Here is a 144,179-nt window from a genome sequence, read left to right on the forward strand (position 1 = left end):
CATTGACTAAGGGCATGGATTAGTGGAGATTTAGATTCATTGAAATAATAGGTAACACACACACACACACACACACACACACACACGTGTCCGTCTTTCAAGCATTTGATTTAATCATGTAGTAGTTTAAACTTGCCTCAAATCATAAGCACTCAACTTATTCAAATATAAGTTTAAGTGCTTAAGTAGCATGAATGAAACCATGTTGTATGCTTGTGTGGCATGATTTAATTTACTTAAATTATAAAATTTACTTAGTCATTCAATTTATAATGTAGTCAAATCTAAATCAAATAAGTGCTTGATTACATGTAGTTCAAACTTTAGATTAATTCTTCATTAAGTTAAGGCTAATCAAAATTTTAGGATTTTAAATTGAACTAATGAAACAAACTAAGGGTCTTAGCACATGTGAAGATATAGCATGGGAACGGGAAAAGTGGTCCCATCCACATATTCAAATGTATTTCTATCATATTTTCTTGGCATCATGTGCTAAGAGTGGAAATAGCGAGGGATGGGTTAGCTGGGAGAGAACACATGGCATCATTTCATGTGTTTAGGCGGTGGGGACAAAGACACGTCATTCCCATGCTTTCCAATTCCTAAAAAAGGGGATCTCGGGGTCCAAGATGGGAGAACAAGTGGCTATCTCCATCCTAGACCACTTGATTTAGGATTGGAGTAATGATGACAAATAGGTTTCCATAGCCATGCTAGTTCCATCCATGTGCTAAGGCACTAACTTAAGTACATTAACCTTACTGCACAGATGATAGAGGAGTTGAGAAGGGAGGCGAGAGATCATTGAAAGGGAGGGGAGAAACGATTGATTGGGGGAGAGGGTTGTGAGGAAACCTGTGTTGGAGACAATAGCTTGAATTTGTTGAGAAGCTTGCGTTGGAGATGTTTAAGATGTACCCAAGAATTTCGATGCAGCCTTGCCTTTCGCTTTATGTTAATGGATTAGACTTCTAGTTCTCATCCAACTCTCATAGCTTGTTGAATGAAATCTAGGATTTATAAGAGGGGATTCGTGAATGTGCTTGAAGAGATGATGCTTCCCACAAATCACCACTGTATGGTAGCCGTAGTTTTGAAACGAGACCTATTCTTTTAATCTCAACTATTCCCCAAAGTATCGAAATGTTTGCACGAATGGTGGATTGGCAAGGAATTAGAGGATCCCTAGAGGGGTGAGGGAAGGGAGGCAAGGAGATTAGGGTTATATTATTTTCTGTGGCGGGCTTGCTTAATTGATTTTTCACAACACTTTGGTTGATCTCACATAGCCATATCAAACTTAGGTTTGCTTGACGTTAATTGTCGTAGGACAAGGCGTAATAATTGAATTTTGAAATGAAGTTGAGTATGTCCCTCCCTACATTGATAAATGTATATATATAACATTGATAAATATATAGATTCCCATTAATTAGTTGTTGGGAAGAGAAGAAAAGGGTGAAAAGGAAGAGGGAAAGGGCATGATTAAACTAAGGGATAAAGGGGAGAGGGAGGAGTTTCAATTAAGAGGGACCACTTAAGAAGGTGGCATTAAAGAAGAAGGCTCGTGCTAAAGGGGGAGGGGGAATAGGGGACATTTGAAGGGGGCTTTAAAGATGAAGGCACTTACTAAAGAGAGAAGGGGAAGAGGGACCATTTATAATATTTTAGTTAGCACTAGGTACGCTCTTCCACTCTATAGCTTAGTGGTAGGGCTTGTTGGAAACAGAGGATAGACACACCTCACTTCCTATCTAGCTCATACAACACTCTGAAAAACTGAAAGAGAGATAGGACAAAACTCAGATATATTCCTCCACAATTGTGGGCAATAAAAGCTCAAGGGTGAGCGTGTACAAACAGCCCGAGTGCTGTCAATGATGCTGAGCCTCTTCCTCTCTTTGTGCGCTTGCTTGTGTGCAAAGCTATAAGTGCAGGTGATGAGGAATGAAGGGAGAAGGGGGGGCTTTTTATAGGAGGGGCTAGGCCCCATCATTTTGGCTGACCAGGGAGTCGGCTCTCTGCCTAAGGCATTGATTTGCCAGCCCACCAATTGACCTGATTGGTCGGCCTTTGCTGGCTGGTTAGGCCGGCTTAGGCCAGTCCTATTTAAGGGCCCATGAGCCCTACTTATGGGCTGCTATTGCAGCTTCCAACTTCACCTGTGTGTAGGTCCAAGCGTGCCTAGGATGTCACGCCATCTTCACATTGCAGCACGGGTCCTCTGCCAGGTAGGTCTTCTGCCTTTTCACCTTCCCCTACCCCCTATGGTCTCCTGCTCCCTTGTCCCCTCAAATTGGGGGCTCACAAGCGGGGCATTGACCTTCTAACACGCCATCTCCATGTCAGAACTGTGGGTGCCAATCCCCATTCGTTGAATGAGGTGTTCCAATTGCTCCCTGGGAAGTGCCTTCATGAAGACATCTAAGATGTTGTCGTTGGTTGGGCAGTATATCAACTCTATGTCTTCTTCATCGATGAGTTCTCGAACAAAGTGGTAGTGGACCTCGATGTGCTTCGTCTGTGCATGAAACACAGGGTTGTTGGCGATCACTATGCAACTCTGGTTGTCACACATAACTGCAATCGCATCTTCTTGGGCCACATTCATGTCCTCCAAGATCCACCTGAGCCACAATGCTTCACATACCGCGCTGTTCAGGAAGCCTTGTATTGCATCTCTGTAGATGAGAGAGCGATAGTAGGTTGTTTCTTACTCAACCATGACACGGCTTCTGATGAGATTAAGAAATGATATCTAGAGGTTGATCTTCGGGTATCAATGTCACTTTCCCAATCACTATCACAGAAACCTCCCAACTCAATGCCTCTAGTATAAGTGATGCCGTAGGTGCAGGTACCCTTCAAGTACCTTAGCACCCTCATACCTGCATTCTAATGAGCCTTCTTGGGTGTGGCGGAGAACTAACAGAGCAATCCAACTACGAAGGAACTGTCTGGTCGAGTATTGGTGAGGTAAAGCAAACTCCCCACCAAGCGATGAATCAACCGACTGAGATGGATCACGCACACTCCAGCTTTAGACCAGTTTCCATGGGAGTCACTGCTGCTTTGCAATTTTCCATCTCAAAGTGTTTGAGCAGTTCCCTGTTGCAATACTTCTCCTTTGAAATAAAGATACTTCTCTTTCCCTGCTTCACCTCAATCCTAAGAAAGTAGTGAAGTAGGCCTAAGTCAATCATCTCGAACTCCTCCATAAGAAATCTCTTGACCTGAGCAATCTTCTTCGTATGATCCCTAGTAATGATGAGGTCATCCACATATATAATCAATACTAGCTGCAAATCCCCCTTTGTGTTGAGATAGAGATTTGCCTCTGATGGACTTCGTTGAAGCCTGATCTTTTGAAAGAAAACATCCATCTACTGGTACCAAGCTCTTGGGTCCTGTTTCAGCCTGTATAAGGCCTTCTTTACCTTGCAGACTTCTGATGAGGATCTTGGAATCTGAAATCTTGGTGGCTGTGCTACATATACCTCCTCCTCCAGGTTACCATTCAAAAATGCAGACTTGACATCCATCTGAAAAGTAGGCCAACTGTGATGATCGGCCAAGGCAATGACTGTCCGAATAGTCACCATCCTAGCTATGGGGGCAAAGATCTCGTCAAAGTCAAAGTCCTTCTGACTATCATAGCCTTTCACCACCAATGTTGCTTTGTACTTGTCCAAGCTCCCATCTGACTTGAACTTAAGCTTGTACACCCATTTAGTCCTGATGACCTTCCACTTGGTTGGTTTGGGTGTTAAATCCTAGGGGTTATTTTCAAAATGGCTTCCATCTCTGCCTTCATGGCATCCTGCCATTCTGGTATATCCTTCACGTCCTGGAAGGATCAGGGCTCCACAAGTTGAGCTACTAAGGCAAAATTCACGGAGGGAGTCTTCATGTTCCTTTGAGACCACCACACTTTGGAACTGCTCTCGGGTATGTCCGTGACTCGTGAGTCTGCTAACGTCTTCAAATACCATTGAGGTAGATTCTTCTCAGATGGAGGTGCTTTGGATGAAGTTGACTTGGGAGTTGGCTCTGGAATGGCATGCTGCTCCTCCTCCTCCTCCTCCTCAGGGTCTTCAGTTGGCTCCTCCTCGTGGATGGTGACTTTGGGTGGGGGTAACACTAGAAGTTTTGGAACCTCTTTGGCAGGCTGTGGCTCGGTCTCTTCAAAGATCACATCCCTATTGATAAGAATCTTCTTCTTGTCCAGGTCGAATAGGAGGTAGGCCTTGGACTCTTCGCTATATCCCACAAATATACAACTCCGGCTATGGGGATCCAGCTTTGTTCGCTCATCTTTGTGTACATGTACAAATGCTTTAGAACCAAAAGCCCTTAGATGAGATATGATGGGCTTCTTACCATAATAAGCTTCGTATGGAGTCTTGCCATCAATAGCCTTGATCTTGGTTCTATTGAGGATGTGAACGGCAGTGTTCATGGCTTCACCCCAGTAGTCTTTTGAGAGATTCCTCCCTCGCAACATGGTCAACCCTATCTCTGTGACGGTCCTGTGCTTTCTCTCAGCAACTCCATTCTGCTGAGATGTGCAAGCTGTCTCTTAATCCCTTGCATCTTGCAGAATCTATTGAACTCGGTAGAAATGAACTCTCCCCCTCTGTTGGTGCGGAAGGCTTTGATTACCTCCCCACTCTTCTTCTCTACTTGGGCCTTCCAGTCTTTGAATTTCTTGAAAGCCTGAGATTTCTTGGCCAAGCAGAATACCCATGTCATGCGACTGAAATCATCTACAAGTAAGAGAGAATACCGCGAACCTGCAAATGAATTTGTTGACATTGGGCCGTAGATGTTGGCGTGAACCAACTCCGCTTCTTGGCCCATAATGAGGCCTCCTGTGGGAACTTGTCCCCGTGTTGCTTGCCTTCCATGCAAGCCCTGCAAACACAATCATTGCCTGCAATCGGTGGAAGTCCATCCACCATCTTTGTCTCCTGCATCTCGGAGAGAGTGCCATAGTTGACGTGACCAAACCGCTCATGCCATAATCTGGATCTTCCATGGTCCCCATGCACCAATAGAGCGTTGACACCATGCTCCTCGACACCTTGAGCCACCACTTGTCCGTTTACCTTGGATGTGATAGTGACCTTGCCATTGTTGTATAATACCAACATATTGTGCTTGTCCATCTGACTGATAGACAATAGGTTCTTGCACAAGTTTGGTACATACAATACACCGAAAATCAACTCCTATTTTCTTACAGTCGTGATGAATGGGATATTGCTGACAACCTTCACAGGGCATGATCGGTTATCCCCAACAGTGACCTCAGAATCAGGATGTGTACCTTCCATGGTTTTGAACCACTCCTTGTTCGACATGTGCTTTGAAGCTCCACTGTCCACATACCAACCTTCCTCTCCTTCACTAACTGCATAGGCAGAGTAGTACTTAGTGATGATGAAGAGAGCGCCGGTCGTGACATTTGTCGATTCGGGGTCTTTGGCTCCTCCTTGGACTTGGACTCCTTCTTGAGGTCCGCCTTCTTCTTGTGGCACTCTTTAGCAGAATGACCAAGCTTCTCGTGGTAGAAGCACTTCATTTGCCTCTTTTTCTCTGCATCCTCGGTTTTGTTTTTGTTAGACTTGCAGTCTTTGAACTTACCCTTGTAGGGCTTGTCCCTCACCATGAGAGCCTTCTCGTCCAATTGCGTAAATAGCTTTTCCCGAGCCTCTTCCTTCAATAGTAAAGGCCCAAGTTCCTCGAAGGTGAGAGGCTTGGTCCTCTGTCCTACAATGACCGTAGTCACGAAACTCTTAAAGCTTCTAGGTAGCTTGTGTAAGACCAACAGTGCCAGTTGACTTGAATCTACCTTCTGACCAACTGCTACAAGAACATCTTGACTTTTGTTAGATGGTCATGAACATTGTCTGCCTCAGTCATGTCCAAATTGTACAGTTGGTGTTGGAGCATTAGAATCCGAGATGTATTGTCCATTTCATACAAATCCTTCAGGATAGCCCACGCCTCTACAGACGTCTCGACTATCTGAATGTGTGGAAGAACAGAGTGTGCCGTGATCCCATGATTAATGCTAGGAAGTGGGCATCTCTCTCTTCCCAATTCTCAAGCTCTTCACCATCTACTGAAATGAGAATCTTCCCCTTGTTGTCCAACAAGTATTCTGGTTTTGCCTCCACCCCTATCGTTAGCTTCCACAACTTCCGGGCTACAAGATGGCTCCGGATCTTCATTTTCTAGATTGGGTAGTTCAACCTGTCTAGCTTCCCTGCCTCTCCAAAGCTCAGGATTGTAAATGAGAGGAATTTGGAGGAGGAGGAAGGAAGAGAAGGGGCTGAAGAGGCAAAAGTTGAATCTTTGTCCTCCATCCTTATTGTAATAAAGAACAATAAACTAAATTTATAGTGGAGAACTTGACAACACAGCAAACCTGAGTGTCGATTGGAGTCGCCTTCTAGTAGAGGTACTCCGATCTAGAGCTATGATCCTAGCTCTGATACCATGTTGGAAATAGAGGATATAATCACTCACACCTCACTTCCTATCTAGCTCATACAACACTCAGAAAAATTGAAAGAGAGATAGGACAAAACTCAGATATATTCCTCCACAATTGTGGGCAACAAAACTCAAGGGTGAGTGTGTACAAACATCCTGAGTGCTGTCAATGATGCTGAGCCTCTTCCTCTCCCTGTGCACTTTCCTGTGTGCAAGGCTGTAAGTGCAGGTGATGAGGAATGAGGGGAGAAGGGGGGGATTTTTATAGGAGGGGTTAGGCCCCCTCATTTTGGTCGACCAAGGAGTTGGCTCCTTGCCCAAGGCACCAACCTGACCTGATTGGTTGGCCTTTGCTGGCTGGTCAGGCCAGCCCTATTTAAGGGCCCATAAGCCCTGCTTATGGGCTGTTGTTACAGCTTCCAACTTCGCCTGTGTGCAGATCGAGGAGTGCCTAGGATGTTGCGCCATCTTTATGTTGCAACGCGGGTTCCCTGCCAGGTAGGTCTTGTGCCTTTGCACCTTCTCGTACCCTCTATGGTCTCCTGCCCCCTTGTCCCCTCAAATCGGGGGCTCATAGGTGGGCAATGACCTTCCAACAAGGCTCACATGTGGGAAAGACAACATTGTGGGTTGGAATCCTATCCTCTTAAATAATGTGCACTCTTCTTAGACATAGCTTAAAATAAATTAATTAACCCAAATAAATCAATTAATCCATGGATAAACTTAAGTTAATTAACCTTTATGGTGCACAATAAATATGAATATAATAATAAATAAATAAATAAATAAATAAATATATATATATAACATTGATAAATGTATATATATACATTTATCAATGTTATATAGGGGCACATATTTTGGCTTGATATTTTTATTATATTCATGTTTTCATTGCATTGACTATACATTTAGTATCGAGGCTTGATGTTAGTGAGAATTCATGGTATTCATGATTCCTTGTAATGAGGATTGACATTGTCATTGTATTGAGGATTCAATTCTCCTTGTGTGCACATCTTCATTATATTGAGCAATGATGTTAGTGAGGATTCATTGTATTCAAGATTCAATGTTGTGAGGATTGACATTGTCATTGTAGATCATTGTATTAAGGATTTGCATGTAGGATGCAATTAGGGTTCATTGTATTTAGTAGATTAGATCATTGTATTAACGATTCATTGTAATGTATTTAGTATTCACATTATATTCAATGCATTGATAATTAACATTATTATAGATCATTTTATTGAGGATTAGTTGCCTTCAGTAGGAAAAATTCCATTTTATTTAAGATTTACATTTATGAATTGATTAGGATTCATTGTATTAAGTAGTTCATTTAATGTTTAGGTCATTGTATTGTATTTAGGATTCACATGCATTTATTAGTGTGCATTCTTAATCAAATATGTATGACTCGTGTCCACAAATTTAAGACCTATGTAAAGTTTTATACAAATCCAACGCATGCCAAGTCCCGCAATTGGAAGATGACTAACATGATACTTTTCAAGGGCATGAATGCTACTCAAATTAAGACCTTTGAAAAGTTCCATCTCAATTCGATGCTTTGATGCTTATCGATGCATATTTTATTGCATGTACACAGCAATAATGCAAAATGTAGAAATTTTGCATGGTCAACCACACAATGAAAATCTACAAGGGAATGAAAGTTACTGCAAGATTTAGTCTCCTTGTCTTGGCTACTGGTCCTTCATAAATTGGGGTATCCTCAATATTCTCTGTTTTTGTGAGCTCTGATTCCCTAACTCGCCTAGGCATTGCTATTGTGGCTTCTTCCCTAGTGTAGTTTTTGAAATAATCGAGAACTTCCCTTAGGCCTTCATGGCACTTTAAGGTGCTTTCTTGGCTGCTAGCTCCACTGGAAGATATTTGGTCCAATTCACCTGTGTTCCCTGGTTCTTCTTTTCTATTACTATTCACCATTTCACTCTTCATTCTCACATTGGGTTTGACATTTCTAAGCTTTTTACTTTGTGAGACCAGTGATGGATTTTCAATAGGAGTTGCACTCCCAAGGAGTGGTTCTTCGGCCATACAAACACCTTCAAGCCCTTTAAGATCCCATTTGAAATTTGGGGACTCAGGTGCTTTTGTGGGCTTAGTTAAGTACAATTCTACCACTCTGGTCTGCATTCTTTTGAATTGGTTGAATTGATCTATCTTGGACTTTTGGTGTTGTACACCCTCCTTTTTCCTCGACCGATTGCTATTGGATAGTGCAGGAGGGTTGATCTTGGGGTATTCTATAGCCATGAGTGCTTGTATGATTGCCAAGTCATTGTCAAATACTTGGCCCTCCAAGGTTGCATTATCAGCTTCTATTTCCATATCCCAATCTATGTTGGCACCGTAGCCTTCTACTATGGACTCTTCAAGGTCACTGTCCCACTTGACGCTTGTCATGAAGACTGGCATTTCCACTACTTCTGATTCATCATCCCAGATTGATGCTTCTAGTTGTATCATTTGGGCATCCACATCTGGCAATAGTAGATGTGTAGTTTTACAATTATCTATTGTAGCCAACGTTTGTATCCAATTATTGATGTCACTTTGTGTATCCCCTTCTATGGGCTTTAATACAATGGTAGGTACAGGGGATGCATGACTGGTGGCTATAGTGGAGGAATTGTCTTCAACATTTCTAGGAATAGTGGGTTTGATTTCCCCTGTTCCCAGATTTATCTTGACGGGCGACAGTTTCTCTATTTTGGATAGTGATTCTATCATTGCCCCAATCATGGAGTACTGGCATTTCCCAAAGCCATGGTCTTCCCAAACAATATCTGGTTTGCTCTGGCTCCCTTGGGAAGATCCAAGATAGTTAATTAGAGAGTGAACCTTACTCCATCAATTTTTGTTGACACATTGTCAACGATACCTAGTGGCTACTATTTGGGTGGTCAGCTAGGTGGATGTTAAATGTGGCCTTCTGCATTGGAGGTAGGCCCCATTCTTCATATAGCTCTCTTGCAAGAATGTTTACTCTGGCTCCACCGTCCACTATTGTCAGGTATTGACCGAAGGCTTTATGCTCTAGTGGGATGGTTACATTTTTTATGTCATCCCTAGCACCGAATTTTACTGGAATTACCTTTTCCTCTTCTTCAGGTGGGGGGGAGTATTGTGAAGATTCGATCCATCCTTTGAAACTCTCCCACATTGTAGGGCAATTTCTTAGTAAGGTCCTAATTGGCATTGTGATAGGGTAGCTTATCAAGCTTGCTAGTGTGGTGCCATCCAATCTCCATCCAATTGGGGATGTTTTGCATGTTGCTCTATTACCCATTGGAAGTTGTTGGGATCAATCACTGTGTCAATGCTGGGTGATGATGGTGCTCTGACTTGTGCTGCTGCCATCTTGTTTGCCTCAAATTTTTCTTGCTCTTGTTGTACCCATTGCTTCAAGGCGTGGTAACGTGCCTTTTCAGTTTCAACATGGGGGTATGCTTCCTTGGCTCCTTGGGTGGCACTTTCTATGGATGTGCTAGGCATGATCTCATTGTTTGTGGGATTGGTATGGCTTGTTTTTCTAGAGGGCTCTTTGCTTTTTGAGCGGAAAGGAGTTTTTGCCGTGCTGCTTCTTTCTGCTGTCTTGTTATGATCAAGACTAGATGTGATGTTACACTTTGTGTTGCCACACTGTGATTTTCCACACTTATCATCCCCAGCGGTACATCAGGTTTTACTTCCATGGTTGGTTGAGGCTTTGTTCTTAGTGGGCAATCCATGCAAGCATGCCCAACTCCGCATTTCCTACACACAGGTTGGAATGTAATGGGGTTACCCTTTTGTGGGCATTCTACTATGCGGTGGTTTTCTCCACTACCAAAACACTTGATGGGTGTTCGATATGTGGTGGGCCTTACTTAATTAGCATACATTGGGATGAGTCCTTCAGCACCATCCATGTAGTACATAGGGTATTCTGTTTCATACTCATAGTGAGGTTCAAGCTCTTCAGGTTGGAGTTGTTGCACTGGAACTACTGGAGCAAGATTGGAAGCCCGTGGGTATTGCGGAGGATTGGGATTCCTCATTAGTTGAGGCACTTGTGTTCTCACCGAGAGTGGGTTGAGACGTGGCACTTGTGCATTAGGTGCCAATACTGGTTGTCTATACACTGGGATTGGTGACTGTTGGTATTGTTGGGGCCAGGGTTGTGCTACCCTCATATTGTAGAAACAAGTATTTACATCATGCCCTGCAACATTGCAAATGGGACACCATAACCATGGAGGTTGAGCCACTTCTGGTGGGTTTAGTCTGTTCCTCAATATTGGCCATTCATTGGCTACGTTACCTATTTCTTCTTCACTTGTTAGGTCATCCATGCTACTTGTGGATGGTGAGAGGTTGAATTCTTGAAGAGCATTGAGGGCCAAAAAAAGCTCACGAGAGTATGCAGGTGCTAGTCTTCATCCAGATCTGAGGTGCATACACAATGCTTAAGTGTATCCTTTAAGTGAATGCCTTTGACTTTGAAATTCACAATTTATTTTGACCTTCGTAGCCCGATAATGGCAAAAAATATGCAATCAACGAGTCAAAATTAGTGCCTATGTAACAACTACTGAGATTGAAAATGATGGTAAAAAGACTTGAAAATTATCATTTGAGATTGGATGTTGCGTGAGTGAATCTTGGCATTAGACTGGGTGCGACTTAATCTTCAAACAGCCAAGATACGGGCTCCCAAACAAGGAGTAAAAAATGTTAGGGGAGTTAGAGATGCATTAGTGTAGTAGGGACCGTCGTGTTAAAAACGTGCCTAGGATTGTCCCACATGAGTGAGGGGAGTTGTTAATTGGAGGTCACGACTGAATGTTATGAGTGTAATAGTGCGAAAAAGTGGCCTACACAGTGGCACATATTGGCGAGTGTTATGGATGTCTAAATGGTGTGGAATGGGTTAGAAAAATGCCCCGCAATGTGGTGGTTCTATGTGTGAATCCATGGTTCAATCCAGGTCCAATTAGGGTCCGAAAAATGCAAGTTATGAACCTTTGAATTTGAGTCAATTTAAGGCCTTTTTTTTTGGGGGGGGTCTTGAGCCCTAATTGGGTGTGAATGCACTTAAAGTCTAACTAAGTGGAGGTGGAAGGGAGGAGGAGATGGGGGGGTGGAGGCGGTGGGGGGGTGGAGGTGGAGGTGGAGGTGGGCGGGGGCTGGAGGAGGAAAAGGGGAGATGTGGTGTAGAGAGAGGTAGAGAGATGGTGGAGTGGAGGGTGATGGGGGTGTAGAGAGAGGTAGAGAGATGGTGGAGGGGACAAGGATGGTTACCTTGAGTAGGGGAGATGGGTGGAAAAAGTGGAGGTGGTGGGGAGGGAGATGATGGGAGGTAGAGATGGAGATGGAAGGGGGGGTGATGGAAAAAGTGATGGGTGGAGGGAGGGTTGACGGAAAAAGTGGTGGTGGTGGAAATGGTGGACAGAAGTTGGAGGACAAAAACCAGAGATAGACGGAAAATATGGAGGCTTAGCGCAATTTGAAGAAGGAAGTGGCTAGCAAAAGTGTTGGGAAAGAAGTGAGGGGGGTTGGTGTTACTTTTATAGGATGTGGGGGAATTAAGGGTTAATTTTGGGTGATTAGTATATTAATGTGATTTTGTAAGTCAACAGTATCCTTTTGCATCATTTGGAAGCATTTTTTCACTCCTTTGCCTTGAGGGATGTATCTTGAATGGTTTTCTGAAGGGGGTTCTTTTTTACACATGCAAACATGTGCCTCACTTTTGCTTCAGGCGTTAACCTCCCCGGCAGCAGTGCCAAATGTTGTCACTGTTTCTCCCAAGTGCAGGTTTCGAGGGTGTTGGTCACCTACAATCATGTTGTTGCTCGTTGTAGCATAGCTGTTCATAAGTGTAGCATAGGTCCTCGGGTCATGTTCTGATGAGAGGCTAAAGCGTGGAAAGCAGATCTCATGCATGCGTGGATGAGAAAGAGGGCTTGATCATAACGATTGATGAAGTCTCACCTCCACAAGAGTTCAAGGATTTAGAAGGGGATTTCAGGGTTTGCCAAGGGGGACAGGGTTGAGAGAGCTAACTAGGAGTTCCAGGGTTCAGAGGGGGTTGCAGGGTTTAGGAGGAGTCCAAGGTTGAGGAGTGGAGAGCTAGTGTTCTTCACGGATTCGAGGGGTATGGGTTGAGGAGGAGGGACAAGGAAGGAGAAGAAAGAGAGAGGAGAGTGGAGGAGGAGGGAGGGAGCAGGAGCAGGAGGAGGAGGAGGGAGGAGGAGGAGGAGGAGGAGGGGGAGGAGGAGGAAGAGGAGGAGGAAGGAGGAGGAGGAGATAGAGGAGAAGGTGGAGAAGGAGGAGGGAAGAGGGAGGAGGAGGAGCGAGTACAAGGGTAAGGGCATGCTAGAACAAGATAGTGTAAGAGAGCATGGACGCAATGGAGATCAATCACATCAATACAATAGTCAGCTTGAACACTGAACCCCAAAGAGTCAGAGCTTCATTCCATTGAGAGATATTTAAACATGTTGGTCTCTACACAATCTATAGGTACCTTTGTGGTGGGACCTCTTTTGTAGGAGACCTTTTGGACAAGAGTCCCTCCACTTTTGGGGAGGACCATTTGGGTCTCTACACAAAGTGGAGGGACCTCAGAAAGTGTAGGTTTTTAGTCTTTCTCTCTCTAGATTTAACCTTTCTCTCTCTAGATCCTTATTCTGCAAGTATGATTGGATCTTTCCTAGAGAGGATTTTGGCTATCCTCATCCTTTAAGATTCATCATACCATTTTTTAGGCTCAAGATATTACAAGCGGAGCTTTGCCGCTACTCTACATACACAAGGCTGTCATAGTTGTTGTCTTGACTGCACTTCTAGCCCTTGTTGCCACAGGGTTAATAGTAGATGAAGGAATTTGACAATTTGGGCCATTCCAATGTCCATTTTTGGCAAATGTAGGAGGAATTTGACCATGGCACAAAAGGCAAAGTTGGTTGGGACAACGTGGGGTGTCCAAAAATGCAAAAACCCACCATGGCGTTGATGAGACTAGCAGAGCTACACTGAAATGCCTTTATAGCTAGATGAATAGTCACGTTTGCAAACACACTGAGAGGAAACACAATCCCAAGATGAACTCAAAACACCATGAATAGGAAAACACTGAGAAATACCATATACTGATAGCCACCAATAACTGTAGAAAATACAACAATGGAATGTGTAGAGATCACAACCTCCTTAAAATCAAGAACTCGTAGAAGGATTCCCCTATAGGATCAGATAGAGTTTTCTTGCCAAAGACTGACTGGATGCCAATGGAGCTCGGATGGAACCTTGGACCTTCACATCAATTCCTTGCTTGGCATTATGACATTCTCCCTTTTTTTAAAAGAAAACATTGAGACCATCAACACCTATTTGGCCTGTAATTTCCGACCACTTTGTAAAAGCCTTCAAAATATTAGAGGGAACCTTCCTTTACTTTCCATATGTTGAAGTGAGTAACGAGACTATCCCTAGCATATATTGAAAGAACACTACAAGTACCTTAAACAGAGCCACCCTCTTCCTTGAGTGTCATGCTTCATGCTTATGCTTCTCCGTATCTATCTTTAGAGCTAAGACAATTGTCACCTTCTCTTGAAATCCACCTTTCAAATTACACACATCCGACTAACAGTGCTTCTTTACAAGTCATAAACAGAATTGTCTAGCACAGACAGCTTAACCATATGCACTCAAGATGCCCTTGTTTATCATTTCGTGCCTAGCTACCTTTCACCCAAGCTCTTAATGGCCAATCATATCAAAATTGCTCATGAGCACCTATCTATCAAAGGAGATCAACATGAAGCCGACGACAATACTTTGTAAACCTTTGACCATCCACTCAGGATTCGACTATTTTAAGAATAGTTTTGGCAGAGAAAAAAAACCCGTGAAAACCACGACTAGCCGCTCTTAAACCATTACATGATGATCTGCTTAGCCATGAATATGTGTAATCTTGGATGGCATCGGTAGGAGTCTTGCACGATTCAACCTTTAACGTTGATTTAGAAGGGTGGCAAGCTCAGTGGGGCGGAGAAATTGGCTTCTCTTCCATACTGAGGTGCCAAACTAAGGTGAGCAAAACCAAACTCCATGAACTTCATCAAGTACCACAATTGAGAATCATCGTAGCCTCCATAGCCTGTAGCATCCTATAGAGAAAGGAGATGCACCCATGATTTGCTGTGATGATAGACTCCTTTCTTCGCCACCCTACTCTCTCTTTACACACAAGATTGGTATCTCCCCTTCATGGCATAGCCCACCGTGCTCTACCAAACCTGGCTTACACAACTTTTGGACTGAACACAAAGTCTTCCTAGCAATATTGGCCACCCTCAAAAACTGATGGCATTCCAACAATCTTTCATGCACTCACAACACTAAAACAATCAAAACAGACCTACATTGTTTCAATGACCTTTAGTACCAATGAAACAAGATGGGCAGCTCCATCAAAACTAGAAAGAACACAAGTTCATGAAGAACGTGATCATCTGCCCTCTACAATCTGAGATGAGCCAGAAGATGAATCTGAACCAATCCCACCACTGTTCTTAATAAAGATCCAACTAGTAGTTCCATTAACTCATGTCCTTCCTTTTCCATGCAAAACCTTGGCCATTGATTGGCTCTTTTTCTACCACTAATGGTAGGCATCCCTTTAATTTCCTTTTCCTTGTGGCCCACTCCTTCCGTCTGTGGTTGTGCAAAGCGCTCCTTATTTGCAGTCTCTTTGAGAAAAGCACCAGTCCTTCTTCAGTGCCTTAGTGACCACTCCTTCCATCATCCATTCCATGTGCCAGTGCAAGATCCAAGGTCCACATCCGACTCCATGGGTCATCCAATCATCAACTTGGTCGCAAAGTTCTTGTCATCATCTCCTGCAATCAGGGTTCTTCATACAAGTGCATAGTTATTTTCAAAATGTATGTTCAATACAAAAAACACCCCAAAAAATAGAGGGCCAATGCCATGATATTCTCTAACTACTATCTTCTATCTTATCCCTACTATTTACATGTGCACTGTTAGCCGGAAAAGGAATCAGGACCAGAGGCTAGAGGCTAAGCATGGCGACGCTCGAGGGCCATAGAGGAAAGGAGAACGTGAGGGCGAAACATTATCATGGGAGGGGAAAATGAATTAGAAGGGGAGGGAATGAAGAGGGAGACTATGACACAAGGGGAAAGGGAGAGGGGGAAGAGAAGCATGTACATGATGGGAGGAGGAATGTAAAGATGGAGACATCAAGGGAAGAGGACCATGCTTTATTTTGAAAGGAAGAGAAGGGAGAAATCAAAGTACTAGCTAGGTGGCTTTACAAGAATGAGCGTCCTCATCAAGGAATAGCCCCCTACTTTTATAGCCAAGAGAGAGGGTCTCTCCCAATAAATGCATCCTCCCACATGCATGGTGTGTGTGGAAGAGTCTCCCATGTGGGCTAGGCGGTTACGCACTCTCAATTGTGTGCGATAACGCTTGGCCACATTTTTTCACATATATCAACTCCCGTATCCCAAGTCTATGATACTCCCTTGGTCTCTTCCCAATTTTATAATACGTTCAAACATCTAGGAGGACAAGTGGAGGGTTGGCACAAGGAATCTTATCACCTCATCCTACTTTCCCCATTATTTAACTTGCTCTCTTGGACCTTCTATACCTCCCCCACATGAGCCTATCCTATATGGAGGGAATAACCCAATATAATATCCATCTCCACCTATTTTATATTACTTCTCCCATGGACTTTGAGGCATATCTCACTAAATGCAGCCTAGGTGGAGGGGTGGCACATGGAGGAGCCATGCCACCTTACATTTTATAATATTACCACCATGGGTTATGTACAACACACCTTATGGGTCCTCTTACATGGAAGGGTGGCACATGGTCATGCCTTGCCACCTCAACCCTGGGCCCTATGCACACCATATTTTATTATACTATTGCCACACATACAAACACACACTCATATTTATGCCTTTTTCCTTAGACAAATTTATCCATAACAGTTCCCCCCCCAGGCAGGGAATGCACAACATTTCCATGCCTGGGTCCATCACGCACAAAGAAGGGCTTGAGGTAAGGCTTGTTGATCACCTTCTTGCCATATGGCTCATGCAGCTCCTGAACTTGTACAGACCCATTGCTACATTCCTTGATGACTTTGTATGGACCGGTCCACAGTGGCAGAAACTTCTTATCCATTTGGTGGTCCAATCTGTTATCAAAGCATAGCACAACATCCCCCTCAGCAAAATGTCTTTCCCATCCCTTGCGAATTTTAGCATCCAAGCGGGCCTTTTGTCGATTCTTTTGGATCTTTGTTTGATGTAGGGCAAGACATCAGGTTTCATCTAGCTTCTCAAGTTGCACCAATCGGGCCTCTACATGTTCATCTTCTGTCATCCTCTATTCTTGTGCCAATCTCAAAGCTAGAATATCTATCTCTAGTGGTAAAACAGCCTCAGTACCATATACCAACTCAAAAGGAGTGTGATCTATAGATGTTTTATGAGTGATGTTGTAAGCCCATACGGCTTCTGTGACCTTTTGATCCCATTGGCTCCTGTTCCCTGTGGCCATTTTTCCCATGGTTTTACAAAGGAGGCCATTGGTCCGCTCCGTTTGACCCATGGATGCTGGATAATAGATGCTAGAAGTGCGATGTTCAATACCCATGCGATCCATGAGTAACTCCACTACTTCATTTAAGAATGGACTCCCATGGTCAGAGACTAGTTCCATGGGTGTCCCAAACCTTGCGCAGATACGTTCAAATATGAAATTTGAAACTGCCTTACCATTTGCAGCGGGGAGGGCGATAGCTTCATCCCACTTAGTGACATACTGAGTGGCTACCAAAAGATACTTCTTTTTGCGGGTAGTCGTGGGCAAGGGCCCGACAAAGTCTATTCCCCACTTTGAAACGGATGGATGGACATCACTGGGTGATGTTGCCCAGGATGCAAATCCTTCCTACCAAAGAATTGGCATGGTTCATAGGTTTTGCAATACAAAGTGACATCCTTGAACAAGGTCGGCCAATAGTATCCAGCATGTAAAATCTTCTTAGCTATATAGTCACTGGCATAGTGGCCTCCATAAAATCCATCATGATAATGCTTCAATACCTTAGGTACATCTACATCAATGGCCCGTCTCAGTACCCCATCCATGCCTTGATGGTACAACACCCCATCAAAGAGGGTGTAGTGCCTACTATCTCTGCGGATCTTCTTTCTCTCATAGCTAGTTCTTTTTGGAGGAAAGGAGAAAGCAGTCAGAAACCTGTAGATACCACCATACCAGGGATCCCCAACTTCTATGGCCGCTACAAGGGTTACATCAAGGCACTCCTCTAAATCAATCAAAGCATTCTTCAAGTTGGAACAACCCCCTTTTACAATTTTGAAAGAAAAATCATATTCTTGTAGAACTGCCAACCATTTGGCCAATCGGCCCATGGGATTTGGTGATTGAATAACTTGCTTTGCAAGACCAGTGCTAGTGAGTACAATGAAGGACTTTCTGGCCACATAATGCTTAAATTTCTCAATGCAGAACACCAAAGACAAGGCATGCTTGTCAGCCTCTGAATAGCGTCGCTCAGTGTCGAGCAATTATCGAGAAGCAAATCGAATGGGATACATGAACCGATCCTCCTCTTGCTGGAGAAGAATACCTGCCAGAGTGTGCTCACCAAACCCAGGATTGATATAGAAAGTCTTTGACCAATCTGGATTGCGAAGAATGGGTTTTGAAGTCGGAGCATTCTTGATTTGTGCAAACCCATGATCACAATCCTCATCCCAAGAGAAATCAACCCCATCTTTTAATAGCGTAGTCATGGGTCGTGTCAAAGTAACATATTGATCAATGAAGCGGCGATAGTATCCTGCTAGATTAACAAATGAGCGTACCTGATGTTTGGTTGTTGGTGGGGAGAGCTTGAGGATGGCTGCTACCTTCTCGGGGTCAGGCTTGACGCCCTCACATGAGACAATATGTCCCAGTAACCTCCCTTGAGTGGCTCCAATGGTGCATTTCTTAGGGTTGAGACTGCCATTCGCCTCATTGACCCTTTGGAAGGCTAACCTAACCTTCATGATGTGCTCCTTATGTGACGAGAATATACAAAAATCATCTAAAAACACCTCCAAGAAATCCCCCAAAATAAGGAGCAAACACCATCTGCATAAATCTTTGAAAGGTAGCAAGAGCATTCGTGAGGCCAAATGGCATTACTTTGAATGCAAATGTCCCCCAGGGTGTGGCAAATGTGGTTTTAAGCACATCTTCTTCGGCAATTCTGATTTGATAAAACCTAGAGTAACCATCACAGAAAGTATACATCTCATGACCACTTACCTTCTCAAGAATGAGGTCTTGAAAGGGAAGAGGCTGATGGTCCCTCTTGGTGGCTGCATTGAGTTTCTTATAGTCAATGCAGACCCACCACTTGTTGTTTTTCTTTGGGGTGACTACCACTGGTGAAACCCATTCAGTATTGTGAACCGAAACAATAAACCCAGCTTCTACAAGCTTCTGCAACTTCGAGCGCAAAGCATCAGTCTGTAGGGGCCCTAATCTCCGATACTTCTAAGCCATAGGCTTCGCATCAGGCTTCAGCTATCTTGTGCTCTATGGCAGTCACATGGCGAAGGTGGTGGTAGCTAGTTGCAAAGAGGTCAGGGAAATCTTTGAACATTTCTAGGAACTTGTCTTTCTCCCTTGGAGTGAGGTCTAGGGAAAGCATAGATTCAAGCTGTTGAGGACTAGCTGTTACCTTTTCTGCAGGTGGTGGGGTCGGAGACACCCCCATCATGTCAACTTCCTCCTCTGAGAATTCCTCCCCCCCGTCTGATACTTCCATTGATTCAGACACTGAGGATGAGAGAGTATCACTATCTTGCTCCTCTTCTTCTTCTGGTTCCGTGGCATCGGGTTGCACTAGGATCTTCTCCTTAGAAGCACCAAAAGACATATGTCCTGTCTTCCAATAGCTGACTGCATCACTCTTTCTCAACCATGGTCTCCCGAGTATGGCTGGGTAACTCCTGCCTGTATCTTCAATGTCGACTACATAGAAATTGGCGGTGGTGGTCAACCCATTGACAGTGATGGGAAAATCCTCAATGACTTCCAGGGTGGCAAGTCATCGACCATCTGCTACCTTGATTCAAGTGGAGGAACGCCTTGTACGTTTCAAATTCAATTTGTTCATGATTTGGGGCACCATGATATTACATGCAGCTCCCCCATCAACACACACATTTTTGACTCCGCAATTATCTATGATGACATTGATCGTATGTGGGTGCCAATCAATTTCTTCAGAGATAGAAGATACCTCTCTTACCTTTCCTTTTTTCTTGATCCTCCTTGTTGAGAGCCCGTGCTGTAGCTCACATCTCACCTTAGGGCTTAATGCTATTAGTTGAGGGAGCGTGATGCTCAAAGAACGATGAGCAAGGTCCTGAACGACCGAATAGTCTTCTTGCCTCAAGCCGATGGGAAAATCCGAGGGTGACCACTTACTCTTGCAGGATCTTTTAGTCTTCTCTATTGGTGGGTCTATCATCTCAGCATCTGAGGGCTTTGAGAAGGACACCTTCTTCCTGGGGCAGCCCGGTCCACGGTTTGGAGAGGGGTCCGAGGTGGTACAACTTCTTTTCCCGAGGTCAAGGATATCTACATTAGAATCCTCAGTGCCATATTCACTTAGAAGATTCACCCTTGGAATATTGGGACATTCGGTGCGATAATGACCTTTCTGGTAGCACTCGTAGCATACAACATTAGCTCGGCGGTCTCTTGGAGGGCGGTTGGCTTGATTTCTGATGCTCACCATCTCAGGTCGAAGATCATTCAGGGCCTTGGCTAGGTCATTGACTCCGGGTTCTTTTGTAGGAGGGACCTCTTTAGTTGGAGGGGCCGAGGGAGTAGAAAGGAGGGGGGCTTGTGGGCGAGGTTGGGGAAATCTTCGAGGCGGAGGGTGAGAATATACACCTTGTTGAGGGTAAGCATCTGAGGGAGGACCATACATTTGAGGTGGAGGCGGTGGATACATCCCTGATGAGGGGTGGGGGTATGCCCCTGAGTTAGACCCCCCAGGTTGTTGTAGGAATTGAGGGGATTGCGGAGGGACAATCGTCTTCTTTGAAGCGGAATTAGACTGAACGTTATCAAACTTTTGAGCAACCTCATGTGCTAGCACCATAGTTTCTAGATTCTCCCATTTAAGCTTGAGGTGGAATTTGTCACTTGCTCCTGCTACAAGGTAGCCCAACACATGCTGAGTCATTCCAGCTCGAAATCTGACATTATCCTCTTGCGTGGCAATTAAACGGTCCAAGAGCACGGCCGCTCGATCCACATATCGACGCACCGTCTCACCTTCTGATTGCTTCAAGTTTGCCACTTGTAGGTACACATTCTCCGGCTCCTCTTCTTTGTCAAAATACTCAATCATCGCTACTGTCAACCTTGGCCAGCTTTGGCGAATGTCTTCGGCCTGCTTCTCATACCACACTTGAGCCAAACCCTCTAAAAATGTGGGAAGAACCAACAGCCATCTGTCTTCAGTAAGAAAGTTGAGAGAAACACAACGGCGCTTGAAGGCCACAAGATACTCATTTGGATTTTCTTCCACCCGTCCACAAAACACGGGAATGTCAACCATGCTTGGAAGATGGAAAAGAGAGAGAGGCAAGATGAGGCTTATCTATGGACAAACAATAGAAAGAGGAAGCTTGAACTGAAAATCGGGTGAAGATACATCCACTAAGCACACATAGGCAGGGTAGGGTGTGATTGGTGTGGTGTGATTGGTGTATTGTGAAATACTACACGTGAAGAATCTTCATCATAGAATAGCACATAGACAATCTTAAAAGGACCAACCCTCATGATATCACATCCATCTTTACAAGCGAGGGTTAGAGACATGGTGCTCCTTCTATTTTATATTACTTCTCCCATGGGCTTTGAGCCATATCTCACTAAATGCAGCCTAGGTGGAGGGGTGGCACATGGAGGAGCCATGCCACCTTACATTTTATAATATTACCACCATGGGTTATGTACAACACACCTTATGGGTCCTCTTACATGGAAGGGTGGCACATGCTCATGCCTGCCAGCTCAACCCTGGGCCCTATGCACACCATATTTTATTATACTATTGCCACACATACAAACACACACTCATATTTATGCCTTTTTCCTTAGACATATTTATCCATAACAGCACCTATCAGTGCTACCGCCTCCTACATGTGAGTGCTATTATATGTGATTTACATAGCATATTTCATCTGATACAAAAAGATACCAGTCACCAAAAAAAGCCCATCAGCGTGAATTTGGCCATTTGGAAACGCTCCAAATGGCCAAATTCACGCTGTGGTGGGTTTTTTCATTTTTGGACACCCCATGACATCCTGACCAACTTTGTCTTCTATGCTGCTATCAAATTCCTTCTACATTTGCCAAAAATGGACATTGGAATGGCCCAAATTGTCAAATTCCTTCATCTACATGTTTGAAATCCATGTGTCTTTCTAGAAAGTCATGGGGTGCATCAAATTCAACATAGATAAACATAGAAAAGAAAATATGTACAAAGTAACTTAGCAAATGACGGTGGTCAATATGACAACTTATGTGCCTTGTAGCACATCTTTGGTAAGACCCTTAGGCAATATATTTTCTATATAATTTCTTGCCCTTGGAGGAACCTTGTAGGTTGGCGATGTCAATGTAATTTTTTATTTAATCCAAAAGACTTTGATGTTCCACTACATCACCTTGTTAATTTTCATTTTCTTTGTTTATCTTGCCTTTGGAGCCACCTTTTAGGTTGGCTATGTCAATGTAATATTTGATTTAATATAACTAAATCACCTTGAAATAATTTGATGCATTACATGAGAAAATATATAATTTGATGCATTACATGAGAAAATATATATTTTAAAGAGGAATCTAAAAATTTCATTTTCTATGTTTTCTTGGTCATGGAGGTTGGCTATGTCCCATGTATCTTTTGTTTTAATTTTTTGGTTGGCTACTATATCACCTTGAAAAGGATTGATGCATTTCATGATTTTCTATGAAGAAATATAGATTTTGAAGGGGTAGATGAAGGAATTTGAGAACTTTGGCCATTTCAATGTCCATTTTTGGTAAATGTAGGAGGAATTTGACCTTGGCATAGAAGGCAAAGTTGGTCAAGACATCATGGGGTGTCCAAAAATTCCAAAACCTGCCATGGTGCGAATTTGGCCATTTGGACACCCTCCAAATGGCCAAATTCATGCCATGACCAGTCGGTTTTAGCATTTTTGGACACCCTATGATGTCCTGCTTTGCCTTCTATGCCACGGTCAAATTCTTCCTACATTTGCCAAAAATGGACATTAAAATGGCCAAACTTGGTTGAGAGTATTTTTTTGACTTGGAATATTCATAATATTTTCTTAAATTATTTTATAAAAATATATGTACAAGTAATAGATCTTAATCGCATGGAATATGAAGAGAATAGTAAAATAGCTATAACTTTTGCACTATAACTTTGATTGCAAATATTTTTAGTTCAAAATCGAGAGCATGAGTAGCCCTATTTTTTCCCAAATGTTCAAATTCAATGTAGAAGACCTTTAAAAATCAGTCACAAGTTAAGGGGGTCATAAATCTGTAATTACTTTGGATACAAATGAAGGAAAAGGGACAAGTTTGCATATAAAAGGTTCACCTCTCTACACAACAAACTTGGAGGTGGTGTATTCAATACTCTACAATTCAAAGCAACATTACCTTATATTGCATTAGCAACACATTCAAAATTTAACCATGACTGAATCAAAATTATTGCTTATGACATGGTGTCTTGCAAGGAAGAGAATGTGATAAAATGTACATTTTTGTATTATAATCTCTCCATTCAAATCCCAAAGTAAGATCCTAATACAAATATCATTAAGGCTCTCCTCTCAGGGTAGCCAAACACAAAGTTTTTTACACCATTGTCAATTGGATACAATGCAATAGGAGAAGCTGTGTCATGTGGATCATAATGATCAAGCTGTCAATACTTTGATGCACTTTAGTAGTTAAGTAGGCCATTCTAAAAATTGGATGTGGAAGACCACAACGTATCCTCCTGCTCGACTAATATAGTGCACTAAAATGAGTGCTTTCAACCAAATGTGCTATGAAAGTTGGCCTGTCGAGGAGATAACTCATTAATCTCAAATGCCTCCTGCATCAATTCAACAACCATTACATTAGCAGACCTAACAAAGCACATTACATTAAAAGATCATAAAATATAAATCAATACATTGGATGCTTACCATCGTAGCATTGTCTCCTTTAATCATGATTATTCTCTAAAACTTTTCTCTCTTTCAATGTTCATTGACCTTTGCATGATGCAAGCAAGGCAATTAGGTATAAAGTGTAAACTTTAGACATGAAAACTTTAGGCATGAAAACTTTATACATGAAACCACACAATAAAACCACCAAAATAAAATGCATCAATGTTTTTAATGTCATCAAATTTATGGACAACTTGTACTAGTGTTATGGATAAATTTGACCAAAGTAAAAAGGCATAAATATGAGTGTGTGCTTGTATGTGTGGCAATAGTATAATAAAATATGGAGTGCATAGGGCCCAAGGTTGAGATGGCAGGGCATGACCATGTGCCACCCTTCCATGTAAGAGGACCCATAAGGTGTGTTGTACATAATCCATGGTAGTAATATTATAAAATGTTAAGGTGGCATGGCTCCTCCATGTGCCACCCCTTCACCTAGGCAGTCCCATGCCTGCATTTAGTGAGATATGGCCCAAAGTCCATGGGAGAAGTAATATAAAATAGGTGGAGATGGATATTATATTGGGTTATTCCCTCCATATAGGATAGGCCCATGTGGGGGAGGTATAGAAGGTCCAAGAGTGCAAGTTAAATAATGGGGAAAGTAGGATGAGGTGGCAAGATTCCTTGTGCCAACCCTCCACTTCGACGACTCGCCACCTTGGGAGTCATTGAGGATTTGCCCATCACTGTCAATGGGTTGACCACCACCGTCAATTTCTATGTAGTGGACATTGAAGATACATGCAGGAGTTACCCAGCCATACTTGGGAGACCATGGTTGAGAAAGAGTGATGCAGTCAGCTATTGAAAGATAAGACACATGTCTTTTGGTGCTTCAAAGGAGAAGATCCCGGTACAACCACGTGCATGGAACCAGAAGAAGAAGAGGAGCAAGACAATGATACTCCCTCATCCTCGGTGTCTGAATCAATGGAAGAATCAGACGGGGGGGAGGAGTTCTCAGAAGAGGAAGTTTACATGATGGGGGTGTCTCCGACCCCACCACTTCCAGAAAAGGTAACAGCTAGTCCTTAACAGCTTGAATCTATGCTTTCCCCAAACCTCACTCCAAGTGAGAAAGACGAGTTCCTAGAAATGTTCAAAGATTTCCCTGACCTCTTTGCAACTAGCTACCGCCACCTTCGCCATGTGACTACCATAGAGCACAAGATAGAGTTGAAGCCTGATGTGAAGCCTATGGCTCAGAAGTATCGGAGATTAGGGCCCCTACAGACCGATGCTTTGTGCTCAGAGTTGCAAAAACTTGTAGAAGTTGGGTTTATTATTCCGGTTCACAATACTGAATGGGTTTCACAAGTGGTAGTCACCCCAAAGAAAAACAACAAGTGGCGGGTCTGCTTCGCCTATAAGAAACTCAATGTAGCTACCAAAAGGGACCACCATCCTCTTCCCTTTCAAGACCTTATTCTTGAGAAGGTAAGTGGTCATGAGATGTATACTTTCTGTGATGGTTACTCTAGGTCTTATCAAATCATAATTGCCGAAGAAGATGTGCTTAAAACCACATTTGCCACACCCTGGGGGACATTTGCATTCAAAGTAATGCCATTTGGCCTCACCAATGTTCCTGTTACCTTTCAAAGATTTATCCAGATGGTGTTTGCTCCTTATTTGGGGGATTTCTTGGAGGTGTCTTTAGATGATTTATGTTTATTCTTGTCATGTAAGGAGCATGTCATGAAGGTTAGGTTGGCCTTCCAAAGGGTCAATGATGCGAATGGCAGCCTCAACCCTGAGAAATGCACCATTGGAGCCACTCAAGGGAGGTTACTGGGACATATTGTCTCATATGAGGGTGTCAAGCCTGCCCGAGAAGGTAGAAGCTATCCTCAAGCTCTCCCCGCCAACATATGATGTTCTAACACCTAGTTTGTTTAGATGGTGGCAGGTAAGTGGACCCCAACCTCAGAACTTGGACTGCCTAAGGATTCGACATATTATGTTTGCCAAACTTAATATTATTAAAAATTCTTAATTTTGTTCAAAAATTTTGCAAACTCTAGTTGTATTAGATGTCTCAAACATTTTTCCTTATATGTTTCCCTTTTTTTACTTTTTATCCAATTGATGGAATCAATTGTATGGGACTATTAAATACACACACACACACACACACACACACACACACACACACACACAATGTAGTCAAAAAATCTAGGATAAAAAGGAAACTTTTAGAGAGAGAAAGAGAGAGTGCAACATAGAGATGTAAATAAAAAGCACAAGATATGGTGTGTCAAAAAATCTAGGATAAAAAGGAAACTTTTAGAGAAAGAAAGAGAGAGTGCAACATAGAGATGCAACTAAAAAGCACAAGATATTGTGTGTGTGCATGTGCGCGTGTGTGTGTGTGTTGTTGAAGCACAAGCTACCGCTCAACAACTATATGAGAAATCATAGTTCATTTGCTTGCCATAGCCTATTCGACCTTTAGCTTGAATCCTCATTGCTACATTATGTTCCACTAACTAAACGGGTACCTTTCTAGCCTTGGAAGCAACTCAACATTGCACCAAACTGCATGAGGTAGGGTAGATCTCACTGCCTTAGAAGGTCTCAGCAAGCAATCATGTTTAGTAGCAACCTTGATTTTTTGAAGCACAATAAGGCCTCCAAATTAGCAGAAGTTTTGACCTATATGAAGCACAATAGTTGCATTCTGGAGCACAACAATAGCTCCATTTTTGCAACAACTTTGACCAATGCATAGACATCGACCTGAGTATGAATAATGTAGTGCCTCATAGGCAACAACAACATCACAAAAGCAATAGTAGGAAAAAAGTTTCTAAGGCAAGGATGGGCCTCCAACGCATGAATGGCAAGAAGGTCAAGTCCTTTTCTCTAGTTGTGGCTTCCACCCCCTCAGCATGTAATAATAGATCAATGACCTTTCAGAGGAAAACCAACAACTCAAGCTGTGGCTTCAACCCCTTGCCTTGTAACAAATTGAAAACATAGGTCCTAAGCATTAAGGAGGAAAACTAGCTCAATCAAAACAAAAATAGTAGAGCTACAAGAAAAATGCAGAATCAAATCAACAAGAAGCTCAGCTCTAACTCAACTAGAGAAGCAATACATCAATGTGTGACTAACCCCCCTTCAATTGTTATCTTTAAGCTTGCATTGATACTGTCATCTCTTATGAGGTCAAAACAAAGCTAAAGTAACAAGTCAATTTAGTAATCAAAGAAGACAAATAAAGAGGAGACACATTGAAAAGCATGGTAGGGTGAATGGATGGTAGAAGACCGGTATTGCTAGATGTATGCAACAAGTAGCTTTAGCAATCGCTTCCACAAGAGACCAGTCTCCTATATATCTTGTCCACATAGACCTAGGCAGGAAGATTATATCAGTACTAAAAACTTTGCTGGATGTATCCAGCAAGAAACTTTATCAACAATTTCACAAGAGGTAGGGGTTCTACTGAATGGTTGTAATGGACTTCATAAGCATAAACTCCAATTTTAAACATAAATAATTGTGTCATCTTTCCTCTATTGAGAGATTGAGTATTCTTAATGTCGTGCCTAGTAATGAAAGAATAATCTTCAAGCATTGATTTCCTCCCATTTTGCATATTTTTGAATAATTAGATTTCGAGTAGCAACCCCTTCATGCTTTGGGCTTCAAAAGAAAAGGATCATGGCTCTGATACCACTTCTCCCAATAAGGTACACGAGTCCACAAATTTATGATGAGCTACATAGGCCCTCCAGTGTGGGAGAGTGCCCATGTGTGTATGTAATTTTACTACAGAGTCCTTTACATGAACAAAAACATTGAGAATTGAGATATGAAAACAAGAGGATGCAAGAGAATGGAGAATGATTGTGAGATATGAAAGGGTACCACTAGTTCAATAGTGGCCCAGGCTTGGGTTACATTAAGGCCCATGTACCCTGTTTCATTACCTTAGTCATGAATGCCTACCATTCAAATGCGACCCTTCATCCTACCCATTCCACCCCCATGACCTAGCATGTATGAGTGCTCATCTTTTAAAATAATCAAATAGATAATCCTTAAGTCTTGGCCATTACTTAATGTACATTCTATTTTGATAGATTTTATTGACCACCCTAAAAAAATCTATGATGTGAATCTTGTCGTGAGATTTTTGGCTCCACAAGATTTAGAAGTTACTCTTGCATTGTAATTCGCATGAACTACCTTTGAAATATATTACATTCTATAGTTTAAAATGATCAATCACCCTCCAGATTTTGTGGCTCATAACAATTGTTGAATTATTTTTCTATGCTTATTATATTCCACACATACAAATTTATAAAGGGGTTCCCCTTCATATGTCTCTTCTTCCATGTAGCCTTTGACATGTTTGAGCACTCTTACATGTCCGTGTGTGCATGCAAGCAATGATTTTTCTCTCTTAGGCTACCACATTTCAGCAAGTGCATTGATTTTAGAGCCTATCTTTTTACCTCTTTTAGACTACCCTATGCTTTATTATACTATTCTCATGCATGGAGGGAATATTCACACCTCATTTCTCTAAAATAGCATCTTATAAAATGATTGAAATCACTCTCTATACATAGAAACAAAAACAATGCATGAAATACCGAGGGGAGAGAGAGGGGGGCGCTTTTGGAAATCGACTTTGAAGTAATATGCGACTAGCATTAAAAACATATACATTCAGCTCGCATATAGCAAAGCTACGTACCATATGCTGCTTCCCATATGATACACCAGCTTTTGCAAAAGTTTCTCTATACACAACTCATATATGCGGTGTTGCTATCGATTGTAATACATTAGGTATGTCTTAGGAAGCATTTCAATTCGGAAATATGTGTATGGAGCAATAGGAAATGCATATTCGCAGCGGCCTTTCCACAAAGGCTCACATGGGAGGGAGAAGAAAGCGAAGCACAATATCTAGTGATGAAGATGTTAAATGGTGAAAGGGAGACGCCTTTCGAGTACCATTTGTGGACGGGCGCATAAAACGAAGCTGAAAAGAAGATTTACAAGATACTGTGAAGAGGCAACGATTTTTGCAACGTTGTCCTTTGTTGTATATCACATTCCTGGCAGACAAGAAGCTGGAGAAAGGTATGTATTCTTATCTATATTGTAGAGCGTTTCTTTGATTTGTGTATTGGAGATTGCAATGCTGTACTGCAGCTGCAGCAGCTATCGATCTTCGTCCACTCACCAGCTTGCTCGACTAAAAAAGCTTTGATAATTTGATTCTTTGGCCTAACAGTAGCTTCCCGAATTCTTGTGTACGCAAAAGTGCACCTGCAAGAACCGGACATACAGCTTTATCCTCGCCATGGAGTCAGTACTACCCGGTAGCTTTCTGCTTCAGCATCGCAATCACCAGGAGCTATCCTCCCATTTCCCGAAGCTCAGTGTCCCTGCTGCTTGATCAGATTCCTATCAAAACGGCTAGATTTGCGAATCGCCAGTCTCTGGCTCGACAGAGTTTTGTGACTTGGAGGCTACGTAGCCGCCGTAGATGTACGAGATGAAGCCCCACATTGATAGCAACATTGCGATACCTTTGAGGGCGGAGAACTTGTCGTGGAACAGGATCACAGCAAGAATTGGGACGACAGGAAGGGTGGCGGTCATGAAAACGCACGACATGAGAGAAGACGTGAGGAAGATGATTCCCGCAGAGCCTAGAAAGAAGAGCTGCCACCCGATTGCGGACCCAACAAGAGTACCAGAGTATACGGCGGAGCCCAGCGTAAACTTAACAGCTTCCTCGTGTATCGCGGCGAAGTCTCTATCTATCCACATACCCACCATGGAGAAGGCAGTGGCCATCACAGAGATGGCAGTCTGTGCTTCCAACGCCACTGCGAAGCTAGTCTTCCCTACCACTCTCCTGTAGATCATCTCCATCAGCGGTAGCATCAATGCGTATATAGCTGCACCTGCTATCGTGAGCATGAAACCCAAAATATATTGCTTTTCCGTGGTTCCCTCTGGCCTGTCAGACTTTGCATGAATGCCAAGCAATATCGCACCCATGGTGATTACAAACACCGAATTAACCACGTAAGGCGTGATCTTCTGGCGGACTAAAGCATAGGCGAACAGTGCATTGAAAGCTAGCTGGCTGGAGCAAAGCAACGAGGCAGTCGACGCGGGCAAGTAAGAGAGGCCCCATGAGTACAGTAGATTGTCGAACGCGGTGACGCATCCCATTGCCACGTAAATGAGCATGAGTCTAGGAGTGAGCGGTGTTGGACGAGCAGAGAGCCACCAGTAGCAAAAGAAGAGTGGCACCAAGTTTATTGGCCAGCCGACGGTCTGAATCCATGTGTAGAGCCAGCGATGGGATCCGCCATGCATGAAATATAGACGTCCCAAAAGAGTGGCAGAGGAGGCTCCAACAAGGAGCATGGAACAGCTAATGATCATGAGAACCCAGTGAGACAAGCTCTTCCCAAAGTATAATCGGCTATTGCTAGACGACGTCGTAGAGGTGATCGGCTGCCGCGGAACTGCATCGCTCTGCACGTTTAGGACCATTTTCAGAGGATCTTCTAGCGAGACTTTGATAGTTCCTCCTGCAATAAGCAACATGATTGCATCAGAAACGGATGGCAGGGTGGGATCTCTCACGGGATGTCGGCCATCCTGAACAGCCACTTTGAAGGGAAAGATGCAAAGCTTTCTCAAACTGGTCAACAAATTGCATGTTTAAGTCAAGTCACTCAGAGCTAAGACTTGTTAAATGGCAACCCATATTGTGAACAGGCTCCTAAATTGGTCTCTACATCCAGACTTTTCAATTATGCACAACCATAGGTAAAAAAGAATGAAGATAACCTAGCTATAGCTGGCAGCTTAACAGAATATCAACAAATTTATGCTCGTGAAGAGCTTCAGCAGCTTGCTGCAGCCATTTATAAACAACGCGTAGATGCAGCGAACTTGGCAGAAGCTTGGGGGGGGTGGGGGGTAACACATACAAAAAACCAAAGCCAAATGGAGCATGTACTTTGGCAATTCGGAGCTGGAAGTATCATTCGAATTAATCAAGTGGGAGCATTGAAAAGGTAAGGATACTTAACCGGAAATCAAGGAAAAGGCAAAGCGAATATAAACTGAGGATTACTACGTTAGCGGTGCAGGATGGAGATGAACCTGATTGCAGCAAGGCGGAAGGAGCAGATAAATATAATACGCATATATTTTCGATCAAGGAAGAAGGGGAGTCTACACACACACATTCATCCTAGCAAAATTACAGAAGTCATCCATGAGGATCAGACTGAAATCAACGTCGCCATGCAGGAGGGAAACTTGCTACGTTGGTGGGGAAGGTACCTTGTTCAGGAGCTCGGAAGAGTTGCTTTTCGAAGCGAATGGGGTCGAGGGGTTGCATGGTAAGGGGAGGAGGGAGGGAGGGAGGGAGAGAGAGACGAGGGGGGAGCTGGAGATGAAAGGAGGTGCTAGCAGCTTTTTTACTACTGGGCAGAAGCACTAAAGAGCTAATGGGTGAAGATATGAGCTGTAGGGGGAACAAAGGCAGGGGGAATATCGTATGTATCTGTGTTGGGTGTGTGTTTTTCGAAAGAGATCAGAGAGTTCATGCCAGTTTTTCAAAAAGAGATCAAAGAGTTGATGCGAATTTGCAGTGTTGCACCCCCTCTTTTATGCCCATGCTTGCTTGTGCTTGCCTCGCTTTCTGCTTGCTATCAACCGTCACCCCCTCATGCAAACACGCATACCCACACGCTCCCCCCCCTCCCTTCGTACTCCAATAACGACCTTCCTTCTCCCCTTCTCTCCCCCACAGTCCCTTTCACTTGGTCCAGACCCAGATTTTCAACGATCTCCTGAACGCTCTTGCTTTTCTCATTGCTGCACTAATATGTCGAATCGTTTCCAGTATCGCCCCAAGTATCCGCCATGCGTGCTGTTTACCACATGTATCAGAGTGTGGGCGTGCAGGCCGTGTATAATTGTAGTAGTGCTGCAGCTGCCGCTGTTGGATAGCGTAGGTAGCGTAGGCAGCAGGAGCAAAATTAGTCAACAGGAGCAAGGTTAGCGTCAAGGGCAGAGGGAGGCACCTGGCGCAGGCGGATCACCAGTTTGCGGGCAGGGGTGAGGAAGACATGCACGGTAGAGCTGCAGGATGCTAAAGAGGTGCTGTGGACAAAAGGGTCACGTGGGGACTCGGGGAGTTTCTGCTGCCATGGCTTCACACGAGAAACCGCAGCAAATTAGCCCGCAGTTTTGGGCATATCGATGCATCATGCAGCTTCTGCAACTCAGATTTGATGCAAAAGTCTTTCGATTCAGATGAAAATTGTTTGATCATCTTATTAGCCACGCCAGAAGTGTGATGCATCCGTCCCTAAACATTCAAATAGAGGAGGAATCACTCGATCTCGCCAATGCCCATGCCTTGTCCCTTTCCCTGCTACAATAAGATACTTCTCTTTCAATTAAAAGATACTTCTCAAGCCTTGACTAGTCAAATTTCATTTGACCGTCTCTTAATCACGAGCCAAATTAGTTCAAACCATCTAATCTTGGAGAAATAGGCCCAACGTGATCCGGTCGTCGCTTTGAAATCGGCTGGCGAAACCTGTGATCACCTGCTGGGTGCGTTGCCGGTTCTGCAAATCTTGACCTGACGTCCGAAATCGATCAGGAGTTGTCTGAGGGAACTGGCAACATGGATTCAGAATAAAGCGGATGATCTGAACGTGCAAGTTGTCCTGAAGTTAATGCCACAAACCTGGGGGCGTGTTCTACGCAATCCGGAGGACAGCTTCAGAGCTTATGATGGGAAAAGGGAAGGGATTCGGGAAAGCATGGGCGCCAGACAAGTTGTCAAGTTGATAGTCGAGGAGTCCGGATAAAGGATCGACGGACAATTTTTGCATGAAAGGCATGCTTTTCTTCTCCTTGCGGTACAGAAACTTGACTGATTTAGATAAATTTTGCTAGCCTCATCGATGGTATTTGGGAATTATGGTGATCTATCTATCATCTATCTTGCAGGAAAGCTGAGCAAGATAGTTTCTCGGCTAGATTTCTAGTAGATTTTGGATACATGCCATCTACAGATGAACGTTCAACGTACTCGGTTAAACTGGCAAATTTGACTTTTTCATTACAACTGTAGAGATGCATGCACCTTCTGTTGGGCAGAAATGCTATCATCGTACGCATTGGAGCTTACAGGGCTTGAATCATGGAAGCTTTGGAGGCTGTGTGACAAATTTGGAGCGTAAAGCAGACGCAGCCCCGCTGCCCCCTCATCTGATCTGTCCTCCTGCAGAAAGAGAAAATCCTCGTGATTTGAGCATAGATCAGACGCATCTCATCGCTATCTGCAGGCATTAGGGGAAGAAAATCCTGCTGGGCTCTCGATTCTGCGGCATTAATACGGGGAATTGGAGCTTGTGATGATGATCGAAAAGGTAATTAACGTTGGAACTTGCGATTTGGGCACGGCAATCGACTGAATTTTTTTTAGTCGGTGGGATGCGATGGTAAAACAGAAATTATAATTCGGGCGCACTACTAGTTGAGCCCTGGGATGATTCAGTGGACCGACGGGATGAAGATGGCGACGGCTAGAAATTAGAGTGCCTAGAATTGTAGCTACAAATTAGAATCGGGTAAATCAACGAAATCACGTGGTCTGAAGGATCGCGAATCGACCGGATCTCTTAACGCAGCCATTAGTTGTCGATCTCACATCGTAAAAGAAAAGATTTCCGCCATCTTCCCCGGGAATGGCCACCGGGACTCCCATTCCCATTCCTATTCCTTAGGAATCTCCACATGCTAAAAATTGTGTGGCTGAGAGCCGCTCCAGCAAAAACCGAAGCGCCTCCAATGCGCAAAATCGCAGGTGCTGGAAATCGCACCACTCTTACTTCACCCAATCATCTTGCTCTCTACACCCTTTGATCATCTTGCTCTCTACACCCTTTGAGAACTCTGAAAAGAATTGTCTGAGCTCACAGAGAGCTCCCTGACATGTAGTAAATTTCGTTCATGCCTAATTGCAGTTGCAGCCCGAATGTCGCACCAAGGGTGCATTTCACGCCTCGTGTGCACTGGCCCTCGGAGAAAACATTTTTCTCAACAAATTCGGGTTTCAACTTCTGAAGGCTTTTCTTGAGAATTTGCACATCTTTGAGCTAAAACATAACTAAATTGCCTAAAATTTTGTAGTTTTATAAAATTGGAACATATTTGTTACGGATGAAAATGAAAATGTTGTAGTTTGTGAGTTTTTTGTGAACATTGGTTTACTTTTCTGGCGCTTTGCTTTTTTTTAAAACATCATATGGCTTCAAAATAGGCCTTGCCAAAAGAATTGATAAATTTTAAGGTCGATGAGATATAAGACATGTCACTCCCAAGACCTTTAGAGGCTTACATAAAATAGAACACTGAAGTGGCAATACCAAAAAACACACCTACAGGGTAAAATTGGGCTAGTAGGAATCCCAAAGCCTGAAAAACTTCAAGCATGCTCTTGCACCCTCCTGTTCCAATGCTCCCTAACAATGGGCTATAGAAATGACAAAGGAGTTAGATTTGATTTATTAAAAGAAACCACGATCAGAGGTACACATCAATTTTGTATGTGTCACTCCTATTTTTGCTACAATTGTGTTTTCAGGTTGTCTCTATAGAGTGTGGTCACTTTCAAATAAGAATGTATTTTTTAAAAGATTGAGAAAGTTGTCTCTCTTTATAATTTTTTAAAATTTAGGCCTAATATGTTAGTTTCTTTTAAGGAGACAAGTACTTGTTTAGTGCACTTATCCAAAACAATGACTTGATTCAACACTAAAGAACACTTTTTTAAAAGTTCCACGATAGAGATTTTTTTTTGGCTTTAATGGAGGTCCTGTTCAACGCATGTCTCACTATGCTTGAAAGGTCATGGTATTGACCTATGAATAATGGATGCTCTTTGATAATTTTATGAATCACACTCATGAGTTTGACATAGTTATGTTGACTATTCAAAGGCATAAGTGCTATACAGTGGAGTGGTAAGGCCTTTTCTACACTTCGAGAACTCTTGGGGTTCCTAGTAATTATCAATGTGGTGTGTAGATCTACTCATAACCGGAGTACATGATGATGGAGGAAGAATAATGCCAATGATGTTTCAATGTATGCGCGAGCATGGCGGTTGGAGGCACATGTAAGAAAGGAATTGATGACGAAGCTTGGGATGGCAATGCAAACATGAAATCATTTTCATGGGAAGGCCCAAATGTATGAGTGTTGAATGTGGGGTAAACTGTAGGTAAACCAGGTGAGGTTATTGGATGTGCTGTAAACTCTAGTTAAAACCAAGTGAATGTTGTGTAAACTCTAGTTAAATCTAGTGAGGTTGATTCAATGGACTTAGTGTACTTAGTGCATGATTGTCAAATGAATGGGCTTCCTGTAAGTACTTCTCAATGGATTTCCTGAGCAATTCCCATTCAGTGCATGATTGTGTATCCAAATACCACTCATTCACGGTATATCCAAATTCGCTGCTGTCTCAACGTCACATAGTTCCGTCGCAAACCCACTCAATCTACCAAACGATCAAGCCCACAAACGCAGACTTAAATATTGAAGCTCTAAAAATGGCAAGCCCGGAACACAGAACCAGCCTCAATCATCGCCAAGGAGGGTTTCGGAGCATCAGCACACATTACGTTACATAACCCTCGTACAGCGTAATCCAAGATATGGAGTACGCACCTCATTCAGATCTTCCCATTGCACTGGACACGACTGCAGTGGAGGTTCTTTTCAAGCTTTTAGCTTTGTCAAGATCCCTTTCCTCTCACTCTCGCTCTCTTCTTTCCTGATCTTTCGCTATGCAAAAGCAATCATAACATATTCCACACAACCTTACCACACTTTGGCAGATGTTTTCAGAGCCCTATATCCTGTTTGCAAACTGTTTTCAGCTGAGTTATCACCTTACATAAGCTCAGCTAAACCTTACTTAACTGTTTTTGAACGAGAATCTCTCTCTCTCTCTCTCTCTATATATATACAAATATATAGAGTTCGTGTGTGTGTGTAAGTTATAATCAGGAATGGTATGTAAATGGGTTCCATAGTAGACATATCTTGGAGTCAGCTTTGAACATTAGTGTTCTTATACCTAGCAATGCATGATGGATTTTCAAGGTTTACCTTCTCATCCCTATAGGGGGAGTCTCATGTAGAACCATGGAATGCTCAACAAAGGCTTGGAATAAACTATTATATGGACCTAAAAATGCGGGCACTCAAGGAGTCCCATTTAGTGTGATGATACGCAAATGCACCAAGTGACTTTCCTTTTCAATTTTTATTTTGACCCAAAATTCCAAGTCATGTAAGAGGTGTTGGACCACCCATATTCTCGAGGAGCAAGGGTGCATGGTACTTAAGTGCTAGAGATGTGTGCTCCATTAGTACTCAAAAGGGCCACATTTTTAAGGACCCATGCTATTTGCTTCCACACAAATATAAAAAGGCATTATGACATCCACACTTATCTTGTTTCTAGAAAATGATGATCACAATACTTTTAGACTTTAAGTACCTCTAGTTTTAAACAATTATTATCTAGAATATTGCCCATGCCCTTGACAAGCCCTTTTAAGCTTCGAATGGCATTTAAAATTGTACTACAATCACGTACCCTTTTAGGTCCTATTTCAAAACTAGGATTAAAGGACTGTTACATATCCCAATCCTAAAAAATGAATAGCCTATTTGTAGCACCTTATTCCTTTTCATAATGTGGTGCAACTCATCACATAAAGAGAAACCCACATACATTAAAATTGACGTTTACCCACTTCATAATATTCGATGCATGATACTTACCTTTGTTGTTGATATAGCAACAACTCATCATTTCATTCTCTTCAATTCCTTAGCTTATCTTTCTTTTTTTGTATCTAAGTAGTTCGAGATAATCATAGCACCCACAATCTTACCTACTTTTTAAGCTTATTCTTCCACCAACGTATGTCCAACACATGTCGAACACAAATTTAAGTTAAAGGCTTCTACTAATGAAACCTTATGGAAAGTCTTACACAAAGGCTCCTAAAGTGAGTGATTTAAAATTAGGCCTTAGTCCTCGTATGCATATATTTAGAAAAGAATTGCTGTTGTAATTTTACGAAATGGTTTTTGAAGACATGAAGGACTTGCGTAACATTGAGTGGACTCACAGAGTCCCAATTCAAAGTAAACCCCTCTCTCTCTCTCTCTCTCTCTCTCTCTCTCTCACACACACACACACACACACACACACACACACACACACACATGCATAAGTGCACTCGTATGTACACACTTGTGCACACACACACACACACAAGCGCGCTCGTATGTACGCATCTAACCACGATGTATGTTATAAATTTTAGTAAAATGTTGTGTTATTTCATAAGAAAATATCATAATTCGATTAAAAGAGTGAGCACCAAGTGTTTTTGACGTGGCCTTATATGCTAAATGCTAGATTTGATGTTGGGTTCAAGGCCTCAATATCTTTTAGCAAGTAATAGGTATATATCATGCAAGGTTTTACTTGTCATGTGTAGCCTTTAATCAAAATCACAATTTACAAAAGGTAAAATTTGTAAGCATTGAGTGAGCATTTGAGATTCAATTCATAGCATCCATCGCATTATAAATTTTCATAACAGTGGTGTGAGTTTTGTTGTTTGTAACCATGTTACATGTAGCTTGATTATAAATTTCGGTCATTTAAATATATACTATTACATTCTGAAGACCCTAACCTATTATGTATATCTACTCAAATAATTGACTTTTTTGGATGAGAGATTCAATTTACCATCAATAAAAATATTAATAAGAATGACATAATAATAATAAGACAACTTTGATGTATTCTTTTGTATGAATCATAACATCTCATGTCATGCATGGAGATTCAACATTTCATACCATTATTTTCATAAAGATGAACTTTCCATGGTTGAAGGAATAAATTATTATTTCCATTAAAACTTCATCTCATTATTTGAAGGGACTAGGCTTCCTACTTGACCATAATGTCCTTTTCCCATGACAAGCTCTTGTGTTGATTGGGGATGATAAGAATCTCAGAGATGGATTCATAATATTTTTTTATATGCTTGCATAAATCTATTAACTAGTTTTGTATTTATTATATGTATAATCAAACTTCATGACACAACTTTAACTATTATGAGGTCTATAGTTAATATCTAAAAATAACATTTTCACACAACATGGGCTAGTTATTGAGTGTCAAGGGACATCACAAATCATTAGTAAACATTTTAAAAAGAACTAATTCCATAACAATAATAAATTATTAATGTTTGGATGGTAAGTCATATGCTTGATTGGTACTACATCGCCAAAACATATGATATTGTCCAATAACTAAGTTGCAATGATGTGTTATTTATGGAAAAGTACTACCTCCATCACTCTTGATGTTGTGCACATAGGGTGGTAACTAGCTTTTAATGATGTGTTATTTATGGAGAAGTACTACCTCCCATACTTCTTTATGCCATGCATTATGGTTAATGTTCCACTGATACTGCCACATTTGTGTCTATAAAATGTAGGCACCTCTCCTTTTGCTATGTAGAGACTACACACGTGTTGCACACTAATGTTTACTTCCATCCAGTTTCAAATCTATTTCTTATTGTAGTGGATGAAGACCAATATATGCATTAAAGACTTCTTGCAAAACATTTTATATGTGCTTAGGAAATGTCACTAAGGACTATGCAAGAAGGACATGAATACATTAGGAGGCGTTTTAAAATTTACAGCAACTTTTGAATATAGGGAAAGTAGATTTTGTACTATAGGGATATTTACATTGGCCCTTATACTGGATGTGCTATGACATGGCCTCCATCATGGCATTGCCACATTTACAAATCTTTAACTTGGGCGAGAGACGAAAAGTCATAACAAGACAAAGCACCCATAGACGCGCACACAGACGCGTTTACTGAACTAAATAAAAAGCTTATGGGCACGTCTATTTGTGCGTCTATTCTCGCCTCTAGAGACCCGCGTCTAATAGCGCGTCTATATAGCAGACACATGCGCATATAGACGTGCATTTAGACGCTTAAATAGATGCTCTGCTTAAAATTTTAAAAAATAGACAGACGCATCATTAAACGCATGTATAGACATGTTTTTAAACGGTCTTATAAACGCGTTTATAGATGCGCAAATAGACGCTCCCTGAACAGACAGACGCGTATATAGATGCACTGATAGACACGCTTTATAATTTTTTTTTAAAAATTTACAGAATGCTATGTATGTTGTGTATGCTATATAGTTACAAGAATCCCATTTCCACATTGTGTGATTCAATTCTTACAGCCAACCGCATTTTAATTACTATTCCAAATAAAACATTACAACTCCAAAATGCAATAAAATTGAAAGCTCAAAAAGTGCTTGTATGTACATATAGCACGAAGCTAAGCCACGTCATGTGGCTTCAAGTACAAAAAATAAGGAAGCTAAGCCACGTCATGTGGCTTCAAGTACAAAAAATAAGAGGAGTGTATATACAAGAGGCACGAAGCCAAGCCAGTGGCTTTAAGTACAAAAAAGAGTAGCTAGCACTACTTCTACGACTAATCCTCGCTCCCTTCCATGCTCCCTTCTGTGCTCCCTTCTGTGCCTCCTTCCTCGTCTTCTTCCTTGTCGTCTTGTGCACGGGCCTGTAAACAAGGGACAACATATATCAATGTATGAAAAATCAAATCTTTACTTATAATATTGACATTATTTAATTACTTTCAAATACCTCGGGGGCCGCTCCAGTAGCTCGGATATACTACTCCTCAGTAGGCTGTCTCGACAGGAGTAGGGTATCTGCCCACGATCTCAAGCTGCAAGACGACACAATTTGCGGAGGGATTAGTACAAAAAAACAACCTCCTAATAAACTACATAAGCAATATAATTTTAGATCGATACTTACAAATTGGGCCTCCCATGATTCAACACCCCCTGCTCCAAAATGCACACTTCCATATTGCTCCATCTGGATCCTTCGAGCCTCCACGTGCTGTAGACTGGGGTCCTCCCTCGCTGACTTCATTGCTTTCTTCCACTCATGCTTGTGAGCGGTGTGGGGTGGGCCCCTTGGTGGTTGACCTCCCTCGAGCTTGGCAAGCTCCGCTAGTGCCTGCCTCTTAAAAGCGAAGATCTTTTATTGCCAAGTATCGTAACAATCTTTGACTTGGCTCATTTATCTGTGAACTGGCGATTGGGGGGGTTAGGATACCTAGAGCGAACTGCAGCGAGGGTCTCATCAGCCAATCTCTTTGGCTGGTCTTTGAAGTGGATAAAGCAATCTCTGTAATTGTTAGCAATTACAGAGTGCATGAAGGCCATGATGTCCTTCCCCCACGCATCCATCAAGATGCCTCCTGTCTGAGTGATGTCATAGTAGATCGTACCATCACCTGGAAGCATGTCTAAATCATCTGAATCATCATTGTCCCCACCGCCACCCCTCCCAAAGCACTGTGCCATGCATCCACCACCGCTCTCCCTGCTACTACGCCTGCTACAGTGTCGTGTCGAGCTAGTACACTGGCCACTCATAGCTGGAGAGTGCACAGGACTATGATGACCACTTGTAGCTAGAGAACCGAGTCTCGACTGCACAAGAGTACGCCGACGGCTCTGCGAGACAGAAGGACCTCCTGACGGCATGGGGGAAAGGGCATAAGACGGCATGGCAGAAGGGCCATAAGACGGCATGGGGGAAGGGGCATAAGACGGCATGGGAGATGGGCCTGCGCTGTGTAGCCGGCTGGGCTGTGCTGACTCCACTGGGGTGATCGCAACTGGTGTGGGGTGGTTTGGAGTCAGTAGTACCGACTCCTAGGGGGTGTTTAGAGTACCCGTCATATATATACCCGTATAACTCCGCAGGACTAGGAGGGTGTCCTAAAAGGTTATATAAGTCTCTAAAAATAGACTCCCGGAGATCAGGTGAGCTCGAAGCCCTTCTTGGCCACATGATGAACTGGAAAAAATAAAAAAAGATGATTACTGATGAGCTGAGAAGAGAGGGGAAGGGAAGAGAGGATTTCTGTTGGAGCGCGTCTATAGATGCGTCTGATTAGCGCGTCTATTTTTATGTATAATAGCGCATCTATAGACGCGGCTGTTTGTGTCTGCAAACAGGCTAGAAGTGCGTCTAGACGTGCTTGTAGATGCGGTTTTAGACGCGCTCTAAGACGTGCCTATAGATGCGCTCCGACAGACGGACTTTTCTAAAAAGTAGAAAAGAACATGTGCCCGACACACAAACGTAACACTGATATCCAAATCATGCGTTTTTTGGATACGAGAAAGTATAAATCCAAAGAGAGAAAACTTCCAAAAAAGATCAACTGCAAAAAGACTTACCTCGGATAGAGGTATGGAAGGTTCTTCTCCTTTTTCAAAGTTGCTTTCTCTTCCTTATTCGCCCTCTTCTCCTTTAAGCTTGGAAGTAAGTGTGGATGCCTTCCTCTTAAGTGTAAGCTTAGAAGTAAGTGTGGGTGCCTTCCTCTTAAGCATCGAAACTGTGGATCTGCTAATAACGAAGCGAGCAAGCCGCGCGAAGTATAAGTAATGTGAAGAAAAGTGAAGCGAGCGTGCTAAAAGCAGGTTTAAAAGTCGTGTCTATAGGCACGTCTAATAGCACGTCTAATTACACAAATCAGACATAGTTTAGACGCGCTTGTAAACACGCACCATAGAACAGACAGACACGGTTTTAGACATGCTTTTAGATGCGCACCACAGAACAGACAGACGCGGTTTTAGATGCGCCACAGAGTTTAAAATTAAATATTTGAAGAAAAGCAAATTTTTTTGGGTTGTTTGTTTGTAGGATGTCTTCATCTTCAACAAGTAGCTCCAGTGATGATGAATCCCTCCGTATACACCATCGTGAAATGTGGTCGGAGCAAAAAATCAAATGTATGTGTGATCGATGTTGAGGAAACATGTATCGTGCACGCAGGATTACACTCAATGACATCTCAAAGTATGGAGAATGGGATGCGACCGTAAACATGGTAAGGGTTTATAAGTTAAGGTTGATTGAGATACCTATGGGTGTTCATATGTTTGAGTTATGATCCCGTTTTAATTTGATACAGGATGCAGTGCCACACCCGCATATGTTGCCCTATGCTCACCATGAGGAGGCGAAGCATCGGCGATATAAGATGGGATCTTCAGGAGGGACCGTTACAGATGCATGGAGTGATGGTGATAGTAGCCCTCCGCCATTACCTCATGAAGCTGTGGAGGAGGAGGTGTTTGATGATATGGTGCGGGATTTATATGTCCATCAAGGGAGGGATGATAGCATGGAGCAGGATGATCTTTTTACTGCAGCATCGACTCCACTGTTTGAAGGGTGCACATTCTCTGTTCTACGTGCCTCCCTTGAGTTACTAAACTTGCAAACCATCTATGGATGGAGCAATGCAAGTTTGAATGCATTACTCAAGTAAGCTTTAAAGTCTATTTTGCAAACATGGTGAATTATGCTAGTGGGTCAATTACTCGAATGCTTTTCCTCATTTATGGTCTTCATGTGCAGGCTATTATGTAAAATGCTTTCAAGGGAGAATAAATTACCGACCTCAAGAGATATGGCAAGGCAACGTGTGACCTCTCTTGGAGGATTAGATTACAAGCACATCCATGCATGTGTCAACGATTGCGTTTTGTTTCGTGGACTACATAAGGATGCAAGAGAGTGTCCTACTTGTGGAGAGGCAAGATATAGAGCAGATCTCAAAACTTTGGACATGCCTCGTAAGGTTCTGTGACATTTTCCCATAATCCCTCGCATCCAACATATGTTCAAGTGCAAATCTATTGCAGATCTCATGTCATGGCATTCCTCCCATCAATCAACCGATGGCAAGTCGAGAACTCCCGCGGACTCTCCTGCGTGAAAGCATATTGAAGACACATGGCCAAGCTTCAAGGAAGAACCTAGGAGCTTGAGACTTGGATTGGGTATGGATGATGTGAACCCATTTGGTCTCAAAAGCCCATCTTACAGTGTATGGCCAGTGATATTGGTGAATTATAATCTTCCACCCTCTATGGCTATTAAGAAAGGACATGTTATGCTGTCCCTTCTAATTCCAGGGAAACATAAAGTCAAAAATCCTGATGTTTATTTGGAGCCTTTGATTGACGAGCTAGAGATACTTTGGAGAGGTATCGAGGTGCATGATGTGAGCAGGCCTCCCTCGTCACGAGACTTCAACTGCAAAAAGCAGTCTTGATGTGGACGATGCATGACTTCCCAGGCTATGGCGAGTGTTCAGGTAAGCATTGCACTTCTAATTATGAATAGGCAAAGGATGTGGCACCCTAAACCCACCTTCAACTCTTAATTGCGTCTATTGTTCAGGTCTCACTACATCGGGTTACCATGCATGTCCTGTTTGTGGTCCTTTGCTAGTTGCCTCACGGGCAGACGCATTGAATAAGGTCATCTATGAGAATCACCATCGATTTCTCCCACCTGATCATCCTAGATATGTTGCCCCTTGGAATGAAGTCCTCCCACAATCACTCACCGCGGGGGATTGGATGAGAATTTGGGATGGTTCCATGACTCCTCCACCACTTGGCATGAGCCGGTAAGGGTTTGTAACTATTGTGTGCTATATTGGCTGTAAATAAAGATTGCCCGCTAACACCAACTTTTGTTTAGATACTCCATCTTTTATCATTTACCATATTGGTCCCACCTCAAGATCAATCACCTACTTGATCCCATGCATATCTTCAAGAATGTGGCATCTACCATTTGGGAGCATTTGAATGGGACACGAGATTCCGCAGGCATAAGGGAGGATCTACGTACCACAGGGAGGATGCATGAAGCTTGGCCACAAGAGAGACCAAATGGGTGTGTTTTTTTACCTCGTGCAACGTGGATGTTATCAAAGCTAGAGATGGCGACGGTGAAGCATGCTATTACTACAATTCGTACTCCCACTGGATGCATGAGGTGTTTGAAGGGAGCCTTTACAAAGAGCAAGAAAAGAAGTGTAGAGCAATTATATGGCTTGAAATCTCATGATTGGCACAAGATGCTCCAAGTAAGTATTTTATGTGCATAATATCTTTTTCCTTTCAAATTTGTTAGTGAATAATTATAAGCAACTAATCAACCACCTCCTCGTGGGTTCAGTCCATACTACCTACTAGCATTTCACGTAGTGCATCGAAGGACATGAAAGATTGTATTTACAAGATGGGCGAGCTTGTGAGGTACTTTACATGATACAAAATATGATGCGTATCAATGCTCCATGCAAGTTTGAATGCATATTGCTCATATGGTGTACTTTTTCATTTCTAGGTATGTGAGCTCAAAGGAAATAGATCCCATCACGCTTGAGAATGCTCGAGTTATGTCAGTGGAGATGGTTTGTTTAGTGGAGGAGACATTTCCACGTTCTAATCTCACAAGCCAACTACATCTTATAGTGCATTTGGTGGATGAGATTACTATATGCGATATTATACATGCACGATGGTTGTTCTTCCTCGAGCGCTTCATGAAGACCCTGAAGGGCTTCGTGAGACAAAATGCAAGACCGGAAGGTAGCATGGCCGAGGGTTGGTTGGTACAAGAGTCACTTGTATATATTTCTGAGTTTCTTGTTGATGTGGATAGCTCTCTTCCACGACTATGGAGACCTCGGGGGGTCACTATGTATAAACCCTCTATATCACATGCGTTCAAGGCCTATATTTAAAATCCCTTATCTGTAAATTTTTTCATTAATAAAATGTACCCCTTTTCTATACAAATCTGTAAATTTTTTCCAAAATTATTTTAAATAGTCCCTTATGTATATTTATTTATGTAAATTTTAGGAATAAAAAATATCCTTCTGTTGAACTCACGTGATAGGGTTACATATGATGAGTGACCCCCCCGAGATGGAGACATGATGAAGACCTAAGGATGACCTCTATTGTGCCTCAAGGGAAAGGACGCAACAAAGTAATAGACACGGAGTTGCATAATAGTATCAACCTCTATTGCATGCTTAATAGTGATGTGATGAAAAGATGGGTGACAAGATATGAGGATGCAAAGGCAAGAAGACAAGAAGAAAGGGCCCTCTTTCGTACACACCATGGATCTCATGTGCCATACCCTCAGTATCTAAGGGCACTTCCAAAGGATATTCATGTGGATTGGCTACTTGATGAAATGGAGAAAGCAGAGAAAGACGAGGGGATGAATATCACAATGGAAGAATGGGAGTATGCTAGGGGATGCATGAGCAAGGTCGGTATATAGAATGTTATGCATAAGTTAGGAGCTTTCAATAATTTAGATTGCTTATTTACTTGATTTTTTATTGGTGTAATGCACTATTTCAATGCTATATGGTGTGAGGGCAAGCATTTTCGAACACAACGGATTGATGATAAGAGAAACACACAAGATTGCGGCGTCATTGCTAGCTTTGAGGGAGCCAATGGAGCCATGGATGATTATTGTGGCATAATCCAAGATATTATTAAGCTTGACTTTTGACGCTTCTTTGTGTATGTTTTGGATGTAAAGTGGTTTAAGGACGTGGTGGAAAGAGACCCTAATGCAACAATCAAATGCCATGCAAGTGGCTTTGTAACTATTGACTCCACAAACTTTTGGCAAAGTAGGAAGGACACACTAGTACTACCGCAACAATGTGAACAGGTATTGTGCACACATATAAAAATACTCGCTTTTAAATATTTGATGCAAGAAAAATAACATGATTATATTTGTGTTTGAATTAGGTTATCAACCAATGGTGGATAATAATAGATGGTGGCATGTCATACCTATTATGCCACGTTCCAAAGCGATGTATAGTACATTTACTAATATGGAGCGTATGGAGGATGATCATGGCCATGGACATGATGATGACCGTGATACGAGAGAGGAGGATGATCATGAGATAGGAGATACAGATATTGAGGCCATTACCCGTGAGGACGAGCCTACCATTGGTGATGCTAATTTCGATGAGCACATGAGTAGCACAAGTAGTAGTGGGTTGAATGTATTTGTAGATCTAAGCACTTGTTTGGATTTTGAAGTAGATAGTTTGGCAAGGGTTGATCTCATTGAGGATGAGATTGAACCGTAGCCCATCATTGATATTGGCAAAACTATTTTACATATTGTCTCATTCTCCTCACCTCACTTAATTCTTGTATATGTGGGCTTGCAAAAAAGCATTGATGTTTTTGTTAAAATTATGTGCTTTGGTAATCATGGGCAATGTTTGGAAAGCAATGATATACACCAAAATCTCACTTTCTGTATGCTCTGGTTTGCATCTAAATACGCGTCTAATTCCCAGTGTAAACGTGCAAATAAACCCGCTAATACATGCACAAATAGACGCGCTGATAAATGCAATGTTAGACGGGCCAGTATTTTCTCAGTTTAGATGCGCAAATAGACGTGTTAATACATGCGCAAATAGACGCACTGATAAACGCAATGTTAGATGGGCCCATATTTTCTCAATTTAAATGCGCAAATAGACGTGTTAATACACGCACAAATAGACGAGCTATTAGATGTGCTATTAGATGCACCCGTAATTCCTCTACTCAAGCAACACCTATAGATGCACTCGCTATTTTGCGTGTCTACCAAGCACGTCTATAGTTGCTTTGTGTTGTTGTAAGTGTCATGTTGGTGGCCTCTTGAATTCTATTATGTGTTATGTGTAATGTGTTGGTTTAGATGCTATAATCTTTCACGTAATTTGTGAATTTAGAGCCCTCCAAATTCTATTATGTATTATGTGTGATGTGTTTGTTTACATGACTCCTGGTTAGGCTTCCTATTTTGTGATAATGCGGATTTTCCTTTGCAATAGAGATTTGATCATCACTATGACATTTTGGGTCCATTCATCCCATTCTTTGGATGCATTTGTAGCACTTAAAATATTTTCTTTTCTCAAATAGTAGACCATCAAAAATGTTTGCAAAGCAAGAAAATTGTCATTATGTTAGTCATTATTTCTATTCTATTATCATCACTATATGTGTAAATATATTAGTCTATATTACTAACATTTTTACCAATTTAAAGTATAATGAACACCATACTATTATTTTTTGATAAAAATACTGAAATAGAATTATATACAAATGTAAACTTTTAAATATCTAGAGGTATTTTAAATATATGCTTGCTCTCACATGTTACATAGTTTGTATAGAGTGACCACCCTTGGAAATGATGTAGAGGAGCATGTTCAAAAAAATGTACAAAATGTTGCAAGTGCAAAGAGTGGTGGGAGAGGACAAAGATGGCAAGATGTAAAAGTGCCAAGAAGAGAAACACTATCAAGACACGGGCCACTTTTTGACATTGATACCGATGCTAAATACGAATATTTAAAAAAAAAAATGAAAACTATTGGAATGTCCGTCGTTGTGGACGTCACAAAGAAACAAATGGTGCAAGAGTCGGTATCACTGTCAATAACAGAGCAATAACATATGGTTGCCAGTGTTGGTGTGAGCATCGGTGTAGTCTTTGGTATATACCTACATTGCAGTGTAGGTATAGGTGTGGGTATTTACCAATGTTTTTACAAAGCAAAAAAATGGGGCTTGTTTTAGTTCCAAAATGCCCCACATATTTGTTTTTTCATTAGAATCATGATAAAATGTTACAAATGAGGTATACATGTTACAATTTTGTAAACAAGGTCTACAAAGTAATGGCAAATCTGCTGAAGTAATGCACTACAAAATGGCAAATCCATCGAATGGCAAAAGTGCCGACCTCCAAAATGGCAAATCCGCCGAAGTAATGCACTACAAAAGGGCAGAATTTCCAAAATACTAAACGACTAAATGTCCTATCCTACTATTGCTCCTCCTTATCCTCCTCGCTCTCCACTTCCTTCTTGTCCTCCTCGCCCTCCTTGCCCTTGGTCTCTCTGCATGTGCATGATCCTCACCCTCCTCTTCTGCGAGCCCAACCGCTTCTTCTTCAGATCTAGCCTCTAAGTCCGAATCTCCGTTTTCGGATCTCCAGATGGGTCGAACGTGCCTCCCTAAGAATGAAACAAGTTAGAAAATCTAAAAGCATCGATTGTAAGACTACGGTGATAGTCAAATGATAATGATGAGAAATAAGGTTTACTCACATGATACACCGCCACCCTTTCCCAATTGACATTGACTCCTTCTTTCTCCTTCTCCTTAAAACAAGGCTTGGCTCCAATCCTAAACACCCTTCTATACTCCTTGTCATTTGGAGACCTTCGGACTTCCAATCACAGATTCCTTTGGATCCAAATTCAATTAGTTAGATATGAATGACAAAACATTTGAATAACTAAACATATTAGATATTCAGTAGAAGATAAATAGATGCTTACCCCCATGCCTTGTTGCCTAGTCTGCCACACTACTCCTGAGGTGCGAAGGATCTATGGTCTCTAGGCATATCCTCACCACCCTCCACTGAGCATCAAATGCATTTGGATTCTCTTTGTGCTCCTTCTTTGATATCTTCCAATCTTTTGGGTCCACCCACCATGGCTTGTGCTTACCCTCCTTAACAGCCAATCTTAAGTCATATCTACGATACTTAAGGAGTTCCCTCATGCATGTAAGCATGTCATTTTGATCAAACTCATACCCTCTAGGGTTGGGAAATTGTCTCCTGAGGGCATCTATGATAGCCTCCTTGGCTCTATTGTTCTGTTGTTTCCAAGGTTTGAATATATCCTTGGGGAAGTGGGTGCTCATCAACATCCTCATGAATGTATCTTGTGACCTTCTTCTTGTCATCATCTTGTATAACTTCCCCAACACTATTCACTTTGTAAGATAGGTCCTCGTGCAAAAAAAAGTCCAAAGGATGTGCGGTGGATGGAGTAGCATAGCTAGAATGAGGGGTGGAGCGAGCGCTTAGGGAGTGAGCAATAGAGAGAGTGATCTTTGGGGTGCTGCAGCCTATGAGTGGGGAGGGCAAGGGACTAGACTAGACCTGGAGCGATGGGAGTGTGTAGACTCATCTACATCTCCTGTGCCACCACAGGAGCCTTGGCCCTTACTATTCTTTCTCGACCCATGATGTTGATGCCCAAGTGATGATCCCTTGGAAGGGGCAACAAGGGACGATTGTCTAGTAGATAAAGCCCTTGATGTCCTTGATCTACCCCTGAGGGGTGTAGGAGAGGTAAAAATGAAGGTTCTCTGGGATATGAGAGAAGAATCTCATTGCATCCATGTTGCTCATGGTTGCGATGAACTCATCAAGACTCCCGATGAAGCCATGGGCAGACAACAAACACTACTACACACGCATCCTATTGCGACGTTTACGTACCGACGATTAGCGCCCGCTTAGCGTTAATCGTCGGTATAAAAATCGGGTGTCGTAAATCGTCGCTATATAGCGACTTTTAATAAGCGTCGCTATATAGCGACGTTAGTACAAGTCGCTATATAGCGACTTTTAAAGGTCGCTATATAGCGACCTTAGTAAAAGTCGCTATATAGCGACTTTTACTAAGGTCGCTATATAGCGACACTGAGACTATATTATAGCGACGTTTTACAGAGAGGTTTTTTTTTTTTTTTTAGCCTTAAAATTTATTTTCTTCCAATGACAAAATTTTTTAAATTTTCATACATGTTTCAGCTCATAGAGAAATAAAAAATGAGAGCATGTACATCAAGCCTTTGAAGCTCATATATTCATGTCCAAGTTGGAGATGAGAAAAATCAAATCAAATAAGAGCATTTACATCAACTGTTTCATCTTGAGCCAAGTCTAAGGCGCCAAGCAAGTCTATCTCCAACTCTATACCGAGTTGATCTCCTATATCATCATCGTACTCTAGCATCGTACGTTCACCTAAAAGTATTTGATCATCTTCTTCAATTAAGCTTAAGTGTGGTGATTGATCTTGACGATTGTTGTCTTCCTCGTCAATATCGTGATCTCCATCCTCCTCCCGTGCGATGTCATTATGCGCATCTTCCTCTTGCCTCATATGGTGATCTATATCTTCTTCTCTAGATTCATCAATTGGATCCGGATTTGGTAGTGGCATCTCCATATCCACATCTCGATCTTCAAAAATCTGCTTACTTCGTGGTGCAACTTGGATCACGTACCACCATCTTGGATCAGAACGATCCAGATGAAAAACCACCTATATTGAAGATGAAAAATCACGTGCCAAATGTCGTCAATTATATATATATCAATGGACTTAAAAAACGAAAGCTTCGACTAATTAAATCATTAGTATGCACCTGCTCACAGTGCTCGGGAAGAACAAAAGTATCACTTTCATCGATCCAATGTTTGGTGGAGTCTATTGCAAAGAGACCGCTACCATCTTTTCTCACAGTTGCATGGGGACCGTTGTAAGTAGTTCTAAACCATTTTACATCAAGAATGAAAATAGTAAATCGTCTGAAATGAATTTCATAGATGTCGCGTATGGTTCCACAATAATCCAACTGTGAGGAGAGAAGATTGGTATCCGAAGCACTTGCTCGGCTATCTTGTGTGAAGTTAGCCATGACTCCACAATCATACGTGACTCTCTTTGAATCGATGCGTTCTATGCGAAAATGTCGTCCATATGACCATAATGCACTGTACTTTTTGTACTGTAAAAGAGCATCATTAAAACAATGAAGATGCACCTATTTTATAGCATATATTGCCACAAATAATTACTTAATTACATCAAGAGATAAGAAACTTACATGCACCATACATCCAGATGATAACTCCCGCTCGCGCTCGTTTATTGTCTCTCCATCACGTTCGGCTTTACGTATAGCTAGTTGTAGCCAATCAAGTGACATGTGAGTAGGGAGAAGAGCCAGATCTCGTGGATATGGTTGTGATCGCCTGTACATTACTCTGAATCTCGTCCTTGCATTTATTCTTTCTGCTTTGGCCACTTCATATCTCTCAATCCACTTCTGCATCTCAGGGCTATTGAGGATACAAAACTTATTGAATTTCTCCATTTGCTCTTCGCTCATCTTTCTTTCAATCCCTTTTCCTTGGGGGACCTCGCCAATGATGCGATCATCATCCTTGTTGTGCCAAGCTTGCGGCATATCAGGATCCGTGGATGCAAGAAACTCTGTGATATATACTAATGACTCTTGCACAAGCCATCCCTCTGCCATGCTTGCTTCTGGTCTTGCTCTTTGTCTTACAAACCCCTTTAAAGTTTTCATAAACCGCTCGAGAAAAAACATCCATCGATTATGAACGGTACCTGCTATAGCCACCTCATCAACTATGTGCACAAGCAAGTGGACTTGAGTTGTCATAATGCTTGAGGGAAAGTGCTTCTCAAGCAAGCATACGGCTTCGATGGATTCCACCCTAGCCTTCTCGATGCTCGATATAGAGATCTCTTTTTGAGATATCCACCTATTTCACATGTCCATGCATATGTAAGATATTTGAGATATCCACCTATTTCACATGTCCATGAAGAAAATAGATAATGCGAATTGATAGTAAGCATACCTCACAATACCACAGATCTTGAATATAGCATTTCTAACATCTTCTTGTAAGCACCCTTTTATTGTAATTGGAAGGATGAACTATCAAAGCAACAATGAAATCATGTCAACAATATAACATAATAATAATTACGCTAATGCATCACTATTATCGGTACACTAATTCTACTTAGAATACCTGTAAGACCTTGTGCCAATCATGGGACTTGAGGCCACTAAGCTTATTGTCCTTTGAAAATGCTCCTTTCAAGCAACGCATGTACCCTGTCGGTGTTTGAAAAGAGGCAATGTCTGCCTTGATCGCTGCCTCCTCCCTCGTAGAGAGGATCCACGTTGCTTTCGGGAGGACAACTTTTCCTGAAGCATGCACTTGGGGCCACAAACGAGACATCCTATTCATAGCACGCAAGTCTTCTCGCACTCCTCTCGAGTCCTTGGAACCAACCAAGTGTGCCCAAATGGTAGCCCCCACATTCTTAAAGATATGCATGGGATCCAAGAGATGATTGATTTGTAACTGACCCCAATAAGGAAGCTCGTGAAAGATCGATAGCCTCTTCATACCAGGAGGAGGTTCCTCTCCATTCTCCCTCCAAGCTTGAATCCAATCACTTGCTTTTAAATATGATGGTGGTGGATCAAGCTGACCTCCACGTGCGAGATGGTCGAGCGGAAGGTATCGAGCATGACCTTCATAAACATTTTTCCTCATGTGTTTGGAGTAGCGTGCAAGCGATTTCAGAGCGGGTCCACAAACAGGACAAGCATGGTACCCACTTGTAGCAAGCCCTGCACGCGTGCATGAATATGTTAGTACAAGACATGCGTGCAAAAGAGAGTAAAAAAAGCATAATCCCTCATTGTACATGTAAAGACATAACCACGTACCTGCGCACTCTCCATATCCTGGGTAGTCATGCATGGTCCACATCAAGATACCCCTGACGGAAATATCATTGGTATGCCTAGGAGCTCTGGAAATATCAAAGACCTGCACTCCTCTCCATAATATCTGTAACTCCTCTATCAAAGGTGCCATGTACACGTCCATGTTTCTTGCCTTGTACTTTCCTGGCACAAGTAGTGCAAGCATGAGGTGTCCCTTTTTTATTGTTAGCCATGGTGGGATATTGTAATTCACCACGACTATGGGCCATGTCGACCAAGATGTCGAGCGTAACCCGAAAGGATTCACGCCGTCCATGGCTAGCCCAAGATGTAAGTTGCGTGGCTCTCTCGCAAAGTCCGGCCACTGATTATCTATGTGCTTCCAAGCCGCACAATCTGCGGGAATCCTCAATGTGTGATCAGTAGACCGATGAGATGCATGCCATGTCATCAACTCCGCTATGGATTTGCATCGAAACATGTGTTGTATTCTTGCAATGATGGGAAAGTGTCTTAAGACCTTTACCGGTATCCTCTCACCCTGCAAGTCATCTCTATATCGTTGTTCCCCACACTTTGGACAACTAGCCAAATCTCCATGCTCACGACGAAAGAGAATACAATCATTACGGCAAGCATGGATGGTATCATAATCCATACCCACCATTGTTAGCATCTTTTTCGCTTCATCTCTTGATGCGGGCATGGTATTTGGTGCAGGCAACATCTTTTGGAGCAACCTATGACAAAGACACTATCCAAATGATGATTCTCAAAACAAACAATATCCAAATAATGAGTCAATCAAATTAATGCAAGGGCTAACCTCATTAAGGCCGAGACACTTGTATCCAACCACCCATACTGTACTTGTAGATTCAAGATTGAGAGACAAGCACGTAGTTTAGACATCCTGGCACCCTCGTACAATTGTGTTGATTGCAACTCTCGCATTTTCACCTCAGACTCTGACATCACGTGTACGTGGGATGTAGTGCCCCTAAAAATGGAATCCATCATGTCGACCATACCCTCGTCGTCATCTGGGAGACTATAGTCTTGTTGAAAGTGAGAAGGTATATGTGTACCCTCGTCACCCTCGTCATCCTGTCATAAGCTCATTCGTGTAAATAGAAGATCTTCTAATTCCGGGTATACAATAAGATTGCGAACTTAAATAGCTTTGACTTACCGATGATCCATCAACATGTGCAACACCAACGGGGGGTACTGGTTCCGGCTCCTCCCCATACATCCGCAAGTGGCGCATGATAATACGACGTTGATGTCGTACTTCTCGCTTGCAATGAGTGCAATGACAATATAACCTCTCCGTAAGCCACTTCGTGCTCCCGGGCGTTGGCGCATCATCGGATGAGCTTCCACTCGTCCCTTCCATCTACACTTATAAAACCAAAACATAAGCATGAAGAGGAGATGTACACAATTATGAGCATAGCATGTTTAATTTGAGCTTCTCTTGAGGCTATATAAAAAGAATGACATCGCTATATAGTAAGGATTGAAACAAAAAATCCTATATAGTAAGGCTGTGTAGTAAGAGGAGATATTGACAATTATAGGCATAGCATGTTTGAGTCACAAGAGGCCTCATTAAAAAACAAACAGTAAGCGTCGCTATATAGCGACGCTCTGTTCCGTCGCTATATAGCGACGATTTTAATTGAAAGCGTCGCTATATAGCGACGTTTTCAATTAAAAACGTCGCTATATAGCGACGCTCTGTTCCGTCGCTATATAGCGACGATTTTAATTGAAAGCGTCGCTATATAGCGACGTTTTCAATTAAAAACGTCGCTATATAGCGACGAATAAGCGTCGCTATATAGCGACGCTGTGGGTTAAAACCCGAAACGCCGAAACCCGCGGCGTTTTGCTCAAAGCTTTCCTAATCTCTAAACTAAGCTCTCCAAAATCTCCTCCCACCTATTTTCACTGACCTCCCATCTATTCCAAGCAACCTCCTACCCTATTTCCCACTCCTCACCCTCCTCCTACCTCTTGTGCACCCTCTCTCTCCTTTTTCCCTCTTTGGTTTCCAGAAAGAAAGTTCTTCAAAAGGTGAGTTTTTTTCAACAATGTAGGTTGTTTGTTTGTTAGCTTTGGTTTTGTGAGTGTTTCTACTTGTATTGCTAAAGTTTTAAACTAGTTTTCATGCTTGATTAGAAAGGATTCAAACAAAAAACGAAATTTCAAGAAAGAAAGAAAGAAACTCACCTCTTCTTTATGTATTTCTCTTCCTTCTCTTCTCCTCAATCTCCTCCTTTCCTTGTCTCCTCAATCTTCTCTTTCCTTGTCTCCTTTCAAGAAGTTGCTTTTGTGATCTCCTCTTTCCACTAACATCTTATTTGAAAAAATGGGTTGTTTTCTCTCTTTTGTAGGGCCAGTCCACTACACCGAGCGGGACATAGTCTCTCTTTTGTGGGCCCAGTCCACTACACCGAGCGGGACATACTTTTACAGGTAAGTGCTTCCTCTTCTTTCCATTTAAGCTTTTTGTTATTTGCATTTGCCTGCAGCTAGCGCCTTAAGCGCTAGCTGCAGTGATGGGCGTAGGAACCCTCTCTTCCCCCTTCTCTTTTTCTCATTTTCCCCCTTCTCTTTTTTCCCTCTTCTCTTATTCTCTCTTTCCCCCTCTCTCTTTTCCCTTCTCTCTTTCCTTTCCCCCTTATTCTCTATTTCCGCATCCCTCTTATTCTCTTATGCTTATGCTTCTCTCATTCCGCATAAGCTCCTCCTCTATTTCCGCATGAGCATAAGCATGAGCTTATGCTTATGCTTATGCATAAGCATAAGCATAAGCTCATGCTTATGCTCATTCATGAGCATGAGCTTATGCGTAAGTTTCCGCAAGAGCTTATGCGGAAATAGAGAATGAGAGAAGCATATGCTTCTCTCATTCTCTTTTTCCGCATAAGCTCCTTCTCTCATTCCGCATAAGCTCCTTCTCTTTTTCCGCATGAGCATAAGCATGAGCTTATGCTTATGCTTATGCTTATGCATAAGCATAAGCATAAGCTCATGCTTATGCTCATTCATCCGCAAGAGCTTATGCGTAAGTTTCCGCAAGAGCTTATGCGTAAGTTTCCGCAAGAGCTTATCCGCAAGTTTCCGCAAGTGCTCCTTCTCTTTTTCCGCATGAGCATAAGCATGAGCTTATGCTTATGCTTATGCATAAGCATAAGCATAAGCTCATGCTTATGCTCATTCATCCGCAAGAGCTTATGCGTAAGTTTCCGCAAGAGCTTATCCGCAAGTTTCCGCAAGAGCTTATCCGCAAGTTTCCGCAAGTGCTCCTTCTCTTTTTCCGCATAAGCTCCTTCTCTTTTTCCGCATGAGCATAAGCATGAGCTTATGCTTATGCTTATGCATAAGCATAAGCATAAGCTCATGCTTATGCTCATTCTTCCGCATGAGCTTATGCGTAAGTTTCCGCAAGAGCTTATGCGGAAATAGAGAATGAGAGAAGCATACGCTTCTCTCATTCTCTTTTTCCGCATAAGCTCCTTCTCTCATTCCGCATAAGCTCCTTCTCTATTTCCGCATGAGCATAAGCATGAGCTTATGCTTATGCTTATGCTTATGCTTATGCTTATGCATAAGCATAAGCATAAGCTCATGCTTATGCTCATTCATCCGCAAGAGCTTCTGCGTAAGTTTCCGCAACAGCTTATGCGGAAGTTTCCGCAAGAGCTTATGCGGAAATAGAGAATGAGAGAAGCATATGCTTCTCTCATTCTCTTTTTCCGCATAAGCTCCTTCTCTTATTCCGCATGCAATTTTCCGCAAGTTTCCGCATGAGCTCCTTCTCTTATTCCGCATAAGCTCCTTCTCTTTTTCCGCATAAGCTCCTTCTCTATTTCCGCATGAGCATAAGCATGAGCTTATGCTTATTCATGAGCATGAGCTTATGCGGAAGTTTCCGCAGGAGCTTATGCGGAAATAGAGAATGAGAGAAGCATATGCGGATCTCATTCTCTTTTTCCGCATAAGCTCTTTCTCTTTTTCCGCATAAGCTCTTTCTCTTTCTCTTTTGCGTGAGCATATGCGGAAATAGAGAATGAGAGAAGCTTATGCTTCTCTCCTCCTCTATTTTCGCATATGCGGAAACATGAGCATAAGCTCATGCTCACCCATGAGCATAAGCATAAGCTCATGCGGAAAAAGAGAAGGAACTTATGCGGAAATAGAGAATGAGAGATGCTTCTCTCCTTCTCTTTTTCTGCATAAGCTCCTTCTCTTTTTCCGCATGAGCATAAGCATGCGGAAACTCATCCTTCTCATGCTTATGCTCATGCATGTGCATGAGCTTATGCTTAAGTTTCCGCATAAGCTCATGCACATGCGTGAGCTTATGCGGAAATAGAGAATGAGAGAAGCATAAGCTCATTCTCTATTTCTGCATAAGCTCATTCTCTATTTCCCACTCTATTTCCCCCTTCTCTCATTTCCCCCTTCTCTCATTCTCTATTTTCCCTCATCTCTTTCCCTTTCTCTCATTCTCTATTTCCTCGTTCTCATTCTTTTCTTTCCTTTACATCTTCTTTCCCTCTTATCTTTCCCTCTTCTTTCCCTCTTTCCTTTCCCTCTTCTTTCCTTTCCCTCTTCTTTCTTCTTGCCTATGCCTATGCCTATGAGAATGCTCATGTTTGTTTATTTGTTTTCTGTTTTTGTGTTTGCGTCTATGTTAGACATGAAATCACGTCGCTCATCGGACGAGTACGGACAGCCTCGCAGGAGGAGAGCTCACGATCTATATGCTCCAGAGGACTTTGATTCCTCTCAGGCGACTACCCCGAGGACTACCCCTGGTCCGACTCCTCTCGGTCCTAGCACTGTGACTACCCCTGGTCCGACCCCTCTTCCACGTAGCACTGCGACTACCCCTCAGGGGACTCCTTTGCTAGCCGCGCATGGCTTTGTTGGGACTCCCGACGAGTTTGTAGCGCAGATGAGCGATGAGGAGGTAGCGAGATTCTTCTCTCTGCTCTCTCAGAGGACCTCCGCAACTCCTTCCCCTACACCGACGGGTGGACGTACAGCCCAGCCATCCCCTCGCGCCCCTTCGACCGCGGGATCATCACCTGCGCATGCCTCCCGCAAGGGAAGGAAGAGTAGGATGGGCGGCTCATGTTGTGCTGACTCAGGAGATGTAGACGAGTCAGCACACTCACGCTCCTTTAGGTCTCCACTTGGTCCGGAGACACAGTATCAGTCAGGTCCCTTTCCCTCTCCTACTCCCACAGCTACTCCTCGATCCGGAAGCGGTCGCGCAGCTTCCACTCCTTCAGACTCTGCTACCGTCAGTCCCCCTTACTCATCAGGGGATCTCTCCTATCAAATCACATCTGCCGGAGAGATAATAGAAGACAAAAAGGGCAAAGCAGTGATGGCCGCCATGAGGCGGTTGATGAGTCATCACTTCAAGAGCGGCATAAATATCGATTGGCGGTATCAAGATGGCCAAAAGAAGCAGGCGGTGATCGATGAGTTAAAACTCAGATTTCCTAATCCGCCAAATGTGGAGTTTAATAACAGTTATATGCTCGAGCGCATGGGTTTGGTCCTAAAGCATCGCAGATCAACCATGCGTACTTCCATTACAAAGGGGTTGTCTAAACCCAGCTGGGCAGACAAAGCTGATTGGAAGTACTTCAAGAAGCAACATAGGGACCATCCTGAAATGTTCGAGGGTCAGAGGAGGGCTGCGAAGAGACGGCTGGATGTCGTAGGTACTTCGCACTTTGGTGCAGGTGGACGGTATGCATTCGAGGCAACCGTGGTAAGTTTACTTCTTTCCATTTAATGTATTGTTCTATTTGTTTTACTTACATATTACATGCACTTTAGCTAACTCTAACTCTCGTAAATTGGATCCACAGCAAGCTGCGATGGGTCGTCTTCCTACGGATGCAGAGACACGGCGCGCATTTCGGATAGGAACCAAGCCGTGGTTCATTGAGCAAGAGGCAATGGGAGCGACAGTCGATTGGGCTGAGGTGGCTGCTCGCACGGTATAAGTTTACTCCTACTTGTAATCTCACTTTTTAATTTAAGTTCCAATCTAATTTTCGATTTATATGGTTCACTCTCAGGGTCAAAGCTCAAGCGTCCCATCATCAGAGACGAGCGATCAACAGGGGCAAGGATCGGACGCAGGTGCCGATGACGAAGGAGAAGACGGAGGTGTCGGGGACGAGGGAGAAGATGCAGGTGCCGAGGACCAGGGAACAGCCCAACAAGACGATTCGGATTCGGATTCGGATTAGTAGTGGTAGTAGCATTTTTCATATCCGCTCGTTAGAGCCATTTTGTATCGCCCTTTCACAGGGTAATTTTGTTTCAAACACAGTTGTATATGTATATGCATTTCTTCCTCATCGTTCACAAGAACAATTTTGTATCACCCTGCAAGCAAGGGAAATTTTGTTATAAAAAACTTTCTTTTGTAATTACCAAAAAAAAAAAATGGTTAGTGGGGCTAAACAGGGCTTCCTTTTGGCCCTGTTTAGCCCCACTAACCATTTTTTTTACCTTCTGTTAATCGTCGCTATATAGCGACGTTTACCAGTGTCGCTATATAGCGACGATTAACAGAGTCGCTATATAGCGATGTTTACATCGTCGCTATATAGCGACGTTTATATCGTCGCTATATAGCGACGATAACAGCGTCGCTATATAGCGACGATTAACAGCGTCGCTATATAGCGACGGTTTATAGCGACGCTCCTTTTCCGACGATTTTAACGACTTTTATAGCGACCTTTGCGCCCGTGAAAAAAAAAAATTTTAATGTAAAAAGCGTCGGTATTTCCGTCGGAAAATGGCCTATGCCTTGTAGTGAAAGGAGTTCCCCGATGGGTAGTCCCCTAAGGAGTCGGTTGAGTGGAATTGAAGTCCTTTGGAGAGTAGAGCCCATGATGTCTCCTCCTAAGAGGGGTCCCATGATCACAGGGTAAGTGCTCTCCGGATGTGCAACGTGATGAAATGTGTAATTTGGGGAGATTGGACAAACATAGAACACAAACAAGAAAACAAACACAAACACAAGAGCAGGTAAGAAGAAAAAAAAGCAATAAATACTTACACTTTACTTAAAAGACAATTTACTACTTAAAACTCAAGTTCAACTTACTAAAACTATGAAAATTTTGTATCGACAAGAAAAAATCATATTGATAATAACATTGGTCTCCATAAAAAGACTTTATCATATATTATCATACATCTCCATAAAATACATTACTATATGTATCCAAAAAGAGAAACATAAACAAAATTTTTCTCCAAAGAGTATTCATAAGCAAAATTTATCTCCAAAAGAGTATTCATATACAAAAATTTTATCCAAAAGAGTATTCATAAACAAAATTTGTCTCCAAAAGAGACATTCTCATGCATATGTTAAAGAAAGAGGAGGTCTATTGCTCTGCATTACTATCACTCATACTGTCCTCCTCCTCATGGGTGGACGGGTCATCACTTGGGCCTCATCTTGTACATCTTCTAATATATATTGAAATGCTCCTTGGACAATGTACCCATGGTCCAAGAAGAGCTGAACACAATCCATGATGTCTTTCATACTCTTCTCCTTGTTGATTTTTGGGTCCCTCCAAAGCTTGTGAAGATCCTGTAGTTTGGTTCTTGTGACCCTCAAGAAATGTTGCTCGCTTGATGATCAATTTTGACCCCACCCACGTGCATGCACTTTGACATTAAAATTTGTCCAATATGGATCATGTGAAATTTTCTCTACTACATGGGATAGCAGAGTATCCATATGCCGAATGGTGGCAACATGGGGAAGAGGGTGGTTTGGGTTAAGGGAAGATTGTCAGGGAGGACGGCCGTCCATTTATAATTTGTTGGAAAAAAACAACCAAATATGGGCATATAAAACACATTACAAATCAAATCTGGGCACTCATTTAAGAACTGTAAAAAAATTTAGGGTACAAACAAGCTACAATCACATTCAATTCTATTCAAAAAATTAAGGGTACCAATAAGCCAATATATATCCACACAAGGCAATAAATTTTGAAATGATAATTCTAAAAAACTTTATTGCATCCCCTCTCCTTTATTCTGCAATTTTTGCCAATCACTTTATTCTGCTATCCTCCTCAGCTTTGTATGTTTGATTCTTTGCTTTTCCCTTCTTCGCTTCATCCTCTGTCAATCTTTAAAGTCTTCTCTCCTCTCTTCCTTGTCTCACACCACTCCCCTGCTATATCTCTTGTTGTTCCCTTCCAATCTATTACTCATTCACTCCTCGTTGCCTTTCTCATCATTCCCTTCTTGTTGTTCCCCTCCTTCCACTCTGCTACTCCTCTCGTCAGTCCTCTCCTACTCATATACTCCTCTCCTACTCTAGTACTCCTCTCATCATTCCTACACTCCTACTCCCCCCGTTCTCTTATAGTCTTTACTCCCACTGGCTCTTGGAGGCGAATATTTAGCTATGATAGCATACTTGGAGGAGTTGTACCATCAGTATTATGATATAAATGATGGGAAGGTAGATGTGCTATTGCTCCCTAGGGCACATTTGTGTCCCTCCACATATGGTACGAACATGAATTATTCCGATTGGGACAAGACAGATCATGAAATCCTGGAGGATTCTATTGAGTGTATGCTCATCTACATCCAAGATGAAGGCCACATGCCCAAGGAAGCTCCTTGGAGTAAGGAGCAAAAGAAAAAAGAAGTGAAGAACAAGAAGAAGATGAAAGATGACAAAGGAGAGGGTAGCACTTCATCAAATCCCAAATGATGAGAATACCAAAGTATTATAGAGTATTTGGATTTGGATACTCAAATTATAGTTTCTAGTATATGAGAGGGAGCCCTCTCTTGGATATTTGTTATGCTATAAGAAGTGATTATGTTGTATCCCTCTCTTGGATATTTGTTATGCTCTATGAAGTGATTAGGTTGTATCCCTCTCTTGGATATTTGTTATGCTATATGTTTTTGAAAAGCTGAAAGAAGTAATTATGTTGAAAGAGAGAAAGAGGATGAAGGAAAGAGGAGGAAAAGAAATAAGGGGGAAAGGGAATAAAAAGGAGAGAAAGAGGGAAAGAGAGGAAAGAAAGAGCTGAGGGAAAGATAGGGGAGAAAGAGAGGAAAAGAGAGGAGAGAAAGAGAGGAAAGAAAGAGCAGAGGCAAATAGGGGAAAAGAGAAGGGAGAAAGAGAGGAAAACGGAGGAGAGAAAGAGAGAAAATATGAGACGAAAAGAGAGGAAAAGAAAATAAGAGAAAGGGGAAAAGAGAGGAGTGAAGGAAAAGAGAGGAGAGAAAGAGAGAAAATATGAGAGAGAGGAAAGGAGAAGTGAAGGAAAAGAGAGGAGTGAGGAGTGAAAATAAGAGAGGAAAAGAGAAAGAAGAGTAGGAGAAAGAAGAGAGGGAAAAGAGAGAAAAAGAGAGGAGAGAAAAGAGAGGAGATAAGAGAGGAGAGGGGATGGGAGAAAGAGGGAAAAGAGAGGGGAAAAGAGAGGAGGGAAAGAGAAGGAAAAAAGGAAGAAGGAGAGGGAAAGAGAGTTAAGAGGCCTACTCAACCAACACTGTAGATTATTATATTGGAAATTGTATGTGGAGTGTATGAAAGCGACAAGGGGACCACTATATATAACTCTTTTTGTCGATCTTCAACACATGCAAAAGAGAATGGTTGAGTTTTATGATATGAAATTTGAAGAGTGCCAGGGGCTCCTGAAATTTGTTATAAAGTTGGACAAATGCGAAATTGTCAAGGAGAAAAAGATCGAACGAGTGACCATCACTCTAATGAACATAGCTCTTGATCCCTTGATTACAACAATAGACTCAAAACACTTTATTGTGCAATCGGAAAAGCACATTTGGTGCCTAGGTGCATTTGAGGTAAGCGCACACTTGGATTGAAAGTGGTTTTTTTAGAAGTATAATGTATTTCTTAATTTATGATTATTTAATTGTATTTTCACTGGGCAGGTTAAGACCAAGGACCACAAATTTCTTGATTGGGTATTCCAACACATAGAAATACCAACAATTATGTCATTAGCCATTCATTGATTCAGTGCTAGTGCCTTTGTTCTTCTGGTGCTTCAACCACAAGCTTTGCCTAAATGACTTTGTCTTTTGGCCAAAACCTTTTTATATTCATTCTATTGATTGCTTTGGTAGTTTGGTTTTTTTGAGATCTTTCAACACCACCATCCCATTATCAAAACATTTTTCAATTTGGTAGGGTCCAACCCATTCTTGATTCTATAGTTTCAGATTTCAATTGCTTCCAATGAAAATTTGTAGAGTAGGACAAGCGTGCCATCCTTCAAAAATCTTGTTTCTTGATGTCACAATTGTGCCATGATTTTTTCCTCCACTAAATTATGCCTTGTGTCCAGGCTACCCTCAGTCTCACTTTGTTGGTCTTAGACTTATCCACTCGTTTTTCAATGGCTTTGTCCTAGCCATTTGTTTGCTTCACACAACATGTAGACTCGGCATGAAAAATTCCAATGGTACCAGTGCTTTGAGACCAAAAGAAATTGAAATGGGGTGTGCATTGAATGCATTTCAGCATGCCCAAAGCATTGTAACTTATGATCCCAAGCATTCTTGTGATAATTGGTCATCTTCTAATGGATCACTTTGAGAGATTTTTTTGTTTCTTTGGCCCAACCATTTGCATGTGGATATTATGTCGTGGACTTTTTGTGCTACACAAGGAACTCCTTCTTCATTACAATAATGATACAAATTGATGAAGTACACCCCTTGGTCAAACACAACCTCCCTTGAACATCCAAATTTATAGATCACCTTTCTATACTATGGGGCGTGTTATCCTTGAGGGCTTTCACTTTGGCCCACTATATGACATAGTTAGTTGCTACCGAAATTTACTGATTGCTTGCTAAATGTGTTGCCATGTTGAAGGAAACCCCCACAGTCCAATCTCCTCTTTTGGAAAGGCTCACATGGATAGTTCGACAGAAAGGGTAGTTGGTCATGGAAGGTAGGCCTCCCAATTCATTAGCATGCATCGCATTACTTACTGTACTTTGCTACATTGACATAGATGGTGCTCCACCATAGCCTTGCACTGAGAAACTTGCTTATTGTTACTTCAATGGAGAAGAATCCATTGGGTACCTCGTAATGGGATTCTTCCATTACAATTTGCCTTTCATGTGGAAAGGTGCATGGCCAAAGGACCATGTCCCTCCCTTTTAGGTATAAGCATTGATATGGATTGATGGTAGTCTGATGCTGCATCATCATAAGCTCAACTTTTATATGGCTATGTGGACCAAAGGAGATATGGTTTATTATTCGCCTTTCATGTGGAAAGATGCATTGCCAAAGGACTATGTGGCTATGTGGAACAAAGGGGCTATGGTTGTTACGGATGTAATGGTGCAATCCACCCTTATTATTACAAAGGGTGGGGAAAGTAAAAGAGTGGGTGGAGAAGGTTGAGTCATTCCTTAGGTATCAACCTAACACCAACCTATTATGGCCTTGATCACAGGGCTTGTCACTTGGGTTATGGAGGGAAGATGGTGAAATTTGGGGTGCTAAGTGTCCAACTACTTTGTATAAATGTATGCATCTCATTCATATTGGATATGCAAGATTTCACATTCATTCGCTGCCCGTCTCGTGTGTTTTCAAGGCTTGGTTCCTTTGTTGATATTCCTTATTAACCATGGGTCTACATGAGGTGGCAAACAATGAACGTGAAAGCTTGCATATCTAATATGAGTAAGATGCATATATTTATAAAAATGTCCATAAAGTAGTTGGACACTTGGCGACCCAAATTTCACCGCATTCCCTCCAGAATCTAAGTGACAAGCTCTTTGATCAAGGCCATGATAGGTTGGTGTTAGGTTGATACCTTCCACACCCACTCTTTTGCATTCGTCACTCTTTATAATAAGGGCTTACACCATTACATCCATAACAACCATAGCCCCTTTGGGCCACATAGCTATATAAAAGCCAAACTCATGATGGTGTAGCATCAAGACTACCATCGATCTACATCATTCCCCCCTTCGTAAGTTTGATAAGTCCCATAGCATCAATGAATCAGGGGTATCCTCTTCGTCATACTTGCTTCTCTGAAGGCCAAATAGGTCTTACATGAGTGTGGATCCCTTGCCAAACCACATGCTCTTACAAGTGGAGTCTTATAGCGATCTTGGAAACATAACTGTATGTGTTGACGTCTTGCACACTGCTAGTGTTGGTGTCAAGATAACATGGTGTAAATGGTGGTATGTGTGTACCAAGTTTTATGTGGCATAAGAATAGCGATATGTGGGTGGTGTAGAGCATGCTATGCTCAAATTACATCATGTCATGGTGACAAAAAAATCAAATGCACTTGATGTTGTGCACTCAAATTACATCATATCATGGTGACAAAAAGATCAAATGCACTTGATGTTGTGCAGTACAACAGGATGTGTGAAATATATAAAATGTTGGAGGTATCCTCAAGAGGATGTGTGAAATATATAAAAAGTTGGAGGTGTCTTCAAGACTCTGGAGGATGGTGAAGGGGGTTCCATATTAGATTGTTGCTCTCGAGTATCTACTACTTCTTAGCTGTGACTCCTGTAGATGCATAGTCACATGTGTAGTACCCTTGTCATGAGTGAAAAATGAAGTGTGAAAAATGAAGTGTGAAATACCCTGGAATGAACTTCTAAGACCTTTGCATGGTTGTTGTCAACTCCAACATCGATGTGGTTGGACCAGGGTGTCCTCGATGGCATAGAAATCAAAGAAGACACCTCATTGTTATAGAGTCTAGCCAGCAGTTGTAGATTTGCGACAACCCCGGAGGTACTACAACGTTGCAAGTGCAAACGATGCACTATTTCATGCAGGCGCTTTAGTGTGAGTCAGAGGAGACTGCAGCAATGCAATATACTAAATTGCAGGAGCAGCAAGGCAACTACTAGTGTCACTCTGGAAAACGCAGAACATTTGACTTAAAGAAAACAACCCAATCCTCATGGACCTCATTCTGCGAGCTATTCAGAGTTGTTTTTGGCTTTCGTACTCAGAGTTGCTCTTGGCTTTCCTAGTGCTTGTCTCATCAGCTCTGAATCAGCTGTTAAAGTTGTATTTGCGTCTCTATATCATTCTGCGAGAGCTCTGGAAGTTGCAGATCTAGAAGCAATCTGAGAAAAGGAAAGAAGTGAGCAACAGAATCACACTGCTGGACGGAATTTCATTGACAGATTACCAAAAATGGTCTAAACTCTGCGTTTTGAGTATAGGCCAGGCCACAGACGCAAATTCGGACGACTCCTCGAGCAGCTCAGACGACGCACCATGTAGCAAACAAATGATAGCAGCAGTCTCAATGTGGCAACCAATAGCTTGCAGAGAGCTTCGTGAAGCTCTCTGCAAATCAATGCGTATGCTCACAAAACAAATTAGAAGCTGAGAAAGATATTCACTCCAGAGGATCTCAATGAAAACCCTGCTACTGTAAATCACTCCAGGAGGAACGGCTTGCTATAGAAACTTGCAACGGGTCTGCTTGGAAGTAGCTCCATTCAGGCTGCGCCAGCACGGATCCGCAGATTTCACAGAGTTCCTGTGGGGACTATCTGGGAAGATATGCAAATCCTGAAAGTAGGAGAGCACTCAATCAGGGTCATCCCGTTCATGACAGCGCTCATGTCGCATATGTCGACGGGGGCGTAGACAAGATTCCTTTGTTGTTGCCATTATCCCGACGTGAATTTCTTTGCAAAAATAGATGCACAATGCCTTGTATGCGAGTGGAATTCCACTGCCACCACTGCCACATTGACAAAAAATGAAGTGCGCCATCAAAAATAACTGTAGAGCGAGATGAAGGAGGCAATCCATAATGGACACAAGTATCCAAGCTTGCACTATGGTCGCACACGTAGATCACCTATGACTCGATGCATACAAAGACAATCATGATTCCTGCTGCTGCCTGTCAGTTATGTTGCCAATCGAACTTGTCAGTTATGTGCCTGTCGGCCTTGTAAGTCTTGACCGGATAGTTCGAATTCTTGGAAAGAAGATGGTTTTGCATATTCCCATGTTGCAAAGAGCTTGATTGAGCAACGGGGATCGATGCGCTCCGTCGACCCCCGACATTCACAGATGGACGGGGATAGCAAGAGCAGCTCAGGTATGGTGCATGGAAAGCAAGAGCAACTACGTGAATTGCTAGAACGTAGTTTGAAATGCAGCGGCACTCCATAAGATAAAAACAAGGAGTCTATGCGCCTAGCCTACAAGAGAATCTACATGCTCTAATGCCAGTGATGTAGATTGGGCTATCCAGCCTACTCTATCCTGATAACTCATGGCTGATAGGGAAGCTCGACAAAGGAAACATTCTTTCAAAACACACAAGCCAAGTAAAAGAATTAAAGTGAAAACTTGCATATCCAACATTGAGCAGGATGCTTACATTTCTAGAAATGTCCACAACGCAGTCGGACACTTCGAGACCCAAATTTCACCACCTTCCCTCTATAATCCAAGTAATAAGCCCTTTTTTATTAAAAAACTCACCCACCCATTTGAGCCTATCGAGAGGTACCCCGCCCTAGCTCTACCCTACATGCACGATCAAACCCGGGCTGCTGCCTAGGTACGCAGGTAGTCCTACCACTAGGCTACTGCGGCTTTCACAAGTGATGCCCTTTGATCAAGGTCATGACAAGTTGGTGCTAGGTTAATACCTAGGAAATCACTCAACCTTACACACCCATTCTTTTAGATTCTTCACCCTTTGTAATAAGGGTGGCTTATACCATTACATCCATAACAACCATAGTCCCTTTTGACCACATAGCCGTATAGACATTGATGGTGTCGCATCGTACTACTATCACTCCACATCAAGCATCGTACTACCATCACTCCACATCACACATCGTACCATCACTCCACATCAAGCATCATGATTCTAGTGTGATTCGGCGTCGTTCGTCCTTGCTTATTAACTCTAGGAGTTTGCTATTGATGGAAATATAGCTAACTTTGCATGGAAATAGAAGATAAAATGATTGCATAAAATGACAAATATACTAGAGAAGACAACAGAGAACTCTGCTCAATGATTAACCCATAAACTCCTCTAGTGCAAGCAACTAATGCGCAATCTGAGAAACAACAATCTCATAGAATAATCACTTGGCCATGCATGTCTCCTCAGGTCAACTGACCTTGTTGGAGCTCACAATCATGGCAAACTTCTACTCTACAATCTACCCGATATCTATCTCTAGAACCGACTCTCATAAGACTAACAGTAGGTCGGTTGAATGGCGTTGCAAGGAGCCAAATAACGATCTATGATCGAAGAAGCCAGAAACCTCAAGAATCTCCAAGGGAAACCCCCCCATAAGACCTTCCCATGGACAAGGAAACTATTGTGGTGGTTAAGTTTGATGGAACCAGATGTGGACATAGAAGATGCTATAGCAATCCTTCCCATGTCTATGCCCACTGAGTATGATAGCCTTGTACCACCCTCAAGAAGCTTCCAAACCCCACCTTTGAGGGATGTATTTCCTCTCTTTTGGAGGAAGAGAACAAAGCTCAAGGTAGGACCCCTTCATTGGCACCCTCATCCTCATCAATCACTCCTCAGGCTCTCTCCATGATTAGGAAATCGCAACTAAAGTTATTTTCCACAAGAATAAGGGCACATCGAATCCTAATGCTTTAAAAAGGGTCTATCAAAAAAGAAGTGTAGCAAATGTAAGGATAATGGCCATTTTTCCCGTGAGTCTATAGGATGTAGTTCATCTAAGAAGCAAGGAACTATGCTCAAGCCGCTTCTCCAAAGATACTTGTAGGGTTCCTTTAAGCCTACATAATTTTCTGTCTTTTTTTGTGACCCTATGGTAAAAGAATCTTGTATGAAAATGTCTATCTCTATGAAGGCATAGCCTATAAAAGGTCAGGCATGTAAGTCCAATGCAATGTGACATTGAGGGGGCATGTTAAATTATCCCCCTCATAAGAACCATTCCTTAGTAGGTGTAAGATTTAAATGCATGAACCATGTGGGCTCACAAAGCCTTATCCTCATCCTTGTCTTGAGGGAGATAGTCCTCACACACATCTATAAAAGGGAGAGTAGCCTTGTGGCATTGAAAAGGATGAAATTTAATTAGTCCCAAGACCCCTTTGGATACCTCTTGTGTGGTCACTTCTCTTATCCTCCTACTTCATTGTTTCTTGATCCATGTTTTGCACTTTCCGATGTGCTCTCTAGATTTGTGACAAATATCCTACATTGATCATGTGTAATCATCCTAAACCCAGAGGGAATCCTACCTAAGTTGAAGCTATCCAAGAATCTCCATGACTATCATAGATACATGTGGGAACATGTCAATTTTCCCACATGAAGTTCACTAAGCACTTTCATGGTGATTTTTCTCAAAATGGGGAAGGTCTTCACATATAGGCACAAATATGGTATGAAGCACTTTCCTTAAAGTTCAATCGAGTTGGAATCTCCTTGGGGAGGCTTTGGTTAAGAGAATTAAGATAAATGAGCACTGAACGAGAGCATGAAAAGAACTAGATGATATCAAGCAACATGACACTGCATTATTCCTTGAATGGGAACATTTGGACGATGGGGATCTTGTTAATAGTACCGAACATGTTCAAGGGTGCTATGGCGAAGCCAAAAGTTTATGTGGGTTTTTCATGATGATTTCCATGAGGAGGTTCATAAGGATGATGTGTTTTATAGCCTTATTGGCTTATTTGAGGAAGGAGAAACTTGCCACGATGACGTGTTCTACAAATATACATGTGGTTGTGAGTCCATGGAAGCTGTGGATACCATAAGGTTGGAGCTTGGCATCTTTGCTCTACTATGCAAGGTGGTTCTCCTTTGAATTTGTGTCTTTCTATGATGTTATCTATGCGAGAAGATTCTTCCTTGGGTTCAAGTGGTTATCAAGAGGAAAGCATTGCAATGCGTGATACTTCAAATTTTGATAGATACTTGTGATTTGCATTATGTTCTAGCCACTATTGGTGTTGATGATGGCCTCTTGGACAACGTTTTTTGATGATTCCTTCCCTAATATGTGCAAAGGAGCAAACTTTGGAAAATGCACATGCACCTATACAACGCTGGATATGCAATTATGTGATTTGTCTTCTGTACTTGATGCTTCTAAAGATGCGAATGATGGGCTTTTGAATGAGGCCTTGGACAGCTTTATCTTAGTATTTAGCAAACAAAGTTCCAATGGACAAAAATATATTTTTAAATTGTTGAGCCTAGTTGGTCTATCATTCTATCAAATCCAAGTATCATACTCTTTTAGTGTGCTTCACAAATGTGGATCATTAGCTTGATAGCATACTTGAGAACTTCCCAATTAGAATCAAAACTCCCAAATATCTCAAAGTTCTCCACCTATACTAATGCAGAAACGAGTTCCTAGCTTTCTATAGCTTATGATTCCATATCATACTCTTCCTAAATCCATTCTTGACAACCACCCAAAGACTTCATTATATTGTTTAACAAGATTTCCAATCTTCCCCCATACTGATGTAAGTACTTGTTTCTAGTCTTCTGCTGGGCCATATAGAAGCTTTGCCTCATCCAAATGTGGTAACCAGATGCTAGCAAGGTTGATATATTTGTGCTTTCACATGGAAAGATAAAGACAAAGAACTTCAGTAACCCCCTTTTTCGAAAAGGTTTGCGTTAGCAGCTGCCACCGGTTTTCGTTCCTTGTCTACTAGCCATGATTGGTATCTGATTCAGAGAGTCTCCACCTAGCACACCTCTATTCAACAGAAAGATCATTAAAAAACATTAAAAGTACCAATCCTGTCACATATTAGCATTACTCTCAAATCACCCATCAAAAAGATGTGACTATTAAATTCCCATCATTTCCACAGCAAATTTCCAAAATAGGCATATATTGGAATTGTCAACACCGAGCTTCATTCATAAACCCTGTTCCACTTGCGGCTGGGTGAGATGTTGTAGAGAGGAGATGCTGTACATCAATGTCCTATTGACTTTGAAACCCAATTGGGTTACATCCAAGCTTGAAGAATTAATGTGCTCTTAAGTCCTGCAGCACCCAGCTGAAGCTGTTGCACAGATATAATAAAGAATACACCTTACTAGATCAAAGAGTTTCGGCGTGTAGTGAGCTATATGCTTGCCATGTCGGCCCATTGACTTGCATGACAAAAGCCTGAAGAGGGATGCAAGAAAACCATCTCAGCTGGATACTCTTGGCACATTCCTAAGGGTCATCAGCTTATTGCAAGGAATCCATACATTTTAGTTAGCAATAATCATACTAGGAATAACTTTGTATGAACAAATAATGTAGGAGCTCTCACCTTATCCCAAATGATGAAAACAGGTGTCGCCCTTTTCTCACACGAACTGGCTGAAGGGCACTAAACTGCTAGTGTAGTAATCCCTTCATAAAGCCTTATAATGTATAAGGTTATAGAGATTTTGAAGTGGCTATCGGGGGGCTCAATTCCCTTACCCTTTGTATCTAGTTTACCTCTGTTGCGCACATGAACCAATAGCCCCTTTGTAATATGAAGTCATATGATAAAATCTAGTAAGGATAGCTTCAAATCAGAAAAGCCTCATGAATCTTCTATGCAGATATACTTGGAAGGCCTTCATATTTATCCACCGTAATCAAACAGTGCAGGGCATGATGAAATGTAACCCTCATAAAACAGAGAAAACCCCTCTCCTGCAGCTTAGAAAATCTTTCTCAGGAAGTGCAATAATGCTTGGAATTCTGAAATGTCGATATTCTGCCTGATTAAAGTCTATGAACGTCATCCAGATCTCTGTTCCGGGTCTGAAAGTCCATCGCTTGGAGATAAACAGGAGTCTGCATTTCTATGAGTCTTGAAACCTATCAGAAACCAAACTCTTAGGTGCAGGTGCTTCACAAACCATTATATCATCTCAGGTAGGAATACTAAAGTTTCTTTGTCAAAGACTGGAAAGCGACTATTTAAATTGCAAGAGTAGCGGACACTTACTGCACGTTGGAAAGCAAAAAGTTCCTCTCTACCCGAGAGAATCGATTGGATGCTTCTTCTTTCCTCCTTAGAACTGCCCAGAGGGGCTACACTTCCTGATAACAAAACATTCCTGCGAAGCCGACTACCTTCTGCTTCTGTTTCAAACTGCAAGCTGCAGATAGGAGATGCTGTAAGGATTTACAAAACATCTTGCACTAAGTCTTCATCCTGTCAATATTTAGCCCTTTTGTCCTCTAGTTGGACCCTTACGCTGGTTGCTTGCTAATACTCATAAACTTTCAATATACTATACTTAGTATTGCAACTGCATTCTGTTAAATTTTCATAGTTGCTCACTGTTCCATGCTAAAGAACCATAAAGATCATGTAACCAGAAAGGCAACATATTAAAGCAATGCAGCAGCAGGGTTTATATGCAACCTTTCCAGGTCAATGAGAGATCCCTCCTCTGACCCCAGAAAGAGCTCATCAATAGATGTTGCAGCAGTACAAATGATCTGCCGGCGATGGTTATAAAGTTCATCAATCAAAGTAATGAATCTCCGAGCCTGAAGAAGGTACGATGGACTGATTAGGAGCCCCAGAAAAAAAGCTTAAAACTTCAAATTGAATCACCCAAAGGGGAAAATTCTGCAATTCTGAATAGGTAAATGGTGTTTCCTACATGCAGGAGAATCAAGAACGAAGTAGCTGTGATTCTTATTAAGAAAATGTCTTAGTAGAAGTCAAAGCAATGGCTAACATATTATTCCCTCCCCAGTAATTAAAAGTGCAAGAAACTTCCTATCAGAATACATGAGTATCTATTCAGCTTATCCAGGTATACTTAGTGTACTTAGCACAGTAAAATTCAGTGGACAAGCAGTCTGTTGTCTGCATTAAATAGACCCTAAATATTCATCAATCTTCCTAAATTTTGTAGTACCTTATCACGATTGCGCATGCTCATTGCTGGAATGCCAGTTACAAACACCGTATGGAAGTTACGTGCAAGTGATATGTAATCTGCTGCCCCAACCTGCATGTATTGCAACTCATGTCAAATTATCCCACACAAACTAGGAAGTATCTCCTATATTTGATCAGATGTGAAAATTGCACTCACCGGTCTGTCGCACAATTGCTCAAATGAAAATCGGGCAACTCCATTGCAGCTCTCAGGAACTTCCAGTGTTCTGCAAAATACAACGGGTAGTATAATACTCAAGGATGAGAATACATGAAAAGAATGGATACAAAGAAGCAATGATCTGAAGGTACAGATTACTTCAGCAGTAAATATTACCGTTACATAAGCAAAATTTAAGAGCAAAGAAAGCCTGCATGAAGCAGAAGCACCAGCTTGAAAAGAAAGCAAAAAATGAGAGAAAACAGAGCATCCAAGCAAACACATCAGCTACCAGAGGACTGGAATCTAAGAGAAGGTGCACATGCAAGCGAGCAAATGAGAGAGAGAGAGAGAGAGAGAGAGAGAGAGAGAGAGAGTCATATTAACATCCGCAGGAGACCTCACGGGTCTATAAGACAAAGTACAAAATGTCAAAAAGACTTGCAACATCTAGATAAGCCAGAGGGTCAAGGAGTGCACATGGCATCTCAGCTCGATTATTATATCACACCGATACATACTAGGACTATAAAACTAATAGAAGTGTCCTTCATAACATCAGTTTAAGACTGCGAGTCTTTAGGTTTAGATTTGAAATCTCTAATTAGTGTTGTTACATCTCGATACACAGCCCATTTTCCAGCTTTACGTGCATCCTTCATTTTGGTGAGCTCGACACTCCTCTGCTTGAGCTAAGTTAAGGTGAGTTCCTCAAAGATCCAAATCCTTGTGCCCTTCAACTTGTTTGTCTGTCAAAGAATCTTAATTCTTCCTGCTCTCTCCTTGAAAAACACTTATACTTGCATTCCTGTTTGGGAGACACAGCTGATATCATTATGATCCCACTCTACTTGTGGTATTTCCTTCTTGAGACATGCAATCCCCTCGTTTGCTGTGTGATCATCTTCTTCATTAAAAGGGCCAAGGCGATTCTTTGTTGAGTTTGCTGTCCGCAACAATAGCCATCTCTTCCTTGGCTGAACTCACCTGAGTGTTGATCATTTCCTTGACCTTGGAGACAAGAGCAGGTGCTGGTGCAAATGTGCTGAATTTCTCCATAGCTTCTGCAATAATTTCTTGCTTGCCTTTGTTCTCCATCTCGTTCACCTTTCTGCTAAGAGCTGCAACTAGCAGCCTGAGCTCTCCAACTTCATGCTCCAAGTGGTAAATGTGCTCCTGAGGGTCTAATCCGATCCTTTTCATGTAGGTCAAAGCATAGGGGCTGGGTGTTGCTGCAATGTCGGAGTAAGAGGGCTTACTGACGGGGGTCGGGCGAAAGTCTTCACCTTTGGGAAATCCATGGTGGCCTTGCAGATTCTCCAAGCCCTTCACTGAAGCTAACCCCCCAGGCTGAGCCAGGGGATTAGCTCAGCCGGGGGTAACAAGCTGTACAGAGGCGGCGGCTGTGTACGGCCGATGACCTGTGTACGGGCTACCTGGTATGCATGGCGGCAACGATGTACGGCGCTGTTGTACGGCCTGCTATGTGGGCGGTGCTGAACTATAGACGGCCCTAGCTAGAGGCTGAGTGGGAGCGACGAAGAGGCTGAGAGAGAGAGGGGGTGGGGGCGGGGGAGGCTGAGAGAGAGAGAGAGTCATATTAACATCCTTGGGAGGCCTCACCGGCCTATGGGATAAAGTGCCAAATGTCAAAATGACTTACTACATCTGGATAGACCAGAGAGTCGAGCAGTGCACATGGCATCAGCTCGAAATTATTATAGCATAACTACTACATTCCAAATACTCCTCTGAAATTGGTCTGAATAACATCAGTTTAAGACTGAGAATCTTTGGGTCTAGGTTTGAAGTCTCGAATGCGTGCCTACCCATCTGGATAAACTGCCCATTTTCCCTCTTTACGCGCTTCGTTCACTTTGGTAAGTTCATTTGCTCTTTGTTTGAGCTGAGTCAAAGTGAGCTCTTCAGATATCCAAAGTCTAGTGCCCTTCAGCTTGTTGGTTTATTTGAGAATCTTGATTCTTGAAATCTTTTCTTTGAAGAGACCTATGCTTGATTCCCTATCAGAGCCAAAACCACTCAATATGCAGCCCCTCATGGTCCTAGGCCTTCCGGTTGTGGAGCCGGCGCAGTGCAGCTCGCACATTCGGTGTAGTGAACAAGATGCATGTGGTAGGCCTGGGCAGAGAGAACGTGCCAAGAAGTCCCTAGATCGGGACGTCGTAGGGTGAGGTCGCATACGTGTGCCAAATGCTCAAACGAGTGATGGGGATGGGTGGCTTACTCTCAGTGAGAATCCTGAAACCGGCCTTCGATAAACAAAAGGGCAGTGATCTTCTTCTACTTAGTCATAAACTTCATAAATAGCCACAATGCAAGCTTCAATCACTTAAATCACTTAGCACAACTTGGAAACAAGCTTCAACAACAACAAAGGTGAGGCTAGAATGCCCCTGCTCAATGAAAATATTACACAATGCACCCACTGGCCCCAAATGCCTTGGCGCCCCTTACGGTAGTTATTTAATGCTTCTGAATGGAAATGCTTTATAACAAGGGTTCAACCCTGCACTGTTCCTCTCTGCGAATCCTCTACTTGTCTTCAAGGCATCTAATCCCAATGCACCACTAGAATTCCCACTGGCAAGGCATACTTAGGCATTCACTTTTGATCTGACACCACTGGCAAACTGAGCTCAAGGCAGCCTCAAGGCTATCACATGCATCCACACTGACCTTAGGCCTTCCACAGGATCACCCTTGCCTTTGGGTGTTTCCTAGAACCTGTTGGAGTCCTGAAAGGACTGCACACAACACGCATGCACTGCAAAAAGCTGCAAAGCAAGAAAGAACAAGGAAAACCCGAACCTGGAACCAACTCCCGCTGTCTGTGGCAGAGGGGCGAGCTCCTTCCTCACACCTATCCTCTGTCCAGGCTCCCCACAGGGTGCAGGTGTCTTCCAGCAATCAGGAGAAGAGATAGAGAGCGGAGGGTGAACAAGAAAGAGCTGTAGAGGAAAGATGGTTCACAGATCTGTCCCGAAATGATTGCCTCGAGATCTGTGCCTGAGTCCTCCTAGGAGAAGGTGCCAAAAGTAGCAGGGAAAGTTCCTCCTGCACTGGTCTAAAACAGCTCCAGAAGCCACCACGCAGCCAAAAACATGTGCACAAAGGTCCAGCACACAAAAGACAACCCCGAGCACCTGCTGGAGGCAGCTGAACACGTCTGTACGGATTCCGTACAGCCGTACGGACGTTCATACAATCTGTATGAAAATTTTTAAAAAGTTCAAAATTGAGTTCTCGCACTTCTTAGAAGTGTGTACTAGCCTTGGAACAGTCAAAACAGAGTTAAAACAGCTGAAAACAGGCTTGAAACAGCTCAAACAGCTCAAAAACTACACAAGAACAACTAAAAACGTCCAACACCTCTGGGAGAGTGAGGGGAGAGAGATGGAAGGTGGGGGAAGGGCATGCATACACATGCATGAAAAATGGCATCTCCTCCTTGCTATTTGCCCCTTCATTAAAGTCCTAACTCCCATACCAAGGACAACGTTGGTTGTCCTTGGGCCCAACTTTTAGACCCCTCTTTTAAAGCCTTTGCCTTGCCCCTAGGACCTAGTGGTGCACCTAGACTTTGCCCTTAGAAACTTCTAGGAAGTGTGCACTTCCTCTAGTCAGTCCCTCACGGCCAAACCATTACAACACTTAAACCTTGGGTTAAGCATAGGTTGAGTTACGAAGATACTTTACATCACTTTTCACGTCCTCGTGACAATCCTCATGCAATGGTGGGATCCCCTCCTCGAACAAAACTAATCACCTCATTCATCCTATGTGAGAGGAATGCTTGTCTCTTGTGCCGCATCAAATGACATGACATCCACTGTGCCTCAAGCCTCGTGAGGTGTTCCAAAGCCCGCTCATGTATGAGGTGGGATCTTATCTGGGTACTCATCATCAAACCATGGGTTCTGGGGCATCTTCCCAACTGGGGGGCATGCTATATATCAAGTTGTAGGAAAAGATCTTGCTACGACAGCCTAAACAACTGATACCAAATTGTCTGAGGCATGGACAAGGTCTACATCATCTCCAAGGAAGGTCAGTAGCTCATGAGACAAGTGGGTCATATAAACCGCATCAAGGGCATGGTCAAAAGTGTATCTAAACAAGTGGGTCATATAAACCGCATCAAGGGCTATATATCAAGTCGTAGGATGCGACAACCTAAACATACCAAAGTGTCTAAGGCATGGACAAGGTCTACATCGTCTCCAAGGAAGGTCAGTAGCTTAAAAGACAAGTGGGTCATATAAACCGCATCAAGGGCATGGTCAAAAGTGTATCTAAACATGGGTAGGAGCTGAAATGGCTCGTCTTGTGGCTAGTGTGATGGTCAATATGTTGGATGCCAGATAGAAGTGCTCAGTACCAAGTGATGGGGAGGGAGCGTGAGATCATGTACATGTGATACAAAGGCTAGAGAGCCCATCAGGTAATCTCCATGTGAAAAACAAGTGAGTCCTCTGAATAACAGCCACCTGTGAAGACCATTATATATGATCAAGTCATGCACTGCTCCCATCTCCAATAGGTGTCGGCTATATCTCGTGACCTATGGTGAATCCTCTGAGTGCCTCGCTATCCCAAGATCTGCTAGATCAATCTCCAATACTTTGAGAAAGTCAAATCAGAAGTCAAGCAAACAAACTTACATGCTCCCCATAGGATGCGTCAATTTTACGAGCAAAAACCTATGAGCAGGTTTATCCGAGCGTGTTTTTCAAGAGATTTAAAAAAATGTATTTCTTCAGGAAACATGGTTTTAACACTTTTATTTTCACTAGAACTAGATCCCTTTATCATAAAAATATACAGACTAGTCACTCATTCTTTTTTACACAACATAATTTTCTTATTTAGAGACATCCCTTTGTACCCCTGTTATTACCTTAAAAAAGTGTTGATTCCTTTAAGAAACATCCCTCATAATCACTCTCAATGTAATAATACTATGCATATATAATTACTTATTAACACATTTATATCATATGGCAAAATCTTTTTAGTGTTTTTATAGAATAAATAATAAGATATTTATGGACATGTTTCTAAAGAAGTTTAAATTACTATAAATAAGTATTAACTTGGGCTTATATATCACTCTCATAAAATACATGTAATATTTAATACTATATATGCAATAGTTTTCAAAATATAACTTCATAGATGTGCTCAAATGGGGTGTTCCGATCAATTTGAGTGGTTGAATGACTAAATTTGGACATTGGATATGAAAGTTATGTCACTTTTAAAAGTGCTGTCCAAGGTAGTTTCGCCAGCGAAACTACCTTGGGAGACCTGCTTCAAAGGGGTTTCGCTGGCGAAACTACCTGGATGGCTTGCTTCAATGAGTTTTATTTGAAGAAACCTTTTCATGAAGATAGGTTGAGAGATGGTTTTCAATGTCACCCCCTATTAAGTAAAGTTGTAAGAAGGATCATAAGGGAATTTTCATAGAGAAGTCTACTCTACATGTGGGTTTCTTCAAAAGCCATCCCATTATGCTCTCACCATTCCTAAAGATTCACCTAAAGAATTTTGTATAAAATAGGCATTGCTATAATACTTTGCATATTTCTAAGTGAAACTATGTTTTCTTCTTATCGATTTTTGCCATATTTATGCATAGTTGGAAGCTTTTTTTTTCCTTCGCTCGGACGCTCGGAAGATTTCGCTCAGAAAATGCTCGTCCCCCTCCCCATACACGCATTGAAGTACTCTAGGAGGAGGATCTACCGCTCCCTAGTGAACTCCATGATATCATCATATATCATCTCATATGGACCGTGATCCTCTATAGTGATGTCATGTGTGCATGATGATATGCCTGGGGGGAAGTAGCATACTGCAATGAAAATTGGTCGTGTGTCAAGTGCCTGGACTCATGCCCACATGTGGTGTGCATGCTCCTCCTTCCATATCATGGATATAAATGGTCTCAAGTGTGATCTAAAGAGAACTGCCACTCCTCCAAAGCCTCGTATCCCACTCTCTCTCCTCATCTCCCTCCGATGGGCTGACTCCCAAGTGTATCCTCTCTTTGGGATCTCATATGTCTTAGTGTAGAAAATCATGTCTCTATCGGTCTACGTCTCTGGCAAGCCCATGGGTGATTACTATACTCAATCTATTTTGTGCTCTCATCTCATGGGTCCAACACTGTCACGTGCTGCCCAACTCCCCTTCTTCCCCTTCTTCTCTTTCTTCCCTTTCTGCTCTCTCGCGGAAAATCACTTTACCATCTCTGCAGGCAACACATTTCCCTACTTGTCTTGCTGCCATCACTTGTACCATTCCCTCCCTCTAGTGCCCTTACTATAGGACTGTGAGGTCATCATTCCAGTATATCCTGGTTCCTTTGAAAGTTGCACTCATGCTCACAAGGGTAGACCCACTTCAGCCTTGCCCACTCTCCAAGCTGTCTCACATGTGGGATTTTGACTCCATTTTGGTGAACAAAACTTTAGCATCTGCCATAGGGGACCCGCTCAGCCTCCCCGCCTCAGCTTCCAACAGCAGCCAGCAGTCGCCGCCACCAGAAGTCACCATCCGCCTCAGCAAGGGATACGTAACCCCAGGGTTTGGGCTGAGCCCCAAAACCCAACCCTAGGGGTTAGTTACAGCAAGGGGCGCCTGAATATATGCAGGCCACCATGGATGGGGATGCCAAGACACCGGTGGCCTTCCCCAAGATCAAGACACTTGTCTCGACCCCGACAAAAGCACTATATTCCCCGTTGCAGCTCTCCCCTCGCCTCCCCCCTATGTGTTTGCAAAGACGCCGTCCCCATATGGAAAGAACTATCTACAGCAGAAGAGATGATAGACCCACAAGAGCATATTTATTACTTACAGCAGGAAATCCGTGAGCTCAAGCTCAAACTTGCAGCTTTAGAGAGGAAAACAGATGCATGGGAAGCACAAGGAAAACAGGAAATTATTCATGAGGTACTGCAGATACACAGTACAGCAGCACCCACACCACAGATGGTGACTAAAGTCCAAGACCTGGTCACAAGTCAGCTCCGATCAGTAAAACATTTACAGCAACACTGGACACTAAAGTTAGCACATCGGATGTGTATGAAGAAGTCCAAGAATAGGAAAAGAGGGTGGCTAATGCACGACTCGTACGCATAGGGGGGCTACCAGAGGGCTGGTTTGAAGGAACTCAAAAGATAAAACTGGAAAATATCATGGAAAGAACCCCACAACTAGAATGGGATGCTGAAGACATAATAGTTGTCTTACAAGAGGGGACACAAGCCAAAGAATGCTTCCAGAACAAGATGAAAAGAAGCAAGATTCTTAAGCAAACCAATAAGCTGAAAGGCACTCAAATATGGATAGCGGAGGAGCTCACCCCAACTCAGCTCAAAATAAAGGCCACTGAATTGGCTAAAGTGAAGGATGCTCAAAAGGAACGAAAATGGGCTGTTTAAGAGACTTCAAATCCAAGCCTAAAGACTCTCAGTCTTAAACTGATGTAATGCAGGCCGATTATCGTTGGTAGTAGACTGTAGTAGACTGTTGTTAACCTATAATATTACCATACCAAATGCTTTCTTGGGGTCACAAAAGTTTAGTATATTGAACTTGCCCTTTACTCCCTCTGTTATAGCTCTTATTGTAACAAGGTGGTGCATATAAAAATGCTTCAACCTAAAGCCAGCTTAAGCAATTGCTCTAGCTTTCTTATCTTCTGCACAATTTCTCCTTCTCTGCCCTGAAATGGTGCCATATAGCTTGGCCATCGAGCTACTCAACATAACGATTCTACATTTATTTGCATCTTTAATCTCACCATCTTTGAAGATGGGAATAGTGTTATCAGTTTACCATGCTTTTGGAAACCTTCTTAGATTGCTTTGTTTGCCGTGTGTGTGATCACTGTTGTCACTGTGCAGCATTCCTACTCGGTATTGCAGGTGTGGTGCCTACATGTGCATGCGCGTGCATGTATGTGCGTGTGTGTGTTGGGAGGGCTCTCCACATGCATGCCCAAAAAAGAAAGAGAAAATGTTCACAAAATACCAGTTTGTCCTGCAATGGTCTGAAAACATGAGTATAAAAAATAGAAGTAGCCACAAAGTTCAGTTTTTCTCCTTGAAAGATAATTCCCGATTCAAAATAGAAGTCCATAATTTTTTCTCCTTTTTAAACAAAGTGGATCCTTGTTTTAACGTCAAAGAAATATTTAGAAGAAGGCCGATATATCCAGCAAAACACAAGATAGAATTCCTAACCTTGGATGCTAGTTCACCCTTCAATAGTCTTATTTGCAGACACCTTGCAGTTAACACAAGTTTCCAAAGAAAGTACAATTAAAGCACAAAGTTGAACTTTTTCTATAGAAATATTTTGATGTACCTCCCAAACATTACAGGTACTGTGACAGAAGCCACCTTTCCACCAGCTTGGGAGACAAAGTCTTTCCACTTCTGTTCAATAAGTATTTCCGACCGGCTGTCAAGTGGCCAGAGGTAATTTTTCGATCCACTCTATGGTCCATGATACAAGTACAGTCTTAGTTAAGATTACAAACTGGATAAGCTTTTGTCCATATAATCAAAGCCACCCAAGACACCCAAATTTCTAAAATAACTTTTAGATGAAGCTTTCACCTTCTCATTGAAATCACTGGCCAGCACTCTTCGATAATCCTTTGCAGTTCCTACCAGCATCAAGTGGCAATGCAGTTGTAACTCGTCTATAAACTTGTCAAAAATTTCCTTCTGCATGCCATCCTGAAGAGAGAGAGGCAATTTTTCCATGTTTTATCTCAAAGCATTCAATCTATTTTAAACAGTGATTGATAGATTGTTTGGGCTGCTACATAGGTAAAAACTAACCTTGTTCAGATCACCAGGTGCACGGTTGCTTGTTGCAACTATGATAGCACCTTTCTCAATGAGCCTGCTGAAAATTCCGGCTAAAGCAACTGCTGTAAAGACGTCAACCACCTACTAAAGGACAATGCCACACAGTGATGGGATGCTTTTAGACTGTGAAGGATGCCATTAAAAAAATGGTACTCGCCTCTCGGAATTACCTGCATTTCATCAAAGCATAGTAATCTGGCACCGCCACCTAGACGTTCTACATTACCAAGAAGGTTCTCAGCCACCAAGTCAAACAAAGTCGTCCTTGAATATTCTTCCTCAAGCTTCTCCTCAGCTACCAGCCAACTTTTTATTGTTCTCCTCAAGGTCTCAGACTCGGTGCTACTTGAATCTGACTGATCAAATGTGTAATCAGAGCCATTATGTCCCTTCTTTTCTAGCTGCTGTTTCCACAACTTGTGCATCCAATCATGCACCTCTAACATTGCCTGCATAAAGATTCATGACAAAATGACCATGTATCATGTGATTCAGATTTCATGATTGCTTTGTTATATTTGGTTTAATAAAGGGAAAAAATATCAAGTATCATATTGATTTACTACCGCATGAAAATGAACTCTCCGCCGATGCTTGACAATTCCATTGGCCGCATTATAAAACATGTCCATCAGCATGGTCTTTCCTGTCCAAGGATCAGCCAATATTGAAGCCTTTATTGTCAAATATCCATGGATGCTAGGTTTCCAAGGGCATAAATCATGTGTTTATTGTCCAACATCCATGGGTAACCGACATACATGAAATCCTCTTTTCACTTTCTTTCAATTACAAACAGAACAATTCAATTTGAGCTTGTTAGATCTATGCAAAGGTATGCTTCACCTTTGAATCCTGAATATAGCCAAGGCAAAGCATAGCATGTCATACAAATAAAGAGTATCAAGAATACAAGAAGTAAACAGGTGACAGGGATAATAATGAAAGGACACTCGATCGAATTTTTGTATAACTGATTAAGAGTCATTAAGTTTCCACATTGTGAATGCAATATGATACCTTTGTGTGTTCACATTCTGTTGCCTTCACCATAGTCACACTTCAAAAAAGAAACAGGCACACAAACAACACCCCAATGATACCAACGAGCGTGAGCCTGAAATCAGAATTTAAATGAATATAAAAGTATACTTATAATACAGTCACATCAATCTGGTCTCTTTGTATACAAACTTGCAAAGATCACATTTGTCCGCACGACAATATTGTAGTTAATGGTTCCCGCACACACCAAAAAAAAAAAGGCTTCTATTATGTTCTTTGAAACAATGCAAAAGAAGCTATCTGTGCAGCGCTAAGAAAACAGCAGAAAGATGGCTGCCTCGCCACCGGCTTCACCAAGATTCGGCTCATTACCTATGGTAACACAGGAGCAGGTGCCGGCAATCACTCTACGACCAACAGATTCCTTAATCCGTGAGAATGTAGAAGATGCCTCTGAGACGCCCTCCTTGTCGAGAGAGAGGAGAGGAGGCAGGAACTGTGGAAATGACAGTGGAAGAGGTGGTAGGGGTGGTGACAGGAGGGGAGAGGGATGACGAAGGAAGTCGACCTGTTACAATGGAAGAGGGGCTGGCCTTCCATTGGTAAAGTAAGAAAGCGAGGTGTGGCCCACGGGTACAGTTATATGTCCCCCGACACTTGTGGACCGTGTTGCGGAAGGCGGAGTAGAAGAGTGAGGCGAAATCATATGAAGTGATGGAGAGAATGGAGTCAAGTGCAGAATGGATTGCCTTAGTGATGAAGAAGTGTCCCGAGGCAAAGTAGAAGTGAGTAAACAAATACCATGCTAATATCACCTCTCTGCTGTTTCCCTTGAGAACCAAGCCAAGCCTTGCAAAAATGCTGACACTGTTGAGTTGTCTTCCTGAAACCCTATGTACCTTGCTAACAAATCATGCATACAGTGTGAATGATGTACAGCCAAATGTCGAAGAGCGTGGCAGCAAGTCAGATTTGCTGCCCTCAAATCACTAATCTGCACCACTACCCAGATATTTGTAAATGCTGGTAATGATCTGCCAGACACCATCCTTCAGAAAACTTAAGGGTCACAATCTGGATGGACAAGTGGCATCATGAATTTCCACCTGTGTAACCATTACCACACTCAGCAATAGGACAGCAATGCCATCTCTATGGGAAAGGCATGCCTCCCCTCCACCAGCCAAGCTACCATCCCCGAGGGGGGGAGGAGAGAGAGAGAGAGAGAGAGAGAGAGAGAGAGAGAATGAAAGAAAGAAAGATGAATTACGTCTTCAAAAGGCATGCTGGGGATGGTAGCTTGGCTGATGGAGACAAAGTGTTGGTAAGCTGAAAGGAAAGGAAAGAGTGGACACAAACTCAGAATACTTGCATTATGGAATGAAGAAGAGTGAGGTCCTTAAGTAGGCACCTCATACATGCTCACTGACATCACTGATGACTTCAGACCTCCACAATCATCTCCTCAATCTGCTCCTAGATTCTCTCAATCATCCTATGTGGCTCTCCACCACCTAACTGTGCTTATGGGCACCTAACTGTGCCTCTAGCACTCACACATAGAAACCAAGGTGTGCCTGAGGCATACACCTTGAGATATCCCATCAAACCCCCCCTCAAGGAAATGCCTTAGGCTATGTCAAGGATACATCTAGTCTCATAGTTTCTCATGTCATCTCATGGTGGTCAAGGATAAATCTATGGCTAGGTTCTCATGCTAGCAAGGGTTCCCATGGGTGTAAGGTAAACAAAAGGGATACAAAAAGACCTTCCAATGGTTATCTCCCCTGCATGTACATGCACACAATGTCTGCAGGAGGTACCATGGAGCAAAACATACACATGGCCTACATCATAAGGTGACCAAAGGTGTTTACAAAACACACAAAACACAATAATTTATTTCATTCATTTTGGAGGACTATCCAGGCTGAGTACCTTGACATAAAAAGAGAGATCTGGAGCATACATAGAGATGTTTTAAAATGCATAATCTTCAAAGGATGCCTCATCTTGTGGAGGCTCATCAACTGAAAGTAGATTTGCATTTTCTGTCTTTGCTTTGGCTCTGCAAAACTTCTCATTATGGTTGTTCTTGCCACAGTGCTTGCATGGATTAATTTTGAAGCAGTCCTTTGAAAGGTGATTTGTCTTTCCACAGTGATTGCAAGGGGTATATTTGCCCTTCTGGACTTTTACAACATAAACAGTGTCATTGCCTTTCCTGAGCTCCATATGCCTTTCTTCTTCTTGGAGGGCAGAGATAATACCTTCAAGATTAGGATTAGGAAGATTTTTCAAAGTGGTAACTATGTGATCATATTCTTCAGGCATACTCTTAAGTAACACTGCCATAGCATCATCTGGAGTAATAGGAGAGTTGATAGAAGCTAATTGAGTCATAAGACTCCGCATATAGTTGACATGAGCTGCTAAAGTAGTACCACTAGCCATCTTCAATTCAAAGAAAGAGATTTTAAGTGATAGTTTAGAGATGTGAGAGCTAGCACTAAAAATCATGTCAAGCTTCTGCCAAGCTTCTGAAGGAGACTCCAAGTCAGAGATATGGTGAATATAATCATCTCCTAAAGCAAGAGCAATGATACCATATGCTTTTTCTTCTCTAGCTGGATCCCTTGCCGGTCGTGTCGGAGTTGAGGATTCTCCAGCATTGGAGGCCGTAGAAGAAGCGGTAGGAGTCGGTTTGACAAGTCCCGATAAGTTCTCCCTCATCAATGCAAATTTCACCTTCATCTGCCATGTGTGGAAGCCCTTTCCATTGAACTTCTCTAGATTCAATAGGGTAGCCATGAGAGGGTCTAACCCAGATATTGGGCAGTGTCTATCTCTCTTACAAGGCAAAAAATAACTGAAAGACTTCCAAAATATGAGCACTTGATGTAGCAAAGACTAGTGACCAATATTCAATCAATGATGCTTCTTCTTACATGCTTCATAGAAGTGGCTAAAATGAATACTTTCCAATCAAAACCAGGTCTAGTATTTCAAAACAAAACTGAAGCCACACTTGTACTGAAGTTATTGAAAGTTTCAAAAAACCAGAAATGCTAGAGTAGCATTTTATGTAGCATCATCTTCAAAAACTTGTCCAAAACTGTCAAAACTAAAAGGCTGAACTTGGAGGGCTTGTAGCTCACTCTTCAAAGCAAGAAAAAGAGGGCTTTCTGAAGCAAAAGAAAGCTCATATACCAGAGAGGGTCCAGCACAGAGGTTGGACGAAATGGTGCGCACTTTTGCCAGGGGGAGTTGCTACAGGCTGAACCTGAGTTTTGACGATTTCTCCCTCGTTACTGAACCAAATGAGCTGAAAAATGGCTCAAAATCTTCGTCTTGAGGTCGCCCATCTACTCCTAAGAGGGCTCAGGCAATGGCGGAGCAGGTAGGGAGTATTGAGCAATAGAAGAAATGGCGAAAAATGCGCTGTTTGGGGAATGGCAGCCAACAGAGACGTTTTTTCTTCAATTGCTTGCAGGTGGAAGTTCGCCCATACTAGAGGAGTTTCCAGCTCAGAGGGTTTGGGCAATGGTCGTTTGTAGGTGGAGAACCAAGCTCTCAAAGATTTTGGAAAGAAGGAGAAAAATGGAGAAGAAGAAGATGATAATGTGGCAGAAATGGGCTCAAGGGGGATCAAAGGGCTCTGATACCATGTTGGTAAGCTGAAAGGAAAGGAAAGAGTGGACACAAACTCAGAATACTTGCATTATGGAATGAAGAAGAGTGAGGTCCTTAAGTAGGCACCTCATACATGCTCACTGACATCACTGATGACTTCAGAGCTCCACAATCATCTCCTCAATCTGCTCATAATCCTATGTGGCTCTCCACCACCTAACTGTGCTTATGGGCACCTAACTGTGCCTCTAGCACTCACACATAGAAACCAAGGTGTGCCTGAGGCATACACCTTGAGATATCCCATCACAAAGTATAGAAAACAAAGTGACACATGCTCATACAAGCCACAAAGGGATGTGAGGCGAAGGGCTCACTAAGACCCTTTGCTGAGAGAGAGAGATATAAGATAGATGCAAGCTAAATGCATAGATGAAGAGATGAACTAACTAAGCATAGAATCAAGTTCAATTAGATTACACAATTGAGACTTATAAGAGACTTGAGAGCTTGCACCATGTTATTACATGAGACTTATACTCATAAGAGACTTAAGAGCTTGCACCATGTTATTACATAAAAATAACCTCCCTTTTACTCATACCTTGCCCCTATCTTGGGCACATGGCACCACAAAATTTTATTAAAGTCTTCGGAAGACTAAGGGCCTATGAGATTGAAAGAAAGCAGATGAGATAAGCCAAATGGGTGGAGCCTCTAAGCAAGCATCTGCACCCAAGACAGGTACTACATAAACATAAAACACTAGCACAAAATGTTTGAGCCCATGGAGAGAAGGGTAGCTGCAGTGTGGTGTCACTGTAGTGATCCTCGGTATGTTGGCTGAAGAACCAAGCCCATGAGAGACTCTAGTGGTGCCCGAGACTGCAGCGGCATAAGATCCATGAAAAGACTAGAATAAGTCCAATCATACAAATTTAGAATTTTTGTTGTTGAAGTTGGACAATATGTATGGTCTGTTGTGCTCTACTAGCTGCAATCCCTGACCCAGGTGAGACAAGAGGCTGGAGAGGGTCCGAATTTATTCTTGTTAAACAAACAGTGATGACAGCCTCATATCTCATAGTACAAAGGGCATCTGAAAGAAAAATGCGGCAAATGTGATCCTCTTTAGATATGCCCTTGGCCTGTCCAGCCTCATTGCATAGTGTGACGCCAAAATTTGATATTTTTAACTTGGCATTGATATTGTTTTTCTCTATGTTTGATAAGGGTTTGAGTATCAAGTGATAGCCTAGTGGCTCTCACTTATTTCTATTTTCTATGATATTGTATGGGATTGAGAGGATGAGTGGAATGGCTCATTGTAAATACCATAGGTATGAATTATAAATACCTTGGTATGGGGTGAGAGTTATTTGTGTATGGGATATTATGAGTTTTTTAGAAGATAGAAAGAGTGAGTCATATAAAGAGGTGGGCTCATGTCCATGTGTTCCAATAATATAAGAGAGGCCACATGCCAAACGTATGGAAGGCATGTGGAGGAGTGTGAAGTCAAGAGGAATCCTTCTAGAACTCCTATGTGGAATAAGAAGGATGTGGACATGTGGAAAAGAGAGGGTCCCGATGGGCTCCATGTAGGGAGACTCTTGACTTTCTCAATATTTTAAGAGTCTTGAGCATCTTTTGATGGGACACATGGCAAGAGTAGCCAAAAAGGACATGGATGGTGACATACGTGCTTATGTGATTGATGGGGAAAGGAATCTACAGGCAGCAATTGTAAATGGGTGAAGGAGGGTAACAAAATCTCTATAAAAGGAGCCCTCCTCTCCCTTGTTCATCAGAATCTCTTCCACCATTAGGCCTCATGTTGCTGTAGCTCTAGTCTCCCCAAGCCTCTTCCATGAGCCTTCTCTTCCTCTTGTAGATATTCTCTTATGTAGACTCTTGAGTCCTTCTCTCTCTAGTTTATTCTCTCTCTATGAGTAGTCTTGGAGCTTCCGCTCCCTCTTGTATGTATGAAACCTCTTCTTCTCCCTTGTGTTTGTAGTGTTGAGGTGGATTCTCACTCTATTTGTAATGAAGGTCACTTCAGGTTCTCTCTCTCTTGAGTGTCTCTTCCCTTTTCTTTCTTTCAAAGCCTTAAAAGTTCTTTTTATTCGGCTGCTCATTGTGCACACCTGGTCCATTTGTTTCCCGAGCCACTATGCAAACTTCTTCCCCTCTTCTAGGCGAAATCTATGAGGGGTGGATCGTTGATGAAGGTGGAGTCTTGAGGGAGCATCCTACTCAGGCGAAATTAGCCTGGGTGGAGGGTAGTTTTCATGACAGTTTGACCCCCTGTTAGTATTTTGCTCATAACTTTCTGCTCGTTAGTCCGATTGTAATGAAATTTATATCAGCGCGAAGCTCTCTTTAAGGCGCATGTTCCTACATAGTCAGATCTTGAATCAGATACTGCTGCAAAAAGTTATGAGTCTCTATGTTTGACAGTCTGTTTTCATGACAGTTTTTACCCCCTTCCAGTAAACTGTCCATATCTCTTCAACCGTCTGTCTGTTTTCAATGAAACTTATATCAGCGCGAAGCCCATCTCAAGGCGCATCTCTTTGTGTACTTGAATCTTTGATATCATGTCTCTACTGAAAGTTATAGGCCTCTGTGTCTAATGACAGTTTGTAGAGTGTTTTGAGTTAAGTATAAAGGTGTCCATGAAGGAGGTGCAATGTTTCCTCGGAATCTACCCATCCGACCTAATCAGCCCCTTCAAACTCCTCGATATATATCAGTTCATGTCATGTTGAGCCGCAAGATCTTCTTTCAACAACGTATCGCTCTTCTCTTTGGTGCAGACCGGCTCGCTGAGATTATGGCCTCTGTTGATCCTTTCCTTCTCCCTATGCTCGACTACAACATCACTTGGGATGTTACCATCTTCATTCTCATCTAAGGGAGGTAAGTATGGTGTGGTATCTTGGCATAAAAGCTTCTTTCTAATGTCTCATTCTCAATGATAAGTATCTTTGGCAGTCAGTTCGAATGCTGCAGGAAGTGAAGAGGTGCGTGAAGTTTATTACCCCCAACTTCATGTCACATCTTTTGGTGGAGACGCCGGGTACGTTTGGTATTGGATTCATCCCACCTTACTAAACGGTCTTGGGTGTACTTGATTGCATGTTATGCCTAGAAGAGGCATGTGTTTGTATGAGATAAAGAAGATGCCTGGAAGATCTCCGTTAGAAGAGATTGCAACCCGTTTAAGAGAACTTGAAGATTGTGAAGGTGATGCTCAAGCTATTCGCACAGTCACCATGATCATATCCTTTATGATTGCATTGTTGAATATGTTGGTGAATCGACAACGCCGGCAGCAGGCACAATGATAAATTGGGGATTGATCCATGCACTGGCAGCTTGGTGTGAAGAAGAGTTGAGTCTTTGGGTAGTTTTCGACTATAACAGTGGAGTGGTGATTCTTAATGCTTTCGACTTCTTTTGCTATGCAAATGATGAAGATTACAATATCTTGAAGCTTTTATGTGCACTTTCTATTGTGAGAAGGGTGATTCTAGAATGCATGTATACACAATGTTTTCATGGTGCTGGTTGGTCACTTATTTTGGAAGATTTTGTTGAGGATCACATTGTGGAGGGTTTTCAACAAGTGGTTATGCATAATAAGTTGGTCTTGGTATACTAAGGCTCTGTGGGATCTTGTTCGGATCTTGTTTGGGATATTATTTGGATCTTGGTGTTTCCTTTTTGTGTTTCATCATGGTGAAGATTCCAGTGTTTCGAGGGACCCAAGGGGAAGACCCGGAGTCTTATCTTCGGGATTTTGTTCGAGGATGCCGGCTTTCTGGATGGTCCATGAAGGATCGGGCGGAGATTTTGCCTGATTTTCTTGAAGGTGTAGCCTTGAGTTGGCATGAGACCTTGCCGGACTCTACCAAGGAGGACTGGGACCAAGTGGTGGCAGCAATGAAGCAGAGATTTGGGGCAGTGGAGTCGCCAAATGCTTTGATGTTGCAGTTGGACCGGTTCTGTCAAGGAGAGGGTGAGTTGGTCTCTGCATTGGCAATCCGATATGAAACTTTATGGACAAAGTATGAAAGGGCAGCTTTGCGAGCTGTGGCATCGCCATCATCGGCCCCTCAAAGTCTCTCAGGGATGAAGCACTTAAAGATGAGCAAATTTGTTATGGCTTTGGAGCCTCGTCTTCGTTCAAAGGTAATGAGTAAAGATCCAACAACATACGTGGAGGCGCTTCGCATTGCGACCAAGAAAGAAGCTTCTCTTAAGATCGAATCCTCTTTTGTGTCTTCAACAGCTTCAACTTCTAAGGTGGAGGTAATGGGCACTCCTCAGGTACCAAAGTCCTCTGAGTTAGATCATAATATCTCCCAATTGATGGCAGAGTTTGCTGATTTGAAATTGCATTTGGTTAATGCACAACAACCTAGAGCACCGAAGAGTGAAGATAGGCCTCGAGATAGGAGTGGGGTCACTTGCTATGAATGTAATGAAAAAGGTCACTATCGCCCCGAGTGTCCTAGATTGAGAAAGAAAGAAGAAAAACAAGTATCCTTGTTAGAAGCTTCTTCAGGGGATGAGGAAAGAGAGGTAATGATGGCTAAACGGGGGCGTGGTAAAGCAAAAGAAGAAGAAGAAAGCAAGGAAGAAGTAGATGAGGAACATCAGGAAGAGAAACACCGTAGTAAGAAAAAGAAGGCATCTAGAAGGAGAATTAGCCAGTCATACTTTCCTTTAGGACAAGGAATTCAAAGCTATGACTTGTTGTCCGACCTTAAAGAAAAGGAAGCTCATATCACCTTTGGTCAATTACTTGCTTTGTCTCCAAAACTACGGAAGGAATGGGGAAAACTAGCAAGCACAAGAGTGTCAAAGAAGAAAAAGAAGAAAAGTACCAATCCTGTTGTTGATATAGATGTTGGTGATGATGTACCTGTGGTTGATGTGATCATTGATGGTCAAGTGATTTCTAATGTGTACATTGATGGAGGTGCATCGATTAATGTCATGAGTGAGAAGACCATGATTGATGCTGATTTAAAATACTCTAGTACTACCTCTCCTTATCGCATCAAATTGGCTGACAACACTAGGGTTAAGACCTTGGGAGTTGTGAAGAATCTAGAAGTGGATGTATGTGGAATTTCTGTTCCGACTACTTTTCAGGTGATCCCTACCAAGCCAGATGCACGTGCCTATCCATTGATTTTGGGAAGGCCTTGGTTACGCAAGGTGAAGGCTGTTCAAAAGTGGGATACTGCAGAATTGATTTTGCAGGGAAATGATAAGAAGGTGCGCTACAACATCAGAAGCCGCAAGAAGGAAGTTGTCAAGGAGAAGTCTTCAACATCAGAGAGTTCAAGCTTTGACTTAACCGATGAAGAAGAAGAGACAGGGTGTAGCTCCGAGGAGTCCAACTCAGAGGGTGAGGTGGAAGGAGTGGCCTTTGGTCTTTGTCTTGGTGCTGATCGGGATGAGTCAGGAAGGAACAAGGTGGTGGTGCAAGAAGATCCTGTAGAGACACTTCATGTCCAGGATGTGGAGCACATTAAACGACGCCAACGCAATGAAGAGCTTCTTGGTGATTCTCTATCAGGTAGTGAGAAGCTCCAGTACTTAGATATGCTAGATGATTTTCCATGTCTCTTTGCAACAAGCTATTCACAGGTTCGGCCAGTCTCTCTTGTGGAGCACAAGATTGAGTTGAAGCCAGAAAGCAAGCCAGTTGTGCAACGCTTAAGGCGATTGGGGGTGATCCAAGCTGAGGCACTAAAGAAAGAGATAACACAACTACTTGAGGTGGGATTCATCTTTCCTGTTGATGATTCAGAATGGATATCTCCTGTAGTTGTCACACCAAAGAAAGGAAATAAGTGGCGAGTTTGTGTGGACTTTAGTCCTTTGAATGCATGCACTAAGAGGGATCATTTTCCTTTGCCATTCCAAGATGAAATACTAGACCAAGTAGCAGGGCATGAGATGTATTCTGTATGTGATGGGTATTCTGGGTACTTTCAAATTCGTATTCGGGAGGAAGATCAAAAGAAAACATCATTTGTCACACCTTGGGGAGTTTTTGCTTACAGAGTGATGCCTTTTGGGTTGACCAATGCACCAGCTACATTTCAAAGGTTCATGAGTCAAGTCCTGGAGCCTTACTTGGGAAAGTTCATACGGGTGTTTTTAGATGATTTTTGCATTTATTCTCGGCGCATAGATCACATGGAGAAGTTAAAGATGGCCTTAGCTAGGATTGATGAAGCAAAAGGGTGTCTAAATCCTAGCAAGTGTCATTTGGCTCAAACAAAAGTAGTCTTGTTAGGGCATATTGTGTCTCAAGAAGGCTTGCAAATGGATCCTGACAAGGTTCAAGCAATCATGGCATTGCCAAGTCCTGAGAGTGTCACGAGTGTTCGCAGAATTCTAGGAAAGAGCAAGTATTATCAACGCTTTTGTGATGATTTCACAGAGATAGTGCATCCCATGAACTTGTTGACAAGAAAAGGAGTTTCTTTCCAATGGGGTGTGGAGCAACAAGAGTCTTTCCAGCTACTTAAGGAGGCCATGAGTAAGGGCCCAATATTGAAGCCCCCTGATTGGTCTCAAGACTTTTATGTAAATCCAAGTGTATCTTTGCATTCAGTTGGTGCTGTATTGCTACAAAAAGGAGAGGCAGGTAGAATGCAACCCATCTATTATGCCAGCCGACAGCTTACAGATGTGGAAACAAGGTATGAAGAAATGGAGCAGCAAGCTCTCTCTTTGGTGTTTTCTGTCAGAAAGTTTCGCTCCTATTTATTACCTCGACCATTTTTCTTCCTTACCTCTCAGTCTGTATTAGCATATCTAGTTCGCAAGCCTAATCTTGGGGGGAGATTTGCAAAATGGTTGTCAGAGCTTCAAGAGTTCTCTTTCTCTTTTGTCACTGAAAATACCACTAGGTCCACTATGGCAGATTTGCTCACAGGGCGGGAGGATCTAGGAGAAGAAAAGAAATGTAAGGAGAACATTAAAGATGAAAGGGATACACCACCAACAACTTTTGTTTTGTATTTTGATGGGGCTTTTAGTCCTTCATGCCAACAAGGAGCCGGGGGGATAGTCTTGATGAATCCTGAAGGTCAAGAGGTATGGGCAAGAGGACAAGAGCTTCCAGGTATCACAACTAACAATGCAGCTGAGTATAATGCTTTGATTCTTGGTTTGGAGGGTTGTCTTCAAGTCAAGTTAAAGAATTGGAAGTAAGAGGAGATTCTCAGCTTATTATAAAGCAAATGCAAGAGCATTACCAGACAAGAAGTCCTCATTTGAAGGAGCTTAATCAAAAGGCTATGGCACTATGTGGTCAGTTTGATTTTTGCAAGTTTGTTCATATAAACAGAAAAGAAAATCAAAGGGCAGATGAGTTAGCTACTCAAGCCATTGTAGTACAAGACCGGGGGGTGGTTTCTTTGGTAGACACTGGATGGCCAGAACTGCAAGATGTTCAGCAATATGTGGAAGAAGGCATGTTTCCTCAAGGGTTAACTCCACAACAAAAGCAGAGATTGGTAAGGAAGGCTTGTCCCTATACTATTGTTGATGACATTCTTTATAAATTGGGAAAAGATAAGGTGCTCCGTCGGGTGGTCCATCCCATGGAGACTAGGAGAATCCTAGAAATGTGTCATGAATGCTCTGGTCATTTTGCTTCAGCAAGCACAGCTAGGAGAATTCTTAATGCAGGATACTTTTGGCCATGCCTCCATAAGGATGTATATGAATGGTGTCGAAGTTGTAAAGTATGCCAAAAGTTTGAAAGGCGACAATTGATTCCTGGGCCCCTGAAGCCTATTCCAGCATATGAACCATTTGAGAGGTGGGGGTTGGACTTTGTGGGACCACTCCCTCGCTCATCTCAGGGCAAGCATTATTTATTGGTGGCCACAGATTATGCGACTCGATGGGCAGAGGCCAAGGCCACAGTCAATAGCAAGGCAAGCACAGTTGCAAAATTTCTCTTTGATCAAATTTGTTCACGCTTTGGTTGTCCTTTGGAAATTCTCACTGATGGAGGAACCTCTTTTAGAAATGAACTAATTGAAGATGTGGTGCATAAGCTAAAGATAAATCATAGCATGTCCACGCCATACTATCCTCAATGTAATGGCTTGGTTGAGAAAACAAATGGATCGTTGTGCAATTCAATGGGAAAGCTTGTTGACACCAAGAAAAGGCGTTGGGATAGGCACTCGGCAGAAGTTTTATGGGCTTACAGAACCACACACGAGCTAGCTATTGGGTTTACACCATTCCAACTAGTGTATGGAATAGAAGCCATTTTACCCATCAAATTGGAGATACATAGTCTTCGCACAGCTGTTGCAAGAATAGAAGGACAGGAGGATGCCTATGCTCAACGCTTGGTACAGCTAGAAGCCTTGGATGAATGCAGATTACAGGCCTTACAAAACTTGGAATCTTCTCAAAGAAGGCGCAAGGCCCGTTTTGACACCAAATTACGCAAGAAGAAAGATATTGCAGAAGGAGATTTGGTAATGAGATTTGATAGCCGTCTGGACAAGCGGCTAGACAAAAAGTTTATCGGCCGATGGGAGGGACCATATCGAGTCAAAAAGAAGTTCACGAATGGAACCTTCCAGCTTGAGGATGTTGATGGCATGGTGATACCCGGACGCACCAATGAGTATCGCCTTAAATTCTTCTATGCTCGACCACCTTGAGGGCCAGCAGACCCTCTCTTTACTAGAGAGGATCTGCTGGGGGGGGAAAGATGTGACGCCAAAATTTGATATTTTTAACTTGGCATTGATATTGTTTTTCTCTATGTTTGATAAGGGTTTGAGTATCAAGTGATAGCCTAGTGGCTCTCACTTATTTCTATTTTCTACGATATTGTATGGGATTGAGAGGATGAGTGGAATGGCTCATTGTAAATACCATAGGTATGAATTATAAATACCTTGGTATGGGGTGAGAGTTATTTGTGTATGGGATATTATGAGTTTTTTAGAAGATAGAAAGAGTGAATCATATAAAGAGGTGGGCTCATGTCCATGTGTTCCAATAATATAAGAGAGGCCACATGCCAAGCGTGTGGAAGGCATGTGGAGGAGTGTGAAGTCAAGAGAAATCCTTCTAGAACTCCTATGTCGAATAAGGAGGATGTGGACATGTGGAAAAGAGAGGGTCCCTATGGGCTCCATGTGGGGAGACTCTTGACTTTCTCAATATTTTAAGAGTCTTGAGCATCTTTTGATGGGACACATGGCAAGAGTAGCCAAAAAGGACATGGATGGTGACATACGTGCTTATGTGATTGATGGGGAAAGGAATCTACAGGCAGCAATTGTAAATGGGTGAAGGAGGGTAACAAAATCTCTATAAAAGGAGCCCTCCTCTCCCTTGTTCATCAGAATCTCTTCCACCATTAGGCCTCATGTTGCTGTAGCTCTAGTCTCCCCAAGCCTCTTCCATGAGCCTTCTCTTCCTCTTGTAGATATTCTCTTATGTAGACTCTTGAGTCCTTCTCTCTCTAGTTTATTCTCTCTCTATGAGTAGTCTTGGAGCTTCCGCTCCCTCTTGTATGTATGAAACCTCTTCTTCTCCCTTGTGTTTGTAGTGTTGAGGTGGATTCTCACTCTATTTGTAATGAAGGTCACTTCAGGTTCTCTCTCTCTTGAGTGTCTCTTCCCTTTTCTTTCTTTCAAAGCCTTAAAAGTTCTTTTTATTCGGCTGCTCATTGTGCACACATGGTCCATTTGTTTCCCGAGCCACTATGCAAACTTCTTCCCCTCTTCTAGGCGAAATCTATGAGGGATGGATCGTTGATGAAGGTGGAGTCTTGAGGGAGCATCCTACTCAGGCGAAATTAGCCTGGGTGGAGGATAGTTTTCATGACAGTTTGACCCCCTGTTAGTATTTTGCTCATAACTTTCTGCTCAGTCCGATTGTAATGAAATTTATATCAGCGCGAAGCTCTCTTCAAGGCGCATGTTCCTATATAGTCAGATCTTGAATCAGATACTGCTGCAAAAAGTTATGAGTCTCTATGTTTGACAGTCTGTTTTCATGACAGTTTTTACCCCCTTCCAGTAAACTGTAACTCAAATCCTATGCCCAATGAGCTAGCATATATCACACTAAATTTAAAAAACATAGAAGCTCCTTGGTCATTTATGCTACATCGAGAGATCAGCTTGCCTCATCAGGGTGGACAGACGAGATCATGAGCACTATTGGGGTCAAACAAGGGTGTCCTTTATCACCTATCCTGTTTGGCCTCTACATTGATGACAGTGATGCAGACACACGGGGGGGGGGATGCTCTCTTGCTGGCACTTTGATCTAGATATTGTTGTAATGCGGATGACGTGGAACTTTTGTCTCCAGCAGAGGGGCTCCAAAGACACCTTGACGCACTACACTTCTTTTGTGAGTCTCATGATTTGAAGGTCAACCTTGGTAAAACCAAGGTTATGGTCTTCAACACATCTTGAGCCGTCATGCACCAGGAGCAGTTCACGTTTGATGGGTCACTTGTTGAGATAGTTTCATCATACACTTATCTGGGGGTTGTCTTCTCCGGACCCATCTTCACTATGAGACCTGCGATGCAAGCCTGCTTGGGTAGGGGATACGCTTCATTGGCCAGACTAGAGAGACAGTGCTTCCGCTCGTACTTTCAAGATCCACGGACCAAGGGGTTGCTTTTTGACTCCTTAGTCTACCCAACGGGGATGTATGGAAGCCCTTGTTGGGGGCCAGACTTGTCGAATACAGAGTGGGCTAGTGTGGAGCGGCTAGAGGTTCTCATGCTATCACGGATGATTCGCGGTAAGCCGTCAATTCCTCAGGCTGAGTTTGGGTCATCCCCATTACAGCTAGGTGCTGCATTTCAGGTCATCACGTATCTGCACTGAGCCAAGGAGTACGAGGATTAAACTTCTGGGCACAACAGACTACCTTAGCTAGCTTTGTACGCGCGCGGGACAATACCATGGGAGACAAGGGTGGATCGAGCTCAGAGACACGTCACAAATTTCTACGAATTCAAGTCTTCTACTAACATGGTGGAGTAGAAGAGGAGGAGATAGATGAAATGACGATGGCATGGGTCAACGGGATGAGACGACGAAAAGGAGGGATGCAACTAGAGACGCAGGAGCCACACACAATGCAGCGATGGACCAGAACACGTACGATGGAGATCCAACCCATCACAGCCCTATTCGGAGGAGACCGTCTGACCAGAGGCATCACTCTCGATATGGCCCACCGGTTAGAGAGATCACAGAGACTATGCCCCTCGCCACAGTGAGAGACAACCCGACAGACACAGAGATGAGATCTTTTTGCAGCTCACAAGAGAGCAACCATGGCAAGTAGCTATGTGTTCTGACTTTGAGATTGAGTGGCCTCATGTAGGGGCTCAGACAGGACATCTTGCAGCTCCGACAGAAGGCAGCAGCCATCCATGCAATACCAGAGAGTACCCCAGTGGTTGAGGCACAGATTGCAAGCATGCAATCTGTAATTGAGGAGACATCCAGATGGGTAGACGTGGCCAAGCAAGAACCTGCGAAGGCAACCATTTCGGCCACCCTTATGGAGCAGCAATAGAGAGCCAGTAAGGATCTCAACATCAGAGTCCGTGGCATTCCACGCATCGAGGCTACACCGATGAGCGAAGTGACTACATTTGTGGCCACCACTCTTGGGGTAGCTGAGCACAGGATTGAGAGGGCATGGCAGGTGGGGAGAGACCCCAATCGAATATCATGCAGTTCCATGATGTCCATGCACGACTCTCAGCTCTACAATGTAGATCAATTCTAAGAGACCAACCATCGATATCCATGGATGAGGATCTCACCCCCTTACAGGCTGAGGAGCAACGCACTCTAATACAACAGCAGGATTAGGCCCGCAAGGATCGGAAGTGGGCGGTAGTTTGAGATGGACGACTCCTTACGGTCCCCTGTCACTCGCAGGCATCTACCCCTCCCCTCGATTAGGGGGTCAAGGTCTATGAGACTCAACATACCGAGACCCTGTCTTGTACCATTTGGAACTGTAATGGCAGCTTATGGTCAGAACCAAGGAATGTCTCAGAGTCTTATACAGGTTGTGACATAGTCTTTTATACAAAGATACATCAGAGTCCAGAGGGCCCACTGCCAGTGTTCAACAGGTACACATGGGAGTCTACTTATAGAGATGAGACGAGGGACACAGGGGCAACTCTCTACTAGGGCATTGTTGACTTCTCGAGCCGCAGGGAAGTCCTCTTGGTTGGGGTCTTCAACGCGAGAACAGGGGTTCATCAGGTACCACTTCTCGATTTCAGAGATGCTGCCATTCTACTACCCGACATTGATCTTGAGGATGCAGGTATGATACGAGTTTCAGCTGACAAACGAGCTCCGGTCACATCTTACGAGAGCAGGTTCTGTTAGATCTAGGCAGGATGCATGATCTTATTATTTATAATGGTCTTGATAGATGGCCCTCCTCAGGTGGTTTTACTTGCTTCCCACATGGAGGGGGCTCTAGCATTGTTGATTACATCATGGGATCCCTTGCCTTCGCCTCTCATATCACTGATTTTACGATCATACCCTATCCTCCCGGGGCTGATCACATATATCTCTTCTTTAGTATCTCACACCCCATCTCACAGCACCTCCCGCTCCATAGATCACTCACCCTACTTATCATGGCATACATTTCGACCGCAGTCTCTCGCCTATATATTCAGCTCGCCTTTACATACTTCTCACGTATATCAACTTTATACCCTTACTAGAGGACTGTGCTGCTCTGGTCACCCGCTCACTACACGAGGCTGCCCTTCACGCTTTCCCTCAAACTACTCGCTTCACTTGTCCACCACCACCTGGGATCGTCCCTTGTAATAGCTGGTATGATGATGAGTGCAAGGCTTTACACCATCAACTTAGATTCGGAACCAAAAACTAACTCCCGAACAAACCAGAGACGCTACTTGAGTACCGTCAATTGGTTCGTAGGAAGAAGCTGGATTTCGCCCGCCGAAACAAGGAGGAAGTACTAAATATTCTGTTTAGTAACAACTCTAAGGAGCTTTGGCAGAGATTTCTAGAGGGGTGGTCCCCTTCACCACTCACTAACACTCAAGTCTGGCTGAATTATGCACGCACGCTTTATGATATCCCAAATCAGCCAGCTCCTGACCGTCACACATACCCCGCCCCACATCCTGCACACTCTTCACTAGGGGGGGTGTGAAGGATGCCGTGATGAAACTTCAAAATGGCCGAGCGAAAGATCATGAGGGCCTATGCACTAAATTCATTGCACATGGGATTAATCTCCTAGCCCCGATCTTAGCAAAGCTTTTTAATGAAGCTAATTGCCTGGGGTTCCCACGCACCTGGACTATTAACACTATTTCACCCATCCACAAGACAAGGGATAACTACAAAACCATTATGTTCAGACATGTCATGTCCAAGATCTATGCATCAGTGCTTGATTCTAAGGTCAGTCAATTTGCAGAGATGCAGGGACTTAGAGCAGATGAACAGGCTAGATTCCGACATGATCATGGGACCATGGATCACATCCTCATACTTAAATGTATCATTGAGGAGGTGAGGGCACAGAGAAAGAGGATATATTGCTGCTTTGTGGATTTTTGCAAAGCCTTTGATACGGTTCCAAGAGCCCGTCTCATTAGGCGTCTCCAAGACTTGGGTTATGACTAGGAGATCATTTGGGTTGTTATGGCACTTTACGAGAGGGTTTCTGGTAGAGTTCGGGTAGCGCCTGGGTAGACAAATGAGTTCACGAGTACTATTGGGGTCAAACAAGGGTGTCCTTTATCACCAACCCCGTTTGGCCTCTATATTGATGAGCTTGAGACAATTATGCAGACACTTGGGGGGAGGGATGCTCTCTTGCTGCAGTTTGATTTAGATCTTGTTATACACAGATGGCGTGGCACTCTTATCTTCCTTAGTAGAAGGTCTCCAAAGACACATAGATGCAGTACAGTCCTTTTGTGATTCCCATGATTTACAGGTCAACCTTCGTAAAACCAAGGTCATGATCTTCAACACATCCCGAGCCGCTATGCACTGGAAGCAGTTCACTTTCGACGGGTCGCCGGTTGAGATTGTTTCGTCATATACATACTTAGGGGTTCTCTTCTATGGGCCTATCTTTACTATGAGAGCGGCGATGCAGGCCCGATTCAGCAAAGGATACGCGGACCAAGGGCTTGCTTTTTGACTTCTTGGTCCGCCCAGCGGGGATGTATGGTAGCCCTAGTTGGGAGCCGGATCTGTCAAATATAGAGTGGGCTCGAGTGGAGCGCCTACAAGTTCTTATGCTATCATGGATGATTCGTAGTAAGCCGTCAGTTCCTCACCAGATCATTCAGGCTAAGTTTAAATCTTCTCCACTACAACTTGATGCTGCATTTTAGGCTATCACTTACCTATATCGGGTTGGGGATATGGAGATTGTACTTCTGGACCAGTAGATTACCGTGGCTAGCAATGTCCTCCTCTATGGCACTATCAGCAGCAAGTGATCAGAGATGCTGATTTGCACGCACAAAGAGATGGTTTGAGTGATTTGGACTCCACATGGATAGACTCCCCCCCTTCCGGTATAGCATTGACGCGTCCTTTTCCCTTCTCTTGTCTCATGAGTTCAACCAGGTCATTCGTGAGAATCTTTTGCAGCTAAACACTTTCAAGACCTGGTTGGGACCAAGAGAGCTTCCAGTGAAGCTCAATTTCTACAGGGATCATTGTTTACATATCACAACGGAGGGTTTATCGACCCACTCACTGAGGATCTCTATTGGTCAGTTTTGGATCTCTTCACATAGACTTCGTATTGAGAGTGGCACGGCTGAGAGTTTTACCAGGGAGAGGCGCTTATGCACATTATGCGACACACAAGAGATTGAGTCTGAGGAGCATTTCATTTTCAGATGCCCTGTATACTATGAGATTCGAGGACACTTCTATTACCTCTTTAGAGACAGCTTTGGGATACTGTACCGCTTTCTCTCCTTTCCGAACCAAAGATGCCTAGCCGCCTTCATTCATGAGGCAGTCAGACACCGGGAGCGTCTTTCTCTCCTTTTCGAACCAAAGATGCCTAGCCGCCTTCATTCATGAGGTAGTCAAACACCGGGAGCGTCTACTTCGATCACGGACACATGAGCAGACCTCCTTGATAGACTCTTCTCAGAGCTCGATCACTGATTTCTTCCAGCTAGACCATGTGGACTCCCATACCACGAGTCCGCGTCATGATCGTGACACAAAGGCAGCGACGCGATAGCTAAGAAAAGAAAATGGATGCACAGATTACACTTGGAGATATTCCTTCCTTGTTCAGAGTTGGGGCTCCCCCGGTAGGAGTTACGGTAACCCTTGTCATACGCAGAGCTAAGACCAGGAGACGACACATGACCACGTTTGCGGGTAGCCGCCAACGCTCTATCTCTGACTTTATGCCCCCACTACCTCATCCACCTTGGCGCTCTGATGATGAGGATGTTAGTTTTGTGTAGACGATCATCATTCTAACATGACTATGTAGCACTGTTACACTCAGGACTTTTCATTTTGCATTCCGCATTGGAGTGGATGCTCGTTTAGTAGCTCCACCCACACAGCTTGTTTGTCATTAGCTTCTAGCTTTAAGCTTTGAGTTTGAGCTTAGTTTAGTATAGTACTCAGCAAAGGGTTTTAGTGAGCCCTTTGCCTCAGCCCACAGTGGCTTGTATGAGTATGAGTTACGCGAGGCTTCCTGAAGACGGGGCAACTAATATCCGGCGTTCCAAAGGACATGCTATTCTTACACTCAAGTCGCGAGATTTACGGATCAAGCTTCTTTGACAATCTTACAAGTTGAAGGGACTAAGATATGGATAGCTAAGGAACTGACACGACCTCAATTGAAGAACAAGGCAACGGAATTAGCTAAAGTCAGGGCCAGTTTGCCACGCAAAGCATGAGCTCTTGCCATGACATCCAGACCAATACATCAGTCCCATGAGTACACAAAAGCCTCATCCAGGGAGACAGGAAGTAGCTCACGTAATGCTAAAACAAATACACTTAGAGAAGATTGCCACCACTCAGCACCAGACCGTAAGAGAATCACAACCAAGTTATTGTCCCTAAATGACAAAGAAATAAAAATGACCAGAACTTTTCCCAACATTGGGATAACAAGCTTGCCATTGTGCATGTCATCAAGAGTCCACTCAAAGCTCTATCCATAAGTTCCACAATGCATAGAGTTCCAATGAATGCTTTGGCATTCTTGAGTTTCTCAATGCACAATATATGTATGCTTCACAATTTACACAAAGAAGCATTCAAACCTTATAGACCGCAAAAAGGTCTGGTTAGCCTGTATTTGCAGTTTATTTTCCCTTGTCAGATGAATTAAGGGGCCCACCAAAACAAAATAGATGAATAAATGCAAGAAAAATTTCCATGGATAACAGCTACTTGCAAGATAAAGCCAAACTAACTCCGAATGTTGCAACCTACTTGTCACATGTGATGTGGCAAGACATCCATGTTCATAAACATGTAGTTACTCATGCCATGTAAGCATAAAACACTGAAATTGAAATTGAAATTAAGGTGGATACTCACCGCACCCAACACTTCCATAGATATAAACACCTTTTGGACCTGGTGGTAAAGCAGGTCGAGGGCCCACCAACAAATCTAGTTTTTTCTCTCTATTGATCCGAGCTACCATTCTTCCTGCCCCAGACTCTACTTCTCGATTCTTTTGTCTCTTCCTATACAATAACACAAAAGAAAAGTGAGTCCTTCCATAAACTTTAAACTGTGAATAAGAAGTCCTAGAGTTCATGTTTGTAGCATGTTTACCAAAGTTCCTTGAAGGTATTATCTTTTTCTCCCAACACAAGCATGCATCTATGAAACAAATCAACCAAAATACACATGTAGACAGCCATGTCTCTAAACACCTCAACTCCATGTGCAAGCCAACTACAAGAGACAATACAACTGTAATGATTCAAATCAGCAAGGCTGCAATTACAGATCAGCTTTTAAACATTGGTCAGGGGAGGGCAGAGAATGGGGGGAGGGGGTGGAGGGCGTGCAACTGTCAACCAGCAATCACTGTTCACAATCATAGAGATGCCCATAACTCTGCTTCATGATATGATTTGTTAGACGAAATGTCTACGTGCCTCTACCTCTTGACAATGTCATTGGCAAATATGTAGAGATGCCATGACTGCAAGTAATGACACCAATGCAACACTTCCAATAAATAAGAATAAGAATGTTGTCCATTCTTCCACAGTCTAGTCCAATAATAGCAGCAAAAGTCAAATGAGACGTGAGGTTGCATGCAATGAACAAGTTGAGATGGTTTCCATGCAACGCTGCTGGTTTGAATTCGGCAACTAATCACATTTGTGAAAGTGAGGCGAGTCAATCCTAAGTCCCAATTATTTAAAGGGTTTGTCCTCCCATAACCAAAGGTCTCCTGATAAATAGCTCGCACCTCCCTAGGCCGTCGTCCAAAAACAACCTTAGAACTCGCTACTGTACTATGTCAAAACTCAAGTGGCCTCCTTATACCTCCCTACAAAAGCGATGAGAAGAGATACTCCTATTGGTGGAACCTAGCCCCTCCACATGTGCATTTGCATGACCCTGTGCACTCTTGAGAGTTTGTCAAACTCTCTCCTCCAACTATGAACAAATTAATGATGCCTAGCGCCGGCCAACCCTGATGTCAGCAAGAAGGTGCCTTCCTCCTTGCCAAATGCCCACCAAAATTGTAGGGCTGTTGTTCTAGCCAGCCTGCTTACTATAGGCTCTACCGCACAGCTGTAATCACATATCATCTAATATTTGCAGGTGCAAAATGACCAGCCAGTGATCAATGCAAGTGTGCAATGTGATCAATGTGAGTCATGCAATGAACATGCTGTAATTCTAGGTGTATCTTCACCCATGCTCTAAGAAGAAAGGCCCATAGTGGTAAGAGGTGTAAGAGGAGTGCCGTAAGAGGAGCGTAAGGTACGAGCCACAAAAGACCCTTACAGAGGCGTTAGTTATGTTTTTATTTTTACCCTTACAGAGGCGTTAGCTATGTTTTTATTTTTATTTTGCGCGCGGGGGGGGGGGGGGGGGGGGGGGGGGGGGGGGGGGGGCGGGGGTGGGGAGGTTTAGACTTAAATACGGTCATGGATTCACAAGACATGTAGATGTACTCATAGGAAACATAACCATAATTAATCAGCCGATACAAATTTACAGTACCTTCATTATAATCCTGAATCATAACATAAATTTAGAAATTGACAAAGGATAAGCATGACAGGCTGAACATGGATGCAGCAGGGAACCTAAAGTCTACAGACTCTATAAGGTACTTTATGGTTGAAACAAGCCCTACGGGCTTGGTATGAGAAAATTCATACATTTTTTACCGATTAGGGTCTACAAAATGGTCAAGCCGAAGAGTACCCTTTATGTCACGAAAGACGAAAAGGAGTAGTTTGATTGTCATCCTGTATGTGGATGATATGCTGCTCAAAGGCACAAATGAAGAGAAAATTGCATAATCAAGAATGACCTTGAAGCTTCATTTGAGATGTCTGATCCGGGACTTTTAAACTATTATTTGGGCACTCAGTTTATGCGAACAGATGAGGGCATTGTGCTCAAACAGTCAAAATGCATTCAGGGAATGTTACAAAGGTTCCATTTTCCAGACTGCAAGCCTAGAGCATGGGTAGAGGCTGTCGATGCAGTCAAGCTATTAGATGCCTTATTTATCTCTGCAATACCCATCCAAATATTGACTTTAGTGTATCCCAGTTGAGCAGGTATATGCACAGCTCAAAGACACAGCATTTGTGTGCTGTAAGTGTGTTAGATATTTGCAGGGTACTCAGTCCCTTGGTCAGTTCCATGCCATGGGGTGACTCTGCCTTGCATGCTTTCAGTGATTCGAATTAATCCCTCCTCCGATAGTCTCAGCAAGTAGTCGTGATAGAACTGGATCTTGGTGGGGAACTCCTAGTCCCCCCCCCCCCCCCAAAGTCCAAGATGTATGGAGTTGGAGGAGATCTAACCGTATGATGCCATTAATGTTGTCTTGTGGGATCAACTCAAGTGGCGCGTCCATGCTGGACTGAAAGGGGGGAAGCCTGTCCATTTGAATACCGTGCTTGGCAAATCATGTCGATTTACGTGCATACCATGTGTCTACCCCAACTCTTTGCTAGTCACTTGGATGACGCTAAGGCCAACCTCGGTAGTCTCCGGTGAGGGAAGGCCCAACTATGTGGATGATTGTCACAATCTGAAAGAGAGAGAGAGAGAGAGAGAGAGAGAGAGAGATTCTTTTTTTTGTCTCTTCTGTTTCTTGATTTATTTGTTTATTTTTGCTTAGTGGATCATGAGACTCCACGATAAAGGAGTCTTACACGCACTGAGGATTGCCATTGGACAAATGCAAGTCTTGTCCCATCAGCTAAGGATTGAGGCGGGGAGAGCTGCAGGTATACCCAGAGAGCAGTGGATCAGTATGTTATGCAGGTTGGGTGTCGTTGAGATAGAGGAGCATTTTCTATGTACCTATCCAGCCTACTATGAGATCCAGCGACGATACCTCTGTAACTATCAGAGGGGACCAGCTTTGGTCCACTCTCACGTTCCATGACCAGGTCTGCAGTGGGCTTTATCTGATGGAGATGCGCCGACATAGGAAGACACTATTACGACAAATTAGAGAGCAACAGGAGGCATCCACGCCAACAGGGTCCCTAGCGCGCCCCATTGAGGCTTGTATGAGTTTCTTTTTGGTGTATTTTGTCCCATAGGCCCGCGAGGCCTCCCGACGACGTTAATGTATTTTCTTTTCTTTACTTTTCTCTCATGTATGAATGAAAATGAGAAAGACAGAATGAAAGAATTACTTCAAACACAAAAAACTAAAGGAACCACTTACACTTACGTACCACTTCCTACAATGATGCAAAATAGAATTCCTTATTTAGAAAGCACATGCATAATCAATTTAACTCTTTTTTGAAATCTAAAAGAAAAACGGGTTGTTCAGCTCCCTGCTTTTTGTTTTCAGCTTGTGCTCAATCATACACCGTAGATAAAAGACTTCATATCTAAAACTGTGCATACTTTTTTCATTATTTTTCTGGACACATTAGATATGTATGTGTCTTTAAAGACACGCTTTAGACACTTTTTTTGGTCTTTTTTTTGTCAAGCAGAAAAGTTGTATGTATATCCCAAAAGATTTTATGGCTTGGATCAAGAAAGACTTGAACAGGAGATTCTAAATTTCAACAAGGCTGAACTACAACTACAAAGAGAGAAGATGAACATGACTCAAGTACCAGAGTATAATGTCAATGTGGACATGAACCAAAGCAGCCACCCAAGCTGCAGCAAAGTCAAGGAAGTTTTCTGAGTTTTTATTTGTATCCCTCATGTGAGGTTGATGTTGACACATAAGTTTAAAAAAATTAATGTGAAGATTGAATGTGTTTGCTGTTTTTTAAACCCTATTTTCAATCTTCGTGTCCACTGTCAATTGTCATGGCTCTCTTTTGACATATGACTTCAGACTTTCATTTTAGTTATCATCTTGATGTTTGTTTTATGATATACGAAATTTCGGTCATGATCCCTGTGATGATTGTTCTTTCATAGATTTTTGGACTTCAGTATCTAGCACCTCTTGTTATTCAGTTTTTGGAATTTCAATTCTGGATTGTGTTCTGCAAGCTCTTGACTAGAGTCTATTATCGCTACAATCTTAATGCTAAATCTTGAATATATATATATATATACAATAGTAACCAAATCTATATATTTAAATACTTTCATATATTTAAAATTTAAAAAAAGACATGTCTTAAGTATCTTTATTTTAAGACACTTAAGACACCCTTGTCTAAGCATGTCTAATGTGTCGTGTCTTAATGTGTGCACATTCCACACTAGATGACTTCTGTTCAAGATTGATGATTGATGCAAGGTCATCGTTATTTCTACATGGTATGAACTAAAGGATGTGTTGAGATTCTCCACGTGGTATCAGAGCCAATTTTGCTTGTAGTTCTACTACTGGGGCATCATTTCAATTGCTTTAATCTTGTTCTCTCAAACATGATTATTTCCTTTGAGATGATGCAGCTTCTTATCTTGGTCTCTTTAATGATGATTACTTCCTTTAAGATGGTGTATCTTAACAAGACTCTCTTTTTGAAACACTTTGCAAAGTTGCTCTCCCTTGGTAAAATTACAATGAGACGTGAATTAAGAACATTGTCAAGCTATTCATAAACTCTTGAACTATTCTCATGCAAGTGTTGAGATCACCTTATAGGTCAATGTACAATATTAATTTCACCAAGTAGTTGGAACTCAAAGGAGAGACTCAACCAAAAGTTAGGCATCTAAAAACGATGAGATGATATGTATGTATGTTGTTTGCATACGTGCGTGCCTGTGTGTGGGGGTGGGCTACTCAAAACCCCATTAGTACATTTGCAATTATTGGACACGATTCCAGACCTCGTCTATCTATTTAGTACTAAACTCAATATTGGTTTCGCACTTGGGTTATTGAGCCAGTGGGCTGAAGTTCCATCAAAGGCACACTACACTATGATAATTGATATGGGACATGAGCCACACCTTGCTACAAAGAGTCAGATTAGGCCGGTGATACCTATACCAAAGGGCCCATATCATGCTACCGCTTCATGATTGGAGGGGATTGCATTTCTTGGCTAAGCAAGAAGAAATAAATAATAGAGTTTCCAACTAAAAGGGAGTTCCAAAATGTGAGGTACATTCATTGAGATACTCTCAGATGGCGTAGTTCTTCTTGGGATAATTCACTCATCATAAAGTGCAGCAGCCAAAGTTGCAGCCATAGCAAAGAATCCAATGTGTCATGCTCAAATAAAGCACATCAAAATTCAGTGGAGAAGAAAATGAGCATGTTAGGACTAGATATCAAAGAAATCACCTAATCCAAAGATCAGCCATGTGCCACACAGCTTCCCAGACACTTGTACATACCATATATGTATCAATCAGATCTAGTGCACACATGCCCACAGAACACGATTCAACTGTCACATGTGACATGTGGACCACATGGCCAATGGGATCCAAGCCAGGCTGTCATGGTCGGCTCATAGATGGGCACGTTTCCCTCCAAAAGAAGGGGTTGGTCCCCCTTTTGTATCTATGTAGCTGAGTGAGATCCTCCCAAATAAAATGTTTAACCCCCAAGGAGCTTCTTGTGAAGCTTACCTTCTGCAAAGATCATTGCTTGTAGATATCCAAAGGGAGGCTTCATCGACCCACCAGACTACACACGGGCCCACCTCCCCCACTCTTTGAGGATTTCGATCGAGCAGTTCCATGTTTCCTCACACCGGCTATGCACTGAGACTGAACGGTCTAAGGGTATACCTAGAGAGGGCCACATATGCACCCTCTGTGATCTACAGGATATTCAATCAAAAGGCACTTTGCTTTTATATGCCTTGTGTACTATGACCTCTGAGGTCGTTTATTGAGAAACATGGTGAAAAGGATCCCATAATGGGGGTCTGGAGACACGAGATTGATGCAAATTGCTCATAGATTGATGTGATGGATCGCACTATAAGGTGCCTCTTTCATAGGCTGAGGTAGCCTTCTCTTCCACACACACAAACCTCACTGATGATGTTAACAACATAATGTCACACAATCAAATCAATTCAATTCTAATCCCAAAGGCAATTGATGAATATGTCAGCAATATAATCTCACACAATCAAATCTACTCCCAAAAGTCAAGTGACCTTTAAAACTCACAAAGGACAAACCCAAACCCCTTTCACACTAGCACTCAAACTAGAGGCCTAATTCTCACACTTGGCTACGAAATACCCAACAAACCCCTCTTTGGAGCAAAGGTGGTGAGACCCAAAATGCAAAACAAGAAACCAAGCTCCAACTCCAACTCCAACTCCAACTCCATCACATCACTAACCTAGTCATGTGCACACCTCTTGTGCCATTGTATTACCTCAATCAGCTTATGACTGAAGCTGAGATCTATTGCTTAGTCACCCCCTTGGCTCCTAATTGGTACATAAAAACTCAAATAGATTCACATTTGGGAGACTACCCAAAGCACAGAATCCTTATTGACACAACCACAAAAAGGATAAATTAGAAATTTCCTCAATTTCTTCTCTTTCTTCAAGTTCTTCCTCTGCAACCAAATCGGCTCGTTGTTCTTTCCCATTTTACTGAAGCAACATGCTCCTATTAGATATCAACCAACAGAGGGTACGCACAGCGGAAGACTAATAGAATTGCCCAGGAGCTCACACAGTGTGGTATGGGGTGTGGAATCACAAACTTCTTAAACTTGAGAATAGCATAGGTGTGCAGACTCATCAATAGACAATGAACTAGCCAGATAGAGAAACCACCAAAATAATATATTTCCGTCCAAAGCTATGGACAAAATACAAAAGAGATTGATCCAGAGTCCCACCAAGGTGTGGTCCTCTGATCTTGCCATAAGGTACTCCTCCTATCTGCTGACTACCTCTAGACTCGAGCCCACGTGCTCCACCTCAAGCGTGTGTAGACTTTCCGTCTAGATCTCAGCTTCTTGCTGCCCTAGAAGACACCCAAAAATCCCAGCCCTCTGTGAGCTCAGTCTGCAGCTCTTCTTGTTCTCCTCTACCTCCTGAATGTAGGCCTAAGGGAGTGTATGCTGCTGATCCTGCTCCTCCCAAGTGTCCTGGCTGCTGGATGATGAAATGAGGCCTGGGCGCTCTCCTTTTATTTGTCCCCAAGGGCTGCTGACTAGAACCGACCAGACTGGTCTATTAAAGCCAACTAGGTTGGCTGGTCCAACCAGCCCTATAAAAGGGCTTTTGCCAGCAAGATCCGGGATGTGTTGTCTGTCTCGTACAGATCCTTCAAATGACCCACGCCTCTACTAACGTCCCGGCCATCTGGATGTGAGGAAGCACTGAGTCCACCGTAGTCCCTATGATCAATGCTAAGGCATGGGCATCTCTGTCTTCCCAAGCTTCGAGCCCCTCTCCGTCTACTGCCATGAGTATCTTCCCCTGTCTGTCCACCATATCCTCCGACTTCGCCTCCACTCCCATTGTCAATTTCCACAACTTTCGAGCCACTAAATGACTACGGATCTTCACCTTCCAGATCGGGTAATTTGACCCATCCAGAGAGGAAGGGAGAGCAAAGGCTGAAGAGGATGAAGAGATCGACATCTCTGCCGCTAGACCCCACAGCAAAGTCGAACAAAGTCAACCTTCAATAGACCAGAACTCTGAACGCACCTGACTGAACCCGAGTCATCCTCCTTCTCGCAAGGGCACTATCCTCACAGTGTGGTGCAGGTGGAGAATCACAAACTTCTTAAACTTGTGCATAGCATAGTTGTGCAGACTCATAAATAGACAATGAACCAGCCAGATAAAGAAACCACCAAAATAATACATTTTCGTCCAAAGCTATGGACACAATACAAAAGAGATTGATCGAGAATCCCACCAAGGTGTGGTCCTCTGATCTTACCATAAGGTACTCCTATCTGCTGGCTATCTCTAGACTCCAGCCCACATGCTCCACCTCGAGCGTATGTAGACTTTCTGTCTAGATCTCAGCTTCTTGCTGCCCTAGAAGACAGCCAAAAATCCCAGCCCTCTCTGAGCTCACAGTCTGCAGCTCTTCTTGTTCTCCTCTACCTCCTGAATGCAGGCCTGAGGGAGTGTATGCTGCTGCTCCTGTGTGCTGGCTGCTGGATGATGAAATGAGGCCTGGGGCCTCTCCTTTTATAGCCCCCAAGGGCTGCTGACTAGAACCGACCAGTCTGGCCGACCAGACTGGTCTGTAAAAGCCAACTAGGTTGGCTGGTCCAACCAGTCCTATAAAAGCACCCTCTACATCAAGAAGGATGGGGAGCATATTTTGGTCATCATTCTTTATGTAGATGACATTCTACTCACAGGGTCAAATGAGGATATAATTGCAGATTTTAAGGTTGAGTTGAAAGCTGAATTTGACATGACAAATTTGGGCATGTTAAATTTTTATTTGGGGATCCAGTTTATACAAGACAAGCATGGCATCGTTATGTCTCAATCCAAGTATGTGCAAAAGCTCTTGGATAGGTTCAACATGCATGATTGTAAGCCTATTGCCACTCCCATGGAGCCGGGGCTGAAGCTTACTATGTATGATGCAGGTGAATCAATGGACACTTTACAGCCAGGCTGTTGGATGCCTCATCTACTTATGCAATACACGGCCCGATATTCAGTATGCAGTATCTCAGGTGAGCAAATATATGCACAGCCCAAAGACAACACATTGGCAGGCTGTGAAACGCATCTTCCGTTATTTGCAAGGCACAAAGTCTTTTGGCTTGATGTTTCCCAAGGGGGTGACTTGCAGATGCATGCTTACAGTGATTCAAATTGGGCTGGAGACTATGATACCAAGCAGTCCACTAGTGGTAATTGTTTCTTTTTGGGCAAAGCTTGCATTTCTTGGCTGAGCAAAAGCAATCTACAGTGGCTAGCGATAGTTGAGTGTGTTTGGCTGCGGCGTTTGTTTGCTAATCTTCGTCTCTTATTGGAGGGTCCTTCTCCAATTCTCACTGATAGTCAGAGTGCTATAGCAGTGGCAAAGAATCTTGTGTTTCATGCTCGCACGAAGCCCATTGAGGTTCATTATCATTATGTCAGAGAGAAGTTGCATGCAGGGGAGATCAATATGATCTATGTGTCAACACATGACAATCTTGCAGACATCTTCACCAAAGCACTTCCAAGTGAGAAGTTTTGAGGCATTTAGCAGTGCCCTAAACTTATCTCCTTTTGGTGATTGATCACTACCTTGTACACCACATTGGCACTGCAAGGGGGTGTTAGAATTATTATTATATTCTAGGCACTGGCCAATGCAATGTAATAAGCGGGTTAGGGGCACTTTTTCCTCTTAGAGGTTTTTCCCCCTAACCACAGTCTAATCTCTAACTACGGTTAGTGATTAGATAGGATTTTGTCACTTAGACAAAACCCTCATCTCTTTCATTGTACTTCACTTCATTCAGTACACTTTTGGGAGTGACCTACGTTCAAATCACTCTCCTTCTTGCTCACTCTTGCTCTTGCTTCCATTTTTCTCACAATGACCATGAAACATGTATGCTCCTTTGATAAAGCTGACCCTCCCAGTTGACTGAGCTCCCTGGTGGAGACGAACTAACGGGGCATGATAGAGCTACTGGATGAGTGAAAAACCCATCCGGCATAACTATACTAACTCCATGATTCCCTCGAGTGGTCATTGGTAACTCCAAGAGAATAAGCTACTGAAATTGGGATGATCCCCATGGGTGGTGCATGCTGATTGGACTGAGATAGCCCCAAGGATGGAAGACCCCTGAGAGCTACCTGTGGAAATTGTTGCAATAACCCCTTGGTGGAAGACCCTAAGGAACTGCATGCACCTACTACGGAAACTAAATGGTCCCTTGGACTAGTAGACCCAAGAGAAGCCAAGGTCTGAACGACCGCAGAATGCGCTCTGAGATGGAAGATACCTGATTCGGTAAAGGATCGCATGCAGATGAGAACTGTGGGTACTATGGAAGGATAGTCCACTACACCATGCTCTCGGGTGGAAGACCCCTGAGCGGATGATGGGCTCACATTGATAGCAGTTGATGGGGAGACGAACGGTGAGAACCTGTTGATGCTGTAAAAGAATCTGCTCTCACTCTCGCTTGCACTAGACCTCCAATGCCCGATGCATGACCGTCTCTAGGCATTTTCGTTCCAGCAAAAGCTAGAAATGGTCCAATTTGTCTTCTTTTCCTGCTCACGCAAGAGCTGGAGCTGCTCAGAAAGAAGCTGATTCTGCTCAAGGAGACAATCTTGCTCCCTGAATACTCACATGAGAGATACTATGCTGCATTATTAGACCCATCAACTGCTGCAACAATGATTGCCAAAAAAAAAATCCCCCTAACCTTGCCGCAAGGTCTAAATGTACACGAGTGAAGACGGGAGCCGGCCCAATGCACGATGAAGGGAGGGAGGGAAAAGTTAATGGAGTATGGTACTACCACTAGTCTAGGGCTGGGACCAAATACATAATATCCTGAGCATGCTCCCTCCTTTGCTGACTGAGTCCCCATTACTAAGCTTGTTGCCAGGACTGCCTCTTAACTTCTTCAAATCAGTTGCTGCTCTGATACCAATGTAGAATGGCGGACTTGCCATGCGGAAAATAGATGAATGCACAAAGGAGAACTCAAGCATGAAAGACACAAGAGATCTAACTATTGTACACTGCTTTATTTATCATGCCAGCATAAATGCCGTAACTCTTGTCTGTACATAAGTGCCAAATCAGCATGCAAAATAAATACCCTTCAGAGTATCATGCTGCTGTAAAATGATTGCAAAATGCAATGGAAACTCCCCTAATCACTGCGGAAGCCTCCTGCTAACTAGGTGCCTAGATATGCGGGATCTGCTTCGCTATGCCACTTGGAGAACCGGGCCCAAGGTCTCTCTGAAATGGGGGCAAAGAGCCCTTTATATAGGGCCTGCAATGGTAAACTAGGTCAACCAGTTGACCGACCAAGTCAGGCCGACCTAGCTGATCGGTTGATTGCCCTAGTCTGACCTGGTCTGGTCCAATTGAATCGCCTCCAAATGGCCTCCAAACGGCTCCGAGATGACTCCAAATGCTGTTCTTCTGCCCTCCTCTGGACGGAGGTTGGCCGCTTGTGATCTGCCCTTGTTTGGCTGCTGTTTTGCACCTTCTGGCTATCAGTGTGTCACCATGCACCTAACATAGCGGTGCATGTGACACAATGCAAAAAGTGGCGTTGGATCTTCTTTCCGTCTTTCCAATTAGAAGAAGATGTGAATGCTCTATTTGTGTCATCAATGCGTCTGGTTCTGCCTTCTTTTTCCCTTTGGTATTTCTCAAGAAGTAGCACCACTATATTTTCAAAGGTAGCCGATGCGACGTGAAATGTGGTACATCTTTCATGCTGACCGCCATCTCATCTTCTCTGGAAACATGGTACATCTTTCATGCTCTTGATCAAGACCATCATCTTATTCTTATCATCAAGGTCATTCTTAAGACTAGTGAGTTGATTGATGATGGAAAACATTGCAGGTTTATAGAACTACACCTTCAGAAAGACCTTGGAATTGGTAATTCAATTACCGAAGATACCTTTGATTTTACCCCATACTTGGTTTGCTAATGATTTAAAATGGATATGGTGAATATGACAATCAGCAAGTCCAAGACAAACAATGGCAATTGCCCCCTGATTGTGTTGCTTATAGGCTATGAACTCCATAGAATTTGACTCAGGAGTCTCCTTATCTCCAGAAACCAACTCCCAAAGGCCTTCCCGCATCAAAATAAGTTGCATTTTAGTCTGCCAAAAGAGGACATAGAGAGCCACGTTGCAGTCGAGAAGCCTCGAGAAAATAAGAAATTTGGAGAAAGTTAGAGAAGACCATCCAATGGGAATGCTGAGAGTCGGCCATCGCTCAGAACAAGGGGCACTCAGACCAAGCAGCCCCAAACCTACATCAACAAGCCCTTTAGCATAATGTCTAAGGAGAGTTTGATGATCATGGAATTAATTTCTTAGGCTTAAGGACAGGTTTTCATTTGCCATCTCGTATGCCCAAAAACATAGCCCCAAAACATAGTTAGGGAGTAAGGCCTTCTTGTGAAAAAGTGCTTTCCCATGTCGAGCACTAAAAACAATGCTATTCAAATCCATGCTCAGCATAAGTATGGGGAAGCGTGCACATGTGTGTGAGTGTAAATGTGTGCATGCATGCAACAATGTTTTGTGTGTGTGTGTGTGTGTGTGTGTGTGTGTGTGTTGCGGGCAGGAAGGACACAGTAAATGAAGATTAAGAAATATGAAATCAATTAGGTTGACGCTTGGCTTCACTCATGTATGTGAACTTCAGATCTACCACTCTTTATACCCAAATCATTTTATCCAATATATTATAAACTACTAGCATGCCAAAAATTATATTCAAAGAGAAAATAAATTATTTCCTCCTTTGAAACATATGCGACACAATAGCAAAATGTTTTCTCATCTAAGAAACCATGTAGACCATATGATTACACGTTCTTGTTGGCCTTCCTTGACAAAACCTCAACTAAAATTATGTCTTGGAAACCACCTTAAAGGGTTTCCCTCCGCCTCCATATGAATCTGTCGTTGTATTTCATTATCTGCTTCATTGACTAATCGTTGCTGCAGCTCTTTATGCCACCTTCAGCAACACAAAACATGCAGTGATTAAGAAGCTTAAGGATGGTTATAAACGTTCAAAAAGAAAAATATTGGAATTTCTTTCCTTGGCATATATTCCAATAAGCATAAAACTAATACCTAGAAAACCACTTCATAAGACGGCCCTTTCTTTGTTCCTGTATCTCCTGTTGAAGTCGTCGCTGGGCTTCCTTTTCTGCTTCTTGTTTGAGCAGTTGCTGTCGCAGTTGGTGCCTCCTCGTTTCCCAATCATTCAGCTTTGCCTGTCACATAGAGATGCAACCCTCCTCTAAAGCAAAATAGAAGCGTGACACATAATCATAATTGGCACACATGTTTATGTTCACCCCAAGATTTTCCTTAAGAAGAGGTTATACGCCCAGTTGTCTCTCAATGGTTTGTTAGAGAGCTGCACACTTCTCAATCGATGCATTTATGATATGCTTGCGCTTGACCAAAAATACGAGTAAACTTAAGAGCATTACGAACATACATGATAAACCTCCATTTCCTTTTCATATTGAACCATCTGTTGTAGAAGCTGATCCAAGGCTTCCATCACATTCTGCTGATGTGCATCGTGCTGTAACACTCCTTGCGCCACTAGGGCATCATACTGTCCAACAAGTCCTGAGTTTCCACGTTCAGGGGAAACATGAGTAGATATTGATCATATATTCTCTACATTATGAACCATATTTTCTTTACATTATACTGATCATATTTTCTCTACATTATGAACATGTAGGTTGCACAACCAAGATACTAAACAAGCAATGCAAACTACACTTGGATTTGCCATATAGTTATCATCATTACAGCTTCAAACTGATTTCTTGATAAGAGACAAGCGTGGCTCAGAAGAAAGGTCGATGAAGAAATGGTGCCCAAATAGGGTTGAAAACAGCCTTCTAAGGGCTGGTAAAGGATGGAAATTCTGGGATCTGAAGGCCTCAGGGTTTTTTTCCGGGGGGAAGGGGAGCTGCAGTTGAAGCCTGAGCTCTCTTACTTCTTGTTGTAGGTAGTTCCTCCTATGGGTCTGAGCTGATCCTTTGCTTGAATGTCAATGCATAGGGGCTGGGCATCAACAGGGCTGCAATGTCCGAGGGTTTGCTAGCTGGCAAACGTCTTCATCGTAGGAAACTCCACGGTGGCCTGTTTAAACCCCTCAGCTGAAACTAACCCCCAAGCTGGTGTAACGACTGAGACTCTCAGCTAACCCCCAAGCTGGTGCAACGACTGAGGCTCTCTAAAAGCTTTCTTACTTTCACATGAGTCTCTCTCTCTCTCTCTCTCTCTCTCTCTCTCTCTCTATGTGGTGACTATCTTTATGTCTTTCAGAAGTCACTGCCATAGTAGCGAAGAATCATCACAAGGATCACTCAGTCTCACACGCTCGAGGGAGATGTTTCCAGCCTTCATTGCAGCAGCACCGGGAGTTTTCCATGCACGTAGAAGCCATAGAAGCAAGCAGTCATATATTTGAACCAGCTTCCTGTAACCTTTCTTTTCATAAAAATCGGATTACTTGCTTCTGATCCATACCAAATATTTGTTTGGATGCATATGAGTTAATTTCAGGTTTTTGCTATGAGATATTCAGAAGAGTTACTTGCGTCAGCAGTTCGTCATTGAATACCTCATGGAATGAAGTAAACATGCCACTGTAACAAAGATAGGTTAAAGATTTTACCATATCAAAATGGTTCTTTAAGAGGATAGTTTCAAAGGTCAATGTTATATAAGTTCAAATGATCATTCGCTATGTTGCCTCCGATGTTCCTCCCACCTTGCTGTCTGTCTACACCTTATTTCTAGGCAGAAAGAATGGTTCAAAATTATACAATAAAATAGTATTTTCAGAGACGGACAAGAAGATCAGGTTTTAAGAAAGCGCTACACGGACCAATAGAGTTAATAGATCTTAAGATCTACTGCTCGCAAATAGCACTTTATTAATGTAAAACCCGTATATTGAATTACTGCAGGAAGTAACCCAACCAGTAGGTACCCGTATTTCCCTGTCATGATTTATGGATGAATTTATAGCCTAGACCGGTATACGGTAGTGACAGTGTCAAGAGCCACCAGCATATGAAACCTATTTTCATCTTAGTTCATCTGGTTTGCGGAGCCTAATGAATTGTCTAATCTTGATGAAATTGATGTTATCATGTTCCAATTCCACGGTCGACAGACTTTGTGATAGCTGGAATCAAAAATGTGCATTGTATATTTCCACTGTCAAAAGAAACAATTTGTTGCAGCTTAGCATAATGCAGTTCTCGATTATATGCAGTGGGGCTGCTAACCTGCTTTGGGTGAATCTGAACTGGAGAACGCTCTGGAAGAATGCCCAAAGATTTGCGATTGTGAGTATAACATTTGTTGTCTCCGGATTGTTGTTCGAAGGGACAAGATCCCAAGGCGCCCACAAATGGGCATTGTCTTGAACTTTGGGTGACAATAATTTAATCAGTTGCAGATGGGTTTTTGTTGTTCATCTGACTATCTTTGCCTTTGGCTCATGTTGTTTTCAGCCTAGAGCCTCCCATGCCCCCCAAGTGTGCATTGAATGCATCTCGGCCGTCGGCTATACGAGGGCGGGCACTCTTGCTGAGTTACAAACTAGAGCACAGTAGTGGGCACACTTGAGCACAATAGTGGGCACTGGTCATCACGGATCATGGACGAGGTCTCTAGTGGAGGTTGCCATCAGTATGACCGCCTAATCATCCACCAACCATCAACATGACCTACTTATCATCGTTGACAAGTCGGTTCACACTTACCATCGTGCAGATATGACCGACTTACCATCGTTAACAAGTTGGTTCACACTTTTTTTGAACCCTCCAAGGATTGGGCTTTTCTCCTCTATGAGATCAAATAATGTTATTCTAAGCCCAATCTTTAATTTCCTTTTTTTCTTACAGAGCACGTAATGAGAAACTCACCTAGTTGTATTGCTTGGTAGGTTTGCATCTTATTTATTAATTAAATCAAATGTCATTTTCTTATGGAGCACATCATCTCGCTAATTTGGAATGTAATCTCAATTTTATAATTTTAGTATTTTTTAAAAAGTGGTACAAAAAAGATGAGACACAACACAAGGTCCACTCAACCTGACCCTCCTCGTAACTATTAGGGGTAATGCTTTTATTATTTGTGATGGACAAACATTAGGACTTTTCAAAAACGGAAGCATAACAAATACATGAATAAAGGATTGCTTGCACGAGCTTGTGAGTTCTTTGTTCGATAAGATGGAACTAATCATCACTATAACCTTTAAGTTATTATGAGCTAGACTACGAACACATGAATGTTGGTGTTATCATCCTTCGATTTTGCATCCATCTCAAATTCCCTAGCTCTCATTGTCAAGAACATGCATTTAAAAAGATTGAACTAGTTGAGTATAATCATAAGTTTACATGATTTAAGTGTGAACTAAGTTGCGGATTAGTTTGACTTGGAATGCTTACTGAATGGCAAGGGGATGGTAGCATCCAAGCTAACTCACAACTCCTCATTTGGGGATTAGTTTGACTTGGAATGCTTAGTGCATGGCGAGGGGATGGTAGCATCCAAGCTAACTCACAACTCCTCATCTCTCTTGTGTAAATCCAGTGTCGATAGTCTTTCTTGCTTGGAAGAAGCAATTCCAATGAGGATCATCAATTAAACCAAGAGAATTGGGCAACCAATGCAAGGGAATTTTCATGAGCGGAGATTGAATTCGTGTCTTTTTACTACCTATCAAATAGAAAGATTCCATTGCTACTCACCATAAAATTTGGAGGGCTAGTTGTATCTTCTTCAAATCCTCAAATCTGGTCTAAGATGTTGGAGGAATTAGAGTGGGAAAAGAAACTAGGAGAGGGTTGGTCATAGCGATGGGGTGTGGAGCTATATATAGGCAGATAATAGAAGGAGAAAAATTATTTCATGATTTTGATGAAAAAAGGTAATTTGTTTCCTACCCTCTATACATGAAGACTCTACAACCACCTTTCACACTGTTGGCCACTTTGTGCATGTGCCCATTGAAAAAAAAATTTCTTGTTGTTGACTAACCTGTGGAGAAGACTCACGTTAATGTGCAGCTTAATAAATGTAGAGAGAGAGAGAGATAATATTTTACTTTCGTCAGAGCACCACCAGTAGCGTACTTCATGTGAGTATCTCTTTCACTCTCAAAACAATATTTGTATATATAAACTCACCTTAATGTGCACACACACACACGCACGCACGCATGCGCACGTGCATACACACACACACACACACACACACACACACACATAATATTTCACTTTCGTCAAAGCACCACCCACAACATCGATCGAAAGCTAATCTTCCTCCTAGTATCTCTTTCACTCTTTGAGTCAAGAAAACATATGCAGATGTAACTTAGATTGTTAATGGCTGAAACATAGTGCCAAAAACGTTCAAGAATTCTAGTAGATTGTGGAAGCGTAGCTATATGTAGTATGCAAAAATCTAGCATGCTTAAGCTGGTTTCCCAACCCAACAACACTCCATACATGAAGACTCTTCCACGAACTTTCACACTATTGGCCCACAACATTAATCACCACCCACAACATCAATCGAAAGGTAATCTTCCTCCTATTATCTCTTTCACTTTTTGAGTCAAGAAAACATATGCAGATGTAGCTTAGATTGTTAATGGTTGAAACATAGCACCAAAGACATTCAATAATTCTAGTAGATTGTGGGAGTGTAGCTATATGTAGTATGCAAAAATCTAGCATGCTTAAGCTAGTTTCCAACCCAACAACACCCCATACATGAAGACTCTTCCACCAACTTTCACAATATTGGCCACTGTCTACATGTACCCATTGTGAACTCTTCTTGTTGTTGGCTAGCATGTAGGGCAGCCTCACGTTAATATGCAAGTTGTTGGCTAGCTTGCAAGGAAGACTCACATTAATATGCAAGTTGATAAATGTAGAGAGAGAGAGAGGGGGGATTTTTTTGTCAGAGCACCACCCACAGCATCAAATCATAGCATAAGGCAATTTTCTTCCCATTATCCCTTTCATCTTAAAATGATATTTGCAAATCAAGACCAACAGACTGTCGAAAGCTGAGACATGCCATCAAAAAATTAAAGAATTCTAGCAATATTGTGGGAGCACAATTGTACCTAGCACACAATCGTTGATTGTATAAATGAGTGATGAAATTCAGTCCTCATTCATGAGAGATATAGTAACTAGTAGCGCATGACTAGACCCACCCATAACATTTTTTAATTTATTGTCTTCACTATCATATTATAGATAGTAAACTTGAGAGTCAATTTGGGAATGAAACGGCACAGTTGAAATATTTAATTTGATGGGGATGGGCCTATTTTTGGAGCCCAAGAAGTCCCTATAAATATGGCTTAAGATGTATATATCACATGTAAGTGTAGCTGTAGGTAGGTGGGGTTAGCACTACAAGGCACAAATCTAGGCTAGTGTGGATTCTCTAGGCATGGGACCTAGGACATAGCAATAGAGAACCTATAAGAGTTTTTGGTTTTGCTTTTTTAAATAATCATATTTTTCCTAATAGACTTCTGATTGTGGATCTTGGGAAGCTGACAACTAAGTACTTACATGTGATGATTTTGTGGAGAGACCTTGATTACAAGGAGTGATGATGAAGTGGTGATGATGAAGTGCTCATGGCCACTCATAGATAACTGGTGTACTCATAGACTTCTGATTGTGGATCTTGGGAAGCTAACAGCTAAGTACTTGCATGTGATGAGAACGGTGGGGATTGAGGGAAATATTGAGACATGGGCGCACTCTATTGGAGTCTTTATGTGATGAAGGTTTGCGTTATGGCTAGAAGTTTTCATGAGGAGCCAACAGTTAGGGTCGATTAGCCACATCAGACCCTTTGGTTTAGTTAGAGACAACTTAAGCAAAAACTCAAAAAGAAGAGTTTGAATGGGTATATGTCACCTGAAAATAGATCCGACGTCCTCTTTTGCATGATGAGCTACTTTTGGAGGTAGTTGTAGTGCCAAAAAGTTGAGGAGGTTGTGTTTTTCATAGGCAAGCTAATTCAAGGCTGGTTGTAGAAGGGATTCCAGTACAAAAGAGGCGTGTCTTTATACATGCAATTTTCACATATAGGCGAGCTAATTTGGGGGTTCCCACAACTATTTTTGAAAGTGATACTAGCACAAGGGAGCAGTGGGAGCTACTTAATATCATAGATAGGCTAGCAATGTAGAGACCATATCTTGAGATACACTTGCAATTTCGATGTGATTCTGGAAAAAGTTGTAGAGCAGCTCAAGGGCTATAATTTTTGTTTTCATAGTGTATTAATCCCACTTTTTCCTAGAAAGTTATTGCTTCTACAAAAAACTAGAAGGTGGTTGAGATATTGCCCCAATTTTTGGCATTGGTTTCTAGGTGTTGTTTTCGGCTTGTGTAAGCACATGCGGGACAAAATTTGGAACTATGTTATGGCATAAGGTTTCCTATTCTCGCACTAAGTTTGACATTGAGATTCCAGATTTTGTTGTAAGGAGCATCTTGGTGCTACGAAGAACTTTCATAGGTTGTCATAGCAAGTTGGTGCCGAGTTCATGCCAGGGATTTCATGCATTGAGGAGTAGCTGTTATGGAATTTTTGTAAAAAGTTGAGGAAACAGGTTGTGGAGAAGTGGTGGAAAATTAATTTGCAGGACCGAGAAGGGTAACATAGACACTTTCAAAGGTTCTATGGGTGCCAGTTGTCCATTTTGATTGGAAGAGAGCTTCCTATCTGATCTTGCGGGGGGTCCCCTACAAGTTTTGTGATTTTTATTTGGTCTTGTTGTATGATTTGTTGATTAGATTGCCTTCTTGCTTTAGAGTTCTCAAGTTTTGTGGTTTATGAGAGGTTGATGTGTGCACTATGGTCAAGTTATATGAAACGTGGCATATCTTTGATTCTATAAAGGCACTTTCCTATTGCTCTACCCATATTATTAACAAAAAAACTCAAATTGAAGTGGTATGTTGCACAGATGAGAGAGCCATTGTGGGTCAAGGTAGAGTCGAAGCATCCAAGAACCCTTGATAGGGGATAGTGGGAAATGCAAGAATAAAACAATGGGAGTTACATAAGCTAGGCTGCATGACTACGCCAGCCTTGGAATGGAAGTCTCTATTTTGTATGTCTATGTGGTCAAGTCCTCTTTTGACAGTACCAAATGATAAAAAAGTCAAAGATGAAGCTCTTTTGTCAACACAATTTGTATGATGTTGTTGTTTATTTCCAAAGAATCAAGAGGATGTTCATGATCACATGTTAAAGGCTATAAAAGCGGACCATGAGGCATGCCTAATTAGTGATGATGCAAGGGTTCTCAATGTGTTTGAGGAAAATGATGGAGAGCGATAAGTGAGCTCTTTTTTTTTGCAAAGAAGGAGAAGTGAGCTCTTAAGGTTCAACTACTAAATGTGTAGAGATTCTGTATAAACTAGCTTGTGTCTTTGAAGAAGATGTGTTTTTCCTTTTCCATTTGCTAATTGTCTTGCAAATTTCATGTGTCAAGATGAAGTTCTAGGCCACACTGATGTCTCGAGAGTAGTGGTCATCATTAAGGAAGAAGACAACCAGCAACAAGGTGAAGAAGCACTAATTGTGGATGCTTACCAAGAACCATAGAGTGAGAACCATATAGAAGAGAAAGAGCAGTGGTCATCATCAAGGAAGAAGACAACAAGCAACAAGGTGAAGAAGCACTCATTGTGGATGCTAACCAAGAACTATAGAGTGAGAACCATATAGAAGAGAAAGATGTGTTGTGCTCACCTACCCAAAAAGCATCGGGCTATAGGTACAAGATAGATGATGAGCATGATATGTCCGATAGTATTTAGTACACATTTATGGCATAGGTATATGAAGTTGAGATTGGGTTGGTAGACTCAAAACCTAAGACTTTATCAAATGATGAAGATGCACTAGGGGGTGGTTACGTGTCTTTCATTCCAAGATGTGAAGAAGGGGAGAAACAAGAGCAAGATATGTGTGAGGTTTTTGTTGAGACCCTGGAGGAGCAAATAGGTAGGAATGTGATCAACCAGAAGAGCATGTAGGGAATTAGGAAACCTTTGTGCAAGAGGAGATGGAAGGCATGTTGCCATCATGGCAATGGTGATATACGGATGCACGTGTCAAGATAGAATGGTATGAATCTATTCACCAAGTGTCCTAGATCATCTTATGCATGAGGATGTGCATGACAAGTTGCATGGGTGGTCCTTTGAGCTAGAGGAGAGGATGTAGATTCAGCCATTTGAAGAACTGAGGCTTGTGTTTGATAGAGGCAAAGCATCTAACAAGGAATCAAGGTGCTAATGGACATTAATGTCCTAGTAGTTGGGGGAAGGGCAAAGTATGATGGGCCTATTTTTGGAGCCCAGGAAATCACCATAAATATGGTACATGATGTATATATCACACGTAAGAGAACTAGTAGGTAGGTGGAATTAGCACTGCTATGCGCAAATCTAGGCTAGTGTGGATTAGCTCTAGGCATGGGAACTAGATAGCAACAATAAAGGACCTATAAGAGTTTTTGGTTTCACTTTTATAAATAACCATGATTTTCCTAAATATGAATTTGTGGAGAGACCCAATTACAAGAAGTGATGATGAAGTGCCCACAAATAACTTGCATACCCACAAACTTCTGATTGTGGATCTTGGGAAACTAGTAGCTAAGTGCATGTGGTGAGATTGATGAAGAGCGAGGGAAATACTAAGAGATGATTGCACTCTATTAGAGCCTTTATGACAAAGGTAGTGGTTGCATGGTGGCTGGAAGTTTGCATGAGCAACCAACAATTAAGGGTCAATTTAGCTACATGTGGTCCTATGGTTTACTTGGAGATATGTTTATCAAAAATAAAAAAAGAAAACGTTGCATGGGTGCATATCTGCTAAAAATAGACATGAGGTCGTTTTTTACATGATGAGCTACTTTCGGACGTAATTGTAGTGCCAAGAAGTTGAGGAGGTCGTGTTTTTCATAGGCAAGCTAGTTTGGGAGGTTCTAGGGAAATTCTTGGAAGGGATTTTGGAACAAGAGAGCCATGGGAGATGCCTTATACATGAAGTTTTCATAGATAGGAAATCTAATTTAGGAGGTACCAGGGATGTTTTTGGAAGGCATTCTGGTTGAGAGAGCCATGGGAGGTGGTTTATCCATGCAGTTTTCACAGCTTGGTGAGCAATGCAGAGACCGTACCTTGAGGTACACATCTAATTTTGATGTGCTTTCTAGAAGAAAGTTGTCAATAATATCAAGGGCTACAATTTTTGTTTTGATAGTGTATCAATTTGACTTTTTATCAAGAGTTATGGCTTCTATAAGGACTACTAGGTGGTTGAGAGATATTGTGCCAGTTTTTGGCATTGGTTTCCAGGTGTTGTTGTTGGCTTGTATGCACACATACAGGAAGAGACTTGGGGCTATGTTATGGCATAAGGTTTCTTGTTCTTGTAAAATGAGTCTAGCGTAGAGATTCTGGAGTTCATCTTGTGAGGAGCGTCTCTACCAAGAGGTTTTTGTAGGTTGTTGTAGGCCGCTAGTTTGCAAGTTGTTGCTAGGTTTATGCTAGAGATTTTATGTGTTGAGAAGCAGGTGTTTGGGAATTTTTGTGAAAAGTTAAGCAGGAGGTTGTGGAGAAGTGGTGGCAAATTAATTTGCAACATTGACAAATGTACCTCAGAAACTTTAGAGGTTTTATGGGTGCCAGTTTTCTAGTTTGAGTGGAAGAGAGATTTCTATCTGATCCTATGGGAGTTTCCCTACAAGTTTTATGGTTTTTATTCAGTGTTGTTGTATGATTTTCCAAGTAGACTGCCTTCTTGCTTTAGAGTTTTCCAATTTTGTGATATATGGGAGGTTGAAGTGTATCACATGAGTTCATCCAAAGTGGTTTTTAAATTCAAAAATTTAAGGTAACTTTTAAAAATGCATTATAAAAAACAATTTAAAGAAAATTATCTTTAAAAAATGGGTTATTTTATTCATAAATAGTTTATAGAGATAAGGGATATTTTAGATACCCCTTGAACATATGTAATATATAGGGTTTCTTAGTAGTGCACCCCTCGAGCCCTATACAGATGGCTTAGTTGTTCTTTATGTCAATGAGCTAGCTATGAAAATAAATGGAAATATATTAGTAGTGTAGTTATAGGGTCAATGTGGTTTTAAAATGCATGATTGTACTATGTTTACATTTGGATCAGGAGGATTACCAAAAAGCGAGCGAAGAAAAGCGAGCAGCCCCAAATAAGCGAGCAAGATTAAATAGGTTTCAAGCGAGCGAGAACCTCATCCAGCATCACATCACCCCATTTGGATTTGTAATTCCAAAGATATGGGGTCTTACTTTTAGGGCTTGAATGCCTAAAATAGGCAGCGCGTCAATGCGCTGCCTATTTCATACATTTAGGCCTAAAAAATAGGACTCCATGTAGGACCAAATGAGGTCCTACTTTTGAGGCCTAAATGCATGAAATAGGCAGCACATTGACAAGCTACCTATTTCAAGAATTCAGGTCCTAAAAGTAGGACCCCGTATCTTTGGACTTACAAATCCCAATGGGATCATGTCCTATATCAAATCGAACGGCAAGAGCCAATTTAGATGGTTTTCATGCCTGATTTCTCCATCAATCAAAACTGTATGCATAAATATATACATCAAGATATGCATCAATATATGCATCAATATATACATATGTATGTATGTATGTATATATATATATATAGATACATACATACATACATACATACATGTGTGTGTGTATACACACACACACACACACACACACACACACACACACACATATACACATATAGATATATATGTATGTATATACACTTATATATACATACTTACATACATACAGCAAAATGGGGGTCTTGATTTTTGGGGGGGTATGCCAAAAATTGATAAACAACATTATTTGATGAATATAGTTTTAGTTGATGGAGAAAATGGACATGAAAACCATCTAAATTGGATCTTGCCATTCAATTTGATATATGACATGACCCCATTCGGATATGCAAGTCCAAAGATACGGGGTGCTACTTTTAGGGTCTGAACGCCTAAAATAGGCAACGCGTTAACGCACTGCCTATTTCATGCATTTAGGCCTCAAAAGTAGGACCCCATTGGCAACACAATGGGGTCCTACTTTTGAGGCCTAAATGCATGAAATAGGCAGCGCGTTAACGCGCTGTCTATTTCAGGCATTCAGGCCTTAAAAGTAGGACCCCGTATCTTTGGACTTACAAATCCAAATGGGGTCATGTCATATATCAAATCAAACGGCAAGAGCCAATTTAGATGATTTTCATGTCCATTTTCTCCATATATCAAAATTGTATGCATCAATATATACATCAATATATACAAATATGCATCAACATATACATACATACATACATACATACATACATATATATATATATGTATGTATGTATGTATGTATGTATGTATGTATGTATGTACATGCATATATACATACATACATATATACAAACATCAAAAGTAAGACCCCATTGGTTTCCCATGTCATGCATTTTGTTGTCTCTTGAGCATAACAACAAGCACTTGTGTTCTTTACCTTTCTTTGCAATGGGGGTCTTGATTTTGGGGGGGTATGCCGAAAATTGATCAACAACATTATTTGATGAATATAGTTTTAGTTGATGGAGAAAATGGACATGAAAACCATCTAAATTGGATCTTGCCGTTTGATTTGATATATGACATGACCCCATTTGGATATGCAAGTCCAAAGATACGGGGCCCTACTTTTAGGGCCTGAATGCCTAAAATAGGCAGCGCATTAACGCGCTGCCTATTTTAGGCATTCAGGCCCTAAAAGTAGGACCCCATCTCTTTGGACTTACAAACCAAATGGGATCATGTCATATATCAAATCGAACGACAAGAACCAATTTAGATGGTTTTCATGTCCATTTTCTCCATATATCAAAATTGTATGCATCAATATATACATATATGCATCAACATATACATATACATACATACACACACACACACACACACACACACACACACACACACACACACACACACACACACATATAGATATATATGTATGTATATACATACATATATACATACTTACATACATACAGCAAAATTAGGACCCCGTTGGTTACCTATTTCATGCATTTTTTTGTCTCATGAGCATAAGAACAAGCACTTGTGTTCCTTACCTCTCTTTGCAATGGGGGTCTTGATTTTGGGGGGGGTATGCCAAAAATTGATAAACAACATTATTTGATGAATATAGTTTTAGTTGATGGAGAAAATGGACATGATAACCATCTAAATTGGATCTTGCCATTCGATTTGATATATGACATGACCCCATTCGGATATGCAAGTCCAAAGATATGGGGTGCTACTTTTAGGGCATGAATGCCTAAAATAGGCAGCGCGTTAACGCGCTGCCTATTTCATGCATTTAGGCCTCAAAAGTAGGACCCCATTGTGTTGCCAATGGGGTCCTACTTTTGAGGCCTAAATGCATGAAATAGGCAGCGTGTTAACGCGCTCCCTATTTTAGGCATTCAGGCCCTAAAAGTAAGACCCCGTATCTTTGGACTTACAAATCCAAATGGGGTCATGTCATATATCAAATCAAACGGCAAGAGCCAATTTAGATGATTTTCATGTCCATTTTCTCCATATATCAAAATTGTATGCATCAACATATACATCAATATATACATATATGCATCAACGTATACATACATACATATATATATATATATATGTATGTATGTATGTATGTACATGCATATATATACATACATACATACATACAAACATCAAAAGTAAGACCCCATTGGTTTCCCATGTCATGCATTTTGTTGTCTCATGAGCATAAGAACAAGCACTTGTGTTCTTTACCTTTCTTTGCAATGGGGGTCTTGATTTTGGGGGGGTATGCCAAAAATTGATCAACAACATTATTTGATGAATATAGTTTTAGTTGATGGAGAAAATGGATATGAAAACCATCTAAATTGGATCTTGCCATTCGATTTGATATATGACATAACCCCATTTGGATATGCAAGTCCAAAGATACGGGGTGCTACTTTTAGGGTCTGAATGCCTAAAATAGGCAGCGCGTTAACGCGCTGCCTATTTCATGCATTTAGGCCTCAAAAGTAGGACCTCATTGTGTTGCCAATGGGGTCCTACTTTTGAGGCCTAAATGCATGAAATAGGCAGCACGTTAACGCGCTCCCTATTTTAGGCATTCAGGCCCTAAAAGTAGGACCCCGTATCTTTGGACTTACAAATCCAAATGGGGTCATGTCATATATCAAATCAAACGGCAAGAGCCAATTTAGATGATTTTCATGTCCATTTTCTCCATATATCAAAATTGTATGCATCAACATATACATCAATATATACATATATGCATCAACATATACATACATACATACATATATATATATATATATATATATATATATATATATATATATATGTATGTATGTATGTATGTATGTACATGCATATATATACATACATACATACATACAAACATCAAAAGTAAGACCCCATTGGTTTCCCATGTCATGCATTTTGTTGTCTCATGAGCATAAGAACAAGCACTTGTGTTCTTTACCTTTCTTTGCAATGGGGGTCTTGATTTTGGGGGGGTATGCCAAAAATTGATCAACAACATTATTTGATGAATATAGTTTTAGTTGATGGAGAAAATGGACATGAAAACCATCTAAAGTGGATCTTGCCGTTCGATTTGATATATGACATGACCCCATTTGGATATGCAAGTCCAAAGATACGAGGTACTACTTTTAGGGCCTGAATGCCTAAAATAGGCAGCGCGTTAACGCGCTGTCTATTTCATGCATTTAGGCCTCAAAACTAGGACCCCATTGTGTTGCCAATGGGGTCCTACTTTTGAGGCCTAAATGCATGAAATAGGTAGCGCGTTAACGTGCTGCCTATTTTAGGCATTCAGGCCCTAAAAGTAGACCCCATATCTTTGGACTTACAAATCCAAATAGGATCATGTCATATATCAAATCAAACGACAAGAACCAATTTAGATGGTTTTCATGTCCATTTTCTCCATATATCAAAATTGTATGCATCAATATATACATATATGCATCAACATATACATATACATATACATATATATATATATACATACATACATACATACATACATACACACACACACACACACATACATACATACATACATTTATACATACATACAAACATCAAAAGTAAGACCCCATTGGTTGCCTATGTCATGCATTTTGTTGTCTCATGAGCATAAGAACAAGCACTTGTGTTCCTTACCTTTCTTTGCAATGGGAGTCTTGATTTTGGTGGGGTATGCCAAAAATTGATCAACAACATTATTTGATGCATATAGTTTTAGTAGTTTTAGTACACATACATACATACATACATACATATGTGTGTGTGTGTGTACATACATACATGGATGCATGCATGCATGCATACATACATACATGCATACATACATATTGATGCATATAGTTTTACTAGATGGGGAAAATAGGCCCTACTCTGATTTTTGTGGAGAGACACAACTAGACAAATAGAGCAAGTCCAAGGGGTCGCTGGGGACACCCCCGGCAAATGGAGATGCCCGGTATGCAATTTTAGCACCAATTTTGGGATGTAAGCTGCATAGTCATGTCCAAAAAAAGTTGTCAATTCTTGCATTAAATATAGGGTGGTGAATATATCCTATTCTGTCATGGGGCTGGAGAAGATGGAGGCAAAAAATTGAACCTCCAAAAAGACTTCTTTTACCAGTCTATGGGGACCGCGGCTCTTACTAGTGTTGAGAGTGGACAAGACAGCTACCGTTGGTGTGATATGGGAATCTCCCAATCTGCAATTTTAGCACCAATTTTGGGATGTAAACTACATAGTCAGGTCCAAAAAAGTTGTGCCAATTCTTGCATTAAATGTAGGGTGATGAATATATCCTATTTCATCAGGGGGCCTGCAGAAGACGGAAGGAAAAAATTGAACCTCCAAAAAGACTTCTTTTACCGGTCTATGGGGCCTAGCTCTTACTAGCATTGAGAGTGGACAAGATAGCTACCGCTGGTGTGATATGGGAATCTCCAAGTCTCAAGTTTTGGGGTACATGAAATTAGATCATGCTAACGGTAACTCTAAGAGGTTCCAAAGGCAGGCAACATTCTTCATCATAGCTAACTCAAATGCAAGGCAGTGAAAATGCCAGGAGAGTTGCTAGGTAGCATTGATTTTGGGAAGGGATATGATGATACTTTGTTGTGTTATGTAGGATATTAATTTCCATTAAATTTGGGACATGTTAGATATAACTTCATAAAATCCTAAGTCATGAAATTAATACATTACAAGTTCAAGCATAAATAATAGTTGTGAAGTTAATGCATTAAATATTCAAGCCTAAAGAAGAATTAATCAAGACCTAATGCACCGTACCAGAGACTTTGGCCTTACCCTCATTCCATAGACTTGCCAATGTAAGGCCAAAATTTTCGTTCTTAAGAATATGTGGAAAGACCTTACATTTGGCCCACTTTTGGTGAAAAAATTTCATTCTAAAGAATAGGTGGAGTGAAATTGTGTTTGATAAATACAAATCAATGCTCAAGTTTGGACATTATTAAATAAAGGTATCCTTTTGAAGATATTGGAACACATGAGAGAAATAATATTGAAGATACATGAATTTTTAGACATACTATTAAAGACAAATGAACATATAATGGATGAAATCCTATTGATGATACATGAATTTTCAATAGAACTGTTATTCAAAAGATTTGATGGATTGAATGTAGCTTTAATACATTATCCCTTTTACAAGGGTGTTTGAGTTTAAGGCTTGAAACATAAGAATGAATTTGTGTTGAAGCCTAGTGGTTTGTTAAGGATATGTGAAACTTGAAGTAAAAGTACTTACAATGGAAGGGATTATATCAAGATCCTATTAAGGACATGTGAACATATAGTAGAATAATTCTACATAAAATCAGTGGATCAAACTTAATGGCTCAAAAGCAAAAAGGGATGATGGTGCAACCTAGGGGCTACTCTACGGCACTATGGCAGCAATCTTTGTAGTTACTATCAAAGGTAGTGTAACTTTTTTGTCAAGGAAAGAGACGTGAACCACTCCACATGACCTAGATCTGTATGACCTAGGTTGCACTGACTTGTTTCTTTCATGGATAAAAAGTGACCCTTAGGTGATGCTATGGCACTCCCTTTTTTGGTCCATTATTATAGCACAATTGGGACCTTTTGACCTAATACTAGCTACCCATCAAATATTTGTTGTAGATGTTAGGGGGAATTACCAAACTACTAGTGGTAGTTTTATCACCACCATTAGTAATTTTATTTGAGTGTTCCTTAATGGTAGTTCTCCTACTACTACATACAATATTACCAATAGTAGTCCTAATCCCAATGATAGTACACATAATATTATTACGACCGTCCAACTTTAATCATCATTATATCTATGAATGCATATATATAGGTCTATCTATATCTATACCTATTTATTCGTCATCCAATACGTTTGCATTTATTTTTGGTGCTTTGCTTACTTTGAAACTAAAGATAATGTGATTTCATTATTGTTTGCATTTTTGTCAAACATGAGGAGCTGGAATGCATAAGAGTTGGGAGGCACATTATAATTTCTGTGCAGATTTGAGCCATTGAATAGCCTATTGATTCTGATTGTTTTCTTTCTTATTAAATCCTTAATTTGGTTATTTCACACCGAACATCGCCATATCAATTCTTTTTTTTTTTTGTTCTAGTAATGTCCTATCGTAGCATAGTCTAGGGTTGATCAAACAAGATAAATGGGTGCTCACATTTAATATATTTTTGAGAGTCAGAGGATAGTGGCTGTAGACTACAAAATCATCACTTTGAATAAATTTGGCAAGATTCTTCTGATAGAAGGAATAATTTCTATTACACTAAAGATGAAAGAAAATTATCAAAAGGCTGATACAAGGCTCAAAATCACACTGGTGCTACTAGGCTTAATAGTCGTAGGCTAGTAGTAGTACTAGTGTATTTACTAAGTAGTGTGCATGCCTCTCCTCATTAAAATTCATAGTCTTCAAAAACATATAATACATAATTGGAAGTTAAGGTAGACTATAATTCGCAATATTGGTATAGTTACACATAGTAACATAAGTTTTATTTTCGACAATCTTCCCAAATAGTGGTTTCCACAAAGCTATGTTGAATACCTCGATAAGGAAATTGTGGAAAAGCTCGCTCGCTTTTTTGGGCCTGCTCGCTTTTCCTCGCTCGCTCTATCGACTGCCTCTTGGATCAGCTGCATTGCTCTTGCACAATATGACCGAATTATGAGTTGGTTCACACTTTTTCAAACCTTAAACTTCTCTCCTTAATGATATCAAATAGTGTTGTATAAACCCAATCTTTTATATCCTTTATCTATGATAAAGCAGGTACAAATGTCCTAAAGTTTTATGTAGGCATGCATTAGATAATCTCTAATTTGGAATATAATCTTTATTTATAATTTCAGTAAATTTTTAAAAGGAGATAGAAAAAGAACTAGGAAGTTTTAAGAGATGAGATGTGACACAAGCTCTAGTGGACTTAATCCTCCTTGTAAATCTCAGGGATAGTGCTTTTATTACTTGTGAAGGAAAATTATTAGTGCTATATGGAAACTAAATCCCAACAAACACGTGAATAAGTTATTTCTCACATGATATTGTGAGTTCTCTCTTCTATAACATAGAAGCAATCAATGCCACAACCTTTGATAAATTTCAAGCTAGACTGTGATGATGTGAATGATGGTGTTTGATGAAGTTTAATAACGTGTCTCAAGTTAAGAAGATGCTCACAAGGGAGAGAGGAGAGAAGAAGATGGATGACAACAAGATAAGAGCCAACACACATGAATGGTATTTTCTATCAGCCAGCCTTATCATAGAAAGGCTATGATGATTCACACAATACAAGGAGGGACCACCCATCACAACCAAGTCCTCATTACCCAATCCACATCCTATCACAAGTATCCGCATCCACTAATCATGTGAATATTTAAATCACTCTAATCACTCTGATGTACTAATCTTAATACTCCCCTTGGTATGAAATTGGTGAAGTACTGCATTATCATCAAGTGATATAATTAAGGGAGAAGCATTTATCAATTATTGGATTATTACAATGTTTTGCATATAATAGAAGACATGGTGTTAAATGACAATACACTACATAAGGAGAGTAGTATATTGACTAAGATGACTCTGTAAAGTCAATTGATCTCCTTGAACTCCATATGCAATATACCTTAGTCATCCTTACACAATGACCAAGTGATTTTACACATGAATATGATCAACTTTCACAAACTACATATTGAGCCTCTGCTAATCCAAGAGAATAGCAAGACCTCCTCAAATGGCAATGAGACAATTCAAGAGATAGTGAAAATGTATAAAGGAAGGAGGCATTTACCACTTGCCTTTTGTGAAGGTCAAGGATAGTGTTTATTCCTTTACAAAATGTAGAGAAAAAAAGAGGCATATCACATGAAAAATGCCATTAAAAATAAAGATACAAGAATGAAAGAGTCAATGAAATATGTCATTATAAAAGGGACTATCACCTAGCTTATCCGACTCTTACCTATTGAACTCGACTGTGCATCATCTAACCTCTAATAATAAGAGACAATGCTTGGCATGGCTTTATAGCCAACCTGCTATCAAAATAGTTAAATTTTTATGTAAGCGCTGCCCTAGGCACTTGGATGTTAGTCAGGTTTGGACGTCAATTAGGTTGAACACGCGACATCATCATGCAACATGGATGATTGTTAGAGGGAACATGTATGTAAAGGGTGGATTGCCCATTCTAAAGGTTATCAGAGTTAATAGTTATTTGGTTCTAAAAATTCTTCAACTCAATTGTATCCAACGTTGAGTAGAGAACTCCATAGTGAAAAAGTGTTGTACTCTATCATTTAACTTCCAGCATTTTTATCGTCTTTAGCTTGTCTTTTTTGTCTATTCCAAGTTTTGAAGTCAACTATGTGTGTTCAATACTGGCTTGTGACTATCCGTTTAACACAAATGCACTTTTGATACATTCCATAGTTAACATAGGAAATTGTCATTAACAATGACCTCTCTAGATACCATAAATATTTTACCATTGAGATGTTGCCAAGAGACATGACAGAGTCTCTAAAATAAAATCAAAGCATGAGCATGAATTGCATTGTTTAGATCAAATTCCATCTCATGGACATATGACAATGATAAGCTCTTGATTTAACAAGAAATTAAATGTTTGCCACATTTGAAAGCACCTGCCAATGAAAATTTGAGCCATCGAGGCCCAAAGAAAAGAATATGGCCAATATACATCGAGAGATAAATACCTTCCCCTTTTTAAAATGACTGGCCATGAAGCATAAAGTAGAACCTTTGCTAAGGTATTGAGGCTGAAGGGATAAAAAAGAACACAACAACACAAAAATAGTTTGTAAAGTATTGAGAAAACCATAAGAAAAGGCAATAATACACAAGTCAACATTATGGTTGACTTGTCATGGAGACTTTGGAGATAAGATGTGACCTTTTAACCTTATCAAAACCATGCAAGAAATGAAATTCATGGGCAGAAATTTGTTTTCTAAGAATTATAGGAATGAAAGATTATTGTGAGATGACTACTTTTGTATACAATGGAGCTATAAGACACTTCAACGCATAACAATTGTAGCAATAGAGAGAAAACTCCCAAAATTTTGTTTTGAGAAATATTAATAGTGATAATAGACACTTGAATCTCAAATCACAAACCACGACCAATTGGAATCTCTCTTATGCAATAATCTTATGAGACCAATGTACTAAATACATTGCGTATGATCTAAATACTATGGCCTCGAGCTTGGCAAAGGTCTTCAATGAAGCGGTTTGCATGGAGTTTCCTTGCAGTTGGACCCTTAATACCATATCTCCCATTCACAAGATGGGGGTCCCATGATCCTGAAAACTGCATGACCATTATAATTGGGCATGTCATGTCGAAGATCTATGCAGAATGCTTGAGACACAGGTTAGTCAGAGGTCGTAGAGCTCCATGGATTGAAACTCATAGGCAACTTCCATGCTGATCATGCAACTCTAGATTACACCTCCGATATGCCTAATGATAGATTTCTCTTCTCTAGAAATTGCATGATGCTACATAATTTCTGCCCAAATCTTATTTTTAAGCCTTCAAGGATGGAGGTTTAGTGTTGAGGGTCCCATGAAATCAAGCAAGGCACAGTTCCAAGAACAAAGGTATAGAAGACCCAAAAATCTAGCAAAGAAAAACAAAATTGATGAATGCTTCATGATGTTCTGCTTGGACAAACTGGCCTTATGTATCAAGAGGTGAGAGCAGCCCATCAATGACCAACCATTTGGTAGTTCCATCATCATCTTCGTGAACCTACTTTAATTGCTGCGGCCTAGTGAAGTCCGCTTGTGCTCTTAATTTTTCCCAAGGTTTGCAAAGAAGAATAGTCCTTGAAAGTGAGATCCTTGTGCAAGCATCTCGACAAATTGGACAACCAAAAACTCATCCATGGACATCAATGGCTAAGATTGCACAAAATCATGGTCTTTACCTATTGATCGACTCCATTTTAGCATAGAGATACTACCTACGTCCTTTCTCTATAAAGCACAAGAACCTTTCCCACATTTGAGACCACAATTATTTACATTAACTCCATCTTCTTTTATCACACAAAATAAAAATGGTTACATCACTAGCCTAGAGCAATTTCAGGAATTCTACAAGTAAAAGGAGTCATGTGTCATGATTCTAATGGTAGAAAGGAGTAACAGAAGCATAATGCAAAAAAATCCCAAACTTCACTTACCAAAAGCATAGGCAAGGTAGGAGAAGCTTGAAAGCTACTACTTAAAGCATAGAAAGATCAATCTATTGATTGAGCTAGATTATGCTGCCATGAATGATCACTGGGCTATTGTGTAGGCTTTAAAGGAATGTCAGATCTCCACTTTGCTACATGGAATGGCCACATAGTGACAGTGGTGGTGGAAAGCTATCAAACTCATCTTGAATGTCAAAATCATCTTGCATGTGGATGACTACAAGTAATTTAGAGAATGCTTCCCAGCTTTCAAGTGCAAGGTTGAAGGATTTGAGGCATATATTGAAGATGGAAAAGAAAGCAACACTAGTGTATGAGTCAATTATGCATAAGAAGAAGGTTACTCGTGAAACTTGTTGTAGATGGCCTAGTATTATGCTTTTCTATTGTTTGTTGGTAGTTCTACTACACTTAAGCTCTTTCTCTTTTTTCTTTATAATTTTGTTGTGGGACCCAAACAAGAGATACAAATATTTCTATGCTCAATGGAATCAAAGGCAATAAAAAATGAGAAAGGATCTAGAATAAGCTCTTGAAATTGATATGAAGGAAATTGGACTAAAGGAAACAATTAACATGGTTGAGTAGCACTATAAGGTTTATTATGACATGAAGGTAATGTCCTCCACCAAAACATCTTATAGTAGCAAGTCCATCTTAGAGTCCTCCTCTTGAGAAAGTTTTCGTATGGCTAAGTGGTTACCTAGTCATTGACCCCTATCTTAACACTCCAAAGTTTGGAGAGGCGAAAGAAGCACTATCAAATGACTCATATGATGGCCTCTACATTGCATTAGACATATACATTGAGGTATACTCTTGTGCTTCGGCTGCCTTCAGTGACATCAATGGAAAGATTGTCCACTAAACAAAGACTGTTGCATGACTAATATGATAATATCTGAATGCGACGCGGAAATGCAGGAGAGTCCCAATGTGGAACATATGCAAATGCAATTGGCGGGACCTTCTCAGAGGTTAGTATCTGTGTTATTGTGTCTGTTACTAAGTTAGTAAGTGGTGCACCCAATAACATCCTTTCAAAGCCCGTAGCAATGGGGTGTACAGTTTTTGATGAGCCCGAGTTGATTAAAATGAAAGGGCAAGTAGCCAATCATGATGTGATTGTGTTGTTTGACTCAGCATCAACACACAATGTAATTAACTCGAAGCTTATTAGGAGGCTCAAGTTGAAAACTAGTCCATTGGGAGATGAGCATGAAAGAGCACACTAGGAAATTCATTAGGCCTCCCTTTCAAGAAGGGAATAAGCTCCTATGCAGGAATTGAGGAGAGCGACATTGGATGCCACTACGGACATTCGTAAAGGGGTTCTTCGAACATGGTGGACACCCATTCATGTGAAATATGGTGAGTTGCTTGACTTGGTGGGGAGGATCGTTCATGGAACAATGTAAGGATGTTGGATTAAATGTGCCTTCTATAAATGTAACTAAAATTAAGCATTTGAGAATGAGGGTTGCTCATGGGTATGCTAAACACATAAGCCTATATGAGGCCTCTACATCAGATCTAGCATTGTTTGTTCTTCAAAGTGCACACTATAATACATTCATGGCCGATAGGCATTTAGGAACTGGACATAGTTTGAACAAACTACGTGAGACTGGTGGTTTTGGCAATGTTTCAACAAAAAGGCTAGTTGATGTTGCACATAGTGTTATAGAAGAAGATGGGCTTCAGATACTTGAAATGTTTAGAATATCAATGGAGCAAATCCAAATTAAAAGGAGAAGAGGCTTTGTCATAACTGCTATAATGGCTGAGCATGATAGCCACATGATAGATTACATTTATGTTACTAGCAGACGACCAATTAGACTATGCTCATTAGAAGGTACACTAAATATACGATCACTGAGGATGCATTTGATTATGTTGTTTTCATTTCATAATAACCTGATCACATATGGTTTTTTGCTCATTTCAACTTGTGAGCTTAGGATATCACTTAGCATTTCATTTTGATTACTGATAAAGCTCTTTTGTGGCTAAACTTAAAGGGCATGTGTAGATGATAAAATTTTCCCATGGCATCCTACATGACATACCATTCACATCGCTTCTATGAGAATATTGTGATCATTTCCTCAAAACATCTCAAATCGTCACCTTCTTGACAATGGGTATTTTCTTTTGCTCTTCATTGTTTGATACAACCACCACTTTGAGGAATTAAACTTATGCATTGACACCTTCATTGTAGGGTAATTATTTACATCACCAGTTTATGGTTTTAAAGTAGAATTCATCTTCAAGAGGATCAACATATAATTCTTGGATGTCTTTGATCGCTAATTGAAGGCTTTATGAAAATCTAGAAATTGCAGTGATTGAGTTGAATCCTAGTGATGCTTGTGGATATGTGCTTATGTAAAAAATGCATGAAAACTTTCATATATTAGAGGATGTTGACAAAATACAAGAGTGTTTTCAAAAGGTTTATGGATAATTGAGTAGAGTAGAAAGCATTCATGAAGCACTATCAAATAATATTTTTAATTTACTTTCAAAAAGTTGACGAATCAATAGGAGTAAAAGAGACAATAGTGTAAACAAATGAGATAAATGTTTTTCAAATTAAGTCAATTTGTTTATTTTTCTTAATTAGTATTGCAAATATTGTAACTTTTTTAAAATTTTTATATAAAGATATGTTAGATAAATGATTTTATAAAGATATTTAATATGAAGATATGATTAAAAATAATCTACTAATGATCTCTTTATCTTATGGAATGTATCTTTGTAGATTGATGCTTTTTAAAGGGGACAACGAGTAAAGATTTTACATAAGAACACAAAAGCCTATTGAATTAGGCACAATAATTAGTTTGAATCTTACATTTAAAGTCCATGTTTTACTAATAGGAGCTGGGTTTACAACTTGATTACATTAATGATGCTTGTATATTTAAAGCAAATGATGAGATTAAGACATTAGATCAAGCTATAGGCTTGAATGTTGCTTGGAAAACTCTCCATGTAACATCTTTATAATTTTATATTTTATTCTGATATCTATAAGATGTATTCTTTATTTCTCAATCAATTAATGAGCAATATTGTTATCATGTAAGATGTTTTGGTTTGATAATATTCTTACAAGTTACTTTTTAAAACACCAAGTTATTCTTACAAGTTAATCTTTAAAACACCAAGTATAAGATGAGTATTATGCATGTGGCTATAGGATTGAATGTTGCTTGGAGAACTCTCCATGTAATAACTATATAATTTATATTTATTTTGATATCTTCAAGATGTCATCTTTATTTCTCAATCAACTAAGGAATAATATTGTTATAATGTAAAATGTTTTGGTTTAATAAGATTCTTACAAGTTACTTTTTAATACACCAAGTTAATCTTACAAGTTTTCTTTAAAACTATATGAGTATTATGCTTAAAAGTTCTGATGAATTCTTCACACTACGTAATATGAGTGCTAATATGGTTAAGAATTTTGACAGATCTTTCACACTTAGACAATAAGTTTCATTGATGGATACATGTTGTTCAATGTAAGATTTTAGCTATTTAGAATCCCACTTTAATGTCACTTTTTTGTATATCAAGCTTATGCAATTGAAAAGATCTCAAATGACACTTTTATCTTATGCATGACATAAGAAATGTGAATTGCATTTCCATTCCTTGGCATTTAACCATAAGAAATGACAACATATATGCCATTTTCAACATGGAAAATGGCACTTTTATGTCAACTTTTACCATTTCAAATAAAATAAATGGCAACTTTATGTGACCTTTTTCCATTTTAAACATAATAAATGCAACTTTTATAGCATACATTTTCCATTTCTTTCGCATTTGATCTCAAATGTAGTGCCATCTCATACATAAAAAATGACCAAAGTATATGGCACTTTTGTTTGCCATTTCATACATAAAAATGGAAAAAATATATGGCACTTTTGGTTTCCATATGGCACATGTGGAAATGGTGGCAAGAAAGTGCCATTTAATAATGTAGAAATGGCACTTTTAACTTGCCATCTCTACCTAGTTTTGTAGTAGTGTAGCATGGGCAAGGGGGAAGGGGGAGGAGGTGACACGCAAGGAATGAGAAGGGAGAAGGGGAGGGATGAGTAAGATTAAATTTTCTTTTGGGGGCGATATAGATTAATTTTGAAAGCTTAGGCTAATGGTCAATCCACCTCTTTTAATTTTTATCATTTTTTCAATAGGGGACCAATTAATAGGGAATTTTGAGGTACATAATTGAATCGGTGTTTGGGCATGAAATTATTTAAAGGTTTCATTTTCACATGTACAAGGAGTGTTTTGTGTAAAATGTCTCATTACAACAAAAAAAATCTTTTTTTCATGTTGTAAACTATTGGGGACGTTTCCAGAATTGTCCCAATTCCAAATCTTCTTTCACAAGATAAGGACAAAGTTGCTCCTTGCCATAAAAATGCACATCATAAAAAAGAATCCTTTTAAGTTGAATATAGAACCTTGATAAAGTTAGGGTCCATCACTCAAAGGTTACTTGAAAACAAGATGTCGCTTCAGTACATCTAGTAGGTCATTCTCTTTTCTTTAGGACCATATTTGTGATCATCTGCATCTTGAGCTTCTTTTTGCCTCTCCTTCCTGTAATCATTGAGGAACCCCAGTATTGTTTTACTCTAGTGGATTTGAACCACGACCTATGCAAGAGCATTAGGTACCACACATCTTCCTCCAATCTTCTTCCTCCATTTGGAGAACCACAAAATTGATATAGAACACCTTCCTTGCATATGAATCACTTGATTATGTATGATTCCTATCACCTAAATCCTTCTTTGATACACCATGAAAACTTGAAACAAGTTAATTCCTATACTAGTGGTACCCATGGAGTGTGCAGTAGCTACTTCTTCGTAGGAAGAGAGAGAATAGGTATGACCTTTTATGTTAGTTTCCTTGATTTATAAAGGGCAGGCTCTAGACTGGAAAGTCCTAATATTTTAAACATATATTAAGGTAGTATGTTTACTCCGAAATCTCCATTTAGTAATACCCCTACCAAACTCTGGTCATGGTACTACACCTTCACTGTTGGTACCATATCGTCAACATGCTTGTGTTCAGATCGACATGCATGTGGTACGTCGTCATACAGGATTCTTGGTGGTATAAACTTTCGAGGTATAAATTGCTCATGGGGCCAAATTAGTTCTCTTTTCAGCCTTTGTTTAACCTTTGGGACCATCCATAATAGCTGCTCTACTAAAATTTTAAACTTTGCCTCCTTTAGAGCTGTCAACAGTCCTTTTGATTTTTTTTCCAATTTAGGACTTTTAATATCAACATGAATTGTGGGACGTAGCTTTGTATCCATTTGTGGTATCACACTCATTCTAGGAAAAGTTTGTATGACTTCCCATAACTTAGGTGTATAGGTTGCCATTCCTCCTGCTTGGTAGATTCTTGCCTCATTCTTGCATCTTTTTGCTCTGCTTTAAAGATGTCATATGAACTTCTTCTTGGTCCTTCCACTTCAAACGCTTTTCATTTTTGGCTGGTTCCTCCACCTTAGCATCTCAGACAAGACCTTTAGATCACATTACTGCATATACATTGATTTTCTTAGGTTGGGTATATTGCACCTTTTTCTTCATAGTGCATGTCTAGCAGTCACCTTGTAGCAACACATGCAAGTGAGCGATTAACTTGCTCCGACATGAAGATGTGCCCCCATTCTTGAATCAAGAGTACATTGGTTTATGCCGGTGGCTACTCGTGTTGAGGTGGCCCATGCCTCGGTGGCTAACACATAATTTCTAGTCCACGTTCTATTTTATGTTTGCACAACAATGGGCAATCTGGGGCCTTGACGGTGCCAGTTTTCTAAATAGTACTTATAGTCTTTATCCATGCTAAAATTTTGGCCCCATGCCATTTGTGGATTCCAATGGCTACTCGTGATGAGGTGGCCCATCCCTCAGTGGCTAACACATAATTTCTAGGCCATGTTTTGTTTTATGTTTGCACCATAATGGGCAATATGTGCCTTAGCGACGCCGCCTGTTTTCTAAATGGTACTTATAGTCTTTATCCATGCTGACATTTTGGCCCCACGCCATTTGTGGATTCTAATCACCTCTTTGATTCTAGTTATTTCTATGATTCCAATTATTCCTTTGCTAAATCTGTGCCACATTTTGTGCCACTGTGTTGGATCAATTGCCGGTGCTTCACCCACAATGCACGGTGACCATCCATTCCTAAGCAATAGCCACATTGTCTTGATTGTTGTTGATTCCACTTATTTTTTTGGTTCCAATTCTTTTGTTGTCCCCACTTTCTTTATTTTTGTTGTTGTTGAGGTTGCTGTTGCTGCGCAATGACCATTGCATCTGCTTCAATGACTATCGCATTGGCACCCGTTGCTAGAATTTTCTTTAATTGTTGCTATGGATTTTTTTGCGCATTAGGGTTGTACCAACATGTTGTGGTTTGATGACTCTTGCTGCAAATCTCACATTGCAATTGTGGTCAGTTTTGATGCACCCCCAAAGTTTGCAACTTTTGATCCATCAGTTTCTGTAAATCAGAGGTTGAAGGAGTCTTTTTTGACTTCTGCTTCTCTTTCTTCATCTTCTTTTCTTCCTTTTTGCTTTTCTTTGATGCCTTATTTTTCTTCTTTGAGTCAGTATCTGAATCACTATCAGACTCATTACTTCTCGAGTCGGATTCAGATTCAGATTCACTGTCCAAAACATTTGAATCTTTTTTAGATTCCACCTCAGATGTCTTCTTTTTCTTCTTGATTGTCCCTATGCATCTTTACTTTTAGTTGCATCAACTAGGGTATTGAACCCATTTTACCTACTGGCAGTATGAGGCTACAAACCAAACTACAAATCTCTACCTTTTAGTCCCTTGCAAAAATATTCCACCATTGTTTCAGTGGTGGTCGGTCTTTTTGTTGCATCCAATCGTGCATTTATGTTCAAAAATTATCGGGCATAGTCTTCTATAGATAGTTTATTTTGTTTCAATTGCCTTAGCTTTCTTCTGACATCATAGGGGGTTTCCTCTATTCGAAACCTCTCCAAACACTATGTCTTTAAGTCATCATAAGTGGTAAAATTTCCCACTCCATATGGGCTAAACCACCGCATTAATGGAAACATAATGTGCAAAATGGATAACAGTTGGAGTTGTATTCATCATCAGATAAACTGTTACAAGAATTCACATTGTGTACTTTCCTCTCTCACTTTGTCCCTTAATTCTTGCTATATCCGACTCCGCAGTTGGTATTTTAGTTACAAATTCTAACTACTAATAAGACTCTTAACCATTTCCATATACTAAAGTCAGGTTACTTATTTTACCCCTTATCAGTCTAAA

General features: G+C 41.7%; 2 protein-coding genes across 4 annotated transcripts; both read right to left on the reverse strand.

Annotated features, from left to right (window-relative positions):
- Positions 1-28,593: 28,593 nt before the first annotated feature.
- LOC147887827 (purine permease 3-like) lies at positions 28,594-31,657 on the reverse strand. Of its 2 annotated transcripts, XM_087393910.1 has the most exons (3): positions 31,293-31,368; positions 31,110-31,200; positions 28,594-30,529 (listed from the first exon to the last, which is right to left on the reverse strand). In XM_087393910.1, exon 3 carries the CDS (start codon positions 30,489-30,491, stop codon positions 29,397-29,399), a length of 1,095 nt encoding a protein of 364 aa, XP_087250036.1. In that variant the 5' UTR covers positions 30,492-30,529; positions 31,110-31,200; positions 31,293-31,368; the 3' UTR covers positions 28,594-29,396. The 2 variants fall into 2 exon arrangements, with proteins under 2 accessions (XP_087250036.1, XP_087250034.1); XM_087393908.1 differs by lacking the exon at positions 31,110-31,200 and having other exon boundaries at positions 31,293-31,657.
- A 38,309-nt stretch (positions 31,658-69,966) lies between these two features.
- LOC147887828 (AFG1-like ATPase family protein) lies at positions 69,967-118,172 on the reverse strand. Of its 2 annotated transcripts, XM_087393382.1 has the most exons (16): positions 117,995-118,172; positions 116,176-116,312; positions 115,803-115,945; positions 115,591-115,683; positions 102,926-103,077; positions 82,181-82,260; positions 81,785-82,063; positions 81,585-81,695; positions 81,357-81,479; positions 81,103-81,233; positions 72,700-72,769; positions 72,520-72,612; positions 72,015-72,142; positions 71,592-71,745; positions 70,920-71,461; positions 70,409-70,768 (listed from the first exon to the last, which is right to left on the reverse strand). In XM_087393382.1, exons 1-15 carry the CDS (start codon positions 118,125-118,127, stop codon positions 71,366-71,368), a joined length of 1,923 nt encoding a protein of 640 aa, XP_087249508.1. In that variant the 5' UTR covers positions 118,128-118,172; the 3' UTR covers positions 70,409-70,768; positions 70,920-71,365. The 2 variants fall into 2 exon arrangements, with proteins under 2 accessions (XP_087249509.1, XP_087249508.1); XM_087393383.1 differs by lacking the exons at positions 70,409-70,768; positions 70,920-71,461 and adding an exon at positions 69,967-70,345.
- Between the last annotated feature and the right edge of the window lie 26,007 nt (positions 118,173-144,179).

This window comes from Dipteris shenzhenensis, chromosome 22, assembly GCF_047967505.1.
Source record: "Dipteris shenzhenensis isolate YYH24624 ecotype China chromosome 22, Dip_SZ_1.0, whole genome shotgun sequence".
Taxonomy (NCBI): domain Eukaryota; kingdom Viridiplantae; phylum Streptophyta; class Polypodiopsida; order Gleicheniales; family Dipteridaceae; genus Dipteris; species Dipteris shenzhenensis.

Bases quoted from the DNA above. Each gene is read 5' to 3' on its own strand.
- LOC147887827 (XM_087393908.1), bottom strand. From the start codon at position 31,350: ATGCAACCCCTCGACCCCATTCGCTTCGAAAAGCAACTCTTCCGAGCT. The intron at 30,530-31,292 runs GTACCTTCCCCA...TGCTTATTGCAG, and splicing joins CTTCCGAGCTCCTGAACAAG to GAGGAACTATCAAAGTCTCG.
- LOC147887828 (XM_087393382.1), bottom strand. From the start codon at position 118,127: ATGCCCATTTGTGGGCGCCTTGGGATCTTGTCCCTTCGAACAACAATC. The intron at 81,696-81,784 runs GTAATTCCGAGA...GTCCTTTAGTAG, and splicing joins TATGCTTTGATGAAATGCAG to GTGGTTGACGTCTTTACAGC. The intron at 72,770-81,102 runs GTACATCAAAAT...TGTATTTTGCAG, and splicing joins GTACCTGTAATGTTTGGGAG to AACACTGGAAGTTCCTGAGA.